Genomic DNA, 121896 nt, shown 5'->3' on the forward strand with positions numbered 1-121896 from the left:
GTCTACAAGGGTGACTCATATTTTCACCACCGAAGAGAAGATTCACAAAAAAAGGCTCTTTTTTCATGAATCCGTTTAATAAATGTACATGAAGGGACTTTTACAGAGGAATTAACCGGCCGCAGTTAAGAAAGGATCAATGTTTCATCCTATGTATCGGATATGGCCTCTGCTTCTCCTGGGAGGATTTGTGGTGCCAGGTGAGTTTGAACAACTTCCTGGAGAGATTTCGCTGAAGTCTTCCTCAGGCAAAAACTAAGTTAGTTAAGAGTGCTTTTTGGAGTTAGTAGGCTAGCCTAATTATGACCAGCGTATTACTTCAGGACAAATCTACAATGTAAATAGTCATGAAAATAAAGAAACACATTGAATGAGAAGGTGTGTCCAAACTTTTGGCCTGTACTGTGTGTGTATATATGTATATGTATGTATGTGTGTGTATGTATGTATGTATGTATGTATATATATATATATATATATATATATATATATATATATATATATATATATATGTATGCATAGGACATGGATTATTTTCTTATATTTGATTGTTATTCCCTTAAACATGCATACATAATTGTATAGGGTTGTCTTTAAACCATTGTGTTACAACTCCTTGTGATACGCCTATATGTATTTTATTTACAATATATTATCTACTCATAATAACTGGTCATCACTAACAGTGACTGCAGCTATACAAGTCATCTACAGATTGAACACCAATTAGCAGCATGCTCAGCTTGACTATAGATATTTGATGATCGCAATTTAAATGTACGATTGCTGCTGAATTAATCCCAAACACTGCACAGTTTAATAAAAACATGAAGGCATTCATATTTGGCCAAAGCTGGAAGACTAGTTTAGCAGAAAGAACATAGAGACATAAAGTATGTTGGCTTTGATAAGAACTCTTTCTGTGGTGTTACATCAAATTTAGTTTTTCTCAAATATCCTGCAAGTTTTGAATAAGAAGGAGCTGTTTGGACAAGCAAGCTTGGGAACACCTGGCTTGGTGTTCTGGGCTTTGGTGTGGTGGGGATGTCTGTTTATGTGTTTGAATGGTGGCTCTCATTTTGCTGGAATTACAGAGTCTATGGCAGAAATAATAGACTTGTAAACTTGTAGCAGAAGTGAGTAAGTGTTGAACCATCTACCATGAGAGTGCTCCTGTAGATATCTGATCATAGTTACATTTCAGGCTGACTGATAAGCACTCTCATGGCGTCACAACGGAACGCATAGATAACATGAAGCAGGCTTTGTAACAAAAGTAATCATTCCTATGTTCCCAGGCTCTTTCCTGTTAGGGGGATAATATAGAAGAACTGAAACTAAACTGTACTGATATAGAGAAAATCAAATTTCACAATATTTTTGACAAAATACATCGATGTCAATATTGCAGCGATATTGTAGGGTTGACTATTGGTGCTTTCACAAATTATTTACACAATGAGATTTTTGATAAATAATCATCAGTAATGGTTATATAATTCAAATAATAAGACAAATAAGAGAACAGCTCATTCTAGTAATGTCAAAAAACTCTTTAAAAAAACAGCCTTTAAAACCAGGAAAAGACAACACGTTTACGTATTACGATATTACGGTATCCAAAATTTAAGTCGATGTCTAGCCTCATATATATCGATGTGGATATAATATCGATATATTCCTCAGCCCTAGCTGTTTTTACTGGCAGCATTCACCTGCAATGCCTCAGATAAGGTTGGAAAACTTTTCCTAAGCCATTGTTGCTATCATTGGGCACTGAATGTATTTTTTAAATCCCACTTTCAGTTTCTGCTTGTCTATCCCATTCCTTTATCAGTTCATTCTTGATAAGATTGTTGTCTGTTAAACAAACCTCATTCAAGTTTTATGGCGTTAATTCAGTTTTACTGCTCATGCTGTGGTAGGCAAATACTGTACTGAACTGGCTTACTAAAAGCAACGTCCATTACATTTGTTAACTGTATAGGAATCCACACTGACATCATAATTCAAGAAAAATAATCACTAAAAACATTGTTTACAATAAATCACTACTGCTATCAAACTACTTTGTCAGCCTAAACCTAACAAATATGATATTAAACATCTGTTTATCATTTAGGTGTTTGTATTTAAAGAAATATATGTAATGTGCTGAGGCTTTCTGTATGAATTTAACTAGAGGTATTGGATGTGCTTGTACTTGAACTCGGCTCTAAAATAATCACAAACCCCACGCCCCTGTAAATTAACTGTATGGTTTGCAAGCAAATGTTGCATATTGCTGCCAGTCTTGGTTTTAATTCATTTTAAAATGTAGCATTTGTTCTTGGTCTCCCAGTTTGGTAAAATACACCGACACATTCTAATCTATTTTTCCGGCTGGCAATGCAAATGTAAACAAAGTCAAAAAGCATTGCTCTGGTTTATCCTGGTGTAAAGACATTGAACAGAGGAAGGGGTAATGTTGGAGCTAAACAATTTCTCAGGAATAAGGCAAAGAAACCCATTCTAAATGGGCAAAGAGGATCTCTCATTGCCTTACACCTGAAGTTAATTGGGGTGCTTTTAAATTGATTTTTATTTTTTATTTGTACGTTTATTACATGCACTGTTGTCCAATATCAGTAAGTAGATCTTAGTGATGGATAGATTTTGATTTAAGATTTATAATATATTTATATATATATATATATATATATATATATATATATATATATATATATATATATATATATATATATATATATATATATATAATCCCTCTTTTTTATCATTAAATTGGATATCACCTACAGAATTACTTTATGACAAGTCCCTGTAGCTTCACAATACAGAGACACTGACCATGTCCTTCTAAATACTATCATCCTATTAAATTTAATCTTCTACAGTCATCTGTTTTCTTTCATCCCTACCTGTCCAGGATTACAGAACATTCTTGGCTTCTTCTTCTCTGCAATTTAATAGAAGTAATGCTTTAATCCCCAGGAAGAGTCTGCAGGTCTGATCTAAATCAGCATCACTGTGGCTGACATTGTGATGCAGATTTAGCTCAAATATTTAACTTTACCGGACCCCTAGAAGGAAGTGAACAGTTGCCAGTATACTTTGTTTCAAGTAAAACATGATGGGAAATTGTTCATTTGGGGGTCACTAAGATGTATTATTGAACAGATGTTGAATAACAAACATCCAAACCGTTTTTTTTTTTTTTTTTATATTTCAGAAAATATATTAGTTGTGTTTTTAAGGCATCTGTAAAGGCAGAACCCATCTGACCCACTGTACTTGTACACACATGCAATCATTAACCCATAGTAGGCATAGTAGCTACTGTATTTGGATTACTTGCTCTCTTGTTTGCTGTTCTGAAGCACTGAAGTCTAGTAGAGAAGTAGAAAACCAGATCTTGCAATCTCAAGTAGTGGCTGTAGAATAGATTGTGGGCAGTTATCGTCACAAGAAATGGACTCACAGTTTATAGCTACAAACAATGAACACCAGATATCTGAGGCTTACTCTGTCCCTTTGCTCTCAACTGTCAAGGACATTTCTGTTTTAAATAAGCAGTGATAACTATGTTTGGTGCAAACGGCTCTGCTCTTGTTTGGACGGTTTAATGAAATGCTCTGAAACTGAGGCACTTTACTGTAACTTGTGTTCTGTAAATGAGTCAGGTAATGGAGGTTTGTGTGCAACAACGGTGTGTAAGGTCAGCGTGAGGTTAAGGTAATGATGAGTGTTGTTTCTCACTTGCTTGTCTTTGTTACAGGGGTGCGACGTGTCAGTGGAATAGAGATTTACACCCCGAAAGAAGTGGAAGCAGTCAATGGGACAGACGTGAAGCTGAAGTGTACTTTCACTTCCACAGACCCAGTGTCGCCTCAGTCCGTCACCGTTTCCTGGCTCTTCCGACCCATAAATTCAGGATCGGATGAGTCGGTGTGTAAAAACTGTGTTTTTATGAAAATGCTTTGAATGTGTTTTATTATATATTAATGTTATTATTAGTTATTAAATCAACTCATGATTTTTTTTATAGGGTAGTAAAAGTGTACTGTACATTTGTTTCATTTTCTCATCACCAATAGTCACTCTATATACTTGCCCTCTTTTAACAGCTCTCTGGAACAATCAGAAAAAATGTCTTGCGCCACACATGTCAAAAGCAGAAGATAGGAGCCAGTGGCTTTTCTCATGCTTGCAAATTTGTTGGGACTTCTACACTCTTTGCAATGTTGCTTGTATTTGTGTGTGTGTGTGTGTGTGTTTGTGTGTGTGTGTGTGTGTGTGTGTGTCAGGTGTTTTACTACCAGGACAAATCATACCCTGTCACGCAGGGGCGTTTTAAAGACCACGCAGTGTGGTCGGGAGATATTATGAGACGGGATGTTTCCATCACCCTGCTCAATGTGCCTCCAACCTTTAATGGCACCTACATCTGCCAGGTGCGCAACCCTCCAGATGTGCACGGCAGCAACGGAGAGATCTTCCTCAAAGTCGTCAACAAAGGTCAGACTAGTAGCACTGCACGTTTGGAAGAAATGTCTGTCACATTTTATCAGCATCAAATGTACTACAGTGAAAGAAAAGTCTGAAATGTTGGAGGATCATTTTGTTTATTTTTGCTTTTCAGTCATTACCATCACTGTTTTCAACATGTATTTTGAATGTTGTAGTTTCCGCTGTATTACTCTTTCCACAGGGAGATCAGAGGTCAGGGTCTTCCCTGGAACAGGTAGCGGTTCAGTCAGTGTCTGGCTCAAGAGCACTTTGAATACCCACAGTATGATGTGAAGGACAGTGTGTTTAATCACTGAGACACTGTTTTATTTTGTATTCTCATGGTATCTCTATTTTGTTCTCTGAAACTTCCCAACAGGCAGCACTCAGCTTTCTCCCACTGTTATCACTGATTTTGGGTCTTGTTGCTTCTAGTTTCCCTCTCTGAGATCAGCATCCTGGCAGCGGCAGTTGGAGGCAGCTGTGCTGTAATCCTGATCCTCCTCGGTATCTTCGTGGCGGTGAAGTTCTACAGGAGAAAGCACATGGAACCCGACACTGAGCTGCAACTGCGGGAAAATGTGTGGAAGGACCCGGCTGTGTTGTAAGGGCCAGAGAGCCGAAGCTCCTCTTCTTCTCGTGTTGAGTCCGATTGGCTGTTTGTGTCCACTCTGCTGAAAAATAGAAATTTGAGGGTAGGCAGGCATCTTGTTCTATTTTTGCTTCTCCAATGTGAACCTCAAAGATATTATTGTAGTTTGTTTCCCTCAGCATTAGAGATTTAATGTACCACCCTCCCATTTGTTGTACTTTATACCCTTTTTATATGTTTTTTTTACCAAAAGTTCCCAGTTATTGTAATTACTAAGGTAATTTTATTGAGAGTTTTTTTAACTGTAGAGTAGGAGATATTGAAGGCCCTCTGATGGTAGTACGTAGGGCCTTTTCTAACTACATGCTGTTCTTGGAGCCTGTTCATTGATCTCAATTCACAGCTGTAGTACTGACTGCACCAAATTTGTTCTTTTATGTAATCATGGAATTTCTTTTAAATGTTAGTTATTTAATGATGTGTTTTATGGAATTATGCTGTAACCGATTTTGAATTTGCAAATACCGGGGGAAGAATTTTAGAACCAGAGAAACATGAACTGATTTTGGTGGAGAAATGTTCATGAATTTATGTTTTGGTCGTCTTTGTCCACGGAAGGAAGCAGTACTTCAATCCTCTGTGGTTGCTCCAGCGGTGGAGCCATGGTATTGAAGTCCCGCTCATTAAACCATCCTGACTAATTTAATCACAGCTGTCAATCATGACTTTTCATCCCGTTTTTATAGCATTAAATGACTAATATAAACCAAACTTATCTGAAAAATGAACACTTGAACAAACTGTGTGATAAGAACTATCTAAAATGAAAGAAGCTATATTTGGCTTAACGTGCACTTTGATTTTTTTAGTTTGGCCCATGTCCCATCTGCTGACATAGAGGGGGCGGGATATATGACCTATACTGCAATGATATTGGTGGTGATGATTCACACTCAATTGATTAGAGTCGTCTTTCCTGTTAGAACATCAGCCTTTTTTCTTTTCATTAACATGATTTAAACAGATGACATGTTTTTATTATAATTTTCAGAATTCAGTGAAGTTATGGTTGCTGAATTACAGCATACATTAAAGTTCATGTTAAGAGTACTCCACTGATTTAGCATTACACTCCTATAATATTGTCAGACTCCCGATGGACAGTTTTTAAAAAAGCATCAAAATCGATGCATACATTCTTCACTGTCACAACCTGCCTCTTACATTATTACCCACAATGCAACTCGACTGCAGATTTGGGTGTGTTGCTACTAGAGGCTAATGTAGCCTCAAGCTTCTGGCCTCAGGCAGTGACTCCATAATCCCAGATTCTTTTCATTTTCAAACTTGTAGTCTTCAGCCCCAACCGATGCTGACTCAAGTGACATCATGTGAGGCAATTGATCAGACTGCGCAGCTCCTCTGGAGCCACATAAAGTTTTATATAACGGTTTTTACATAAGTTACTCCCCAACACCTGTAAACTCTGATGTGTAAATCGGGGGATTTCCCCTTTCATTTCTATGTGTTTTATAGATGTAAGTTTGTTTTATGTGACTGCTGTAACTTTGCTTCTTTGTGCTAATTTGACTGGATTTCCATACAGCTGCTGCTGAAAACCTACTGCCTTCAATCAATGTTGTGAAAACTCGTGAATTTTCAATGTCGAATAAATGTCGACTATAGATTTTCAAAGAGAAGAGCCAGCTTAATTTGGCTCTTTGCTGAAAGCACCCCATACCAGTGCAGACAGTGTTTTTTCAACATTGGTGTTGCCACCAGATATTTCTCCTGTTCAATTTCCAAAAGCATCAGCCAACACAGACAATTTTTGCTGCCAGAAAGTCCGCCATGACATTTATGAGTGATAAACAAAGCCAGATTTTTACTACATTGGCAACATTGTACAAGTGATTTTGTATTAAGAAACTGTACATATTGTAAAATAAGAAAAACTTTACATTTTTTTTTTAAACATTGAAGTGTCATATCTTTATTAAGCAACTCTGAAATAAAGAACTGTTTTTGAAATTATAAAGTTGCATCAAGTGTATTTTTGATACAAAAAATCAGTGTATGGGGACAGATCAGCTCTTGAGAACAGATCGGGTGGGTGAGTGTGAAATACCATCAGCCACTCCTCTATGTGTCATACAGTACATGACAATGAGTTGCAGTCACACTTCCTAGCCTGAGTTTATCTGTATTGTAAACCGGTTGAATAAAATCTTACTGTGACATTTCTTTGAGTTGTTTTAAAAATGATATACACCTACTGGACAATCATGAAATCACTGTTGGCTTTGCTGTTATGTCACTCACATTACAACTCACTGGAAAATCTGAGACGTTGCTATTCCAGTGAATGAAGCATAAATTCACAAAAACAACAGAGGAGGCATTTACTGTAGGACGCCCCCTGGTGGAATCATGAACTCTCCTATTTCATCATCCTTAAGTGATATTTAAGTAAGTATTTATTTTTTCCTGTTTACTTTTACATGGAACAGTTATTCAAGTCATGGTGGAGAGGAACTCTAACCTGGGACATGTGGTAACCTGTCTGGGACTACACAAGATAAAACCACACTGACTCTTTTTGCTCAGTGAGAATGGAATGCAAACATGCCTGTTGAACAGGTTCTTTCTTTGTATGAATGGTTCAAGTGCTGTTACAAAGATCATTTTAAGACATCTTACAGCAGATTAACTTGGTTTTTAAGGAAATGATCAGCAAAATTGCAAAGGAACATTTAATGATGATAAGAAATACAACGCTTTGGGTCACAGTCAATTAAAAGCTTTGTCAGCAGTAGTTCCCATTTTTCTCGCATGAGCTTTAGAGTGTGTGCGCGTGCCTGTGTGTTTAGCCACTTACCTCACAAAAATAACTAAATTTTGTTATCCATTATTGTCTTTCTTTGTAATTTCCTCACATTGGGAAAGCCACAGCGATCATTGCTCTGCATAATAACACAAACACAGACACTGATATTGACACACGCTTTTGGTATTTATTAAGGAGTGAGAAAAAAACAAAAAGAGAGATTAGGATGCACAGTGCACATCAGCTGTGGCATAACAGTCACAGAGCAACTAAAGAGAGGTGATGTAAAGTGAGAGCCAGACATTACCAAGCAGCATAGAGAAGATCAGGCCGACGGCTGTGTGTGGTGTACTTGTAGTACTTCAGTATTAATGCTATTTTATACTTTGTACTCCTATACATTTATCTGACAGCAGTAATTACTCATTTAAGATTTTACCTTCAAAGAAAACAAAGTAAATAATACTTATAATAATCTGGATAAATTTATAAAATAGAATGGGTTGTTACAGATTAAACCTTTTTGGCATAATGACCCCCAAAATTGCAATGTCTAATTTAGGCCTCTTGTTACGTTCCAGATGTTTATGAGATGTTAGCAGTTGCGCCAAAGACTGATTTTTCCCTCTAAATGTCTCATATTTCACTTAAACCGGCAGTAGCTTTTGGCCACTTGGGGACAGCAGAAACAAGTTCTGAACACAACACTGACATATTATCACCTTTTAAGGTGATATGTCAAACTTGTTAGCAAACAGAACTTATTTCCCCAGCCAACAGTTACGGAGCAGCATTCATTTGGAGTCGTGTTTCTAATCTAATATTTACTCTAATAGCCAGCTGAAAACAGCTGCCTGTTGCGGCCAAAAACAACGCAGTGAGTGTGTTGCAGTTTGTTAAAAGTAATGTTACGTATGTAGTGAGTGAAAAGCTAGGGTACAGTTTGTGGAAAAACTGGATTTAAATGTTGGTTTTGCAATGGGCAAAGACGTCATCACCCCAGGCAGACTGTAAATACCAGATCAATCACGGAAATACCTTGGAAGATGCAAACTGCCTCAGGATAACAGGTGAAAATACAGTATATCCTTTGTATTTCTAACATAAGGTTTACGTTGAGAGGAGTGTACAAGGTGCCAAGGTCACATTTGTGGTGAACAATCCTTCAGATTTATCTTGTGACTCTTTGCAGAGGTCCCCAACCCCTAGGTTCGGTACCACAGAACAAAACGACTTAACCTGTACTAACTGTACAGTATAGTTACTGTAAAATGCTAAATAATGTAATAATGTCATATGCCGTCACTGTTGAGCAGAAACCTTGTCATTTCAATTTTTTCTCATAAATAAATGCTATTGGTCACCGTTTACGTCTGTCTGTGGGTTTAACATATTTAAACGGGACGAGGCAGTTTTGTCTGACTATGTCTGAGGTAGCTTAATCAAATGTTTTCAAATTAGTCTTTTTTCATTTCCTAAAAGGAGACGGTTTTGGACATGCAAGGTTTTCACCTGACAGTGACGATATGCAATATATAAATCACAGACCAAATATCTAATTACTTCTTCCACCATTAAGTTCATGTTTTCATTGTGTGACTACTTGTATTGATTTAACCCACTAATGTACAGTGAGAGCTGATATGAATGTCTTTTTCTCTTCCCTTTGGATCAGCACACATTTTGCTGCAGTAAGAGCAAATGACACCTATGCATTTTTAAAAGCTGAGGGTGCATCTGCATGGCATCTATTAATAATAACATGGGACACATAATAATTAATATCTGTATGGTACATTGAATGTGGTTATGTTTGTGTGTCTGTTCATGGGCACTCTCTCTCTCTGTGTTTTAACAGTTGTCCTGCACAGGTCTGCAGCAGTACCCTGTCTTTCTGCAGCAAAATGCTGTTTTATTTTTTTATTTTTTTTTCTTTGCAGTTCTGGAAGAGTTCCCACCGCTGCTGCATTGATACTCCAGTGGAGGGGCCTGGAGAGGAGAGCGGTGAGCCCGCAGCTTGGCCACATGATCTCTCACTTTAGAGCTCCACAGCCGTCAAAAAGGATCCTATGGAGTCTGCATACAGTATGTGCATAATAATCTGTTCAATGAATAATAGATCCCAGTGTTAGGTATTTGCAAAGTAAAGTACAATATATATTTATAGGGCAATATCCCTGCATTGGTCTTCGTGACTGAATCTGCCAATGTAAATTTCAGCTACAGTCCTTCAGAGTTGCGAATATTATCTTTTCTTCTCCCGTAAAAGAAATAGTTTGGTTTGCAGAATCAGGATGTTAAGTTCAAAATGGATGTGTAGCTGTCCCCTTGTCCTCTGCTAGTATAACTGTACCTTGACTCAGATGGCACACTCTGTCACATGGTCTCAGTGGCATCCAATTAACACTCACAATTCTCCTTTTTCCCAATGTTAAACTCAGTTTAACCACTCAGCAGCCACCTTTTTCTAATGAACTCATAACAATAAGCCATTATTACCGTGTAGTCGCCTTCTATTTCCAGTGATTGATGGAGTTGGACAGGCATATAGTCTTAAGTGTATGAATGCAGCGTTAGCCAGTTCTAAAATTGACTGATCAAATCTGGAAACTCTGAGCTAAGCCCTTCCTCCGTCATGTCCTGCAGTGAATAGTGCAGACACATGCTATTGGTAAGCTGTTGATGACTGATGTGTTTGTACATTTATAGGAAAGGAGCTGTCCCGTTGTGAAAAATGACTGCACACACCGCCTCATATTATAATGCACTTGCAGCTGCATTGCACTGATCACAAGAGAGTAATGAATGCCTCATGATATACAAGATAGTTTGACCTTCTAGGCATTGAATGGGAGACACACACACATCACCGGTGGCTGTGGATGTTGATTATCCTGAGTCAGGGGAATATGAGTACCGGCAGGAGCCTGCCTTTCAGGAAAGGAGGAGAGGAGAGACATAGAAAAATGTTACTCTGTCCATCTGGGGAAGGATATAGAAACGTGGAAACATTTTCAAAGTCCAATTCCAGTTAAAAGCTCAGACATTTCATATTGTGTTAGTATAGAGATAGGATAGATGATAGAGAGTAACTATTGTACTGTTTCTCCTCCCTTTTGTACTTCTGTGATGCTGAGTTTGATACTTTAAAGGTGACGTGGTGAAAGAACATGTCTTTTTATGAATGGATCATTTGGATATGGGACTGTGTGTCTGGTCCGGCCCTGGGGATGCATTACACAACCTCCTCCTTAACCTGCACTGCAGAACTTTTCTCTGATCTTCACAAACACTCTGACAAAAGTGCCTGGGTCTGCATACACACCCCGAGCCAGGAGATGGGGAGGAGGGTGAGGCAGGGAGGGGAGCAGAGAGAGGAGGAGTGAACGGGGGGTGATGGAGGAGAGAAAGAAAATACGTGGGATATCGGGGCAGGTGAGGGAGGAGGGACGGAGAGATGAGGGGAGAGAGAGAGAGAGAGAGAGAGAGAGAGAGAGAGAGAGAGAGAGAGAGTGGCATGCAGCCAACGGAGAGGACAGGGAAAAGTTGTGAGGTAGCCGGAGGGACGGGCAGGGAGAAGTGTCAGCGTCATTGGTGCTCTGCTGAGAAAGAATGAGAGCAACGGCTTTTCCTCCTGTCCGTCAGTCTCTCTGCGTTTCTGTCTGTCTTTCTGATTGTCTCCCCCTCTCCTCTCTAATTGTCTCTCATCCTGGCTGGCGCTGCAACGTTGCCGGCTCTGCAGTGAAAGTGCTGGCTGGTGGATTCTCCTTGAGTGAACCCTGACTGTGCGCAGTGTTTGCCACTCCGTTACTGTCCTGTCCACACTGACTCAGCTGTGCAGGCAGCCTGCTGGCGTCTGAGTGAACACCGGCTGCACCAGCAGGTAGGCATGACAAAACTTGAAATGTGCATGTTATAATTTGTTCCTTTAGCTTTACCCCTTTTACATTAGACATAGACTCAGGAAACATGCAATCACACATTATATTTGTAAAATAAAAGAATAAACTTTCACTGTCTTTGCTTATATAGGGACTTAATGTCCTATTTTAAGATTTCAGTTGATTAACTTTTTTCTTCTTCCCTTCTCTCTCTCTGTGTTTCTTCCCTTCCCCTCATTTGCCCTCTGTCTAACCTACAGTCTCTTCAACAGGAGTGCTGTGAGGGTTGGCGGGCAGGCTTCGTACCCCCGGGACTAGTGAAGGAGCACGAGTGGGTCGTGCCTCGTTTGGGGTCCAGACACCCAGACAGCACCTTCCAGATTTAATCCAGTAAACCCCAGAGGCCAAGTTGTACTAAAGGATATTATACGAGCTATCTGGAGCCTGCTGGATCCTGCAGCAGTATTTGTTTTGGAGCAGATCTGGCTGCCATGGAGGTCCAGTGGGTTGGGGTTGAAGTCCCGAGGCTGGGCCCTCCACACAGAGCCGTCGGCCTGATCTTCTCTATGCTGCTTGGTAATGTCTGGCTCTCACTTTACGTCACCTCTCTTTAGTTGCTCTGTGATTGTTACACCACAGCTGATGTGCACTGTGCCTCCTAATCTCTATTTTTTGGAAAACTTCACACTTGTTTTTTGTTTCTTTCTCACTCCTTAATAAATACCAAAAGCGTGTGCCAATATCAGTGTCTGTGTTTGTGTTATTATGCAGAGCAATGATGCTGTGGCTTTCCCAAATCTAACATTGACCTTCATCAGCTTCTGAGCTACGTAGGTGTTGTCTGCAATTGTATTTAGGGCATGTGTCGATACAGTAGGTTTCACCGAAGGTTATTGACTTTGGTGACATGACTAGTTTGCTTGATTATTGCTGTAGTTGTTTTCTGGAGGTTGCGTTTTTCACCTCATGAGCAAAATGTGCTGCTGGTTCTGCCTAGAAACAGATAAGGACTATGAAGATAAAGTATTTGGACGAAAGTTGTTGCAATCAAACAGTTTGGCGTTATCTGTGATGCATATTGGTTTGGATTGGGATTGTCTGTCATCAAAAGGAAATGTCAGCAGAATAGTGGCCCTTGTGATAAGAAAGCTGTGTCAGACTGTAGGCACTCTAGAGGAGGCCCTGCCATTCACAGCATATTGTGCCGGACAAGAGGTGAATCTGCAGTAATAGTGCAGCAGTCAATCGGAGCAGTGGAGCAGTGTCTAGTAAAACATCACTTTTAATTTCACTTGAGTCATCAACCCCTGATATTAACAATGAGTACTTTTGCAGTGACCGTACAGTAACATCACCGTGGGTCTCCAGATCTGACAGTGTTGTCTCAAGTAAATTCACACGCAGATCTGAGACTGACAGTGGTGATAGTGTACCATGTGTGTTATGGTGTTTTGATATAGTGTCAGGTGTAATATTGTTATATTGGATTTTGTTTTGCCTGAGATGCCAACCCGACATCTCCAATAACAAAAAAGTATGTGTAATACCATTTCTAACATTGTTCCTACATTCATTACTTACAGTACATCTTGGAATTTTTTTTTAACCTACTGATGGGTGTGGAGCATCAGTGCAGCAAAAGTACAGCAAGCACGCATTAAAAGATGAGCCATCCATGAGAAAATGGTCTCTGACATTATGTTTAGGAACTGTAGGCTTAAAACATTCCCAGTCTAGTAAAATCCATTATAATAATTCTCAATCCATTTAAAATATTCATCTCCCATTTACACACATAAACTGTCTTGACAGTGGAATTGTGTTGCCGAGTCAACATTTTAATGTCGTTTTCAGATCAAGAATGGCTATTTCTTGCTCACAGGTGTTGTCTTTATTTAGAATGAACAACAAACATTTTGACCTCCTATAGCCAAAACTACACAGTAGACTTAACCAGCAGATGCAGGTGGCCTAGTAGCAGAGAGAAAGATGCTACAGCAGTTTCATCTAAGCATAATTTTTTGCTTTATCGTGGATAAACCATCATATTTCTTCTGTATGAGGTGGTTAAGATGGTACCTCATTGTACATTACACTTGTTAAGCAGCAGATACAGTGCTGTAGTAATTTTATACTTTATAATACCCTGTTCATGTTTATTTTGAATTGTGTTCCACTCTACGAGACATCTTGTGTTGTTTTTCGACATCCCAACCATTGAAACCAGTTTATGTCTCTTTTCACACCTTTGACCTCTCATGAATAGCATGGATTCTTGTCCCTTCTTAAATTTAAAATACCAGTCTTAAAATCTAAAGAAATGCTATCTAGTGCCATTCATGTGTGGTCAACCATTGCATTTTATAATAGCTGGTGGTTTATTGTAGAGCTGGACTACAATTACAATTAAACTTATTGTAGGTATATCTGTACTGGTGTAAATGTCAGCCGATAAGTAACAAGAAATTGCAGTACCGAAATACTAAAGTAGGTGAGAGGCAATTTAGAAACAGTGATCACCATTACATCGTTTATCCATAGGACATTGACAAGTTGATTTTTCAACTGCAAAACATCCTGTTCAGTATGTATCTTGATCACAATAAAAAAAATAAAAATAATAACAAAAAGGGAACCGTATCAATATTTTCTGGTATATTATGTTTAAAAAAACATGATTATCAGCCATCAAGCCGATAAATCGTTATCAGATTTTTTTAAGCTCTATTTTTTGGTTATTTGGATATACAAGATATTTTAGAAATGATGTGGAGAGCATTATGTGAATGCATAAAAAATTAAAATTAAAATTAAAAAAAAGTTGTTCTAAAGATGACATATGTAGGCTAGGAACTGGAGCATCTGGAGCTGTTCTACTTCTATCTGAAGCACCTTGCAAAACAAAACTAGAAACCTCAATATGAAATAAAAAAAAAAATAAAATAAAAAAAGAGAGAGACAATGGGCAGGAGGCTACTGGTTTAAGTAGTAGTAAGGTTGGAGTAATATTTAAATGTTGTCAGAGACTAAACACAAGGAGATCAAGGTTCTTGAAAGAAGAACAGATGCTTTAACATGCTATTTTACTTGTTTTGTTCTTGGTCTCTTGTCAGCAGCTTGGTAGAAACAGGATACTCTTATGGAAAACACAGATTTTAAGGACACATGGAAAGAAGGAAAATTGAATACTACCAAAATATTGTAAAAGCTTAAATAAATAAAGCCAGAGTGACACAATGTGCACGGGGAAAGAGACGGGAGGGGTGATGCTGTTGCTCTCTCGTCACTGTTTCTTACTGTTTTTGCAAGCTCACTGTGCTGCATTGGACCAGCTGAGCAAAAAGATTGGAGAGAGTGAGTTTTGTGAGATAGCAAGGGTGAGATGAGAATTAATCAATAACATTTCCACATACTGTATGCTTCCTTTCGCTGTATGAAGCCGTATCTGCTGTCCTTAGCAATGTTAGTCCTATTTGCTGCATTAGTGCTTGTCAGACATTGACCTTGACTGTGTTCTAAACAAAGTGTAACACGGTGTGCGCGAAACAGAGGGCAGAATCTTGGGAATGTTAGATGCAGTGCAGAAAATACAGCCCCCTCTGAAACCATCCATCTTATTCAGGTGTCAGTGTTGTGTTTTCTCTCTGTAACCTCTGCATATGTGTACTAGCACTTTGCGGGCATGTAGTTTACACCTCACACACTAGATGGAAGCATTAAGCACAAGGAGCTTTAATGGTGTAAAAGACCTGCTGGAATGATATACTGATATACTGATCACAAAAGCTAAATGGTTAGGTGAAATACCCGCTAAGTCTATAATGAGTAAAATAGGAAAAGACAAACCATAATTAAGACATGACTCTCTGCTCAGGTTGAAGGTGGGCCTGAACTCTGATGGGAACTTAATAGGTCAAAAATTCTTTCTACCAATGAAGGATGATAAAGCTGTCATTGCCCCGCCCTAAAAGGTGCAACAACACTAACAAGAAGATGTCAATCACTCAGTCTAACCACACCAACACAGTCCTGAAAGCAAAATTATGAATCCACTATAGCCCCGCCAAGACCTGCCCTACAAAGCAGCTTGATTGGTTGGGGTTAGGCATTTCCCCTTGAGTGGTTAACGTTAGGATAGCCAATTGGTCAGGGGATAGGACCTGTACAAATCAGGTTACGTTGCTTTGCGTAAGAATGGACGCCTGGTCAATAGTAGCTATTGAAGGGTGAGTCTTGGTGTGGCCATAGTGGGAAATAAAATATTGCATCTTGGAAGAGGTCTAATCAGCCACATTAACTGAAAACACCTGTGTGGGTGTTCAGGGCCTTTAATGACTGGGACTGCCTGATGCTGTGTGACTGTTGTGTTACAGTTCTTACAAGAGGCTCAGCAGATTTCATCCTCTCTTATTTATAGTAATGTCACAGCAAGGACGTAGTGGTGTCATGTTACTGAGGGTTTGACCAGTCAAGTGCCAATAATAGACATATTTCACATGTGTGTTCTTAAGATCATGAGGATTTAACTTGTTTTAAAATGTTCAATGGGAAAAATAATCTATGATGTATGCCCATTTAGATGTAGCGAGTATGTTTACTTAGAATAATAAAAGAAATGGTCTAAAATATTTGAATAATCAGGTGACTTAATTAGATTAATCTCACATAAAAGATCTTTTAAATCTTGTATTCCAGTGTTTTGGTATTTATTATGCATATTTACTGTCACTGTCCATGAACCTACTCTCGTCGATCATGCAACTGGGCGAGCAGACCAGCTTGTTTTGTGATATGACCACAAAACGAGTCCAAGGTGTAGGTATTAGAGCATTGTAAATGGCTTATGTAGAATATCTTGCGAAGAAAGAAAGAGAAAACTAATCAGTAGTCAGTCATTATTCTACCAGCACAAAAAATAAATGTTGAGGTTACAGGATTTATGACAATCTATATCTATTTTTTGATAGAATGAACAGAAGTAATGCATTAAATGTCAGCAAGATTAATTATGTGGTTTGGTTATCTAGGAATCTACTGATTTTGAGGAATAGTTCAACATTTTGGGAATATGTTTGCCTACTTGCAGAGTTTGAGAAGATGTAGATTCAGAGAGAAGATTGGTGCAGATACCCCCATAGAGAGTGGTATTGATCTTCTTTCTCAGCAAGAAAGCGAACAGGCGCATTTCACAAAATGTTGAACTATTGCTTTTAAGCAGACTTTGTGTGCACACAACATTGCTGCACTGTAAAGTTGATTTGTACCCTGTCCTGTCTTGCCTTATGTTTTCTATTCCTCTTCCTCCTCAGGCCTGTGGTCTGTTCAGGCCCTTGAAATGTCTGTAGGGAAGATTCCCTTCCTCCAAGCAGTGAATGGCAGCACGGTCATGTTGCCTTGTACGTACGCCAGCTGTATCGGCATCGAGGACCTCTACTTCAACTGGCAATTCAATGACAACGGCACCATGCAGAAGGTAAGAACTCTTTTTTCAAGAGAAAGATCCATATCCAGGTAACTTCTTTGGTAGTTTTGGATGATTGACAGCTTGTTGGTCTTATCAGGTGTGTGATTCAGTGATAGCGTCAGAGACGGCGGTGCCACATGTGAATATATATCGAGAGAGGGTGGAGTTTGTGGGGAAGAACCAGAACAACAACGTCTCCATCTTGCTGTGGAACATCACCTTCGAGGACGGAGGCCAGTACACTTGTTTTGGACGCAACCCCAAAGAGAAGGGCAGAAACCACAGTACCATCTTCACCCTCATTGTGGTGGACGAGTGTAAGTGGTCAAGATCTATGCTGTAATGTGTCAAATTTGTGATGGATGGGTCTGGTTTATTTTCCTTTCATTATACATATAAATGGGGTTTTAATGTGAAATGGTATTTTTATTAGTTCTTTTGATATATATGCAGTAGACACAATTATTAAACATCAGCCCAAATTATCTTAACCCTCTGAGGACAAAAGACGCACTGGCGAGTCCAAGCAATGTTTGACAATACTCCTACTCAAAAAGCGATATTACAAAATTTCATTTTAGACATTTATATACTATTTTCTTCATATATTATGCTATATTTATGAACCCAAGGCTTTTGTAAACTCATTTCAAGCACTAAAACAATTAAGTGTAGGTATTTTTTCACAAGAGATTTGAGAAATATTTCCTCTTTAGGGCCAAATGATCTCTTTATACAATGCTCTGGAACAATTTTGGTGATCTCAATGGGTCCTGGGTGCATTCACACCTATGCTTAGAGCAGTCCACTTGTGATCAGATGACTCAGGACAGATTTTAAAACTAGGTGAAAATGGGGCCTAAAAGATCAAAAGAGATGAACTCCCCATCATTCTGTATATATTTAAAATTTATGTTTTGGTGTGTCAGGAAAAGGAGATGGCTGCAGCCGCGGCCACACTACAGTTCATATCTCTTGTGGAGACACCAACCGCTTGAATTAGAAAGCTTTTTAACAGAATAAATGTTGTAAAAAAAATATATATTTTCTGGAACCTCTCCTTAAACTGATGATATGTAGATTGTATTTACATTATCATTCCTTTGGTGTTTTTTTTATGACTGTAATGTCTGCAGTGAGGGTGGTGGACAACACGCTGACCATCCTGATCGCCTCAGCTGTTGGCGGAGGAATCGCAGCATTAATGGGCTTCATGTTGCTCAAGAACTTCACTCTCTATGTTCTTGCCAGGCTTGAAGAGAAAAAGTGAGTTTTCACAACCACCTGGATATTTACCAGCAATGCAACCATTTCATACTGTTTTAATCAAGAGTACATTGTTGGTGCTTGGCAGCATGTTTGACTATAGCTCCGAAACTGTACATGCTGGAATATATTTCAAATGGAGCGAGCTTGAGATGTTTCTTAAAGCTGCCGTACAATTGCAGTTCTAACTTTGTCTTCTTCTTTTTCCTCCAACGCCACTGCAGTAAGGAGTGCCTTGTAACTTCATCAGGGATCGACAACACAGAAAATGGCCTCTCAGGATCTAAAGCGGATTCAAAACCAACACCAAAAAAGAAATGAGAAAGTGCACGTATATAAAACAATATGAGTACTCATATTTATGTACCTTCTTTGCATATATTTGTATATGCACGTGTTTGCACACACACACACAAGCAAATTCATTATGTTCAAGTTGGGATCCTAAAAACAGCCTGGCTGTGACCTTCAAAAGGGAATATATACATGTGCACGGAATACTAATGTGCAGATGATATACAACTAAGGAATATGCAAATCAGTGCACATAATTATTTAAAATGTGCTTATAATTTAATAATTTACATCTAAAGGATAATTGCACCTACCAGAGGCACTTTCACTTGATTTATTGTCTTAATCTTATAATATTTACATCCTACCTCCCGTCTGCTATCCCATACATCTTCCTCCTTTGCCCACATTGGTAACACAATATAGGAAAAACACATTAAAAGGTGTTATCTTTGATTTTTTGGGGGTGTGGCCAGTAACTGGGTCTGAAATCAGTTAAACATTTGTCATGTAAAGCTAGTGTTTGCTTTTACTTAATGAAATGTGTCCTGTTGCCACACAGAGCAGGAATATCAAGTCCAAAAGGTCTCTATGGACAACATTGTTCTCAAATTGTCTCTGGTTAGACTGTGGGATTGACAATTCATTATAGATAGTGGAAGTAAGCACCCTGCTCTGTCAACAGCAGTGAAGGAAACGTAACCTTAAAGGTAGTTTTACAACAGGAAGGAAGAAAGCATGACGCAGTCTGGAACCCTTTCAACTGATCGATTCCTCACGGTTTCAGCAGGCTCTGTATAATATGAAGGTGCAATTTGGATAAGATTTGTTGATTTATTGGTGGATATTTGGTCATTGTAATGATTCACACTGATAGTCATCATCTGATACGTCTGCACCAAGCAAGTAAACAAACTGAATGTTAAGAAGAAAGACCCCATTTAAAATGCTGTGTGGAAACGCAGGGGGCGATTATCCTGCTGGCGGTGGCCATGTGTGTTTACAGGTATTATGCAGTGAGTGGAAGCTAAGTGGAAGCATGCTTGTTAAGGAGCAGTAAGCTAAGTGTCTCTGGTAGATGGTTTCTTTTTGAAGTCATTACATTAAAACCAAATTATGTGCACATTTTATTAAATTATGGGGATATGTGTGTGTGTGTGTGTGTGTGTGTGTGTGTGTGTGTGTGTGTGTGTGTGTGTGTGTGTGTGTGTGTGTGTGTGTGTGTGTGTGTGTGTGTGTGTGTGTGTGTGTGTGTGTGTGTGTGTGTGTGTGTGTGTGTCACAAAAAACAGTTTATCAATTTGCACAGTCATGCTCTGTTTAAAGTGCTGGGTAGCCATGATATATCAGTAATTATTTGTGGCCACAGCCAGAATACATACAAAAAAAAAATTTAAACTTTGACTGTTTTTCATCCGAAGTCAAAACAAAAACACTTTTTGGTTTACATGCTTGAGACAGGAAATAATGTAATGTAGTTAGAGGTGGGCTGAATCCTAACACCAAATTCACAGTATATCTTCGATAATCTGGTCTAACTACATCAAAATCAAATGTTCTATCTCACTTATCTACTGATCAATTGGTGGCTGCTTTCCACAAAACTCCTTCTGATGTATTCAAACAACTGTAGTAAAAGAAAGGGTGCTTTAATTAGAGCTAACTCAAATGGTACTGACAGAATATTGTAGGATTCAGCCCAGCTCTTCATCTTGTACCTTCTCTTTGCTTGATATAAAACACAGGTGCCTGTTAGTGCTTATGCTCCTCTGCCACCGAGGACAACTACATATTGCAAAACAGTTTATAAAGCTCAGCAACCGTAATAATACAATAAGCTTCTAAACTGACTTGATAGACAATCCCCCTAAACACCCCCCCACCCCCACCCCCACCCACTCCCTAGAAAATGAATGAATGACCCTATGATGTTGCTGCTTTTAAAACAATAACCAATGCATTTTAAGCATGTGCAACATGGGCCAGATTTTAGACACAATGCTTGAAAACAGAAATACATACTTTTTGGAGGAAAAAAAACATGTTCCAATATACTAACACTGGTAGTCAGCTCTGAGGTTAGCTGTAAATTCCATTTTATGCCATGCTAATTTCATTGCGCTAACCCTTGCTTAGACTAAGCACTATTTGGTGATGTGGCCCTGGATACTGTATGCCTGGATCAGACTCAACATATTTGCTTAGTATGTGACTCTTTGTAGAAATGGCTTGTTTTTCCTAAACACTGACAAACCCATTCAGTCAGTGTTTTACTCTTTGCAATAAATCATCTTTACCAGCTGCACTGCAGTGAAAAAGAAAAACCTGGTTGTCCTACCCATGCATACAGTAAATGACCCATAAATGCATACTCTAAATGATCATGGGATCAAGTTTCAGACATGCTGAGTATGGGGGCTGTAGTTCAAGTATCTTTTCAAGCAGGAGATAAAGTGAGGCTGTCAGTGTAGCTCACTGACTGCCAAACAGGGATGATTCCTATTGAGCATCATATCAGGACATGAATGTATCTGCATCACACTCAACAACTGCATTTACAATTTACATCTGTTGCACATTCAAGACAATGAATGTATGGCTTTAAAAAGAAATACCTCTGGAGAGTGGGACAGATGTGGGTAAGCACTGAGTCAGGTCGGATATAAACGTACCTCCCCAGTCGCAGCAGGTGTTAGCTGAGCGTACTGTACAGTCAAGTGTGAGTTTCTGAAGCTCACTATAATAATAATGTGCCTCCACATTAAAGTGACTCCAGTCTTTAGTCACTGGCTTGAAGCAATATTATGAAGGGGATGTGTTGTTGTTAAAAAACATATTTTTGTGTATGCACAATGCAAATCAGTGTCGGTTTTTCACATTGATCATCCAAGTGAGAAGAGAAACCAAACATATTAAGGGTGCTAAATTTCTTTGAGGTTCCATGAAATGATGTAAGTTACTCAATGTGATGTATGTCCTATTCAAACAGCATCAGATGGAGAGGGATCAATGTTAAAGCAATAGTTTTGACATTTTCGGAAAGTATGCCTAGTGGCTTCTTGCCGAGAGTTCGATAGATACTTTCGTGTCTGTCTGGTCAATATAAAGCTACATCGACCAGCTACTTAGCTTAGCATAGCATAATGACTGGAAATGGGGAAGCAGCTAACCTGGCTCTTTCCAAAAGAAACAAAATCTGCCTAGCAACACCTCTATAGCTCACTAATTAAAGTATCTTGTTGTTTAATCTGAAGTATAAAAATAACTAATTGTGATTTAACGGAAGGGTTGGACAGTTTTCTGGCTTCCTGTGTTCTCATGGTTGCCTGGAAACTGCACGTCTTTTTGCTAAGCTAAGCTAACCATCATGCTAACCAAAATGTCAAACTATTCCTTTAAGTATATAAACCAATGGGTTATTGGATATGAAAAAATATATTTGATAAGATTGACAAAAAGGCAAAAAGCTGCTTGCTGAGAAAGCTGTGGTGACTTCATCGTCCCCTTTCGTGGGATCTTAGCGAAAGATATTGCAGGTACACAAGATGCAAGAAATATTATGGGCAATATACATTTTTCATATGTGTGTTTACCATATTCTATTTTGACTTAAAAGAGAAGATCCCCCCTGGTGCAGGACTATGAATTGTCAAGATATCAGGCCTTAACGTTTGGGCTGTTGCTGTGACTTTGCAAACATGAAGGCAGCGTTTTGCAGGATCGACTATCAAACAATAGAATAGCAATAATTTGATTTAACTGTTGAAGAGTGGGTTTTCTCTGAGTGTCTAATCTCTGTCAGCTGATGTCTAATTAGACTTGGTTTTTGATATGAAAAGGGATTGCCTTCTCAATGAATCAATTAATTGAGAAAACATATCTTTTGGGTAATGTTGAGATTGTGTCAGTGAGGGCCTTATGATGACAAGCAACTCTATGCAAATCATAACAGAAGTGACCATTTCTGTGAGCAATACAAGAGTAGGAGATCAGGGAGTTGTGATGATGGGATGCAGGGTGAATGGGGAACACCCAGAGAGGAGCTTGGAGTGGACTGGAGCCCCTGTACTTGATCAGATCCTGCAGAGCATATAGACTCACCAAGTCACGCTCCACCGCTGCTCTCTGCACACACACATATAGCCTACTGTACAGCTTTAATGCTCTGGCTCGCCCTCAAATGATGTCTCCATTTTCAACCTCTCATCCGTGCATATTAGCTCTTAATGTCTTTATTATAGAAACAAGAAATCTAATAAAGTTTTGAATAAAATCCATCCTGTCATGCTGTTTGTGTATGAAGGAGTGCAACACTAGATCTTTGATGGCACTGCCTCCTGTTGGACCGAGGAAGAACAATGAAAACAGACGACTACACAGGTGAACCTGCACAACAGAGCAAATGTCCCTACAATATATTCCTAAGGGACACTCTTTTTGTCAAGTTTGAGAAAATGCCCGCTTATGATGTCACCAGGATCATCTCATTTTGGGCTTAGAGGCAACAAACATTTAATGGAAAGCCTGCATTACAATCTTCATAGAGCTTAATAGACATGGGATTTGCATTCAGGAAATGTGTATTACATTATCAAATTGCAATATGGGATGTGTAAGATCTAGTGATTTTGAACCATGATCCGTACAAGGGACTAGAAGTCAGAATTTCTCTGCCGATGCTGTGCCAATTTTTCCCATTCTTTTTTTTTTTATTGTGCAAAACTTAATCACTGGAATACCTCTTTAATCTCTCCAAAAACACATAGTGGAAAGGTAGGGAGATTAACCCATCATCTTATCAATAAATTAACAACACCCAGGTTCAGCCTTTTCAGGCACATTACTATTATAAGTGATCTTACCTTCATTTTATTTCCATAGGCCACAACAGTGACTCCACCCCTCTGAAATTTGAAGGGTTGGAGTGAGGGATTGTTCAGATGTCTGTCATAATATCATTGGTTGGAATTGTGATGTTCAGCCATTGGCAATACATGAATTATCCAATAAAACATGTGCTCCCTGCAGAAATAAAGGGATTTTGCACAAATGAATATGCCAAAATAAAATGTACATTTGGGGGATTAGTTTCAACCAGCAAGGATCTTACATCTATCAATTATGTACCAAACTGCCTGTTATGTTCACTGCAGATGCCCCTTTCTTTCATTATACTTTCCATAAAACAAAGCATCATATAGTATACGTTTTATTAAAATGGCATAAAAAAGGAAATATTCACATCAGAATTCAAGAATTCAGTTAGCCTTCACATTAGACATCTTCAAGTGTTATTTTTAAGGTTCAAAGTTCAAGGTTTGATACTTATTTTCAAAAATATATATTATTTTGAGAAGTAAGGGGGAAAAAAGTGAAAAATTACTAATACAAAGTGCCACAAACAATAATTTACATCTAAATCTATCTACAAGGTCGCGTAACATAAAATGATCACTTGCATGTGTGAGTCTAACCAGCAGATGTCAGCAGTGACTGTGGAGTCAGAGGCTCAAACCTCTGGTCAGATCAGACCGCAGCGCTGAAAAGGAGAGGAGAGGAGGTGATGCTGACCTTTTTTTGAAGTTGTTTAAGTTCAAAGACCAAGTTTTCAATGTGACACCTCTGACCCATGGGTGTCAAATACACATGTCTGGATGTCTACTTTATTGATTGCTGTGAGGCTAGGGATGTTCTTAAATGTCGGGAGAAAGCTTTTACACCCATGAGAGCCTGAGCTTTATTTGACTTGTGGACAGAGAAGTGATGCACATAAAAGGAATTTGAAATAGTTTCACTGCATAGCTTGAAGTTAATGAACTAAATGCAAACTAATAAAATACACATATCTGTTGTTAATTTGATCATTTCTGTTAAGTCTGAAAGGAAAGTCTCCCTCTAATCAAATCTAATTCAGTCCACATATTTAGGATCAGTTGTGTGGAGTGTTCATATGTCTGAGGCTGTGTACTAAAATGTAAAACATACATAATGTCCAGTACCTAGATTTTATTAAAGACATAGCAGTGGCAGAAACATGTTTTCTCTGTCAGTCCTCTGTAAAGTCAGTTCGTCAATCAGTCAACTTTTCTCCCAAAATTACACTAAATAAAAATTTAAAAATTAAACACCTTTTCACAATTAAATCATTTTATCATTTTTGTTTTACTGGTCTTTGGAGGTTGTGCAGCTGTTGCAGCAGAGGGTCACTTCTCAGATGCACCACTGGCATTCACAGGGACTTTAAATATTCTATGAACTGGGAGTGTCCTGCAATTTACCGTCCTATAATGCAGGGGAGCTTTTCACATCAGGCCAACAGAGAGCAGGGGAGGGGGAAATTGCAATGTAGAAAGTTGATCAGTATGCTTTAAAGATTCACTGAAACCTTTGAAAATTGGTTTTAAATTACCATATTGTGGTATTCACCTGCTGTGTGGAAGTGTCATACCCACACCCCGCTACTCTCTTTTCCTACTCCTCCTCTCTATCTGCAGTGCATATCTTTGCGCAAATGTCTACGCACGTTTCATGGCTCCGAGAAAGACAAAGAAAAACAGTCATTAGTCTGTGGTGTAGCTCCACGTCTCTGTGATTAAGGCCCAAACTCAGAGGAAAATACATCAATACATTTTAGTCTTTGCAGCAGCCTGAGTGGCTTTTTTTTTACATCCATATTGCGCAAAGAAACGCGGTCATCAGGGGCGCACAGGTGGGTGCGCTCTCCAAGGTGCCAACAGATCTCTCTGCGCATCTCCACCGCTCACACAAACTGGCAATTTGGACACAACTGGACCAAAATCCACTGTTCAGCTCACATCAACTCTCGGCTTTGCTGTGACCCATCGTTCCGCGGTGTTTGATTAGTGTAGGGAGGATGGATTTGTATGCACAGTAGTCTTGGGAGGAGAGGAGGGGACATGGGCGGGGCTGAGGCGCTTCTCATTTCCCCTGCATGCTTAGCGGGGCAGCAGGGCTGGAGAGACCTCCGGGGAGCACAGTCGCCAGTCCAGCACGGAGACCCGCCTGGCCAAAAAACCGCGCCTCACACTTGCCAGGATTGCCAAATATTCCTGAAAAATATACCTGCTATTTATGGCATGTGGCTTGTAACTTTACTCCTGCTGTACTCTCTCCAAGAAGGTAAGACAAAATGAAATGCTTGAAATATTTCAATTCCTGTGCACTGGGTGCTGGAGTGTGTTTAAGTTGAATGAAAAGTGATAATGCATCGAAACCTTAATTGATTTATGGCGGTGATTGCAATGTGTGGCTCGTGCTTTGATATATCATCGGATGACTTGTGATGAGGAATTGATTAAAATTATTCTTTCAATTAAAATGTATAAACCTGCTGGAGTTGAACTGTTGGAAATATTGTGAAAGTAAAGGTGTAAAGTGTTTATTTTACCTAAAGTGTTTTGTGGTTTTATGCAGCGGCCTCAGACGGTGCTGATAGCACGGATTGTTTTCGCATTACCAACTCCAGTTATGAATATGTAAAATGGCTGAATAGGGAGAATGAGGTGCAAATACAGGGAGGGTGAGAGAGAAATGAAAACATGTATCGGGCTGCAATCATAGCAATTGATTAGCAATTTTAGAACAAATTCATTCAAAATGTAACTGTCTTGTAAAGTTGTAGAGGGAATTCTTGTGATTTTTAATATCTTGATGCTCTCATTGTGTAGCCTTTGCTAATTACAGTTGTTTTCATGGACTATTTGGCACAAGCTCTCGATTGCAGAGAGATGCTCTCAATTTTTTTAAGATGATCATTTTAGGGTTTTTAATTCTTTTTCTGTGTGATGACAAATTGTTGCCATTTCAAATTGGATGGCAAATCAAAGGGCCCCTTTTTTCCACAACGGCCTTATTAGTTTAATAGATCTACTCCCACATAAAGGCCATAATTGGTGCATTTAGATTTGCCCTCCTTATTTAATTCATTTGGTCTCCTCATGTTTTTTCCTTTTATTTAATTGTGTTTATATAAAGGTGGTTTATTTGTTTAAATGGATTCTTTCTTGTTCAGTATATGCAGCAAATCCCTGACCATACTGCAAAGTTGATATTCTGCTATTACAGTGCATTATAATAATCCTGAACAAATCTGCGTCGAAAATAACAGACATTTAAACACTATCTCCACATGAGAGCATTTTCTAGGCATTTTGTGTAGCCTGCCTGTTTGGAGCCATGTTTACATATTGTTTTGGCCTGAGAGAGTGTGCATTTATTTAGCAAAAAGTCTGGGGTATGTAGGATTGGGGTGGATTGGCTGAAAAGAGGGATATGGCTGTTCGCGATGCAAACGAGGTGATTCAAATAGGACATTAGCTCAATTTGCCATTTTAACTTCTGCCATTTTCTCACATTGGATTATTGTTTTCAAATATCCGCGAATATCAATTAGCAGTTAGTTAAATATGTGCTGCCTGTGTTTGTTATCCATGTTGTGTTTTCCTCTCATAAATTCCATACGTTTTCCAAATGTTTGCTAATGATTTAAAGCAATTATTCATCTTAAAAGATGTGATTTCAGAGCTTCTCTGGGGTTTGCGGAATCATATTAATATGCGCAAATTTATTTCACCTAATCAGAAACTCAAGGGGCGTGGGTGCAGATTATAGACTTGCCCGGTCATGTTCCTCACTAATAGCGCACCTGGACCCCGCAGACGTGTTCGCGCGTGTGCCAGCGCGTGCGTCACGGCTCGTGTTTCTCTGTCTCTGTGTGTGTGTGTGTGTGTGTGTGTGTGTGTGTGTGTGTGTGTGTGTGTGTGTGTGTTGGCGGGTGCGCGGAGGAGGGGAAGTGACGGGGACACCCCTCTTGGTTTTGTTGATAAATATTGGACACTATTTTGGATGTTATTTCTTCAGAAACTAAACTAGACGTTCACTCATATGTTAATTAAGGCCTACATGATTCTTTAAATATATTTAGAATATAAAACATTTGCTAAATATGTCAGAAACATTCAGGTTTAGAGGGCAATCAGGATGTAGGCTAATGAACGGATCTTTGAAAAGATGTGAAGGGTAACAGTTAACCAATTAGAGCACAATGCTTATGGTTTTTCTCTAGTAATTTCGAATATTATACCTGATTAAAGGATTTTATTGTGATTTTTAATAGGACGTTTCAAAACAAAAACTGTTTTCTGCTATCTATCATTTTAATTGAAATTCACATACTGTATTTGCTGTAACTGCGGATTAATTAGCAGTGAATAAAATCCACTTTAACATACGGGCCTGCTGTAGGCCTAACTTTGAATGTAATATATAATTTATTAAAGAAAATAAAAAAAAAGGATTTGTGTAAAATTCAAATAATATGACTTAAATTTTAATTTGACGTGTGTATAGCAATAAGGTGATCCCTCACCATGGCACACTCTTGTCCTCTCACTGATCGCCCGCTACAAATAGAAATATGCAAAATCCCCCCCTCCTTCCTTCCCCAGTCCAATTCCCTGCGCTGCCTTTGCAAGGCTGCACAATTAAAGCTGCAATCTGAGCTATAGGCACTACTCAATGACAGAGTGTGGTCCACAGGGGTGCCAATCATTACTCAGGCAGGGCGCAGGCCTACATTTACCATTTTACCAGCTCAAACCTGGCATTGTTTAATTTTAGAAAAACAACTTGAAGAGGGTTAAATGAGAAATACCAAGCTGTGTGATTTTGGTCGTAATTTTGTCCTTTCAGGGGTTATGCAGTACTTGATTCTGATTCTTTTAATTTCAAATGAGGGAACTGTGCTCCAACAAAAATATGAAATATCTTTGAATAGACTGCCATTTAAAAAAAAATAAAAAATCAAGGTCTGATGATTAATCAAACAACTTGACTCACATCCCCTACACTTTTTACTCTGAAAAACAACAGTTAAATATATAATGTAACAACACAAATGTCAGTTAATCTTCAGAAATTAACAAATCACAAAATAAATAAAAATTTGCACACAAATTTTTATTAATGTTGTTGCCTTATGGTGGGCAAAGTGACAGCAGAGAAGCGGAGCTCATTGGACTTCCCAGCTCACCAATAGGATGTCACAGCTCTGTCGCTGGCATTCCTGCTCTCCCATTCGTCCAACGAGATTATGAATAAGAACTAATCATTTAAACAACACTAACAACAACAAAAAGATGCAAATGAACACCGTCGACAGTGAGACATTCTTTTCCCAGCAAGAACTGCTAAATTGAGCCAGACCTTCTCCAAATTTTATTGGATGCTGGGGCTGCACATTTTCAGAAGGAGGGTGCGTTCAGCAAATGTCAAATCTCTGAAGCAAGTAGTTGTTTTTGTTGGATCTCTCTCTCTATCTCCATCTCTCTCTCCATCTCTCCCTCCCTTCACTGCTTCCTCTGGCAGTAACTCCCCTCCCTCTCTCTCCCTCATCACTAGGCAGAATTAAAGGTTGGGGGAGGGGCAGTTTATGCAGACTGTGCTGGGACTTGTGATCCACAGATTTGATATTCACATTAAGAGAGAAACTGGCTGCTTTGATGTAAGGGGGAGCAGGTCCCAGGGGACTGCTGAAGTAGCACACTTTTTTTTTTTTTTTTTACTGACACAGCACAGGCCGGGGGTGGTGGTGGGGTGTTAGTGGTGGGTGGGGTGGAGAGCAGATTGTTGGGGACAGGGTGTAAAGAAAGACAGTAGGTGGGGAGCGGCAATGCCCCTTCGTTGATTAGATGTAACCCCAACAACCTTCCCCCCTACTTCTCCACCCACCAACCACCTACTTATGCCAGACCCCTGAGGATTATCCATAAGTTTACACCTAATAAAATAGCAAACACTGGAAGAGAGGAGAGAGAGAAGTTTTTGACAGTTCACATGACTGATGTGCATGTGTTGTCTCTCTTAAGTTGAATCCTTTTGACCTTTACCATGTTTCCTATCACCAATAAGGAGGAAATGGTGTGAAAATGATTTGACCATGATAAAGAATTGCAAAGACGGAGATGGGTGAGAGAAGAAGAAGAACATGTGGAGGTATTATGCCTCTGGTTGGGCACAGGGAGCTCTGGGTGTGAGAAAATGTGAGACATTGGGGGTTCTGGGGTTTGTTTACCTCCTTATCACAATACAGTTGTGAGCATTGTGTGTGTGTGTGTGTGTGTGTGTGTGTGTGTGTGTGTGTGTGTGTGTGTGTGTGTGTGTATGTGTGTGTGTGGGCTCACGCGCATGTGCATGTATGCGCGTATGCTCCTGTGCACACCCACATCCTGGAGAGGCGTAGATCAGCTGCATTATGCATGATGAAACCTTGCATAGGTTATGACTTCTGCCTCTCTGACATACATATTCATGCATGGCTCTCTGGCAGGATGTATAAAATAGTGTCTGTGACTCTGACAGCCTAAGCTTTAGCTCCAGCAGCAGCATCAGCTCTCCAACACTATCCAGTGAGGGCTGCTTCTTTCTCGGGTTTCTGTGTCTGAACGAGGTTGATGAAGCCTCCTGGGTGCAGGTGATCTGCAGCAGCAACATCAGCAACACAGGAACTCCTACAGCTTTGGTCAGCACTGCTATCAGGGCACTGACTGTCCACATGCTGCTGGGGTTAGAGCAAGGTGGTGTCACTGAAATCAACAGCACCATGTGGGTTAGATACAGTTGTCTCATATTGTTAAAGCACACTTGCAGATTTCATTGTATTTCTATCAATTCAATTCAATCAAATTCAATCAGAAACAGTTAGGTAATTAATATTCGTCATTTGTTAGAAAATTAATCTGCAACTATTTTGAGGGTTGATTAATCGTTTCAGCTCTACGCTCTCTGCTTCCAGCTTCTCTTATGGGAGGATTTGCCACTTTTCTCTGTTTTCTTTCATTGGAAGCAGAATATCTTTAAGTTTTGGACCAAACAAAATATGTGATGACTTAACTCTGGGGAATTGTGATTGCCATTTATCTCACTATTTTTTCTGACATTTTAAGGTCTAAATGATTCATCACTTAGCCTAATTGAAAAGAAATTGACAAATGAATTGATAATGAAAATAAAATGGGATATGCAGGCAGATATTATTGTGGGAATGCGACCAGTTGGAACTTTAGGACATGGATAACAAGGATGGAATCGTTTTTAGTGTTGAAATTCAGCCTTATTTTGTTAATTTGGAATAACCAATGAGTTGATAACTAGACTTGAGTTTATGTTAAATTGATATGGCCCATTGCCAAAACTTAAAAGAACTAGGATATGTAACTTTAAATTTTTTCTGAAACTGAGTAATTTTCCATCTGATGATCATACATGACCTGTAACAGCTATTTTGTAGCCTATGGTTTTTATTGATGCCTTTGCCCGGGTCCGATTTTTCCCGCGAAGGTAGACGGGCTAACAAAGCACACATTCTGACGGGTCACAGCTTTCGGTGTAGGCTAACAACAGAAAAGCCTGTGTTAGTGAGTATGCAGGTAAAAGGTAGCAGGAGATTTCTTTAATTGTATTTTAGAGGTTTAGAAGTTATCTGCTGTAGTTATAGCTGATACTGGGACAGGGCCATCACAGAAAAAGGGAATAAACGAAGAACAACTAGCTAGCTAAAAGCTAGCGATAGCTAAAAGGGAAAGTGAAAGAGACGGGCAAATCCCGACACTCATCGGGCTTTCAACAGCTGGAGATAATTACGGATTGTAAATTAATCAAAACCGAGCCCGAATTGGCCCTCAGGTATGTAATATGTCTATTGCATTCATAAAATAACTTTAGATTCATTGTGCGATGTGGTTGTACACCAGTAGCCTAGCTAGATTAAATTACATCCCCCTTCTGTTTAGCGCGGACGTTTTATTCCTTTTAGTCCGTGTTTGTGTTGGCCTAGCTACTATTTTCTTTTCCCCGTGTCCCCCTGTAGCTATCCTAGTTGTGTAAAGCGTCCTTGGCTTTCATGAAATGCGCAATATAAATCAAAGTTATTATTACGTTGGTTGCTACAACAAACTCTTAATGCTTTGGCTCTTGACACAGTGACAGTGATAACGTTACCCGGTTTAGCTCGCGATACAGCCAAAGTAGGCTAAGTTACCTTATGCAACACTTCAAATGCAACGATGCATCTGTAACGTATTCTCTTATTGTAAATTAATGATTTTCTGTTAGAGCAAAGCTAACTCGATAATACCATAGACAGTATGGATAATACATGTAGAGTGGGTAATACAGCACCGTAAAGAAAAGACCTTTACGACAGCAAGTGTAGTAAAAACACTACCGCTTTTGTCCAAATGGGCCGCTGGAATCAACACAAACTGAAAGTTACATATATCCACTTTAACTGTAACAACCTAGCTAACATTTGATGTGTTCATTGGTTAAACATTATCTGAGCTGTTACCCCCAGGGGAATAGTTCTCTGTTCTGTCAAACTTGTGGTCATAATGGCTCAATTTGATCATGGCGGTGTGTTTGAGGCATAATAGACCTTTTTTTCAGGGCAGACGTGTTGACATGTCATAGTAGGAAAAGCACAGGTGTATTCAAAACCATTAATGATGGCTGCATTCCACTTAGGAGAGGCCCTGGTATTGTGCATGCTGACTCACTGAAATAGCTCACTGGGACACTTGATGGAATTGAGCCATCGTTAAGGTTAACAATTTCAGCTGTGCCTTTCCTACTATGACACGTCAAAATGTCTGCTGTGAAAAAGGTCCATATCCAAGGGGTTCAAACGTTATAAACACAAACAGCTGCGTTAGGGTTAGTGCAACTGGCCCAACTTGAATTTTGACACTCACATTTCAGTACTTTTTCATTTGGATTCAACCACAACAAAGATGTGTTTACCATGCAGTCTCTGTCGTTTACCTCACTGTTGGTGCATGTGGTATTTTGTTATCTTGCCATACAAGCCGTCTATGCAGGTTGGCACAGTTGGTATGTAATGTTTCGACTGTTGGTCTTAAATGGAGTGGAAAGTCCGCCAGTCTGGCACAAACCAGGACTGTGCCAGTTGAGTTTTGGAGCACATCCAGCGTGATGCGCTCATGTTGCTGTGCCTGACCACACCTAACCAAACGGCAGTTTTTCCACACTATCGCTGACTGGCTTGGCCACCGCTGGCATGTCAGGCATTTACACACTATTTCTTTTACAAAACTTTACAAACTCTAGGTTATACACACCAAAGTGAAAACTATTACACTTCCTGCTTTCTGTCTGTGTGTTCACCTCTATGCCATTTAAACATATCTGCTCACTTCAGCAGACACTGTGACAGAATTTGGGGTTTGGTGACTTAAAGTTTCTAAATTTAGATTGTTCAGTGTTGTTAGGCTAAATTGTTGAGTTGTTCTTGTTTCAGTCACCGCTTCCAAGTGCCAGCACCACCATGGCAACCTGCTCTGTCTCCTCTCAGTGTGACTGAGCGCTGAGAGCTGCTTTTTGGAGTGTGTATGTGTTTATGTGTATGCATGTGTGTGTGTCGGGTGAGTGTATGTGTGGTTTGCCTGGTTTTGACAGGCTCTGAGTGGTGGGAGTTTGCTCTGATCCCCTTTCTATTCCACTTCCCACTCCATCAGTCCCAGTGCTCCCCAGCCCCCCCTTAGTGCCTGGGCCCCCAGGCCATATAATCTACTGTATGAGAGGCTCTCTTGCTGCCCAGCCCCCCAAGCTCTCAGGGTGACCCCCTCACTCTTCCACTTTAGTCCTGTCCCCCCATTGGGAGATTATAGATATTGCAATCTTTAATATGGGCTTTATGCTCAGGGGCCATTATCAGTAATCTGCAGAGGGGAGGGAGTCTGACCTGGTTTTTGCAGCCCACCACTGGACTGCCAGACACATTTTCAAATACCATCTGTAACATTCTGCCCAGCTTTATCAATCTCTAGTCTACTATGGAGAGTAGCACTTCTTTGAAAGGAAGCTGGAATTATTCACAAACCCTCATGCATGAAAGAGATCGCTACGTCTTATTTTTTTCTATCTGGTGCACTGAGCTTAGTGCCAGCACAGTGAAACTGTTGATGGTAGTGATTGATTCTGTTAATGTTTTTTTTTCTTCTTCTGTTTACATCACCCATAGCTTAAAGCTGTGTGTGGTTGTGTTTGGTTTTAATACTCCAGAAGGTTCATATCTGATGGACTTTGTGATTCTCTGCATCAATATCACAAAGTTAATACTCCTTGTTCACACAAATGGTTCTGATTGTCACAACTATTTTGGGTATTGTGCTTCTTGTACCTGTGAAAACCTAATAACAGTGTGAGCGACGGGGATATTTCTCTCTCATCCTGTTCCCTCAATCTTACAGCATGCTTTCATGATTATTCAAAAAGGATGTGTCAAAGCTCCTTGAACAAGACCATCATTTAGCTGGTACAGCACAACACCAATCATAAAGTTGTCAGTGTCACCAAACATAATGTTTTTGTACACTGTGATTGGTGTTACTGTATTTTACATGCAGTACTGCTATTTAATTAAAGTGAGCTTAACAATTAGCTGGTGTTATTACAAAGTCGGTAAACAGATTATCTGGACCACAGAAGATTCAAAACCTTTTTGATTTAAAAAAAATAAAACAATTAATCAATAAGTCGATAAACAGAAAACAAATAATTTGAAGATCAATTCATCGTTTTCAAGCAAAAGGCTAAATATTAGTTGTAATATGACTTCAACTTGGGCTGTAGGGAATTTTGAAGGGCATTTGTCACTATTTTCTGACATTTTATAGACCAAAATGATTTAATAATGTATCAAAAAATAAATCTGCTGTTGATCAATACGGAAAGTAATCATTACTGTATTAACGTATTTTGTGTTATCCATTTTGCAGTCTCATCTCTAGATCTTTTTTTTTTTACAATATCTTGGCGTCATTCTGTGCTGAGCTGTGACATATTGGACATATTCTCGAATAAATCTGAGTGCCAGACCTTCAACTTTTCATATAGGTTTTTACAAAAGGTTACCAGGGTAGAAGAAGTGATCAGAACTGTTTTGTTACACAAATACTATGAAATAAGGAGTACATTTAACACTAAATTATTAAATGTTTTGCAATTTAATCAATCAAAAATGTCATATCAATATATTAAAACGTGTTTATTCTACCACTGATACTTGATAAATCTATTTGATCCATTTTGTAAAAAAGACAGTAAATACACAGTCATGATTTAACAACAACCACAGTATGCTGAGTGCTAATTTCATCCAGTTTGGATCCACATCCTGGCTCTTACAGTATCTGTTAGTATTTTCCATGATGTTTTATGGACTTTCTGTGCTGAGGTGAACATGTGGTGGCGCGTGGTGTGTATTAGATGATATAATTTAGAAGCAGTGGTGGTTAACATACACATCTGTCCATCAGCAGTGTTTCTCCCCCACACACACACACACACTCTTCTTTTTCTTCTAATCTTTTCTATTACGACCCCAAATTTTCTTCACTGCCCCCTCCTCCTTTCCTCTTCTCACTTTCCTTTCTCTGCTGGAGCTGTATGTGTTTAATCTGAGTGCCAATGAAGAACATTCCTGTATATGTGTGTGAGTGTGTGCGTGCATGTGTGAGTGTGTGTTAAATATGTAAGGAGATTAAGTAGACTTAAATCTCTGCGTCTGGCATAGAAATTCCAATCACATAACCTATCATCGAGTTTCCTCTCTCTGTCTTTGTTTGTGCATGTGTGCACACACTGTACGGAGGTAACAGGCTCCTCCTCCCTCCGATCTATCTAAACCATCACAGGCTTTAGCCCAAATCCCTGGCTTTCTGAATCACATGACTGATGTTTGCAGCTGGACATTTGACATATATTTGTTATGATTATTTTGCAACACATTTGAAGGGCATTCCCACTCTGTCCATTTTATTGTCCATTAATGTGATGCCGATTGCTTTAAGTGAGTGGCAGTGGAATCCTGTTAGCTTGTATGTGTGTGTTTACACAGTGTATACGGCACATAACAGGTGCTCATCGTTCGCCTCTCACCTCCACCACGGCCTGTTCGGTGATGTTGTGTTGTCTTTTTGCCCCTGCAGTACACAGTGAGGATGTGGGCTCCACCAGGCTGTACTTTGTGAATGCCTCCCTGCAGAGGGTAACCTACTCCAGCTCGGTGGGGGTGTCCCTGCCCTGTCCAGCAGGGGGCACCCCCAGTGCCATACTGCGCTGGTACCTGGCCACCGGCGACGACATCTACGACGTGCCCCACATCCGCCACGTGCACGCCAATGGCACCCTACAGCTGTACCCCTTCTCGCCCTCCGCCTACAACAGCTACATCCACGACAACGACTACTTCTGCACTGCCGAAAACCAAGCCGGCAAGATCCGCAGCCCCAACATCCGCATCAAAGCTGGTGAGTTGGGACCACAGTCGGGATAAGGGAATGGGCCTAAGAGCAAAGCAAGACCGAAGGGTCTGAAAGATTGAGATGAAAAAAAGGACGGTTATGGATCAAAATGCCAAAGTGAGACACAACATGATGAGGAATGGAGCAAAAAGAGACAGTTGTGAAAGTAGAGCAGATGTGATTGGCAGCTGCAAAAAGCCCTACCCACACCCAGAATCACCTGCCCTAAAATAGCCCTTCTCGACCTGAACACAGATTGACCTAGAACACAGTCTACAGAGAGAACATCTGCATCACATACTACACCAGGCCTCGGCCTTCGCTCACACCTATTTGACTGAGCTGTTAATGAACCACTGCACTTTATACTGCCATAACCCCTTCAGCTCCATCTACAGCATGGCACCATCTGGTAGGATGAAATGCAAAACACAACCCCTACAGTACTTAGTAGCAACTCCAGTGTGATACATTTTAAATGATATAACCAGATCAGAAGAGGAGACAAAAGTGTGGCTATAGGTTGTATCACATGACCAGATCACACTCATTGACGCTCCTTTTTTTAAAAGGTCGGCACAATAAAGGCCACTAGGAAATTGACGGCCACTTTAATATATATATTTTTTTAAACCTTTGTTTTTAAACCTTTGCAAGGTGAGAAAAGTAATTCAACACCAAGTGATAAGGATGTACGGTTCTAAGTGTCAGTGACCTTTTACAGCTATGCGCTCACTCAGCTAAAACAGGGACATTTTTTTAATATACTGTTCTCTTTTCAGTAAATAAATAAAAATAATGTTTAATTATTTTTAGGCATCAGAGAGAATAAAGACTCAACTGATAAACACAAGTAGATATTATAGGTACCGGTAGTCTATTTTTAGACATTTTGACCAAAAGCTGCCTCTGTTGCCATCATATTCATTTTCTGTCCTCCTCCTCCCTCTTCCCTTGTTCTTCAAACTGTCCTCTTGTGCAGACTAAATATAGCCACAGCACACTTCTTTAATTATCTCTCATTAACAAACCTAATTGGTGCTTTCCATTGATTGGACTGTGTGAGGCTGCTTTAATAAGCCAGACCTCATCTAAAGTAAAATAGTACGTCTGGGGGTTTGGGTCTCTGCAGCTCTAGAACCAGCAGATACTTCACCAAAGAGTTACATCAAACTGCAGCTGGAACAAAGCTGCAGCTGGATGTTAGTTACACTGCATCTATTGTCTCTCTCCCCCCCATTTCCATCATTCATTCAGGCCATTCGTTCCCTCCCCCTCCATCAACATCTGTTTTCATATTCTGCCTCCCAACACCGACCTGATACTAATACTCATATTCATTCTAATACTAATACTAGCGCCAAGTTGAGGATTTGAGCCAGGACCCTGAGCTGCATGCCAGCCGGTTGCTGCCTTCATTCCCACATGACCCAAAAGCCTGGCCTCAGGAGACGAGGGATTAGCATGAACCAAACATCCTGCAGCCAGCGGCCTCTGTTGGGCCCCGGCAGCTCCGGTGCACAGGTTATGGTCAGACAGGATGCGGACGCTTTGTCATGGGGTTCAGTCCTGTGGCCCTTGTGCCATCAAACAATAATTGACAGGGGTCTCATTTGAATCACTTTTCCTGCTTCATGGCTAACAACAATTTCTAAGCCAATTTGCATCCGTGGTTCCATATTATTTCAGAAGAATTTGACAGATCTGCTTCATTCCACTCATCTGTTCAAAGAAGATGCAAATGTCTGTGCTCTTGCATGTGTTCCCCTCTTGCAGCAGGAATGTATGCATGCTGTCACCGTGTCTGTTACCAGGGAAGGGACTCCGAACCAGTTTCTTAGCAACCTTCGGATACGTCCTAGCTTTCATGTGATTTTGCTAATGAGTCCCTGCTTATTCACCAGAGTGTAAAATATTGCATGAACCTGCATACTGACGCACCAATAACCCTTTGGTTTGCTTTGAATGCACATCTCCCTCCGTTGTATCCTTATGAAGTTCTGTGCAAAAACAAGAGATCGGTGTTTTGTGATGATGTCATGCCAAAGCTAGAAAATAATTTCCGTGATTATCCTGCTTAATGGTGGCCCGCACTATTTATGGTGAAAGCGGATGGGGAATTAGAGGAGTTCAAACAGCATGAGAGTAGGCCAGTAATTTCCAATGAATAAATGTGGAGTTCTGTAGAAATTGATGAAAGGGCGTTTTGCTCTGGAGTGTTAATGTGTTGTTTTTGATGATGTAAACATGAGCAGATTATTGTTTTTGTCTCAGAACAAGAAGGCTCACATGGTGATGATATCGTCATGATGTTCATCCACTGTCAACGGGTCTTCTGGATAGATGTTGGAAGATATTATGTGTAGATAATATCTTTTAAATAATAACTCTTTTTAAGTAAAAAAAAATGTATGGATATGCCTGTCTGGAAAAACGTCTCAAGCAACATTTACATCATAATGGGTCACCACACCTCAACCACTGTATTCAATGGTAGGAAAACAACCCTGCCTTTTAAAGCTTTAGATATTAGCTATCTCAATATGATTTGTGCGGTTTGTTTTGTAGTTTTCAGGGAGCCCTACACCGTGCGGGTGGCGGATCAGCGCTCGATGCGGGGCAACGTAGCTGTGTTCAAGTGCCTCATCCCCGCTGCCGTGCAGGAGTACGTCAGCGTCGTGTCCTGGGAGAGAGACACTGTTTCCATCGTACCAGGTAGGACATCACATGAGTGGATCTGGATTATCCTGGGGTGGGCAGGTTGAGTCATTTCATAGGATTTAGGTATGTCTTTATCTTTTATGTGTGTGTGTTTCTGTTTGTGTGTGAGGACGGCTGATGCACCGCTGTGCTCTATGTTTGACCGAACTCTTAACTCGTGTCTTCTGTCTGCTCACTGTTCTGGATCACTGATCTGGTCCTTCTCCTCCTTCCTCCCTCCCTGCTTGATATATCCTCCCTAACTCGCCTTCGTCTTCCTCTTCTCTTCACAGACATTTCCCTCTTACCGCTTTTACATCTCATCACATACAATTGTTTTCCCCCAATGTCGTATTAATTGCGATTGACACTGCATTAGATAGACTCTCCTCCAAGTTACATGACTATTCCACAGTTCTTGAGATCTATTCCTGTCCTCTCCCTGCTTGTCTTAGCACCATGTCCTTGAAGAACAGGGCCACAATTAGAGACATAGGATGTCAATAGGACTGTGCCCCCACATTCGTCTTCATTAACCTCATTTGTATGTGAGTGGGTGTGCAAGAGAGCGAGAGAGAGAGAAATGTACTGTCGTTGATGTAGTCTTTTTGTCTGTTGTTGTTGTTTGTGAATACATTATGAGTGTCTTATGATGCAATTATATATTGTGTGTAATGTATGTTTGAGATGTATACATGTTTATTTTCTGCATTTAAAATGCTTGCAATAACAATGTAGGAGAGAGGGATAGGTAGGTAGAGAAGAAAAAATGAACCAAAGGAAGAGAAGCAAGGAGGGTAGTAGGGCAAGAACGGCCTCAGGTCCTGGCAGATGGCGTTTTATATTATATGTATGCAAAACACACAGACACTGTGTCACACATACACATGCACCAAGGTTGCAGTAGTTTGTTATTTTTATTATTTTATTTACTTCATTTTCAGTTTTCATGTACAAAGTGCAGTATTGTAGTGTTTTACTGTACTTTGTATCACATTTCTGTCTATTACACATTTTATCAGAATAACCCCAAAAAGCTTTCTGCTCCAACATTACTCCATGCTTTAATTTTGACTTTAATTACATACACTCACAAAAAACAGTTATCAAATTTAAATTAATTTGATCTCATTTTTCCACATCCTACTTTACCTTACTCATTTTACTTCAGCTAAATGCATACAAGTTTGTTACACACACACACACACACACACACACACACACACACACACACACACACACATCATTTTCGTCATTTTTTTGTATACAAGTTTCTGTTAACAAATTATTGAATTAGATTTTATTATACATGCTATTTTTGTTTAATTTTTGTTTTCAAATGAAATTTCTTTAAATCATTATTTCTCTATTCTGATGTTTTCACTTTAAAATCGAGAATGATTTTCCCTTTCCCTTTCCCTGCAGTCTCTCTTTACATTAAGAGTTCCCACCGTGTTTCCTAAACATCAATACAGTTGATCTGGTGTGGATGTGCCAGTCCTCTCTGTGTGTATTTATGGGTTTTTTTACGTATGGGGTGTTGCTGTGAATACGGTCGTGAGGCTGCTGTGTGTAATTAGGGGTATGTAGGTCAGTTGATGAGCAGTGAGTGTGAGGATCAGATGTTGAACATGACGAGCTGCTCACTGAACTTTCGTGTCCCTACGACAGCGGCACACACACAAACACAACAATCACTCGCAATGTGGCCGTGTTCAACCTTGACCCCGACCCACCGCTCTAATCAGCACAGTGACCTCATCATCCTTACAGCCAATCAACGCAGTCACTTATCCGCAACATGACCTCTAAAACACAACACGTCTGCACAACAGTTCGTTATCTGAATATTGTAAGTGCACTCACATTGAAGCACAAAAACTATGCACACATACAGTGAATATAAATATACAGTAGATACATGTGGTTATATAAAGGGCCCAATGGAAACATTATTGATGCTGATATCCAACTCCTCAGTTAACCATATCTTGAGTTACTTTAACAAACTACCGGTCAAACTCTCGTTCTTTCTTACTCTCTCGGCCATCAAAGGACTGTCTGGATAGGTCTAACGAAGATGTGAAAATTAAAATTGATTTTGTGACTGAGAGCTCTCTGCAAGTGAGTGAGTGGGTGGTTTCCTGTCTGGCCTGTCACTATTTCGTACCTTAAGAAACACAGCAGAAGGAGTTGCAGTTGATTTCGAGTGAGTAAATCCATATGTTGTGGTTGTGGTTGATTTTTTTTTTTTAAATCAAAAACATTCATTCCATAATTTTCCATAAATGCTTGTTCCTGGGCCTATCCCAGCATGCACTGGGCTTTCTGGCGGTCGATTATACAGCGAAGATAGATAGACAATCACATTCACAAGAACTGACTTGCATGTCTTTTATTTTGTTAGCTGTCTCTGTGGTAACAAAAACTCTGCCTAGGATGTTGTCTGGTTTTGTATTGATAAAGAGGGACATTGTCTGCTAAAATCCACTGCAAACAGCAAGTCAAAGCACTCAACCATCACTGAACGTTCTTTGAATTTTACTGTAAAAACAGTGCTCTGGTGGGCTGTTCCGCATAGTTGCAACACAAAAGAAAAAATAGGATTGATTCTATTTTCCAGCTGCAAGTGTCTGTCTTAGTGCTGGAGATTTAATTAGTTTCAACACATAGGTATTGTTTACGTATTGATTTTTGTAACATTTTAATTGACTTTAATTAGGGGTATTGATGCATTCAAGTCATCTACCTTCAGAGCAGCATTTGTGCCACCACAGACCTGAGGCTCCCACTGCAGTTCCTTCCTGTGGGTCTTCTCTCTGATTCCCAACCATTTAAATACAAAATAAGAATTCAAAAGTGACGAGACAAAAGAAAAAATTAATCAACGTTTTTTTTGTTGAGTTCATGGAGGAATTATTATGTGCAGACCCTGATTAGCAGGACAATCACATACCGCTCTGAAGGTTGAGTTGATGACATAGCACAGCGCAGCCATGCCCTCTGAACCCCAACAGGTTCCATTTTGTCAAACACACATGTTACCCATCTGGAGGTGTGTGCGTGTGTGGGCGTGTGTGGGCGTGTGTGGGCGTGTGTGTGCGTGTGTGTGTGTGTGTGTGTGTGTGTGTGTGTGTGTGTGTGTGTGTGTGTGTGTGTGTGTGTGTGTGTGTGTCCTAGCCTGCCCCACTTTCCTGTCCAGCCAGGACAGTAAGGGGTTTTATTAGGGGGGTTGCATGCAGACTGACCTATTTCCCTCTCACTTGCCCGTCCCATGCCATCCCTGTAGTTAAGCTTTGCGTGGGTGCGCGTGTGTGTGACCCTCATAAGACAATGGAGGCCTGCTTGTCTGAGCAATGATCTGAAGGAGGAGAGCTGGAGCGGAGACAGAGAGATGGAGGGTTTGTGGAAGGGAATAAAAACAACAGTGGGACACAGAGAGGGTTCAGCTTGCAGATCGAGGCCGTCAGTCTAACCAGCAGAAAGCTAATGAGTGGCTCCGATGAATAGAGACTGGACCAGCAGATGGCTGCGGCCACATGGTGGTCCACAGAAGATGCCCAACCATGCTCCATCTAATCCACCTGCCACACAGTTTGGCCTTGTTTATGTATTTGCACAGTAATTTAATACACATGCCCATAAAACCCAGAGCTGAAAAGCAATGACAGAAGGGAAACATTACAATTTATGGATGAGAGTAGAAAAAACTAGATCAGAAAACTCTTCTTGCACACATCAACACTTCACCTGCTCATCCTCAGTATTCTGTGTTCTCTTTTTTTTACTATCTTTGTACTCTAGCTCTACTGTCATCCTCCTATTTTCTCTTCAAACTTCCACTCCATCTTGTTCTACTCCCTTTTGGTCAAATTATACAGGATACAGATGTGTTTTGCATGCATGCAGACCATTGACAGACACTGCTTGTACTATGTATTTCCAGAATACTGTGAGAGGAATGGTGTATTCTGAATGAATTGTGAATTGTATCTCATCAGTCTAGCTAAGTCTCTGTTGTGTTGAAAGTAAGGTGGATTTAACCTGTCGGTGTGTAAATGCTCAGGCCTTAATGTGAACTTGGATCCTAATGGGTGGTGAGGTCACTTACAGGCTACATTACAGATCAATCCTCTGCCCCTGGGGTCCCTGCTGGAAGTCAAGCGGTTCAACACACACACACACACACACACACACACACACACACACACACACACACACACACGCAGACACACAGGTATTCATTGGGAGCAGGTTGAAAAATACAGTTGAGTTTATTTTAGTAGGATAAAGTTACAGTAACTAAGCTAAACTGGTTAGTTTGCAGAGACTTAAGTTTGAAGATGATGATGGGCTGCAAATAATGCAAATAATTTCCATTAGTGTTTAACCTGCTGATTATTTATGTTTTGTCTAAAACAAATGTCTGAAAATTTTTATAATTTTCCACAGCGCAAAATGGACGTCATCAATGTCTTGTTTTGTCCAACTGACACTCCAAAAGCCAACAATATTCAATTTATAATAATATAAAACAGATAAAAGTATCAAATCGTCACATTCCAGAAGCTGTAACCAGCCGTAAAAGTGACAAAAACAATTAATAGATTATGAAAACAGTAGCCATTAATATAGAATAGTTCACAGCACATTGATTACAAGGGGGTTTGGACAATATAGACCAAATGTTTATCAATTGCTAATCGGGCCTTTACAATATGTACAGTATTTGAATATTAAAATATAAATATGAAATATATTATGTATGGAGGTGACTTTGATAAGTGCACAATGTTATATATGTATGTATACCTGCTCTCTCTATGGCTCCAGCATGCTGCAGCTGGCTATGTATTCGACAGTTCTAAAACAGTTGTATATATTTATTGCCCCTTTCTTATAGCATGCACGTACTGCAGCTTTTCCTCTCAGTAATTAAAAAGTTGGTGTCCTAAAGCTCCGCACAGGTGCAGTGAGGAGAGAGGTGACAAAGGCAGAGGGACCTCATGGAGAGCAGTGGTGTGTTAGGACACAATGTCTGTTTGTAAATCTGTGCTTTTGCACTCAGAGCAGGAATACATTAATAGATACACTTGTCTGGGACACAGAAGACTCTTGTAAACACCGGTCTGACACACACTCGCTTCTGCAAAGTACAAATGTACAAGCCTGCCCCCTACACACACACACACACACACACACACACACACACACACACACACACACACACACACACACACACACACACACACACACACACACACACACACACACACACACACATACATCACCCTTGAAAGTAACACAATAAAGCCATTTTCAGATTTTGCACGAAGCTGCCTGAATATGGAGTACTCATTAAACATTAACTCTGGATACATTAAGGCTGCGCTCCGCTCTGCTCTGCTGTGTGGCGGCTGTCCTGTTGTGCTCGGGCTGCCTGGGTGCAGCAGGACGTGGTGTGACAGAGGAGGACAGGGAGCACGTGGCGTCCCCAGGGCTCATTGAACATAACCCCATCGACTGTTGCCCTCTGTCACCTCCACCCTCTAGTTTCACACCATCCCTCCCTCACCTTACCCTCCTCTCCTCCTGCATCTGTCCCACATGGCACACAGCATGGCCATGGGGGTTAGTGGGAGACATTAAAGACTAAATTATGCAGCAGAAGGTGCCACTATTACCTATGTACAAATGCAAACATATGCTGGTAACACCAAAACAGTGTAACAGTGAGCAGTTTTTTGTAAAATCATCTATCTAAGAAATGACAAAACAACATGGAAATGTATTACCTTTTAACCGCTCAAACACAGTTTCCATTCCAACCATATAATTATGCAGTTTGTTCACCTCTTTTTTTTCCCCTTCTTTCTCGGAATATGTTTGCCCCTCTCACATTTGCCCCAGTGTGCTGAGCAGGGCAGGAACAGATGGGGTGCTGGCAGCCATTTTTTCCTCAGTTAGGTTGAGTAGGCACGTGGGTGGGTGGGTGTGTAAATTAGCACAAACAAGTTTGTGTGTGTGTGTGTGTGTGTGCGCGTGTGTGTGTGTGTGCGTGCGTGCGTGTGTGTGCGCGTGCAAGGGGCACAATAGGCATAATTATCTCTGCTTGAGAGACCCAGTTGGGAGGGGGGTGGCCGGCGTTGAGAGGCGGAGTTCAACAATGGCTCAACCACAGGCTTTGTGAGTACAGAGCAGAGGGCTGACAAGTGTCGGCTATTATTGACTATTTACACACTACTACACACGCCTGCTCACGTGCGCATAACACAGAAACATACACACTCTGCCGTCCCTCTCCCCCGGCTTTTTTTCTCTTTGTGTCTTTAGAAAACACTCTCAGGCTCACGCACGCACACACACACACACTCGCGCACACACACACACACACACACACACACACACACACACACAGAGATGCAGTATGAGCATGTTTACGGTGCATCAGTGTATCAGTGTCAATCAGTGTAAGAGGGAGAGATGGGGAAGCCCCTGCAAGCACATCACTCTGACAGAAATCTGGCCCTTCAAGCCAGGCTGTGTGAGAATATATCAACTGAGAGAGAGAGAGAGAGAGATGAGAGAGAGAGAGATGAGAGAGTTAGTTTGGGATGTCTTTTTTGGATTCACACATTCCTAATCATGTGGCTTTAAAGATAATTACAGTTGATTAAAACTGGGGTGTTTTGTTCTGCTTTTGCCATTATTTTTATTCATTGTGATAACTTGTATGAGATGCTGAGATCTCCGACAAACCTACTAAAATAAGACTGAGTTGTAATAAACTAGGAAAAAGAAGATGATTCTTTGAATTAGTTTTAACTTAAATGGGACTTTCCTTATAATATTACTGTAGCTTAAGGAGTGGTACAGTTTGACAGTAAAATAAAGACATTATCAACACTACAACTACAACTTGTAAGTATATAGTTGTAGTAACATTAGATAGAAAGCACACTGATGTATGTAACTTAATTGTTATCAACGTAAAGTGATAATTTATCTTCATATAGATTTCAGGTCACATTGTCCGCTCTTGCTCCTGAGTGATCACATTCTCATCATTGGGATTTGTTTTAGTATTCTATCAGATGAGAGTAACCAAATAATTTGTATTTACTGGCTCTGTGAAGGATATTTGTTAATCTGCACTTCTAACCACATCCAGACTTGTTAAGGAAAGTGAAAGCAGGAAGGCTTGTGTCAAGGCTTAGAGTCAAAGAATTGGAGGGTTTATGTGGCCTGGATTGGGTTAAGAAATAGGATTTCAGTAAAGAGGTATTACCACTTTCCTCCTGCTTTCTTCTACTCTTTTGTTTAGGCTAGCAGAAGAGGGATTAGTACGAGGAGATTACAGCAGGCTTTACTAAGAAATTGTATTTAAGGAAATGCTTCTTTACTCAGAAGCTCACAGCAGCGGCTGAAAGTTTAGTTCTGATTTCACCCTTCAGTCTTAATTTCTGTCTTTTTCTCAATATGAAAGGCAGGAGATTTTCTCTCAAATCCTGTAACATTTCTTAACTTGTTGGTTTTAAGTGTGGTCCTACAAATTTCCATCTGATTTTAATTGCAGATAGTCTAAAGTGTATATATATATCTGTACTTATATAATATAATTATATAATTATACCAAAAGTCGAATTCTGACTAAATATATAATTTTAAAGAAAAGATAAGGTGTAAGGGAACACTAGAAACTGAAAGAGTACTAGAATCAGATATTCTTAATTAAGCCTAGAATAGATGCACTCCACATTGTGATTTATTCTGGTATAGAGTGATGGATTTCACACTTCAGTGACCCTGATGGAGAGATTTCTTTTTTACGGTGTTTCTGTGAATGCAGCTTGTGGTCTGGGGACCGTGAGGAGACATGCTCGGGGATCAAACGGGATCCCTGGTGGTCACCCAAGTGCCATGTTCCTACATGACCTCTCAATCAGACCTATTGATCAGCCTCACTATTAGTTGACCAAACACACATAAAGGCCAGATCAACACAGCGGGCCGTGATTGACAGCAGTGGGCGGGAAGTTGAGGGAGGTGAGCGGATCTGGATTGCTGCTTTGGGGTTAATGTGCTAGAAAAGTGTGAGGAAAAGGTTGTGAGGTTTCTCGGCTGTTGTTTGTGGCTTAATTCAACATGGTTACAGCATGGGAGTTGTTTTCTCTCTATGTTCTTGCCATCAGTGGAACTCTGTAAATACTTAGTCAACAGTTCAACATGTTGTATGTACAATAGGGATGATACAGAGCAAACAGCAGTCAATATTTTTGTGTGTCAATAACAAAAGTCTCATTGTAAAGCGGGGGCTTTTTCACTTCAACATTTAAGTTTAATATTGTGCAGATGCAACAAAAGGATGGTTTCCTGTGTCTATATTAATGTGTACAGTATATGTACTGTATAGGAAATGTGATGAGGTGATATTTAGCAACAGTGCAATATGCACACTTTGTCAGGTTTATAAAAGCCTATCCAACAGTTATTTTTATTAGTGATTAATCTGCCAATTATGTTTTTTTAATTAATTGTATGCTGACCACTCCTTCTTCCTGTTTGGCATATTCAAACTGGAATGTGACTAAGCACATTTACCCAAGCACAATTTTAAGGTATTTCACTTGAGTATGTTCGTTTTCTGTTACTTGAACGTGATATCATGACTTTGTGTAAACATACGTTATCTGTACGCATTTTGAGCTATCCATGTGTATGTCTATGCTGTATCAGAGAGACCGGCAGTCTGCAACGTCACACCGTAAACATACACGCCACGTGGCATGTTATCGCGAGGCTACGTGTTATCGCGAGGCTACGTGTTATCGCGAGGCTACGTGTTATCGCGAGGCTACGTGTTATCGCAAGGCTACAGTTGGGTTTAGGAAAAGAACAACCAGTTGGGATTAGGAAAAGAAGAACGGGGTTGGGTTTAGGAAAAGAACAAATGTGGAAAGGAAACATCACACACGATCCCCACTCTCCTGGGTGAAAGTCCTGTGTTTGACCCATCCTCCACCCCAACCTCCCTATGTGGGTTTTTGGCCCTTTCATACTACTCGCTACGGCGTCAATTCACACGCAATCGCAAGGTAAGGTAAGTCAATGGAGGCCAAACGGCGTTGATAAACACGGCAAAAAGCGAGTATGTGTCTTGATAACACGCCAATAATGGCATACAAATTGGCATGTCATACATACGCCACTTCATGAGATCAGTCTGGTTACTTTATACTTTTACTCCACCACATTTCAGAGGGAAATAATGTACTCTTACTCCACTACTTTTATTTGACAGCTGTAGCTACTAGTTACATGTTTTATTACAGACATTATTATAAATTAAACTACCTATCTGTATATAGTGGTTAATATGAACTCACTTTTGACTATTTACACCATTAAAATTCTGCTTATATCTTGAATCTTTTTGATAGCTCAAGTACATTCTTTTACAGGATTTTTCCTTGTAATAGAGTAGTTTTACATTGTGTTATTTCTACCTCTGAGTACTCTTTACAATGTTGTACTTTACCCACTGGATGTTTGTAATTGTGCAGAAGTAGTAACCAGCGGTTGTCATAAACACTTTAAAACCATAGAATCAGTGATCGTTGCCTCTTACGTGCAATACAGAGAATTCTGCACACCGCTTTCCACTGGCAGGTTACTGCTGATATCTTGGTTGTCGATGGTGATAGAGGTTTCTTTGGTTTAATTTAGGTAAATGTAAGATTGTGATATTTGATACTGAGTGTATTTAGGGTCATTTGGCATCCTGTTAGGGATTTCAACTGCTGGTAAACAATGTTAATGTACGTGTGTGTGTGTGTGTGTGTGTGTGTGTGTGTGTGTGTGTGTGTGGCAGCAGTTAATCTCTCTCTCTCTCTCTCTCTCTCTCTCTCTCTCTCTCTCTCTCCCCATGCTGGGCAGTGACACTCCTCTGCCACCAGCACACTAATAGGGAGGGACCAGGCCGCTCACTCAGTCCCGCTAATGCAGCTCACTGCCCCAGGCCATGGGCTAAGCTGGAGTACACCGCATCACACACACACACACACACACACACACACACACACACACACACACACACACACACACACACATATGATGGCTGACACACACTGTATAGCCAACTCTGTCTCTTACTGCTAAATCAAAACAAGGTGGAGGGGCAAGAGCTTTTTTACACCGTATTTTTACTTTGACTAAGGGACATTTTTTTTAAGAACAGCGTTATTTCAGTGTTTGAGCCTCAGTTCACATGCGATCAACAGTTCAATAAGAGTTTATGGGGTATCCAGTCGAAGGGTAGGTGTTTGGATCACGGTGGCACACTTCTGTATGGTGCTGTGCATTGGGATGTGTGTGTGTGTGTGTGTGTGTGTGTGTGTGTGTGTGTGTGTGTGTGTGTGTGTGTGTGTGTGTGTGTGTGTGTGTGTGTGTGTGTGTGTGTGTGTGTGTGTGTGTGTGTGTGTGTGTGTGTGTGTGTGTGTGTATGTGGTTTTTCTCTCCCGGGACTCTCATTATCACTGCTGTCCCAGATGTCACCAAGCACATGAAACACACATCATGAATAATGGAGTCCTATTTCTACATCTCTCCCCATTTCTCTCCTATCCTCCCACCGTCTTCCCCTCCATCCCTCGTTTCCTCTGATGCTTCTACTGATGCCTAATCTCCTCAGCGCTCCCTCTATCTGAGATGGTCCATTTAGCTTTATGCAGCATCGTTGGCCTGTCTGGTTAGGGTGGGTTTATGGGGGGGAACATGGCGTCTCTGCGGCATTGCGTTGAGTTAGACTACTTTTGCATACAATCAGCTTAATGTCAGTCCATGACTGGCCATTCAGTCTCTCGATAGCCGCACCCCCGCACCCCCCCACCCCCCCCATCTGCATCATCCCCTCCCCCAGTGTTTACTGTTTAAAGTCACACAGGGCAAATTGGGACAGAGCAGTCAAGTGAAGCAGAAGAGACGTGGTTCAGTCGCAGTGGTAACTGGACTCTGCTCTGTCTACTCTTTCTCATCCCTCTTTCTCTCGCCAACCTCCACCTTTGTCCGCACCTCACCTCCGTTCCGTCAACTTTTTAACATCCTCTCCACTCAGGGTGGGAGCGGTGCACAACGCAACACAGTAGGAAGGGGCAGGGCAGGGTGAACGTGATTGAAAGATGAGGTAAGCAGTCAGAATTGGTTAGGAAAGAGGACAGCAGTTAGGATTAGACAGTGAAGCGTGGCTTTTTAATGAAAACATGACAGAGCTGCGGCTCCTTCTATGTCTTGCATCTCCCCTTCTAGAAAATGAACAAGCGACGGAGAAGAAGCGAGAGGGGAAAAAGGAGAGAATTTAATGCTGAGAGTCAGATATTGCTCATGCAGTGTTAGTCTTAACTGGCAGCGTGACTCGTACTCTGTCTGAACAGTTTGGTCGTGTTAACAAAGTCCCTTTTATGGAGGAGATGCAGTGGGGTGGGCTCCCATTGCACAATAAGTTGTTACACATCAGTTGTGCCAATAAAACCTGCTTTGAACGTGAAATGAAAAGAGTTAAGAGGGCGCCATTCATAGATGTTAAGTAAGTGTGCGGTAGAAAGCCAGGAAAGTGTATATATTTTAATTGGCTGACACCTGCTTCTACTTGGGCTTTTAATGTACACAGCAGAGAGAGGGGAGAGAGCAAAAGGAGGGTGGAGTGGGCTCTCGCTTTGAATACAGATGCAACACCCCTTTTTTTGCATAAAGGTTTGAAAGGAGGGGAGAACACAGACATGGACTGTTATCTCCTCCACAGTTTACCCTCCATCTTTCCCTTTGCTTTTCTCCCCTACCGTCTTTTCTTCCTTTCTCCGCTCATTCCTCTCTAAATCAAGTCATTCAGTGCTGATTTTCTGCTCTAACACATTCCTCTGCTGCAAAACTGGACCACTGCCATTCACTGACTCCACTGTGCTAATTTTGTAACATAGTTTATTATTTTTCATTCCAGCCGGGAAATATTTGTTGTCCTATTTTAAGCCCGGTAGGTGTTTCTGTGTGTGTTTGTGCCTGGCATGTCTGCATTTGTGAGCACCAAGCACATTCCAGCACCGCAGAGAATATCTCCGGAATATACTGCATTTTTTTTTTCTTTCTTCTTTCTGTGACAGTCACAAGTCTTTGATCCCCTCCTCCTCGCCTCTCTTCTCTCACCTTCATTCAAATTCTTCTCTGACACTTGCTGTTGAGAGCAGGGGTATAAAGCAGACAAACAAAATGCAATTTTTCCATCGTCAAAGTCAGAATATCGACCACTGTTTTGTTCGGAGGCTTATAATCAATAGCGGCGTTCAGAGGATTATAATCAATGTGCTAAATTTCAATGACTAACATGTCCATGTGCCGTATGTGTTTATTTGTGTTTGTGTGTATCAGAGTTTTGCTCAAACCAGACCGTCACCTTTGGCAGTTCACAGGAGGACTCAGATCTACCGGAGCAAAAATGTTTCTGTATTTTCAAAGCATTTTTTTGCTAAACTTGTTTCCTCTTCCAACGGTTTATGGTTTATTGTGAAAATAAATCAGTTTACAGGGTTAAACTTAATCACTTCAATATAATTTTGATTCAGATTTGAAAGCAACTGTACATTGCTGTTTTAGGAACACATTTCAGAGGAAAATTACATTTAAGCTTTTATTTTATAATCACTTTTCATATCAGTGATCGCAGCAAAATATGTCTATATGTACAGTAATAGTCTATTTGATGTGTATTGTCTATTATTAAAGCCTTAAATGGTAATGTTTAGATATTTCAGCTCACTGAAATGGACAGGGAAACTCCCTTCCCATCTTTCTTTTGAAGCATAATCCTAAAGGTAACCTTTTGAATAAGTTTTTAGAGTCAATTTCCTTCTTATCTTTTAACTTTAGACCACATCTCTTTAATGGATAAACATGTTGTGCTGCGGGCATCTCTCTGAGGATTTACACTGTTGTTGTTGTGGAGGAGTGAAGCCTCTGACCCTCCGCTGCTTTGGCACATTTTCTCCTTGTGCTAGGTTAAAGTCATCATAATGAGCAGTGAAAATACGCTAACCTTCATTTAACTGGGAGAGCCCTTCAAGGCAAGGAACCACTGCCTTTGACTGTCAGCACTGTTGAGTAAGATGGAGACTCCAGGGATCAGATTGTACTGCTCTGCCAGAAGGGAAACAGGGATGTGAGTTCGATAGCTCATTAGCCTTTTCCAAACTGATTAGTTATGGGGTCCATACTGGGAACTCCCATAGGAACGCCAGTGTTTTAACTCAAAGCTGTAAGTGCTGCACGATCATACAGCCAGTTTGTATTTTTCTTTAGTTTTTGTCTTGCTTTGTATACAGGAAAAGCTGTATTCCAGACAGGTTAGTGTCATTAGATTATTCCTGCTAAAAGAGGAAAAAGTTTGTCTCCTAAAATAGGCTATTCTAGATAGTGTGGCAATTTGCCCCTCTAAAGCATGTAGGTCAGATTCACTTCCAAGAGCTAAATTAGTTTCCTGTTGAGGGTAGAGAAGTCCAACTAAGTTTATTAAGTTTACTAAGTTATTTTTAACTACTTTCTGTGAGTCCTGAGGGTTTAAAGGCTAAATAAGTTCATGTTATTATCCTTTATGTAAGGCACAACTTTGGAATGAACTGTCTTTCAAACCAGCAAACTCCAGATTGAGACTCAGGAAATGAGAAAACTAAAATAAAGTGCGTTATGTTGTATGCTTTTGGAAAATATTGGCTACAAAACCTACTTGCATCCAAAAAGCTATATTTAGCAACTTCATACTGATGATATTCTTTTCCCACTAATTTCACAGACATCTTTCAATACACTATTATGATTTTCACAGTCACACAACCCAGAAGGTTTTACTGTTTCATCCTCGATGATTGCAAACACGTTGTGCTTTAATAATTACTGAAAGTACACCGAAATTGTAACAGGATGGCAGTGAGGAGACCCTAGCAACAAGGAGAGGATGAAGAAAGCGTGAGAGTGGGAGGGAGGGGGAAATATGCAGAACATCAATAAATAATGGCCCCACTGAGGAGGTGGAAATATGGGCCTCGTTATCTTTGCGCCGACGCCTTCATTTGCATGTGAAAAAATGAGGCTGCTACTTACTCACACACACACACACACACACACACACACACACACACACACACACACGGTGCACTCACTTACACGCACTCTTTGACGCACACGGGCTACAGTATGTATCCTATTTATAGACTATCATGCTTATATTTTCTCTCGCACATTTATACTTCCATTATTTTCCCTTTTCTCTCCTCCTGTTTGGTATTTGTCATAGCAGCAGGTCTGGCCTGTGTGACTGTAAGGCCACAGGCATTTTGTTGGATTAAAAAATAAAGCTAAAGAAACCCTTTATTATACAAGATAGGTTTGCTAAGGACATACAGTACGAGTCATATGGCACTTTTTTACATTACATAAAAACAGCATACAGTTGCTGCCCAGTACTGTCACTGAGAAGTCACAGGAGCAGTTTCATTCTTCTAATTTTAGCCTTTAAAAAATCAATAATTATTAAAAATGGCCATATAAATGGAAAAAACCTTTCTAATTAAAAACCAAACATCTGGGAGTGGTGTAGGGGAAATAATCTAGCTTTTTTTTTATATATATATATATATATATATATATATATATATATATAATTAAAATATTGTGTTTCTTTGTTTTTAAATGTATGTTTAACATTTTGGTAAAATTTGAGAATAATGATTTCCATTTTTCTGTACCTTTCTATCTACCCATTTTTGGTCCTGTCAAAAATACACATAATCTTCCAGATCCAGCACTTACAAGTTAATATTACTATAGTTCCCCTCTGGACTCCATCTGCATCAGGAATACACAAACAATTTTGCACAATTTCTTCCATGAATGCATCTCATTGAGAATCTGACCAAACTCATACAAAATCCAACAATGTTGACATCCTCTAGGCAATACAGCTTCTTTCAAAAAGCTTCTTTCTGGGTGAGAGAACTCCTTAAAGAGCCATTTATAGTTGATGAAAAATACTTGAACCTCTAAATGGTTCCTTCAGAGCTTTTTCAAGGATCCATGAGTGATCCATGGTTTTTGAGTTTGTGGTGTTTTGCAAAACAAAAAACTCAGATACTAATGGTTTTATAGCTATCAAAAGATAACTTTTAAAACATGGGTCAACTTACCTTCTCAGTCTGTACAGTTTTTGGTGAAAGTCTGTCATTTGGAATCAAGTGAAGTGAAGTACTATGTCTGATCTCTGTTGGTGTCCCAACTAGGACTGTGTCTTTCTTCAAGGTTTGAGACATATGCTTAGTGTGTGTGGAAGAGTTAAAGCAGGGGTAAAACTACAGGTTTAAAAATGTTAAATAATTGCCAAATAAAATTGTCATACTCTCAGATAGATAGACACTGTAGCATTATGGTATAATGTAAATGTGGCACAATTAAAAAAAATAAAATAAAAAAATAAAGATTACGCAACACTAACAGCTGCACCTGCATGCATGCATGTCTGCATGTTTTGCTGCAGCTGTGTGTGTGTTTGTGTCTATATGTGTGTATATAATTCACATTGGCTCAGTTTCTCGTTATCTAGTCAAGTCAGCATGAATAAAAGCTGAGGGAGCACAGTGATTTAGTAATTAATATTTTACTCTGTCTGCCACTCTGCTTAGAGACAGAGAGAGAGAGAGAGAGAGAGAGAGAGAGAGAGAGAGAGAGAGAGAGAGGGTTTACACAAAGAGATGGAGAGAGTCGACTAAAGATAGACTGATTCTATGTACAAGCTACTCACTTAAGATGGATGGATAATAAGAGAAATAATGTGATGTGTGTGTGTGTGTGTGTGTGTGTGTGTGTGTGTTTAATCAGGGTTGTTTCAGAGGGATGAATTCTGGCCCCTGCTGAAGACAGAAAGTCTGGCTTTGACAGATCCAGCTGACTCGCGTTCTCTCTCTCTCTCTCTCTCTCTCTCTCTCTCTCTCTCTCTCTCTCTCTCTCTCTCTCTCTCCCCTGCCTATGTCAGAGTGTTGTGACAGGCGAGTCGTTGGTGTTGTGGGAGTAGCAGTCTTAAAGTGCTCATTATCCTGTAAGGCTTCATTCTGGGGGCAAACAAAGGCTGCTGTGAAATTGCAGCCTGTGCCTCCCTCTCGGGTCATTCGGTATATTCCATGCAAACAAATGCTCAGTCCATAACTGCTACCTTCAGTATTCCTAGTCAACCCCTCCGCAAGACCCCGACAAATACAGAGCTTGTAGATAAAATATTGATGCTGATAAACACACAGGTGCACCTGAACGCGGCCAATCCAGCTGCTGGTCTGTAGATGCTAAAAGACACAAGTGATGTAAACTAACCTTATTGTATAGCGGCAACCCTTTTGAAATATGTCACACTTTTAGCAAGACAATTGCTATTGAATGTGTTTCCCTCTCATCCTCTAATCAATGGGCACAGCATGAAAACATGGAGGTATTTACATAACCACGGTTCTATGAATGCAGCATAAAATGTGAGACACGAAAAAAAATGCTATGAAAGAGAACAGGCAGCTCTCATCACATAGTGGCACACTTGATCTTTGGCCTTCCACTTTTCTCACCACACTTAAAAGGAAGAACATTGAGATAGTTTGGTGATGATGGTGCATAAGAGTTTTACATTGTGTATGGAGGGGCAGTAAATCTGTCTCTGCTATGTCTATGGGTGGTGTAAGTGACCGCTGTGTGTCCTCCAGGCCTTGAAAGAATGCCAGCTTTTGGGAAGCAACATCATCAGGCAGGTAGTGCCAACTGTTCAGGCAGCTGTTTGTCCTTAGCAAAATACGGTTTTGCAATAAGTACAATGCATTTGCACCGGAGCGATCGTCTTAGTGCTGGTTTTTTACAGTGTGTTTCTGTCTGTCAGCAGGTTTCCTTTGGGAAAACTAATGTAAGTCTTCACTGGATGTCTTCCTCAGGTAACAGGTTCTCGCTGACCACCTTTGGGGCTCTTTACATCTCTGATGTTCAGAAGGAGGATGCCCTCTCCACATACCGGTGCATCACCAAACATAAGTACAGCGGCGAGACGCGCCAAAGCAACGGAGCGAGGCTCTCTGTGATGGGTGAGCAGCTTGGTGTTGTGTCAGTTTACTCAAGTTAGTCTAACATTTCTCTTTGTCTTGAAAAAAAAATGTATCCTATCTCTGCCCTCCAGACCCCAACGAGTCCTCACCCACCATCCTGGACAGTTTCCAAGCAGGGGAGGTGCACGCAGGCCAGAGTATTGAGCTCCCCTGCATAGCGGGAGGGTACCCCAGCCCCACCGTGCGTTGGCTAAAAGATGGTCGCCCGCTGCCCTCAGATGCCCGCTGGACACGGCGTTTGACAGGGCTGACGATCAGTGACCTGAAGCAGGAAGACAGCGGCAGCTACGCGTGCGAAGTCACCAACAGTTTTGGCTCAAAGGAGGTGTCTGGACAGCTTCACGTTATAGGTTTGTGAGCACAACTACACACAAACACACACACACACACACACACACACACACACACACAACTCTATCGCTAAACAACCTGACAGACTCCTACGCTGTCTTCTCAGGGAATCAGCCTGGCAGATGGACACATTCACAAAATCCTCTCCTTTTGGTTTGAGGCACACATATAAGTCGCACCTAGAGTGTGTCTGTAACAAACATGTGTGTGAGCTGTATGATGCCCCGTCGTATCAGGTCTCAAAAAGAGAGACAGGGCAGTAATTCACTGAGACTGAATCCGTAACACAGCTGCCAGCTGCATTCACCATCAGGGAGAAGGGTGAGGAAGACGGAGATAAATACGAGGGGTCACAGAAGGGACGATCAGACATCCAGACAGTGCTGGAATGACATTATCTACAATGTAATAACAAGATAACAAGAGGGGCGGAGATAAATGTACATTGTGTAAAGTATACAAAGAAACAAAGAGCGGGAGAAGGCGAGACAGAGCGAGAGAATAAAGAGGCGGTAGGCTTTGCCAGTGGGCACATCATGGCAGCACACTCTGTGACTCTGACAGGGTGAGGGGGGGTTGGGAGGCACAGTGATGCCCCCCAGCACACACCACCAGCTGCCTTATTGCTCACTGACATTTGCGCACACACACACACACACACACACACACACACACACATACATACACACACTCTCTCACACACACACACACACACATACAAGTGGACAGAGATGTGAAGCGATATCTCCAGCTGCTTTTTTAATGAGTGCGTCGAACTGATGGAGTCACCACTGCTGATTGTGCTCTCTCTCTCTTTCTTCCCGTCTCTATGAATGTAAACGCCTACTGTAGCTATGAATCCATGTGTCACACTTTGAATCCAGTTGAATGATAATTGGTATCGCTTGACAATAAAACATACTTAAAGAGGATTTAAAATGTGTGTATAAATTAATGAAAACATTTTTTTATGTTTTGCAGATGAGTATAATAACCTAATATAATGTGTAAATGCAGTTAAATTAGCAGAATATAATTTAAATGTTTACTCACACATCTGGCAACACAAAATTTATTTTTATCTGATGGATAATTACTAGTTTGTTAAGCCTTAATAACTAGGTTATTAACAAACAACAACTGATAAACTCCTTATAATTATAATTTACTTCACAGTGGTAGCACAAAATTCTATTTTTATATTGCATTTATGACAAAAAAAGTTAAAGTTGTGGATATTAAGTTCAGGGAATATAAAAAGTTAAAAGGAGTCAAGCATCAGCAATACCTACTTATAATAAAGTATGTAAAGACAGAAAATGCATAAACCAAAAGATAGGAAAGGTATGTTTTTTGAAATACATCTGTGTTCTAACAGATAACATGTGTCCTCTCAGATCCACTACGAGTGACCTTGTCCCCTAAGAATCTGAAAACTGGCATCAGCAGCACACTGTTCTTCACCTGCACTGTGGAGGGCTCTCCAGAATACACCATCAACTGGTACAGCAACACAGAGCCCATCGTCCCCGACCAGCACATCTCCATCCAGGGACAACACAACGACACCTTGCAGATCACTGCAGCACAGAAGTTCCACTCTGGGGCCTACCAATGCTTCGCCTCCCGAAAGGGCCACACTGCTCAGGACTTTTCCATTATTCTGCTAGAGGGTATGTGGACAGAGACTGTCGGGAAACTAAACAAGTGCACATTCTGTATGAACAGGGATGCAGCAGGCATTTTATCACAGCATTGTAACAGCAAAGTGACCGGAAACCATGCTCTTTAAATGTAAAGCTGTTGACTTGTATTCATCATCTGAATACTGGTGCCTAAATTGTTTGTTGTTGCAAATACCATTGATAGATGCATTAAAAGGACATCACAGAACTGTTTGTCATTGAATATGTAGACAAAATCATTTGGCTTTCAAAATGCAGCAGAAATGGGCATAAACGGATCTAAATGCTGCTTTTTTCTCTTTTTCGCTCTCGCTCTCTTTCTCTCTCTCTCTCTCTCTCTCTCTCTCTCTCTCTCTCTCTCTCTCTCTCTCTCTCTGTCTCCTATCAGATGGAACTCCTCGTATTGTGTCTTCCTTCAGCGAGCGGGTGGTGAACCCCGGCGAGCCTTTCTCCCTCATGTGTGGGGCCAAAGGAGCCCCGCCCCCCTCCATCACCTGGACGCTGGACGACGAGCCCGTGGTCCGAGACTCCACCTATAAGACCAGCCAGTACACCCTGTCAGACGGCTTGACCGTGTCACACGTCAACGTCAGCAGCCCGCTCATTCGAGATGGGGGAGTGTATCGTTGCGTCGCACGCAACTCGGCCGGTAGCGCCGAGTACCAAGCGCGCATAAACGTAAGAGGTGCCTGTCTGCTTTTCAATATAAATGCACTCTACACCTGACTCTATACAAACACACAAGGGCTAGTGAGAATCATAGATTAGTTTGCATTTCACACAGTTACTATCGATCTATCTATCTATCTATCTATCTATCTATCTATCTATCTTGCACTACAAAGCTAGAGCGTGGTAACTACAGGAGCAGTGTTTTTGAGGAAAGTGTTTAGTTTGCAAACATATGATAAATATATAATGAAATGTAAATATAATAAAACAGAAATATTTGCCATAAAACCTACAGATTACCTTAAAATGCAGATACTGGACTCACAGAATGCAGTTATCTGTGTTCTTTCTGCTTTCATGTCCATTTTTACTGTAAGTTTGTTTGTTTCAGAAAAATCAAAAAAAACTTTATTTGGATTATTTACAGCCCATAGTTCATAGGGATCAACTGTATCAAAATCAAAATCAAAAATATAAATTAATTTACAATTTAAAAGATTTAAATGTGTGATTTTCCCCACACCAAATAGTATGATTTCTACTTGATCCAAGAGTTGAGATTTTGTTTACCCCTACTAGCCACTCAGCTAAGTTACCTTTGTCTCATGTTAGTTATGTGAATAACAAAGTGATTTACAAAGTTGTTGGTTCGTCAAACTGGATATTTTTCAAGGACAGCTGGGGAAAAATTTAGTATGTAAGTACAATTTGTTTAAGCCTTAGCTAAAGCTAGCCATGGCTATCTTACCAGCTAGCTAGATATAACTAGCTCTCTTGCCATAGCTGTCTTTTTTGCCTTTTCACTGTGCAGTAAAAACGGCTTGTGGAGTCACAGACTGCTTTTACATCCTTTATCGTGAAAACTCTGCCATTATGTGGCATATAGAATTATTCATATTATAAAATAGAAATTTAAAAGTCAGATATGGGTCTCCACCTAATTTTGGCCAAATGTAATGTAAATCTATCTATCTATCTATCTATCTATCTATCTATCTATCTATCTATCTATCTGAGGGTAATTTAGAAACATACACAATCACTTAGATACACAGAATATTTGATTAGATTAAAATCAACAAATATCCTCAATCTGATTTTAGTAAAGGGAGCATAACTAACCTCCCTCTCCACCTGTCAACTTGCCCCAATCACTCTATCCCTCAACCTTTATCTCTTCACATCTCGTCTTCGTGGCCGCTCCCTTTACTCTGCCATGACCCCCCTCACCTCATCTGCCCCCCTCTTCGACCTCTGTGTCTCTCTCGGTCTCCTCCCTCCATCCCCTCCCTCTCTTCCCTGTGTCTCCAGGTCCACCCCGAATCAGACCCATGCGGGACATCACCGCAGTGGCGGGCAGGAACACCTACATAACGTGCCGTGTAATTGGCTACCCGTATTACTCCATCAAGTGGCTGAAGGACGGCATGCAGCTGCCTGATAATCATCGTCAAGTGGTGTTTGAGAATGGCACCCTGAGGCTGACAGACGTGCAGAAGGGCGCGGACGAGGGCACCTACTTGTGTAGCGTCCTGATCCAGCCCCAGGTGTCAATCAACCAGACCGTTCATGTCACTGTCAAAGGTAAGTGTGAAGAGAAGAGTAGATTCAAAGGGATAAAACCACACTAGGCAATGTCAAATACACCCAATTAATCCAGATAGAGTGACCCACCAGTGACTATCTGATTGGGATGATTTCCTGCTTGTTGTGGCCATTTCTCTGCGCCCATCACTGTATCCAAAATATGTCTTCTAAAACAGTAGTGAGAAAGCAATCTGTCCAAAGAAAGCTGAAATAGCTGATATGAGTTATTTGCCTTTCTTTTCCCTTTAGGAAAAAGCAACAACAAATAATAAACCTGCATGTGTGCAGTTTACAGATGTGAGCAAAATAAATTTCTGTGTATCAGAGGTCCTAACTACCGGCAATTGGAGACACGACTGTTCAAAGTTGTGCAGTGCTGCTTTACAGTAATGCTTGACAGAGGTAGATGGTGTTTTAGGACAGATTTATATTTCAGTGTGCGCCTGTATTTTGTTTAGTCTGCGAGTGGGGCAGTGATGGTAGCAGGGCAGCTGCAGAGGTGTTTAAGGGTGTGTGCATGTGGCTGCGTGTGAGTGTGTCTCTGATTTAATTAGATGAATAATAATGAAGCCTAGATTAAATCCCCCAGATGTCTCAGCTGTAGTACCCCCACCCCAACCTCCATTACTATGGCAACCAAATGACTTCCTTCTGCCAATTGGACTCTAACCAGAGCAGCTATTATGGGCTGCAGGAGATGGGGGCTGAAGGGGGGGAAGAGGGGCCCACTGGCCAATGACCTTCTCTCTCTCTCAGCATTGCTCCAGATGGCCTCACTGCCACTCTTCTACGTCTATCGCTACCCTTATTCCACTGACTCGCCCTCGTCCTCTCTCCCCCAGTGCCGCCGCTCATCCAGCCCTTCGATATCCCCTCTACCTCAGTGGGGAAGCTCATGTACATCGCCTGTGTGGTGTCATCTGGGGACATGCCCATACGCATCACCTGGCACAAAGACGACCAGCTCATCGTGCCAGGCTCCGCCTCTGGCGTCGCAATAGAGACCAAAGAGTTCATGAGCTCCCTGCAAATATCCAAGGTGACACTGAAGCACAACGGAAACTACACCTGCATTGCCAGCAACGCTGCCGCCACTGTCAGCTGGGAAAGACAGTTGATTGTTACTGGTGAGGGATTGAGCGGTGGAGTATGGTATGATGATGAATTAGGTCAGATCAGATTTGATATCAAAATTTTACATGTTATTTTAGGAACACTCCCATTTTCTACCTTTTTACTGTAAGACATTCTTTTAGTTCTCCCATTTAGGTTAATCACATCTTTTTGTTTCTCAGTGCCACCACGTTTCGTGGTGCAGCCCAACAATCAAGATTGTATCTATGGCAAAGCTGGCGTTCTCAACTGCTCTGTGGAGGGTTACCCACCTCCAAAAGTCATGTGGAAACACGCCAAAGGTAACAGCATCCCTCCCTACAACATCAGAAACAAAATCATGTGAACGAGGAAAAAGCGAGTACTATCATGCATGTACTTTGTGTGGTACAGGTGTAGGAAACCCTCAGCAGTACCACCCAGTCCCTCTCACTGGCCGTATCCAGATCATGTCAAATGGCTCTCTGCTCATCCGACACGTGCTTGAAGACGACCGAGGGTACTACCTCTGTCAGGCCTCCAACGGAGTGGGCTCAGACATCAGTAAGAGCATGATCCTCACTGTCAAGAGTAAGTGTCAATCATACTCTCTTTGACTTGAACACTTTCAGAACCACATCTCCTGGATTATACATGTACTCTACACAGAGACAAGCCTTAGCTTTTTGGAGGGGAATCAGCTCTTCTAAAATACACTTTTGCCCCAGGCTAATGTGGCCTGTACTGAACCTAACAAAACCTCATCTCCGTCCTGCAATACTAACTGAAGGTATCTTTGCTATTGATTGATGTGTTCCGGCTGCCGGCCTGTGTGCTACTGAATGTTTCGTGGGGAAAAGGGCTGATGAATTAGTGATGAAAACAAAACCACAGGAACCCCTTTAATCAATAAACTATGTCTGAGAAAAGGAGGTGGAAAAGAATCAGGAGTAGAAGAAGAAGGCAGACAGGGAGGAGGCAGAGTAAGAGCCAGCGGGGCTGAAGCGTGAAATGAAAATGGAGAACGAAGTGCAGAAATAGAGATGTCTATACATCTGTAATTTATCCTCGGTTTTCAATACCTCATCTCTGTTCCCTCGTCTCATTACTCCATATAATACCATTTGTCACACTGACATATGTCTGCGATTCTGCTCAGTTCCTGCCATGATCACCAGCCACCCCAACACCACCATGGCGAGGAAGGGCCAGACCAAGGAGCTGAACTGCACAGCGCGGGGCGAGCAGCCCATCATCATCCGCTGGGAGAGAGGAGACACCGTCATCGATGCTGAAAGAAACCCCCGTTACTCCATAACCATCAACAAGAAGGGGGACGAAGTCATCTCTACTCTTAAGGTCAGATACAGAATACAACACCCAGCAGACCCTGAACTTAGCAAAATGCCCTCACACCTGAAGAATATACAGAAAAGAGTAATGGAAATAAGTTATTTGGTTAAAAAAAAAAAAAAAACATAGTAATTTTGTCTTAACCCTTGTGTTTTCCTCCCGTCGACCATGCACTAGTTGTCCTCCCGGGTCAAAATTGACCCGGTCTGTTTTGCCAGTTTATAAAGCATGAAGTATAAATTATCACCAAAAATCTTCTTAACAACTTCTTTCCAACATATTACCAATGATTTTACACTTATTTTTTTTATATATGGTCAAAAAAACGCATTTAAATCAAATTATACCTAATTTCTGAGTTAAAAAAAGATGAAATTATGAATTATTTTGACTAACAGTTGAGATCAATGGGAACATATGTTGATGGTTTATCACAGACAAGTTAAGTTTACAAGTCAAAGTTTAGTGAAAATACTGTTTTGAAACTATTTCAATTTTTTTAATGGCAGCCAATAATCACACTTGTTGTCCTCCCGGGTCAAAATTGACCCGGTCTGTTTTGGTTATTAATAAAGCATAAAGTATGAATTATCAACCAATTCTATTTTACACATTCTTAACAACTTCATTCCAACTCATTACCACTAGTTTTACACTTATTTTTGGAATTTATGGTGAATAAACTTCATTTACATGAAATAATACCTAATTTTAGGGGTAAAATAAGCATAAATTATGAATTATTTTCATTATAGTTAAGATCAGATGAACCTATGTTTGTGGATAATCACTGACTGGTATATGGTAGTGATTAGTCAGGATTTGGTTTTGAAACCATTTTATTATTTTGAATGGCAGCCAATAATCACACCTGGTGTCTTCCTGGGCAAAACGTGACCTGAACTGCTTTACGTATTTATAAAGCCTAGGCAATTATAATTAATCACTCAAATCTGTGTTATAAATTTTATTCAACTTCATTCCAATTCATCTCAACTAGTTTTACACTTATTCTGTTCTATTTATGGTCAACAGACCTCATTTACATAAAATTATACCTACCTTCTGAGTAAAATCAGTTGAGATCTGAGATATTGAGAAAGTTGTGTTTGGATTAATGGCTGGTATGTGACAATTATTATATTCCCAGGTTAAAATTAACGAATGCAATTGTATTCACAAACAAAGCAGAGCTACCAAAAAGGAAAAAAATAATTTACTGAAAGTTTACTTGGCCCCTTTTAGGAAAAGACACATCAAAGGTGTTATAACAACAAGTTTACAAAACTGTAGTTTGAAGTTGTGTCTGTATGTTTGTATTTGTGTGTGTGTGTGTGTGTGTGTGTGTGTGTGTGTGTGTGTGTGTGTGTGTGTGTGTGTGTGTGTGTACTGTAAGTGTGTGCGTGTGTGTGTGTGTGTGTGTGTGTGTGTGTGTGCAAGCATGTGCACGCATGTGTGTGTGTTCATCTCCTGAAAATCATAATGATCCATTGTCCAATTTCAGTATGTTGTGAGTGTGTGTGTGTGTGTGTGAATGCATGTGCGCGCACACACGGGTACATGTGCATGTTTGTTGTCCGTGTGTGTGTGTGTGTTTGGGTGCATTTCCATGTGCTGGAAAGTACAATAATGTGATCAATTACATGAGGTAGTTCTCAGCTGCTGTTTGTATGAATGTGTGCGTTTGTGGGGGTGGGGGGTGGGGGGTGTATGTGTGTGGGGGTGTTTGTGTGTCTCCGCATGTGCATTCATGTACGTGTGTGTGTGTGTTCATCTGCTGTTGAGCGCAAAAGTGCCCCATTGCACCACCGGGTCAAAATTGACCCGGGAAGAACACAAATGGAATAAAATTAAATAAAACACCCAAAATTCTATGAAAGCAGTGATCATTAATTTTACTTGGAAAGAATTTAATTGGGAACCACCCATGCTATTTTTGGTTAATTTGGTTGAAAGAAACACATATTTCTGATAAAGAAACTTTGAAAACGGGTCAAATTTGACCCAAAGACGACACGGGTTAAAATAAATTCTGCCTGGTTTTTGTCTGTGAAATAAGATTGTGCATTTTTCAAAACAAGGCTACATACGGCAGTTCAAAGCACTAATGCTACATAATGTAATGTATATAATGGAAATTTTGCATTATTGCTGGGAGTTAGAGAAGATCAATGTGGCACATTGTAACCTTTTCCTGTTTGTGTTGATGCTGATAGCTGAACCCAGCCGAGCGAGGAGATTCTGTCTTCTTCTCCTGCCACGCCATCAACTCCTATGGAGAGGGTCGAGGGCTCATCCAACTTACTGTGCAAGGTATCTCTACCACATGCTGTTCACATTTCAAAATCTTCTTTAATTTAATGAAACATTAGGCCTCATCACAACAGCAATAGCTGTGGCTATGTAAACAGTCCAGTGGGGAAATGTTCTCACCTCCTCTCTCCCTGTCTCTCACACACAGAACCACCAGATCCCCCTGAACTGGAAGTAAGGGAGGTGAAGGACAGGAGCATGAACCTGCGCTGGATCCAAAGGTTTGATGGAAACAGCATCATTACAAGCTATGACATCGAGTACAAGAACAAGTCAGGTATGTATCCTAAATTTAAATATGTTTGTCAGATTTTCTTTAAAGATAAGCATCTTAAAAATCTATTTTTTGTTTGTATTTGACAGACTCCTGGGATCACATGTATACAACCAGAAACATCTCACCCACCAACAACCAGGCCAACATTGTAGAGTTGCACCCAGCTTGTGTTTACAGCATTCGAATGTACTCCTACAACAAGATAGGCCGCAGCCTTCCCAGCAAAGAGCTCACAATCAGTACTGAGGAAGCACGTAAGTGATTGTTTTTTTTCCTATAGAAATCACTTTTGTCTGTTTTTTTTCTCTGTCTGCCTTACTTTTTCTCTGTATGGAAGAGGGCTAAGAATATTGACAGTAACACTTTATTTGACATCTTCCATCAACAGCGCCTGACGGGCCACCGATGGATGTAATCCTCCAACCGATGACATCTCAGAGCATACGGGTTACATGGAGGGTAAAATCACTATTATTGTATCATTATATATATTATTATACCCAGGGAACACATACCTCTGTCTGCAAAACTGTTCATTCAAATGTTAATACTGTCCTGAAAAATTAATTTATGTCCTGTATGTCTTAACCTACATTTTTTAGGCAAGCCTAAATGTTTATTTTATTAATACACTGCATTGTGATAAGCTTAATAATTATTGTATTATTAAGCTAGATTTAAGGCTTAGACATGCAAATGTTTAAGCTTTTGCTGTTCATAGTGCCTTATGAGTGGCAAGCACATACACAAACTGACTAGTTCGTCAACAAATGACAAACGAGGCCATGGTGAAGGTATCCGTTACAGTTATGCAAACAGAGCTCAAAACATCCAAACTGCCAGAAAGCACATTGTGATCCCCCTTAATATCACAGAAGAAACAGAAAAAATGGATACATCATAATAAAATGTATGTAAATAAAATATAAAAAACTGTACATATTACTGCCAATTTCCAAAATAACTCACCAGTGATTTTAATGCAGCTAAACGAGGTTTAAGTTTGACATGCTTGACTTTAATATTAACTGTTGTCACCACATTTCTTTCAGGCTCCTAAGAAGGAGCTACAGAATGGGGTGATCCGAGGCTACCAGATCGGTTACAGAGAGAATGGTCCAGGCAGCAACGGCCAGTACAGCATAGTGGAGATGAAAGCTACAGGGGACAGTGAAGTGTACACCTTGGACAACCTAAAGAAGTATGCCCAGTACGGGGTAGTGGTCCAGGCCTTCAACAGAGCCGGGACGGGTCCATCCAGTACTGAGATCAACGCCACCACGTTGGAAGATGGTAGGAGAGCCAGGAGAGAGGGATGGATGAAAATGTACATGGCAAGATTAAGGATAAGGGAGTGTAGACTGAGAGAGTGGGCTGTTGTGTAGGAGAGAGTGTGGGACGACATGAGGGAGAGAAATTCAAAGATCCATAAAACATATCTCTTTGACTTGTCAAAAATAAATAGAAAATATAGTCAAATGCAGCAACAGGATGGCAGACACATTAACCCTAGCTAACATATATATATATATATATATATATATATATATATATATATATATATATATATATATATATATATATATATATAGTCACACATGCACTCACACGTACTCAAATGAAATGGTAGAAATGAATTTACAGCACATCCCCCATTCTTCTTTTGACTTTAATTAGCACCTTCATTAGGCTGGTAGAGTGCGAGAGAGGAACAAGGAATCCCATTACTCTCTAAATGTCTGCCCACTCTGCCTCTCCTTTATCTTCCTCCCATTGGTTCCCCTCTCTTCCTCCTCATGCTCCCTCTGTCTATTTTATCTTTTTATTTCATATATTTTTGTGACACTGCTGATCCTCTGAATTTTTAGACAGAAATATATGGACAGTAATGACAGACACCCTGATCATGGTAACAGTAATAGTGATACTGTAGGTATTATGAAGCTGCTCCTACAGCCGCAATTACCTTAAAGACGAACATTGTCTTCCTTCAGATTCTATCCTCCACCTCTCAGCTCACCCCGCCCTGCTCATCTGCATTTTAACTCGTTAAGGTGCAGTTGTACGTTGCTCTCCCTCAGTGCTTTTCCTCCCTTCCACCGAACCCCCTCTACACCTCCTCTCTTTCTCCCCGCCGCGCTCTAAAAGCTAGCACTGAACAAGGAGCTTTTGAGATCTAATATGAGCTTTTTTGACTGATTTGTTTCAGCAGAGATTGCCTGTGGGTTGTAGTAGTTGTAGAGTAGTCATTAATTATCTACACTTCAGTTGCCATGCTAGATCAGTCAGGTCTTCTTAGCGACAGCAATAACCAAGGATTTTTGACTAGTAGAAATCATTAAAAGAACCTTAAAGCTCATATATTTGAAACACGCAGCACTAATACTCGCCCCCTGCTCTTTCCAGTGCCCAGTGAGCCTCCGCAGAACGTGCGAGCCATCTCTGTGACGTCGGACGAGGCGGTGATCACGTGGTCAGAGCCTCCACGGCTGACGCTGCACGGTGTGCTGAAAGGCTACCGGGTTGTGTTTTGGTCCCTCTTCCCTGACGGAGGTGGGTGCTGTGGGGGCCAGGCCCAGTGGCCAATGCAGAGTAATTATCACCTATCTCATTCTAAACTTCACCAAACCCACCGTCTGTCCGTCCCACCCACCTACCAGTGTTGTGAGTCATAATGTGTTAATGTGTGTCCGCACCTTTCTCACAAAGCACTTCCTGTTCCTGTGTGTCTTTGAATTTGTCCATATTTGCCCTTTTTTCTTTGTGTCTAGCTTCGAGAGTTTACTCAAAATACTAAGATTTTATTGAATTTTTACTATTGTGTAATTGAGAGTGTCCTAACCAGTTGTATTACTGTGTGGTTTGGTAATCTCACTCAAAAAGAGAAGAAGGCTTTGAATAAAGTGGTTCGCTCAGCCAGCAGAATTATTGGCTGCACTTTTCCGCTCCTGGAGTTCACATATAAAGCTAGACTATTGAATCGAGCTTTACAACTGGCTAATGATGCCTCAGGTCATCCAGCAGGGGCTTTCTTTGAGATGCTTCCCTCAGGGAGAAGGTATCGTTCTGCCAAATGTTCTACTGATCGCCATTTACACAGTTTCTTTCCACAAGCTGTGATTGCTTTGAACAAAGCATCTTAAACTAGGCACTTTAAATTTATGTATGGATTTCATTGTACAGCATTTTTATATTGAGCATTTTTAATATTGAGGCTTCATGTGGCTTTGTTTGTCTGTTTTTATGTTGTGTCCTCTGATGTGATGTGTTGACTTTGCACTTTGAGCTACTTGCACATTTTTTCCAATGCAGATTACACTGCAAATGGCTAATAAAGTGAATCTGAATCTGAATCTTAGATTTTTAACACCATCAATATTGATGGGATGAGATTACAGTTACAGTAGTTGAGTGTGTTTGTGCTCCTATGTCTGTTCCACCCTGAGTCCTAAAAAATTAAGGTGAAATTCAACTAATTTGCATTAGTGAATATGTTTTGTGGGAAATGACATCCGTATAATGGCAACAAAAGATCAAATAACATTTTTATGGTTTGTTTAGTTGATTAGTTGATTTAATGGACAGATCTGTAAAACTGAGTTTCTCCACATAGAATCATGCAAAAACACCACTTGAAATCTTGTGTTAACCAATAAGTCATTCAGCATGAAAAAGCATAAAAATTACTAATCGACTAAAGAAAGCCGAAACGAGGGGGCCGCCCTAATATTTAGGCTAATAAAGACTGTGGAGCGAGACAGGACGCGTTGACTTTTTAAATATTTAACCAAAACAACAAAGCTTTTCTTAACCTTAACAAAGTGATTTAGTAGCTTTTAAACTGTGTGTGGGACACAAAACAAAAATCCTGCTTTAAAGTTTTGTGCTTGGTATAACCAACCATCCACTTTAACGTCCTCTTTACAACTGCTGCCTTGCAATCCAGGCAGTCATCACATTTCCTCCAAAACATATTTAGCAAAGCAATTTAGTGATTGTTATGTTCCCTCCCTTTTCTAACTGTCATTGGCTTCAATGGCTTTCCTGCAAGAGCTGGCAGTTTGGGAGGGTTAATTGGCTAATGAGCTGATACCTGGGTAGGTCTCAATCTAGTCCTCAAGCTAGGCCTCAACCAAGGCCTACACAGGTATCAGCCCATTAGCCAATTAACCCTCCCAAACTACCAGCTCCTGCAGGAAAGCCACTGAAGCCAATGGCGGTTAGAGAAGGGAACGTAACATAGTATATTAATGTAGATAACCAGCAGTACTTTTTAAAACTGTTTTTCCGTCCTGTTCTCCTCAGAATGGGGAGAGATGCAGAATATCACCACCACACGTGAACAGGTGGAGCTGCGAGGGCTGGAGAAGTTCACCAACTACAGTGTACAGGTGCTGGCCTACACACAAGCTGGAGACGGGGTCCGTAGTAATGTCCTGTATATCCAAACCCGCGAGGACCGTGAGTATACACGCAGGGAGAAGCTCTAAAGAAAAAGATTTCAGCATTTAACTTATTTGTCAATATATTTTAGTACAGAAAAATCCAAACAGAGGAAAGCATGAACTTTACTTGCACAGTGTATGGGGTGATGGTAAAGGAAGTAGGGGGATAGGAGGGGGATATATAAAAAAAAAATAAAAAGAGTGCTAGGCTGTATCTCAAACCCAAGACAAAAGCTCATTTATGCTGGGAAGCTCCATTAGCAGTGCTAATGAGAATTAAGAGGCTTTGGGTCCACGGCTCAGGACTAAGGGGAGGGCTGTCGGAGGACACTGGGGGGAGATGAGGGGTGCTCCCACGAAGCATATACCATCCAGGAGTCAGCCATCAGCCTGGGCCCGCATCCCTTCCACCAGCCCTCTTGCCACAGGCATAGGGATTAACTCCTCTTGGATTAGAGAGAATTAATTTTCTGCTTACACCATTGGAGGCGGGATTACAGCCAGATCCATGTCTCTTTATAAAGGAGGAGGGTGGAGGGGCCTGGGGGTTGAAGATGGAAAGATAGTAAGATGATCACACAACCTGACAAAACAAATAAGGCATCCAAAAAAAGACAATAGAAATGCCATATCCAAGAATTGATTTTTCTCAGCCAATTTAAATTAGACTACTACACTTGCATGTCCTGTGTATTTGGTTGAGTGTCTTAGCCCTTTACTATAACATCCTCCTCTGATTGGCACAGTAATGCATAATATATTCATGTAGGTGGGGATAATCACTGAACACCATTGTGCCTCGCTTCCTCGTCATGCCACAGGCCATGCTGGTTGTGGAAAAGAGAGAGTCTGTATGTGTGCCTGAAGTCCTGGGCAGATTTTGGGCACCAGATGGGACTTAACTCAACCCCCCCCACTGCGACTCCAACTTTGACAAGGAGGTCCAGTTATGATAATGACTGCCTCTTCTGCCCCTCCCCAACACCACCACCACCACCATCATCATCACTCCCCCAGGAACTGCACCTATCATTCTTGCCATTCTTTCATACTTTTAATACCTCCCTTGCTACATCTATCCTAGTTTTATTTTTTATTTTTATCCCTGCTCATGTTATGTGCAAAATGAAGGAGTCCGAGTGCATGGGCTGGTTGAATGACTGGATCAGGGGGCCTCACATAAAAGAAAAAAGAATTGGGGGGGGGGTTGGGTTTAGAGAGCTGGGTCTAACACTGCGGTAGCCACCTTCTGTAGGCTCCAGATGAGGCCCACTGTCAAGTGCAAGTCATATTTATGGTGGGGATTGAATAGGCTTGACACTGTGAACCCCGGACTGTAGGGCCAATGTGACAAAAGCATTGTTTACCTTTCACAGTATGCACAGTCTTTATGTGTTTTTTTTTTTTTGAAGTGTGCATCCATTTTAAACCCTTCTTACGCCTCTTAGATGGCAATGAGAGTATTAAGGGGTGTCCAGTGTCAAGCTTAAGTGGCTAGCAGAGGATCAGACACTAGTGTCTAATCTGTTTGTGGGTTTGAGAGTTAAGAGAATGATGGGTGTCACAGAGTCAGAACTGCTGACCAATGTCTGAATGAACATATGTCGCTGCCGTTCACCCAAAGGGAGTTCTTCCAAGTCCTTCCCAGAGCGGCTTAGTGCAGGATAAGACTAGCAATCTGCAAACAAGCCAGCTCACTTTAATAGGCATCCAACACCCAACATGTGCACGCACACACAAAAACACACACTGGAAGCACACACGTGCCCGCTTTGCTGATGTTCCTATGTGTTTTCTATAGTTCCTGGTCCACCGGCTGGCATCAAGGCAGTTCCCTCCTCTCCGAGTAGTGTGGTTGTATCCTGGTTGCCTCCTCACAAACCAAACGGTGTTATCCGCAAGTACACCATCTACTGCTCCAGTCCGGGGTCTGGGCAGCCGGTAAGTCCTTCCTTTGTGGATGTGAGTCATGAGGGGCCAGTAGAAAATGTTTCTAGGTGATTGAGAAGCAAGGAATTTGTAAACTTGATAAAAATCTTCCAATGGAAATAATTCATTTGTAACCACTATTATTAATTGAACCTGTAGAGTGTGTGTGTGTGTGTGTGTCTTTGCAAGTGTCTCTCTTTCACCGTATTTGCACCATCGCTTTATTTCCTGCCCTCCCAGATGAACAGATGAGGTTGTCTTGGCAACGTGATGAGACGTAGATATGCAAATGAAGCAGAGAACAAGCTCACACATGCACACTGCCGCATCAGACGCACACATGCACACACAAACACAGACATCACATTTCAATATTTTCTATTTATACACAGGTTTGCGGAATTTCAGTTGTGGTTAGATCATGTGCACACAAACACCAGTACACAGTGAAATCTTATATCAGGATAAGAATCTCACTTTCTTATTATTCACAAATACTCCTCCCTCTCTGTGCATGAGTGCCATGTAAATGAGCACAGGCAGGGAGGAGAGAGGCAGGAAGCGAGGGTGGGGGAAAGGAGGTTGAGAGAGAAAGAGAAACACCATTAGAGGTAGGGAGAGACCAAGGGGGAAATGAGAGAAAAATAGAGTGATGAGGGAGAGAGTGAGAGACAGGCTGGGAAGAAGGGAGGAGCAGAGGAGGGTATCAGTCACATCGAGATGAGAGTGCTTTTGTCCGTCTTTTCATTATCTCCTTGTATCACTCCCTGGATCACCACAACACCGCCGCTATGCTGGAGGAATGTTCGAACGCACCCCCCACACACACACACACACACACACACACACACACACACACACACACACACACACACACACACACACGTCCTCCCTCCCTCCCTCCGTCCCTCCATCCTCTCCTCTTCACTGAGCTAGACGGAGGGGGATAGAGGGAAAAGCAAATGGTGAAGGAACTGAAGATGAACACTGAGAGATGAACAGATTAAAGAGATAGAACAGAGGATCGACTTGAGAGACAACAGTGTTTTTGTGTGCGCGTTGGCATGTGTGTTTGCGTGCCTGCAGGTGTATGTGTGAACATGTTCTCAAAGATCTGTTTGTAGGAAAAACTGGAACACATAATTTAATTTTTCTTAACCCACTTATGAGGTGAAATAATTGAATTTATATGGACTAGTAGAGTGATCTGCTCTATTCTTTGTTGTTAGAAAAACAAAGGGAAAAAACTAACGGGGAAATCATGCACTCAATCTTGATGCATGTTTTTATTTCACTTATTTATCTTACTGTTTATCTTAATTAATACTTAATTGTACAGTAGAAGTTCTAAAACACTGTTACAAATCTCATAACCTTAAATGCAATTTCATTTCTATGGTGTAGCACAACACTTAATTTGTCCTGCAAAAGGCGGTCACTCACTCAAAACATTGAACTTGTGTGGCAAAGGTAAATTAATAAATCAACGAGCGAATTGAACCAAAATAACATTTCCCTTTATCATCGTTCAGTCAAGACAGTCGAAATTCTTTCCTGCCTGAATTCACAGGGTAATCTACATGAACAAAGAGGTGGAGTGAGTCATGAGTTACTCATAGCTGGGAAAGTCCTTCAATATCAATATATCCCTATTAGAACCAGCAAGTACAAACAAGAGAAATAACAACTTAGAAAACATCTGGATGCTTAAATTCAATTAAGCAATGAGGAAATTCATGTGGAATACGAATACACATCAGAGTTAAACAATGTTTAAGGTGAAACAAAGACTTCAAAATTAATTCTAAAAAGAAACGGCGTGCAACCAGAAGCATTTGGGAACATCCATTATTGTATTTCTATGTAAAATTTAGTCTACGTAGAAATAATAATGGTCAATATAACATACAGGAATTTCACATGTCTAAAAAAATTCCAAAAGAAAATCTGTTACTACACTGACTTATGTCAGTCAGAGCAAGCTGTGCTGATATGTTGATCTATAGAGTTTAAAATGTTAGAAGTAAGACCTATTGGCAGAATATTCACTTCTTTTTTTTTACAAGAAAATGAAGACTGTTATTTAATACCCATTTGAGATGTTTAACCTGCAACACTTCTCTAGTCTCGTAGAGTTTTGAGTACAAGAGCTGCCACCAAGCCCGTTGTGTCACTGTGTTATCACAGTTTGCTAACATGACATTGCGTGCCCTCTCTCCCAGGCCCCCAGTGAGTACGAGGCCAACCCAGAGATGCTCTTCTATCGTATCACGCACCTTACCCGTGGTAAACAATACCACATCTGGTCTGCAGCCGTGACAACTGCCGGCCGAGGCAACATCAGCTCAAAGGTCACAGTGGAGCCTGCTGGGAAAGGTGGGTCCTCCGGGCGATCCTGTAGCGGAGTAGAAGGGAAGAGAGATTCCTGTAAAGGTTATGAGGGAGAGCGCTCTAAAAAATGGCTATGAAACGGCGACATGATCTCCCGTACACAGATCACTTTCCTCACTCTCTCTCCTTTTCTCCCTGTCTGCTCTCTGTTATTGATTGACAGCTGTAGTATTGATTGAGTAGCAACTATGTTGCGAGAAACGCTGTTGTTAATTATGTGGTGATGAACAGGGCCTATCCAGTAAAATGACCCTTGGGGAGAGAGGTAGCAGGCTAGAATCAATAGAGGGGAGGATCTATGGAGAAAAGAGACTGAAACTAAGAGGGTAGAGGAGGGGCTACGCTAAAACACTTCGCTACTGCTTTTTACTCTCAGCAGTGAGTAAAGTAGGCAAACTGAGAGTAAAGCAAACAAATAACAGACGGGGAAGTACGAAGAAAGACATCTTTGTGAGAGAGATGCCAAAGCAGTTTTTGTTTTGCCGTGGTGTATCTAGCATCCGTGTGTCAGTATGTGTCAAAGACACTTTATTTTTTGTGTGTGTAGTCCCAGCTAAGATCCTGTCCTTTGGGGGCACGGTGACCACACCCTGGATGAAGGAAGTGCGTCTGCCCTGCAGCTCAGTGGGAGAACCTGCCCCCACAATTAAATGGACCAAAGACAGGTCAGAGATAATCTTATACCACTTAATATGTCAGCGCCATGACTCACTCAGACCAATACTGCTGCATGTGAGAGAAAAAAATAACTTAAGTTATGGGATGAGATTAACATAAGTAACCTGTCTGTACTTTTCTAGCGAGGACTCCGCCATTCCGGTGACAGCTGATAGTCAACGGCAGATCTTATCCAACGGCACACTGGTGCTACGTTCAGTCAAAGCAGAGGATTCTGGGTACTACACCTGCACGGCCACTAACACCCTGGGCTTTGACACCATTATAGTCAATCTAGTGGTGCAAGGTGAGAAGAAACAGAAGAAGTACATGTATTTGAGTGGAATTTGCAGGTGGAGGGCGTGTTTGCTTTGTGATGTTGTGATGATGATGTTGTTGAGTCACTGTCTCTGTGTGTACATCCAGTTCCTCCTGATCAGCCTCGTCTGACCGTCTCCACTACCTCAACCTCTTCTATCACCCTGGCTTGGATCCCCGGGGACAATGGGGGAAGCTCCATCAGAGGTAAGACTTTCTGTGAACAGAGAAGCAGCTGCCCACCATGCAGCTGTCTCATAGAAAATCTCATGGAGCTTCTAACTGATTTTGTGACTGATCTTTTTCAATGTGCTTCCCCCTCTTACTGTCAGTTGTACTAAATAACAGTGTAAACCATGTTTCTGTGCAAGAAGTAGTCAAAGTAGAGCTGAATCTAGCTGACTGTTGCCCCCTGGTGTCCAACAGATGTAGTAGTAGCAGCAGCAGCAAGTCTTAGATTCTTTGGGATTTACAGCAGTTGTTCTAAATGACTTGTGTTGTGTGATTCTGCAGGATTTGTGCTGCAGTATTCTGTGGATAACACAGAGGAATGGAGGGATGTGTTCATCAGCTCCAGTGAGCGTTCCTTCAGGCTGGACAATCTGCGCTGTGGAACCTGGTACAAGGTCAAGCTGGCCGCCAAGAACAGCGTGGGCTCAGGGCGCATCAGTGAGATCATTGAGGCTAAGACACATGGAAGAGGTGAGCTGTGGAAGCAAAAGTGTTGTACAGTACATGTGAGTGAAGCAGGAAACTCTGGGGCCTCAAAAGTTGTCTTGTAGGTTGCTTTTTGTTTTTGTCTCTTGCTGTTCCGTCCTATTTCATTTTGTTTGTTTTAAGGCAAAATGACTGCAAAAGAAATGTGGAGGGAATTTGTTTGTGTTCATGTAAAATAGTACCAATAATGATAGTGTTTTTCCCAGATTAAAAGATCACAAATATATATACAGACATATTATATTGCTTTGTTGGCATTGCCACCCTCCTTTCTAACCTCCTGTTGTTCTGTGTCTTTGCCACTCTTCTCTACAGAACCAGTGTTCAATAAGGATCAGCCGCTGCTCACCCACATCAACTCCACTCATGCCGGGCTCAACCTGCAGGGCTGGACCAGCGGCGGCTGCCCCATCACTGACATGATGCTGGACTTTAGGCCCAAGGGTACCTGGGCGTGGCAGAGTCTCAAAGCCAACTCCACCACTCAGCTCTTCCTCAGTGAGCTGCGTGAGGCCACCTGGTACGAGCTCAAAATGAAGGCATGCAACAGTGCTGGGTGTGGCAACCAGAGCTCACAGTTTGCCACCACCGACTATGATGGCAGTAAGTTTATCCTACATCTTTTCTGAGTGCCTCTCGCACTGAATTTTCTGTATTCAATATTTTCCTTCTTCTCTCCGCAGGTACAATTCCTCCCATTAAATCAGCTCGTGGAGAAGGGGATGATGTGAAGAAGCTGTTCTCCATCGGCTCCCCCGTCATCCTGGTTACTCTTGGTGTTGCTTTGCTCTTCATTATCCGCAAGAAACGCAAGGAGAAGAGGCTTAAACGACTTAGAGGTGAGAGAGAAAGAAGGCAATCGCTGTTATTGTGTGTGCGTGTGTGTGTAATGGATTATTGTAACATAGAGTGACTAGTTGAAACTATTATCTTCACAGCCAACTGTAATCTAATTAAGATGTTGTCTGCTTATAGATGCTAAGAGCCTCGCAGAGATGCTTATCAGGTAAGAGCCAGCTTTTATGGGCATTAATTATGACTAGGAGGTAATATTTCAGATATGTTTGGACAACCTTATAAGAGTGACTATGTGTGTATACATGTTTGTGTGCAGCAAGAACAATCGCAGTATAGACACTCCAGTAAAGGGCCCTCCTCAAGGACCAAGGCTCCACATTGACATCCCACGTGTTCAGCTACTCATTGAGGACAAGGAAGGCATCAAACAGATAGGCATGTGGCTGTACTCGACTACACCAACTATCATTTATCACTGTAATTTTCTAGTAGCTTATATTTTTTTGTCTCACTGTTGTTCCTCCTCATCTATTTCTTGCAACAGGGGAGGACAAGGCTGCAGTGCCAGTGACAGACACTGAGTTTAGCCAATCAGTGAATCCGCAGAACTTCTGTACAGGCGTGTCTCTGCACCACCAGGCCCTTATCCAGAACTCGGGGCCTTTGATTGACATGTCAGACATCCGCCCAGGCACCAGTGAGTTTGTTTTTCTTTTCAAATTAAGATGTTTTTTGCGTTACATTCTACAGCTCCTAAAGTGGCAGAACATGAATAAGGTTGAGCAGATAAACGCAAGTGAAAGCTTTGATCTCATATTGAGTTGCACCTTAACCACTTCAGACAGTAAAGACAGTATCTTCTTCACAATCAATACACAGTCTTCGTACTACCAAGTTCTCTGATCACTGTGACCTCTCTCAGACCCCGTGTCCAGGAAGAGTATAAAATCAGCCCACAGCTCCAGGAACAGATATTCCAGCCAGTGGACACTGAGCCGACCGAGTCAGAGCCAGTCGACGGCCTCGGCGCGAACTCTGACCTCAGACTGGCGGACGATGGGCTCTCACGGCATCACTGCCACGGAGAGTGACAGCTACAGCGCCAGCCTCTCGCAAGACACAGGTGGGTCAATCCCAGCTAGCACCACTAATACTATTGTTTTTTTTACACCAAGAGCAGTTCTTTTATGAAAATAATAAAGTATTTTTTCGTCAAATTCAAGCCCAATCCAGCAGCATATGAACACTATATACACCATGACATGCAAGTCAAATTACCAAATGTAAGACTGGAGAAAATATAGTGCATCTTTAACCTCCTTACCTAACTCTGCCTTCCCAAATATCTTGACTTCAGTGTTTTTATGTCCTAGTTAAGCCTTTGACTACTAACACTATGGGCCCTATCTTGCACTCAGCACAATTGACTTTGTACACAGACGCACAGCGGACTTTTCCCTCCACAGATGCACGTCGATAAATTAGGGAATATATTTGCGCTCCCGGAGGCGGTTCAGCGAAAAGAGGAGGCGTGTTCAGGCACAAACGTTCCCTGGTGCTATTTTGCAATTTCAGAAAACAATTCCGCCACAGACCAGGAAAAACCTGGTCTAAAGTCAGTGGCGCTAGTCTAAAGTCGGTGGCGCGTTATTTAGATGCTATTTTAGGGGAGCATGCTTGGCCATAATGTAGCGTGTGCACAACGCGCATACACTTTGCTTCTCTCATCTACACGGACGCAGCAGTTCCCATTTTTGCAAACCATACATAATTACAAAGAAAAATATTACTGAAAATGCGCTTCAGGTGTTTGGATAGGTCAGGAGGCACTTTACAGTACAGTCCTCAAAAAGTCGCAGCATTCTTTGTGGCTTGTTGTGTTTTACACAAAATTACCATGAATCATGACATAAATGAGGAAATATTAGAGGATTTAAGGAGACGTGATGTTGAACTACAGCGGGATTGGACACTCCGGCGGGATCTGGTCCGGGAGTGGCAACGCGATCCTGGTGGAGCGGGTGGAGGGAGATGGAGTGGGGGGGAGGAGGAAGGGGCACAACAGGTGCAGGTGGTGCGTTTGGAGGCCCACGCTCCATGGCTGCAGCAATCCTCTCCAGACTTGAGGAGATGCGCCCGAGAGGCCGCAGCAACATCGCCACCCGGTCAAGACGGGCATTTATTACTTTGCCGCATCCCGGACAGCTCCCGCTGGCGTCTGCCAGGCAAATCCGCCGTCATAATAGCAATCCACCACGGAACAAGCGCGCCTGCTCTTAAAGGGAACGTGAGATGACGCTCTGATTGGTTTATTGCACGTGATACCCAAACCACACCTAGCTACTTCAGACCAACCCGTTTTAGATTTGCGTTGGGCGCAAGAGTCATTTATCCCGCCGGTATAATAGCAACAGCGGCCGAGATCCGCCCACAAAGCTACTCGCGTTTCACGTTTGATACTTGTGTTTCAGATCGTTAAAATAGGGCATTATAAGTACTACCTGTAACACTTTCACAAAGTAACAAGGTACTGTTAAAAAAAGGGGGTGGAACAAGCAGATAACAAAATGACTATGTAACAGTAATGTCATTGCATCTAGATACAAATTTACAAAAAAAATATGGTTTTAGAAATCTTAAACCATGAACTCCCAACCAACAGCTTTCTCTAAAACACAGACTAAAGTTTACTGTGAGTCCAAAGGTCTGTCTGTACATCCTTTTTCTGAATAAAAAGATGATATTATTATTATTTACATCAATCAAACTGTTGCCAAAATTATTATATTAAATATACAATGTATGTTTTCCAGATAAGGGTCGCAACAGCATGGTGTCGACAGAGAGCGCCTCGTCCACCTATGAGGAGCTGGCGAGGGCCTACGAGCACGCCAAGCTGGAGGAGCACCTGCAGCATGCCAAGTTCACCATTACAGAGTGTTTCATCTCCGATAGCTCATCTGACCAAATGACCACAGGTACCAATGACCCGGCAGACAGCATGACCTCCCTCAGCACGCCGTCTGAACCAGGCATCTGCCGCTTCACTGCCTCACCGCCCAAACCACAGGACTACGACCGTGGTAAAAACGTGGCTGTGCCCATTCCCCACCGCGCTAACAAAAGTAAGTACGAAAAGATGCATGAATACCTGCTTTTTCTTGATTTATTGTTTTTGATAAGGAATTTTGTACTGCATTCACCTGTAGTGCTACATATTGACACTCAACATAGACCACAGATTCTTGCTTTTTCTACCTTTTTTATATATTTTTATTTTTTTAAATTGTGACCCAGCGGTACCCGAGCGAAGCCAGAGATTCCTAAACCAAAAGTAGGAATTTAAATCAAGGACAGAGACAAAAGGCCTAGAATAGAGATATATTACCAAAACAAATGCAGTACAAACACATAGTGGGGATAAACTGGACTGTGTGAGAAAGTCTTCATTACACAATTACTCTGCAGATAAATAGATAAATCCCAGTTAAGGCCAGAAAATGACACTAACACTATGAATGATTCAAATTGAATCAAAAACTATTTTATACTGCTAAATAATTACCTGCAGACAGTTGGCTAGGAGGACTAAAGCTACACAAGGTTGATGTGCTATATGTCTCCAAGGCTCAGTTTCTTGCTGCACACATGGAGGATCCTTATCAAAACCCCCAAGGCATGTGTTAGAACACAGGCATATAGGCATGTATTAATATAGGAAATAATGCATTTTAACTTTAAACTCTTCTCTCTCTTCTCTCAGGTGAATTCTGCAACCTTCCCCTCTACATGAAGACAGACCCATTCTTCCGCAAACAAGGGGAGCTGCATGACCCGTGCCCAGCTGTGCCACCGCGGGAAGCCTCAATCCGCAGCCTGACGCAGCGGGCGTATCACACCCAGGGCCGTCACAAGACTCTAGACCCTGCCAAGCAGCAGGTCCTGACGCTGGGCCATTCTGGGCTGAGCAGCTTGGGTGCGAGCTCGGGCACTGCCACCTTGCCCCAAAGGACTCTCACCATGCCCAGCTCCAACACTGCAGCAACAGCTTCCACTTCCAGCACGAGCAGCAACCCCACCAACAGTAACAAGGTGGGGGGCTCCAGAGACTCGCTGCTAGAGAGCAGCTCCTCTGCACTGGGCAGACTGCAGAAACAGAGTGTGGGGGCCTACTCCAAGTCATACACACTGGTGTAGTCCCTTCTCTTGCACAGACTTGCATTGCTGTCCCACTCCTCAGCCAGCCCCAATCTGTTGCTCTTCAGTCTGGGCCAGAAAGGGCATGCAACCATCTTTCTTAAACCCAACTAATGGTGAAATGCCCAGCATTCTGTCTAATTTTCCTCGGGATAGATGTTCTCCAAGACAGAGACCCAGCTATCCTATACTTTTCATGTTCACCTGGGACTCTATAAAAGACTTACTAACTCCAACTAACAGTTCCAGCCGGCTGGTGCTCAGCTCCGCTCCGAGTAGCACAGCAAAAAAAACAGGAAGCAATTCTGTGGTCATTTGGAAATATTGACTGTAATTGAGGAGCTGAAAGCTCTGTGTTTATGATGATGAAGACGATGATAGCCAGTATGAAGCTGTGTGGCCATCCTGTCTCTCATATGCGCACACACATACTGTTCTCCATAGTTTGAGTATTATTGTCAATTTGCAGGACTTCCAGTTAAGTTCCCTATTCTTACTGTATCTTTCACCCTCTGTGTCTCTTAAAGTCCCAAATAGCTATTGGCAGAATTTCTCTTAATGGTGATTCCAAAAGAAATGATTCAGGTTCACTTCCAAGACGGATAAAAATTCTATCACATTAATGTTCTCCACACATCTCTCTCCAGCTGAACAGTGTCTAACTTTTGAATCAAATCACGACAACCCAAATGAACCATATACGTTCTCACATTACAAAAATAGAGAATATTTGGTATTATAAAGAATTTACATATATATTTCTATGTAGGTATATTATTGACATTTAAGTGAAATTATGACAAAGTATAAATTGTATGTACTACAATAGTGTAGTAGTATATACAGCAATTTAATGTTAATGTCAAATTTAAGAACGAGACAATCGCTCAATCATGAAAGTTAAAAAAGAGAAATTTAAAAAAAGGTTGGACTAAAGAAAGGAAAAAAGTTTAGTATATATACGGTATGTTCTGTATGTTACTGTATGTAGACTGACTAAGAGAGTGTTTCGTTCCTGTACGGACAGAGAGTGGCCCTTTTCTAGCCCCATGTTGAGATGGGAGAAGCAAGATAGGCTACTAAGTTCCAGTTCCTGAAAAAGGCAGGCTGGCTGGGTGAACAAATAGTAACCTACCTGGTTTGCTGTGTGTGTTCGGTGGAAACAATTATGGCAGAAAGCCTATAGTATTAAGTCCGCTAATGAGAATATAGGCTCTTTGACACTATTGAGCTTGTCGAGAGCCTGAGTTAATTGGTAAATACAATGGCATCAGTATCACAGAGGTTCCACAAATAAGTTGTATGTTGGGAGGAGGATCGGTGCAAAGTGGTTGCAGACTTGAGTTATAACACAGAATTAAGGCTCCAGTAACACATCCTACCAACTTCCCAGCCTGCCTTGGCGATTTTTCACTCTTCAAAGAAACTGATAACTAGCTGAAAGAATCCCAGTCATGATGTGAATGAAGTAAAATAATATAATGTTGAGCAATGTTATATGTCAGGGAGTTCAGTTTTGAAAATGATATAATGTTCACTCAATTGATATCTTTGTTGTTGCCCTGTCTGAAGTACTGTATATGTCCCGCTTTCTTTAACTCCATACCCCTCCATTTTACACTGATGTACATTCACACAAGAAACTATTGGAATGTCTTTTTGAAGCATCTCCATGATAGCGTTTTGTGGTTTATGTTTATTTATCCATTTGCTTTGTTTTGTTTGTTTAGGGGAGGGGTTATCTGTTGGTTTATTGATTTTGATTCATAATATTCATTTAAATTTGTTTGGGGTTTTGTCAAAATGTTGGTTCCAGAGGCCAAACAGTACTTAGGTATGTGGCTTAAACCAATTCAGCCAAGTGAAATCAGGGACTCGTAGCTCTTTTGGTCACACAAACTACTGTTGTGTGTATATACTGGACTGGAGTCGGTCTGCATGCCTGAAGCATTCTGGCTCCTGTCCTTTTGCCCCGTTCAGATAAATTAAAGTAAAATTCACCGCCCTAAACATACTAGATCCATCATCTCTACCTTTTCAGTGTTGTTTATAGATTAAGTCTTGTACATAAAACACAGTTTTGTATGAAGAGCTATTTTCGTCAGAATAAATCAGGGGACACATCAGGGTTGAATGCCCCAATTTCAAAATTGAAATAGTATCAAAAATAAAATATTTTACTTCTGAAATGGGCAAAAAAAAAAACATTTTTCTTTCCCTTTGTTTTTGATACTAATTTGTTGAATTTTTATTCTTTTTTTAAAGGTCTTTTGATGTTGTCATTTGTCCTATTTACTTTTTTATTATTTTGTATTTTGTTCATCCTCAAAAAGTCATTGCATGCTTGCTAAAAGGGAAAAATTGAAGGAAAAAATGTATGAAAATCAAAAACAAAACAAACAAAAAAAATGTTGAGGGTATCCCAAACATTTGTTTGAGTTGCTTGTTATAGCAATTGCTTGTGTTCAAAAGTACATTTTCTATGAAAAGAAAGCAAAAACTAAAAAGATCATTCTAACACCTTGTGCAATAAAGCTATCTTTCATACGTCACGGCCTCTGTCATTCTCAACAGGTTTGTTTGCATATCATCTGAAAATGTTTGAAAAAATAAAGCAGCATTTCATGCTGGCATGATCATGAGAAGAGATGAGATGGGGGTAAAGTGCTACAATAGAGAAACATTCCCTCAGAGGAGTGTGTAACTTGGATTGAGTGACCTCATTGGAGTGACCTGTGGCCGGTTGACATTACACCAAAACCAGCACTGAATCAAAGTCTAACTTTAATTATAAACATAATTTGAAAAAATAAATATTTATCCGGTCAATTAAAATGACTTAAAGGGTGTACTCCAATTTATTATTTTACTTTTATAAAGTTTGGGGGCTTGTGAGAAACAGATTTTGGTCAAAATTAAAGCAGCAGAGGCAGATATCTCCTGACTTGTAGTCCCTATTGAAGTCCTAAAAACACTGCATCCTACACTTCCCATAATGCAACTTTAATAGTGTCTTTCATTTTGACATTACCTGCCTCAAACCTCCATCTCTCAACACAACCAGTTTGTAACACGGGCTTTTCTGTGAAGCTCCTCCGGAGCCACAAAAGTCATTACACAACTGTTTTCAGAGGCAATACTGCTACTACTCCTTACTGACAAATAAATTGAACTTCATGCATAGTTAAGTGCCCCTCAGTAAATACAATAACGAAAAAGAGGATAGGCAAACTACATACTGTGGGCATATAGCCTATATTCTTACTGTGTTGTAAAGTAGGCACATAGAATCATCAGGTTATACATTGCAACACAATTTCCATTACTAACAATACTGATAACTCACAAAGGATAGCAAATGCAGGTCAGTAGGCTAATATTCTCTTTATGAGAGCTTTATGTGACAGTATCAATGAAAAGGCTAATAAGCTACAATTACAGTGGTATGCGTCATTCAGTCAAATGTGTTGCATAATGTTAGGAAACATCCCACATATCCATCCTCTCAGCCTGTGCTCAGGCTGCAGAACTTGTAGTAGTGCCACTGTACTGAATACACATCAAACAATCACATAAATTATACAAATTAATGCCAAAACCACATTCCTCTGAATGACACAAGAGATCAGTGAGATGTGCTATTCCATGTTTGAAAATATGTGTCATTATACAGTATAGGCAGTAAGCATAGATATGTACAGCAGCCTAGACCATGTGCTATACTTTGAGGCGATGGTGATGGTGGAGACTGAAGATGCACTGTAGCTCATATACGGCTCTGGTGTAAACTGTCTTAAAAAAGATTTGTGGCACCAGATTTGATTTCAGTAAGGCATCTGAACCATAGACTGTATATTACAGTCTATGATCTGAACATAGAGCAGTCATCACACAACTTGTGAGAATAAACCCAATAACCTCAGAGTTGAATGTGGAATGTAAGGAGTGGACAGGAAAGGGGAACAAACTTCACTTTTTAATCAAATTACACATGATAATCCAAAGTGAGTAGTGAGACGTGACCTCTTCTTACAGTAGCTCTACAGCTAAGCAGCCACAAGATGGCGTCGTAACATTATAATGTCTGGGCCGTCCACACAGGTTAACAGATACTGTGACAAAAGTGTTCTACCAAAAGAGTGCAGTCACTCACGACGGATATGCTGTAAATAATTGATGTTTTTCAGAGTCAGCTGCATCAGAGCCTAAATACTACAGCTTCTAGTTACTACATCAGAGGTCTTTCTGCATGCAATATGTATATGTATGTTCTTTATTAGAAGGATGCTTCATTGAGAGCAGAGTTAAAAAATAAGCATGGCCCTCTTGATTATCTTTTGGGAGCAGCAGCCATATATTCATGCCTTGTTGGGTTTGTTTAGCAAGTTGTCAATCAGGAAAATAGTTTAAAGCACACTCCACTACTCCACAGTGAAAAATGTGGATAATAATAGCCTGTATTTTGTCAGATGACAGCAAAGTGCAGCTCGGCTTTTCAAAAAACTGTCATTCATAGATTTTCACATAATACTGAAAATCTTAACCAACAAAACTATATTGATTCGCCGGGCTCCATTGTTGTGACCATATTAATTTTGCCGCTATTGTGTGGCTTCGTAAACTACAATCAGAAAAAGCACTTTCAACAATGAAGTTCCAATTTCAACATTGAGGCTCGCAAATTGTGACACTAATGCATCGAGGTACCTCTCAAATTGTAAAAGGCTCAATAAAAGACACAAACACATGCACCACAAGAGAGCGGAGGACAATTTTACAAGATTTAATTTATTAACTATTATACAGTTCACATAAGGCCTTCATCTTCAAACACTATTCTCAGTCAGACAAATCCCATGGTTTGCTCTTGGTGCACAGTACATAAACTTTCACGTTTCAGCTATTTCACTTTAGTATTTTTGTTTTTGTACTAATTTCCTGTTTTAAAACAGGGGGAAGCTTTCATCCTTCTCCCTTGGTGCGTTTTTTTTTTTTTTTTTAAATCATGCACTAAACTTATGTGGCCTTGAACCATTCACAAAAATTGTAAAAATTGACTTTCAATCATTGAAATACACACTAGAAATGTTTTCTACCATTGACTAACGGGTGGTGTTCCCCAACATACAAATAAACAACCATTATAGAGTAGTATGCACTCAATTTCTGCTCATTGAACGGCACATTTGCCAAGGTTGTGTCAGAAGTCAAGTGATGCGGTAAGATTATATACTCCCAGGAATCGTGTTATAGTGGGACAGTTGCTTGGTTGGTTCTGTGCCAGTCTTAATGTTACAGCTTACAGCTCTGAGCAGTTTGAGAAGAGCCCTCAGCTTAGTCCTCACACATAAAACGACTCCAAAAGTACCAGTAGGTGATGATCCCAAATACTACGCCAACCAATGATCTAGCTAGTCTAGCCATCGTTGCAACCAAGAACCATACCAGAGCCACAATCATCCAGAACGTCAGTGTCTGGTGGTCCATTTTTACTTGTGCCCATTGAAAAGACAGTGTTTCCTCTCATAACTTTAATGGTTAAAATGATCAGGTCTTCATTAACCGTGCAACCACTGAAAATCAGCTGATTGTTTTCCATGAAAAGCTAGGACAATATGCCAGCACAAAACTAATTCACTAGAGCAAGTAAATGGCCGGTGGTGCTTCTGAAATGTGTCCCATCCACCAATATTTAACTTATACTGGTCATTGTATTGTATAGCAGGACTAGCAGTAACGTTGAAAATACGAACCCTTCTGAGTAAAAGGTCCTTAATATTAGATGAATACAAAGAGCTTGGTTTGATAGACAGCGACAGCAACACATCCAGCAACCTATCATATTTCAAGCGTTTGGTTTCAATAGACACCATGATGGCAATGTAGAGTTGTGTTATGGTACGATTACATTACACATTCAAAAATGGCAAAAACTTCTCCTTCACTTGACTGATGAAAGGTAAAGTCTTCTCTGATATTATATTGGTCTAATTAAACCAAACTTCCCTAAACATCCACTCTGATCAACCAACAGCTAGAAATAGGACAAACTCTAAAAGTAAACTATTTTTCACATGGCTGGATGAATGACGAATAAGAGTAGATTCAGATTTCCCATCAACCTAAAATGGGACGTCTGGATCAACTTAAAGAACGCAAGTTTTTACAAAAGGACCTTGTTTCACAAGCCTGCACCGATGCCACATTCAGCCACTAAAACAAATATGGACAATTAATCTAGTGGCATTTCTTCAAATTGAACACTACACTATCACAAAGTGCTTCAGATAAGTTTGTGGATACAAAAACAAGTTTGATGTAAACAAAGTTTGATCTGCCAGAGCTCTGTAGAGGCAATGGGTATGGCTGTTTGAGCTGTGAAATTAAAAACACACAAGAAAACAGTATGACAACAACAACAAAAAATAACCCTTTTGAGGGAAAAACAACAGTGATCATTAAAGTGCATCCCTGGATGTGTAACCTCCAACCCTCCCCTCTTCCCTTCCCTCCCCATGCTGACCGCTCAAGTAGAGCCAATGAGAGAAACCCCAAAGGCAGACAGAGGAACCTCGGCTATATGGAGCAAACTGCTGCCCAAAGGACCTACAGAGGAACAGTCTAAAAATCCAGTGGCAGTACTTTCATGAGAGAAAACAAAACAAAACAAAACAAACAAACAGTTTTACACATATAAAAACATGGTAGCCACAAATCAATTCTTCCAGCTTGGCATAGAGGTTTCATTTTCTTGGTAGTGTAGGATAAGTGGTGAGGGTTGAAAGAAGAGAGGCTTGCTGTGACAGCAACCTCTGTCCTCCTCTTCTGACCAGATGTTAAATATCAGCCAATCAGGGGCTTAGAGGGCAGAGGAAGAGTCACTGATAACTGTAGCCTGCCCTGATGCACACGAGTATGGATACAAATGGCAGGTTAGGGAAGATTCTCATACTTCCTATCTGCTCTCTTCAGAACGTAGGTAGTCCATGATCAAAAATGTAGTGTGCAAGTGCACTTTTTTTTTTTCCTTTCTTTTTTAGTGTCTTGGTGATAAGGTCCAGCATCATCGTGGGCACACGTGGTTTGACTGTCTCTCACAGTGTCTCTTGTTCGGCAGGGGAATGGTGGGAATGGGGGTGCTGGTGGAGGGGAGGGAGCAGAGACTGCAGGGGAGACTGGGGGGTGGTGGGCGGGGACTGCTGCAGGGGGCTGAAGTGTGTGGTGGTGTGGGGAGGAGAGGAGCGGTAACAAGAGTAGGCAGAGCTCCCGCTGAGGGTGGTGGTGGGTGAGGCAGGGAGGCCGGCGAGGCCGGTGGGGGAGTCGAGGAGGGGCTGGTTGTAAAAGAAGAACGCACACTGGTGGATGAAGCTCTCGATGATTGTCTGGTAGGTGCGTGTGGCAGTCAGGGCATCCATAGTGGTGAAGTCTGGCCTCATGAGGGTAGGCCAGAAGCAGATGGACAAGTTTTCACTGGTCATCAAGTTCACCCTGTTCAGCTGGCTCACCCTGGAAAAAACACACAAACCGACAACAAATTATTAACACTCATCATACAGTGCAGAACAAACAGATGGGTGTCTACCACAGAAGACTAACAAAGCCATGAAAGTGATTTAAACAGTGGAAAGGGAACTTACTTGTGTAAGTGGCTCACTACATATTTGAAGACATCATAATTCTCCCTGGGGAACCTCCTCAGTACATCCTTCATGGTATATAGCCTCTGTTCTCGGTCATTGATTTCTGCACACACAGAGAGAAGTTACCATTAAAACTAAGACCTCATCATCGCACACAGTAAGTTGAAACCAAAATGTCTTTTTAAACTACCATGAAAATGATTATTGTCAACATTAAAAACAGAGAAAAAACCGGTCTGCCAAAAACCTTCCCTACCCTCTTCCCTCCTAAAGAAACAATCTTTTTTTATGTTCTTGTGAAGACCCTCCCAGCCCAGCAGTGTTTGCTTACTGAAAGCATCCAATAGGTCCACCTGCAGAGCACAAGGCACCAGGGGCTCAGGCAGCTCAGAGAAGAAGCTTTTGAGGGCTCCAGCCACAGTGTTTATGGAGAAGTCTTTCTCCACTAGGTCTAATCCGTGGTCTGCACAAGGAGAATGAGAGAGTTAAAAGGGATCAGAGAAAATAAGTCCATCAGTAGTAGCTGTCATCAGCACTGAACAATCACTTGCATGTCACGGTCATTTGGTAACTCTCGGTTTATGTTTTGATTTGGCAGACACATAATTGCATGTCAAACAGCTGGTTCAAACAAGTCTGATGATCAGCTCACCCTGTTCAAACTGCCTCTGCATGCTTTCCATCTCTGACTTGTTGCCGCTCACGCGGTACAAACCCTCTGTATTCAGGCCTGAGGAAAAAAAGAGCGCAGCAGAGAAAAGGGGAAAGACGTGGGGGGGCACAGTGGGAAATGAGCAAAGCACAAACACTTCATTAGCCCCATTGCAAACAGACATGACGATACAGACGCTGGCAGTTTCTCGGGGAGTACTTGACTGAATAAACCCTTGTATTACTTTCTCATCACAATAGGGTCATGAACAGGTGCACTGGTTTAGCAGTTCTAACAATAAGCATTTTATTAGGTGACATTCATTTCATAAAATATGTATACCTGTAGTGATAGTAGTGTCTCACTGATAAATGACCATCATCCGTATTTCTCAGAATAAAACATTAAAGCAGATTTGTATACGTCACATGTACAGCAGCCCAACGTGGGTAAAAGACACAACGACGTACCAGTGGTCTCAATGAAGCGGACACATTTGTCGATGAAGAGTGGGATAGGTCGGTCTGGGGATACCACATTCACTAAGGGTACTCCGAAGTAATTGCTCTCCGGGGGCTTGGGGATAGCTGGACGGGGCTTTGGTCTTGTTTTCTGTGAAAAAGGAAAGACAAAAAGGACTCGAGTGTTTTGAACAGGGACAATTATGTGGATAGAGGCACTCGTTGAATTCTAACAACATGTGTTGTTCTCCATCAGCAGCAAATCAAGAGTTCCTCACATTCAGTCACAAGCTTAATCTAAATCCTCCCCAAGACATTACCAGTTTAAAACATGCTCACTCAACAGTGACCTCCACATATTGTATACCGTTTCTAATATCGCGATCATACCAATATAAATGAATGTGATTTTTCACAAGGGTAATATGTACGAAATCAGTTAAAAAAAAACAAGTAATTCACTAATCAACAACAACTTCTGTAGGGCACTATGAACAACTAAATATAAAAGAGCTACTTTTTTTCTGAATTAAATACAGAAAAAGGTGGTATAATACACACCTTGGCCGTTCGCCGCAGGCTCTTCAGAATGTTCCTCTTTTTTGGGTCTTCAATCTCCTCATTAACAAGACTTTCGCCTTTCAGGGTCCCAAAGTCATCCTCCTTGGACTTTGGAAGAGCTCCCATCTCGTCATCGCTGCCTATGAAGCTTGTGCGGAAGCTGCTGAACTTGCCAAGCCGCTTGGAGCGGTCCCGGTAAAGACGAGGCTTCACCCCCGCTGCTGAGAACTTCCTCCTTCGCTCCAGAGAGCTGCTGTCTGCTTCGCTGTCTGAGCCATTTCCATTGGAGTGCATCCTGTTAGAGTTGCGGATGGTGATGATTTTGCCTTGTGTGCTGTCATGTGGCACTGAGTAGATGATCTCTTCGTTGCTAGGGCGGGGTTTTGAAACAGCGTCAATGGGTTCAGCATAGTCTGAGGGATCGTAGCCCACATCCCCACCAGGAACCCAGGTAACAGCGGAGGGTAGGGAGCGACGATGACCCAGTGTATCGATATATGGGTTACGGCTAACCTTCCGGAAGTCAAAAGTGACACCCGGTTTAACTCTGACTTGGGGGGGCACTTTGTTGTTCAGTTTGTTCTCAAAGTCTCTGATCTCAGAGATGACAGAGATGTCACTGGAATCTAAGTCAGGCAGGTTGAAGCCCCCGCTATGAGAAGTGAGCGTGCCATCATAGTACGGTGGCGACGGCTCTACGTCATCCTCTGAATCCAGGTACATGGTGACAGGACTAGGAGAACTGCAGCGTGGAGAGTACACGTTTTCATTGGTGCATGCTTCGGCAACGTTATCATACATGTGTGTGGCCTCCACAATGTTGCGTTTCTCTACAACCTCCATCAGAAAAGAATGGAACATTTCTATCCTGTGCAGGCCTCCCACCACCCCCCCTGATCCACAAACCACACTATTAAAACGACCCTCAATCTCATGGGCTAGCTCCTCCCCCTGGATCAGCTGTTCACAGGCATAGTCACTGTCAGTGAGCTCTGCCTTGCTATCTCCCACTGCTAACAGCTGAACTGGGATGATGTCCTGAACCTCACACAAGAATGCACACAGGGTCTCCAGGGAGGCTTTTCGGGAGACCGAGTACACCGCAATGTAGCCGTGTACTAACCTGCTCTTCCGCAAAGTGAAGGAGGCATGGTACGAGAGCAGAGAGAGCTCTATGGCTAGCTTGTGGCCACCAATTGTCTGCTCCAGCAATACAGAGGTGCCACTATTAGACATGGGCCTGCAGTGCTGATGCATTAGGAAAGGGGACAGGAGCTGCTCAACGTCATAGGAGTCTCCACACATTAAGCACATGACGATGCGTAGGTCTGCCTCTGGCACCGGCTGATGAGGAGAGTCTCGGAGACCTGGAGGCTCAGGGAGGAGGGGTGGGGAGCTGCTACTAAAGGATGTGCTCCTCCTAATATCCAGAAGGCCCCTCAGCACCTGGTTGATTTGAGTCTCATTGACAGTATGGCCATAGCCCACACCAGGGGAGGCAGGGTCTAAAAAGCTACACTGCAGCCTCCTTGCAACCTGCTGTCCCTGTGTTATTAGGTTTAAGGCAGTTTCTCCACTTATGTCCACATATGATCCTACGCCTCTTTTAGTGACTAAAAGTAGTGATGTTGGCAGCTGGGCTAGCTGGCTATCCCTTCGACCTAGAGTTGACTCCCTAAGTCGCTCAAGGCTTTCAATCACATAGGAGAGGGAGTCCTTTGAATTATACAGACACAGACATCCGTGAGGGGTGAAAGTGGGGGTGTGGAAGGAATTTACTGGAAGACGTACATTTCCCTCGATAGGGCGCAGCGTCAATTCATACATCTTTCCGTCCAACACATACCAGTCATCATTTGTGCAGAGAGCCCTAATCTCATTGGCAAACTCTCTGGCCAGTCCATCCTTCCCTAGTATGACAAGGTTAATTCTGTCAGCCTTGGTGTCCCCAAAATGAGCTTTCACATCAAAAAAAGGGTAACATGTGGGGAAACGTGAAACTAAGAGTTGCTCAATCTTAGAGTCTCCACAGTGAGGACTGCTAGGGCAGGTCTCCTTGGTAGGGTGATAGACGAAGTGGATATGCTTTAATACCAGAGCATCTCTTTCAGCTGGAAGCTTTTGTAGCGCCTTGAACCTCTGTTCCTCTCCTAAAACTTCCTGAATTGCCCCCATTTTCTCCTTGCTTGGCTTGGCATCCACCTCAAGCTCATAAAAAAGCTCAGAGTACTCCAGTAAGAGCTCCTGGAAGTCTTCTTTAGCATGGTCAATCACCTCCTTCTGATGGCGGTTGTACAGGTCCAAGTACTCTGGCTCCTCAAGCCACTGGTAGAACTCTTCATTCATGATGAAGCTGCGGGCCTCCTCCCAGGGTCTTCCAGGTGTGACAAAGGGAGAGGAAGCTAACTTATGTTTAAACTCCAGCCTTATTTCTGCCCGTCTGCACTCATTACGCAGATGTTCCAGGTGGGCATTAAATATGTCCTCTGCTTCATCAGTCTCCAGTAGGTCTGAAGGGATTCGCTCATCTTCCATGTTATCAATGTGAGATGTATCCTCCCACGGGGAGTCCTCCAGAACAACAAACCAGTGGGCAAAGTGCTGCTTGGACTCTAGGACCTTCTGTACCCCAGACCAGCTCAACTGATCTATCTCATCCAGGTCAGGCACTAAAGAACTAAGTGCTAAAGGAAGAGTGCTTAAGTATATTTTGCGGCGCCTCTCAATATGTTCTTGCTTCAGACGGTAGACGTGCTGTTGAAAAAGCTTCTTGCATTTAGCCGTTCCCTCCAAGAAGACATATTCTTTGTACTCAGGGGAGGTGTTCATGCGTCGACTGGTGTTTAACCAGGTTTCATTATGATTCTTCACTATGCGGTTGATTAGCCATTCATAGCGATCCTTGGCAGAAGCTATCTGCTGACTCTGTAGCTTTAGGGCTTCAAAGTAAGGTATGATCTTGGGCTTGCCCCTGCCCTTATCAATAAGTTGAACCAAAGTGAGGAAGGCAAGGTCCACATTTATATTTGAGCGTGCAGATGTCTCAACTACTGGTAGACTCTTTTTTGTGATGGCAAAGGTATGTGCATCTTTGATGTAGCGTTCAACTCCTTCATCGCATTTGGTGAGGACCAGCACAATGGGCTTCTTAGTCTTGCTAAGGTGACCATACAGGTTTGTGACAAATTTCAGCTGGTCATCAAAGTTGCGGTTCATACCCCGGCTGACGTCAACACAAAGCAGGAAGCCATCAACCTGCAGCTTTCCCTCTGGCATTTGTTTTTGCTCAAAGTCCTGCTCCAGGCCGAGCTGATCTGTACAGAAGTACATAAGCTTCTCTGCTGAAGCCAGCTTGGTTGTGGCTGCCCGTTTGATATAGGGCTGCATAGCAGTGCTACGGTGTGGCTGAAATGTCTGATCATCAATGAATTCAGTTTGCTCCACAACATGCATCCTGCACTCAGGCCCCTCCTCCAGAACCCGTGACACCTCCCCCCAAAACAGAAAGTGATCATTATTAACCACTCGACCCCCAAAGTCACTGGTGCTCAACACTGATGTGTGGTCCAGGTAGAAGTCATCAGCACTAGGCCGCACAAACCTATTAGACAAGCAGGACTTGCCAACCCCACATTGTCCCTTCTCTTTCTCTGTTCCTGATAAACCCACCACAATGAGGTTGTAAATGGGTGACCGGGCATCTTGCTTTTTCGCCATCATAGTCTGCTGACACTCATCCTGCCATACACAGGCACTGTGTAAAGGAGTTCACTTGAATATTTGTCCATAAAGTTGCTGATCCACAGAGGAGATCAGATTTCCCTTTCTTCTGCTGGGCTTCGATTTTAATAAATAGTGATATGAGCAGAGGGTTCTTTCATTTGCTCCTTATATGAATCAGATCCTGTCAAAAAACAACAAAAAACAACAAAGAAATCAGACAAACTGGGCAATCAACAGCAATACATTGTGTGATCTCTTATAATAAGTTAATGTGAGAATGACAAGAGGCACACCTTATTCCATTTTGTGCCCATTTCATCTGTATACCAAATAACCGGTTACTAGGTTCTAGGTTCTAGGTTGATCATGACTATGGCCTTGATCATGTATAAGGTCTGATGATTTGTCAAAAGGAATAATCTGTAATATGTGTGAAATCACTGCATTCTTTTTATCACTGTGTTCACCAAGTTGCTACTAAACACTGCCGTAATTTTTGACATCATATCAAGCCACCAGCAAAAGCATAATGAAGACAGTGTTACAGGACAGCAGCAGTCAATATATCTCCTGACAGGGGCCACAGATTTAAGTTGTACATCCTATGACGAAAGTAAAGTAAATACAATTTTGAAGTAGGAAGCACACTGATTTTTGCTAATATTTTAAATTGTCAGGCAGATGTATTATCCATTCTAGGGCTACCAATATTATTCTCCTGGTTAAATAAATCTGCTAATTATTTTCTCAAATCACTTAGTTTAAAACGTCCACAAAAAAAAAAAGAGACTAAAATAACACCCATTAAGTTTTCCCTGATCAAAGAGTGAACCCTCCTGTTCTGTCTGACCAACAGTCCTAACCCCCCATAGAAAACCATAAAATATTTATGTGAGAAATTTGACCAGTTCCTGGCATTTTCGCTTAAATATTACTTCACTTTAAATATTACTCATTACATATTATTATTATTACAATTATCAAATTGTTGCCAATAAATCGTATCAACGTATTGATTATTCAACTCATTTCAGGCCTGGTCCACTCATCTCAAGGTAATTTCATATAATAGTATCAAACCAGGATCAAAATGGTTACATTAATCCTACCAGAAAACATGTTGGGAGTGGTTCTCTCTACAAGGCAAATGTCAGCTGATCAGTGACTAAGGTGACAAACATGGGCATATTGTTGGCACCTTGAAGTCTTTCAACCGAAATCAAACAACAGCTATCAGCCCAATCTTCACAGACAAAACGGTGAATGAATAGGAGAACTATTAACAGAGAGCCAGACACATGTAATCTCTGCCAAAGGAAACATAACCAACCCGTTAAGACACTTTATGTTAATAGGCCTGTGTCCATTATTATAGCATTGATCAATGCCTCCATTATAACAACACTGATGCTATTCTGAAATAATAGTCGGCTCATAATTTCTATAGATGGACAAAAATGACCAACTGCAGAATTGTACTTATGTGTAATGTGATTTACTGGAGTCAAACGCCATGACAAGTGGAATTATATGCTTAGAATTGAATGAATAACCAGTGACATGTAGGGGCCACGCATTAGAAACAAACAGCTCCTGCTAGGGTCAACAGCAAACATGGGCAGTCCACACCGCTCAGCTGAGCTAGGCCTGATCCCCAAAAATGAACGGACTTTCTTTGCGTATTTAAAAACAACCAAACTGCTGCTGTCTGTCGGCATCAAAACTCAGTTTACTAAAGCGCACCTTCAAGCAATTCCACTTCCATACGGTAACCTACTTACTTAGATAAGATTTAGTAACGTTATATGTTTTGCATCGGATTAAGAGTTAACACGGGCTTCAGGGTGCACAGAGAGGGACTGACCACGCCAGGCCTGCTGTCTACATAATGAAATTGCACAGCCGAAATCTGGGATATCCTACCTTACACACATATGTTTAAAGGGCATTTACAGTATCTACCCAGCTGTCTAGGGTGTAGCACTCGACTCACAAGGAAATAGCCCATAAAGAAGAGGATAGAGCATGTAGTACATACCATCGCATTTCTCCCCTTTCTCCTCTTGCATCTGTCAGGCCAGCTTGCCGCAGCCCTTGCCGCCTGATGTGCATAAGCAAGCATAAAGCCGCAGAATACACTATGTCGTCTCAATTCCCAGATTATACTGCTAATATCACAACTTGTGCGATGGAGTAATTTTTATTTTAAATGTCCATTACCCATGCCTGGATTCTCTTGTTTAGCATCACTATCTGCGTTACAATTAAACACGGGGAAGGAATAAATTTAAATATCCCAAATTACAGAGCAATCCAATTGTGTTCTTGCGAGGGTTTTTCCTCATGAGAAATCCAGGCGTATACAAATCTGCTTAGCCGTCTTCTTCTCGGTTCACCACGTTGCTTTTCCAATCATTATTCTATCCATTGTTGTGCCCACATAACGCTGGGCCGGGGTCGCGCACACGAGACAACGGTGAGTTTGTTGCAATCGCCGAGAGGTTTCGTCTGAAATAGGTTTCCACTGCAACATAAATTGTTTATGTCCTTATCAATTTATGAGCAGACTGCGTGTGTGAAAGTGGTATTTCTGCCAGCTTTCCGATAATGGCGGCGGCCCTCCTCCCCGGACCTAGTTCTCCTCTTCTTTTCTTTGGGAAAAGGGAGCTGTGGAGACAGAAGCATCGGAGAGAGGGACTCACCCAGCGGCGCCCTCACACAACTGCAGAAGGTTGGTTCTCTGCTGCGAGCTCACCCTACTGCCTCTGCGGGGCTCGTTACTCGACAGTAATCGATTTCTCAGCATTCAGTCCATATTTGAAAAAGTAGTATTAACAAACTTTGTGTTCCATACAGAGAGAGCAGCCATTTGTTACTGAAACGTTCACCAGGGGAAAGTAGGCTACCCTACAGGTTCCAGGACTCTGTTTTCATTGGGTTAAACCAAGTAGGCCTAGCCTTAAAGACTTGATGTGACCTCTGCCTCAGTGTAATCCCTGTGATTTTTATAACGTAAGGCTATTTTGCAATAGCTAACAATTAACTAACTACAATAGTAACTAATCTTACTGTAGCCTACACCATAAAGTGTAATAAAGTAAATTGATTTACTTAGGCTATTTAATTGTTAAAACTATTTCTTTAACATAAAGTGGCAATCCTTGAGATGTCAGGACTGGTTGATTTTTTATTTTTTATTTCTATTTAAGTGAAAGCAATGGAATTGTGCTGACAGTTTAGTAGTCTAGAGCATAGAATATAATCTTCTATGGTCTGGAGTTTTGTATGTGCTTCAAGTTTTTTTTAGAAGCGTTCATATATCCATTGTTGTGTGGAGAAAAACTATAATAGGTTTTTTTTCTGCATGGAAGATGTCACGCCAGATAGTTTGTATTAGCCTACTGCAAATATTGCAATATTCATAAAAAAAAAAAAGCTACGCTACTGAGCATCAATTTAGGTCTAAGTTCTTACTTGCCAGACTAGGTCCAGTTAGTGTTGTGCAATACTAGCGTGCGCATTCTGTGGATCAGCAATACCAGTCTGTAATTTTGAATTATGAAAATGCATAAATCACAACAAAATAACAGTTAGAGGAAAATTAGACTGCATAGGGACTTTGAGAGTTCCCCAGATCCAAAGCAAAGGAGGAAAAAGAATATCACTTTAGAAATGATTTTCCAAAACATCTAGATGAGTGCAGGCAACCACGTAGTCCTATAGGCTACTCATAAGTTGGCCTGTACAAGGTCACAGTGGGCTACTATAACACACTACCATTCAATAGGCTACCTTGAACAGTGTCTGGCATCCGTCATCTGCATCATCTGATTACTGATGATTAACTTTAGCGTTGCCGCCTCCTAGCGGATTTATGGGCTATAAACTATACATTAATTGTTCTATCACCTTTGTAGTGCAGGCAAATGCGGTCGCAGTTTTTACTTTCTGTAAAGCTTTTTTTTTCTTCTAGTAAGTACGTTTGCTGGGTTGTATCCGTCTGGGTCAGCGGTTCATTCATTTAGTCTAGGCTGCTGGGAAAAGGGAGTAAGCCTGGCAATGCATTGTACAATCTACGAGCTTTCACCGTCAGCTGTACAAGTAACCGAACATTGTGGCCACCGCCAGACTGCTATTGGAGAGGGATATGGGAGAGAGTGTTCACTGCTGTACTTTAGTGAGTCTGTTAATGCACTCTGATTATTGAGGAAGACCAGGTAGGCACATTTGTATTTGTTTATTATGGTATATTAGATATGCATACTGTACATTGTGTTTGTATGCATGTGTATTCTTGTGACGTGTAATATGCATATTTTCCTGTCATGCTTGTACCCTCATTTCGGTTAAATGGATTAAAGCATTAATATTAATATCCTTTGCTTAAATGAAAGTAGAATTGTCACAGTGTAAAAATACTATTACGGAGGAAATCCTGCATGCAGATGGAGCTCTGTTTTTGGTTTTAAGAAAAGACAATGGACATTTTAATCTGTTACAGTCATCAAACTCATTAGAATACATCTTCTGGGAACCCAATGTAATGGCAATCCATCCCTTTCACAAAAATAGAGGCATAGGAGCCAGTTCAGTGTAATTACTATTACTACCACTAGGCAGAGCCCTACACCTTCCTATAATTCAACACTTTAAGAGGAGTTGACTAGCTCGTGTGTTATTGTCCCAGTGATCATGCAAGGAAAGTATTGACCTGACCTCATCCTCATCGTGACTGTGGTTATTATTATAAAGAGAAAACACATTTAAGATTACTACTTCCAACAATAGATATTTGTTCCTTTTGTGTGTTTGTTTTAAAATTCCTGCAACACATACTGAACAAATGTGTTTCCACAGCTTGTCCTGTAGATTCATGCGGTTTTGTTTTACATCTTGATCAATTTAGTAGCCCTTGTGGTGTAACAGGGATCTGGGGGATGACAGGCAGTAGAGGTGAGAATGGGGTGAAGGAGACGGCAGATGGGTGCTGAGAGAGCACAGTGGAGATGGATAGGTGACAAAAGGTGTCTCTACCAAGGACAAAACAAACTGTTAGCGAAGCTAGATTAGGTAACCCAAACAGCATTCAAAAATATTATTATTTATTTTAGTTGACATAATAGCTCTACACTGAAGCATGCATAATGCAACAAAACAGTTCAAGCATCGTAAGGAAAGAAAAAAGAGAGCTAGATGTAAAATATCTAAAACCTGCCATCTCATTTATGTGTGTGTGTGTGTGTGTGTGTGTGTGTGTGTGTGTGTGTGTGTGTGTGTGTGTGTGTGTGTGTGTGTGTGTGTGTGTGTGTGTGTGTGTGTGTGTGTGTGTGTAAGAAAGTAGAGAGAGAAACAACTCATTTTCCACCCCGCCCAAATAAGTCATCTTTCCTCGGTGATTCATTGTTATTTTGAAACGGAAAACCTTTGCAATTTAAATACAAAATGAGGTAAAAGGATCACTATACCTCAGCCTTAAACACTGCACACAGGCAGTTTCAGGAGGATTATTCTAGGATTTGTTGAATTTGTTCCATAATATGTCAGATGTTCAGAATTAGTTTTTGAGTTTTTAATGTACTTAACTGAAATTGAAGTCAGGCATAGGGTTGTATTGTCAAAAACATTTTTTATTTTTTTTATTTCAGTGGCTGGTATTTATCCCGAAGTAGATGAAGTGACAGTTGAGGTGGGTAGTAAGTGTGTGTACTCCTGAGAGGAAGTTGGTTTAAATCAAACCACTCAGTTCAACCATCCATATTTTAATAGCAGTTACACTTTTGGCAAGTGCTAGATTCCAGTTTATCACGCATAACACATTGGGTTTTCTGCATTTTAAACTGGAGGGAAACCATTTAAAGTAGCTAGATGGAGGTCCACATGCAGGAGATAAAAAAAATACTTAACTGAGCTCAAACAAATGGGCACGAAGGAAGACCCTGAACATCAGGAAACTGCTAGGGAAGGAAATCCTACTTACAGGAACTGCTAAACAAAGAAGGAACCCTTACTGAAAATAGTGCAGGAGGATACATTGCAAGCTCAGGTGGTGAAAATAAACACTACTGTGAAACTGTAGTTTTTTTTTCTGGTTGACTTTAGTGTCTCTTTTATTTCATATGCAGTAAGATGTGCCAGATGCTGTTATGTGTGCAGAGTAGAGACACCAGATGTGTTAGGAGAGCACCCTCATGTTTTTTCACATTACATTTACTATGTCTTGGATGCCCTTCAAAAGTAAGTCACAAATTGCACATCTGCTGTATATTCTGTCTGAGACATCTGGGCATGATTTTGACCTCAGAAATCTTCAAGTTGACCTTTCTGATGACTCCAAAAGATTATATGGGGTATAAGAAGTACCCAAATACTGTAGATTTGTAAACAGAAACAGAGGTTTCTATAACCCCTATCAGAGCTATAGATGTGTAGTGCATTCCAAAATTGTGTTCTAATTTTATAATTTAATTTTAGACAATTGCTGTGTGAATAAATTATGGATCCGTCCAGAAATGCTCAAGGCTCTGGGTGTGGAGGGGCTGTCCTGGTTGACACGCCTTTTCAACATTGCGTGGAAGTCTGGGACGGTGCCAAAGGAGTGGCAGACTGGGGTGGTGGTTCCCCTTTTTAAAAAGGGGGACCAGAGGGTGTGTGCCAATTATAGGGGTATCACACTTCTCAGCCTCCCTGGTAAAGTCTACTCCAAGGTGCTGGAAAGGAGGGTTCGGCCAATAGTCGAACCTCGGGTTGAGGAGGAACAATGCGGATTCCGTCCTGGTCGTGGAACAACGGACCAGCTCTTCACTCTCGCAAGGATCCTGGAGGGAGCCTGGGAGTATGCCCAACCGGTCTACATGTGTTTTGTGGATTTGGAGAAGGCGTATGACCGGGTCCCCCGGGAGATACTGTGGGAGGTGCTGCGGGAGTATGGGGTGAGGGGGTCTCTTCTCAGGGCCATCCAATCTCTGTACAACCAAAGCGAGAGCTGTGTCCGGGTTCTCGGTAGTAAGTCGGACTCGTTTCAGGTGAGGGTTGGCCTCCGCCAGGGCTGCGCTTTGTCACCAATCCTGTTTGTAGTATTTATGGACAGGATATCGAGGCGTAGTCGGGGTGGGGAGGGGTTGCAGTTTGGTGGGCTGGGGATCTCATCGCTGCTCTTTGCAGATGATGTGGTCCTGATGGCATCATCGGCCTGCGACCTTCAGCACTCACTGGATCGGTTCGCAACCGAATGTGAAGCGGTTGGGATGAGGATCAGCACCTCTAAATCTGAGGCCATGGTTCTCAGCAGGAAACCGATGGAATGCCTTCTCCAGGTAGGGAATGAGTCCTTACCCCAAGTGAAGGAGTTCAAGTACCTTGGGGTTGTGTTCGCGAGTGAAGGGACAATGGAGCGGGAGATTGGTCGGAGAATCGGCGCAGCGGGTGCGGTATTGCATTCAATCTATCGCACCGTTGTGACGAAAAGAGAGCTTAGCCAGAAGGCAAAGCTCTCGATCTACCGGTCAGTTTTCGTTCCTACCCTCACCTATGGTCATGAAGGCTGGGTCATGACCGAAAGAACGAGATCCAGGGTACAAGCGGCTGAAATGGGTTTCCTCAGGAGGGTGGCTGGCGTCTCCCTTAGAGATAGGGTGAGAAGCTCACTCATCCGTGAGGAGCTCGGAGTAGAGCCGCTGCTCCTTTGCGTCGAAAGGAGCCAGTTGAGGTGGTTCGGGCATCTGGTAAGGATGCCCCCTGGGCGCCTCCCTAGGGAGGTGTTCCAGGCACGTCCAGCTGGGAGGAGGCCTCGGGGAAGACCCAGGACTAGGTGGAGGGATTATATCTCCAACCTGGCCTGGGAACGCCTCGATCCCCAGTCGGAGCTGGTTAATGTTGCTCGGGAAAGGGAAGTTTGGGGTCCCCTGCTGGAGCTGCTCCCCCCGCGACCCGACACCGGATAAGCGGACGAAGATGGATGGATGGATGGATGAATAAATTATGGGCACCACTGTTCAGTGGTGGAGGAGCTTTTTTTCCATGTGACCCTGGTAGTTCACTTGTTGTAGGCAGTAGCTGCTGGGGAAGTCTTCTTTGCTAAATTTGATCAAAGAGAGGGTCCAGACTCAAGGCAAGGCCCATATGACATATGACACCCAGTTGAGGCAAACCAGGACCTGAAACCTGTAAGTGGAGCTCACTAGTGAGCACCTGGTGGCCAATCATGGACGCATGATGCTCCTGTGAACATTAACTCTTATTCAACATACTGTACTCATATTATACAAAAATATTTGCTACCAACAGTAGGCACAATTATTTAGCATGCATTAATTTTCACATGTTAACATCAGACTCATGTGAAACCAAACTGTGCATCCTAAAGTGAACAGACCACATAAGTGATGGTCCAGAATTTTCCCTCCAACTAAATGATCAACTACCATCTCATTGTACAAGTTTCTTTTGATTTTTGTGCTCTATACAAAATTGACCTGCAGTGACTAATCTTTTGAGGTATGCTGGTGTGAATAGAGCACATACTGTACAATTGAATGGAATGAGGTAACTAAACTCAGGGGCATAGAGGCAAAGTTCAAGTGAGGAAACATGGTGTGAAAGCCCCTTGAGGCAAATTTCTGTCATAAATCTGTATCTATAGATATAGATATAAATATATATATAGTCTAGGGTAGACTATATATAGTAAAAGAGGCAAAGCACCAAAATGAAGTTTTTAGTGACACCAACTGGCACAACGCATGGGGAATCTTTTCCTCTTTGCTTTAAGAACATTTGCGACAGCCAGAGATTGAGAAAAAGAGCAAGAGGCTCTCCCCATCTGGGTAACATTATTCAGATTCCTCAGCGTTGGATATTTGATGATGCTGGCAAAGAAAAGGGAGTGAGGCGTGGAGAGAGTGAGGAAAAATGGGGTAAGAGCAAACACAAGGGGAGAGAGGGAGACCAGAAGAGGGTGCTGTTCTCTCACAGAGACAATGTGGCCTTGACAGCACTCCCCAAAAATGCCTAGAACAGGAGGGAACGTAAGAAGTGAGGAATCTGATGGTCCATGCAGACAGCCCATTTTATGTAAAATTTATGTATTAGGCTATGTTGTACTTGTTGCATTATGAATTACTTGGAAAACCAACCAGTTGGGGAATATGACAGCTCAGACTAATATCATATTGATAACAAACTTTAAAATATCTGCAGAGTGATGTTATGATGATGATGGAAGTTATTTTGTCAACAGTGGAAGACAGCCACGAGGAGACAAGCAGTCTTGCTGTTAAAACACTTCCATAACTCACATCCCATGTGAATCTGTCTCAGCTTGTGGGAGAAAAGGGAGGGCTCAAACTAAACAGGGAGGGAGGGAAAGAAAGAATGCAATGAGATCTCATCATGTGATTTGTTTTTCCCTTTTTATATAGCTGCACAGTGATTACATGTTTGCAGTTTGGGGTTCTTAACAAAATTTTCCAAACCCTCTTGGCTCTCTGTTTCTCTGGATCTTCCCAGCAGCTTACTTTCCCTTGACTTTTTTTTTGTCCAGTTGTGTGACGTGTGAGTGGAGTTCCTGCCCCTGTTCCTTGCAATATAGTTTAGAGGGAAGGAGAGGGACTCACGGAGAGGCGGACATGTACTTGACCTGTCAAAGGGAAGTTTAATTCAAGGTATAAACAAGAGGTGCTGTTTGTGTTTTGGCCAAAGTGTGTATCGTTTGTCCTCACAGGGGAGCCAGACGAGGAGGAGGAAAGACCTGGAGAAAGAGACTAAAGCTGAGAGAAAGTGAGAAAGTAACTGACGTGGGGCGGGGGGAGAAGAAGATAAGTTGCCTAATTCTGTCACCCACTGGCAAAGGTGGATGACAAGTTACAGTTGAGGAGTCTGTCACGGGAGGAGGAGCACCTGGGGGGGGACCACCAATTCAGCCTTCTTCTTCCAACAACAACAGGACAGGATGAGGTACCAAGGCAGGGTAAGATCCTGACTACTATGATGCTCCTTGTTGTGTTTTCATGTTTAGTGCTGCTCACTGACTGCATTTTATGTGTGTGCATTATCTGTGCTTACACAGTGAAGCACAAGATCCCATCAACCAATTCACTGTCTCACTCATGGAGGGGAAAGCAAAACAGAACAATGAGTCACTTTGAGATTTTTTTTTTCTCCCATGTATGAGTCAGTGTGTATTTTGGTTTTTGTAAAAGATTTAACCCAAGCAGCCCAAAGAAGATAAAGTTTGTATTTTTCCACCATATGCATTACTAGCACATCAGTGGTAGAGAGCCAGCTGTGGTACCAGAGCAGCTCGCCCTGGGACAGAGTGGTGGGGCATGCCTTATAAGGAAGACAATTCGAATGTAGTCGGCCCAGCAGAGCTTAGTCATGGGGCCTGGAGCCAAGACCCAATGCTGGGTTAGCCTCCTCACTGGTTGTCACTGTGGCTGCACCCACAAACCTGCAGATTTCACTGAAGCTCCCTGGTACTTAGAGTCAAATCCCCCATAAAGCACTCAAGCGCTGCTGGGAGCCTGTCAGTTAGATCAGACTCTCTCTGCTGTAACAACTGAGCCTCAGGTCAGTTCACTGACAACAAAGCTGCATGGATTATTGCATTCTGGTTATATCTACATCCCAGACCTGTGGCCTTGAAAGTATCTCGGCCACAGTGTCTCCATAAAAATTATTTTTATTTCATTCAAGATTTCCTCAACCCCCGCGGTAGAGGTAGAGATGTTTTGGATGAGGCTTCTCGTCATTAAAATTGAATTAGTTCCACGTGTAAAAGTTTATAAAAGTTTAAAAAAATATAACTCATGACTGCTGAGATATTCTTGAAAACAACACTTGCTGTGTTTTTGAGTAAAAAAACAAACAAGTGAGGATACCAAGATTTTCACACAAATTTGGATGCGTTCAGACATTGCAAAGGTGGACACTGCCTAGACGCGGCCAGCACAGCACATCACAGATGAACATAAGCGACATGAGATCGGAGGATTATGGAATGAAAGATCCATGCAAAAAGAGTCCATTACAATTCAGAGGCAGGTAGTGCTGGTCAGCGTCATCCACCATGAAAGGTTGATGTGTATGCTGAACACATGGAGGTGTTTTCTAAGATTCATAAAAATGTGCAAGCCCACCTTGAGCTACAGTATGTTCCTTGATATGTGATAAGCCCGCAACCACATGCACTGACGAAATTTTTTTTTGAGTGCAATTCAAGTCACTACATTGAGAGGTATATTTATCCCCATAGCCTCGATACATAAACCACATTTCATTTTAAGTTACCACTGTCAAAGAGATGGGGAATGTTGCAATTAGCCACAACTGCACCTTCATGGCACCCCCCCCCCCCCGTCCCCCCTTTCAGGTTTTGTGAATCCAACTTCTTGTTGACCCTGCATGCAAAAACAGATATCGTCAGTGTTGGATATGAAAGCATGCAGAGCTGCTGACACAAAGCATAGAAACATTTAGTGGCATCCACTGAACGCCTGCCCTAAACCTGACCCTAACATTCCTTAGTTGTATCCTTTGGAAAATCTGACTGTGAACTGTAATTGCTATCTGTAGGAAGTCCACCTGCTGGAGTGGGAGAACAATACTCCAAGGTGAAGCAGAGAGGAGGGGCTGCTGTGGAAGTGTCCAATGACTTTCCTTTGCTCTCCCTTCTTGGCTATCTTCCACTGTTGTCCTCTTGTTTTTGTAAGGATTTTCCTGCATCCAGTGCTCACAGATAATGACCTTTTACCAGCATTAACCAACCAAACGAGACCCTTGAGAGGCTCCTGCATTCAAGAAAAACAGAAGTCCTGTGGAAGTCTAGCCCCTTTGTTCCACTTTCTGCTTGTTTTTTTTATATAAATGTGTAAAGAAAAACAGCTGGGCTTCTCACATAAATGTTTCTTTGATACTGAAGATAGAGTGCAGCTTGTTTGGATGGGGTGTAGTGCATTGATTACACACTGAATTGTGTGTCTGGATATTTATCATCAGTAAGTATTGACTGCCGAGTTTGATCTCTTTATATGACTTTGCATGTGGTTGTGTGTAATATCTTACCTAAGTGCATATCTGAGATTTTCACTCTGCCTCTCTACTTCTGACTGGTCATTATTTCTTGTCTGCAATCTACAATGTTTGCAATCACAGTGGTGTTGACATGTACACACACTTTCTATGTGGCATCGGTTAAATCCCGTCTGTGTGTAATGTACATACATCATAACGCACTGTCTAACTATTGTATAATAGAGGAGTCTGTCCTGTCTGTTTATCATTTGGATTCCTTAAATGTCTTTGTTGTTTAATCTTGGCAAGACTTGGTGGAACTGTTCTCACTTTGTGTGTTTACAGTTGTTCTGGCGATGTTGTTAGTAAGTTTTGAGAAATTTGAAATATGTCTCTCTTCATACATAGATTCTATCTTGTAATATAATGATGTGGCAATTATTGTAATATTGAGCGCCAGATGTTAATTCTTTCATAACTGGGTGAATGTATTATCATCAGATGAAATGGAATTAGGCCTTTTGTGCCCTCTGCTGGTCAACAGGGTGTAATTGCATCTATTGGAAGGTTAACAGAAGTAACAGAAATCTTCTCTCTGCAGTACTGCTGAACTGTGTTCCTCCTTGTCTCTCTTCCTGTAGGAGGTGGACGTTGAAGGAAGAGTGCGTCTGGTGATGGAGAGCGCCCTGACCGCCCGGGACAGGGTCGGGGTGCAGGACTTTGTCTTGCTGGAAAACTACAACAGTGAGGCAGCCTTCATAGAGAACCTACGGAGACGCTTCGGAGAAAATCTCATCTATGTAATAAAGCCAATTTCCTTCATATCTTCCAAAACATTCCAGTTGATGTGATGAAACAAATCTACATGTGTTCTAATATTTTGCCTCAGACGTATATTGGCTCAGTGTTGGTGTCGGTGAACCCTTACAAAGAGCTGGAGATTTACTCCAAGCAGCAGATGGAACGCTACAGAGGGGTCAGCTTCTATGAGATATCGCCGCACATGTGAGTCACTTCATGGTCCTCAGACATTTATTTATCAAAGTCCTCCACTTTCCTCTGCTGTCAACTGCCCAGCTAATAATCACATGGCATGCTGAGAACCATGCAATCAAACGGATTTTATTGAGGCATGCATGAGATATTCAGTGATATTCTGGATATGTGTATATTATATGCTTTAGTACTATTTTTATAGCTCATAAATATACTGTATAATGGTGCATAACTTAAAAAAATAAAAATGTCAACAGCAAAAAATATAATGTAATAATAATGTAATGTTTACAAATAAATGTAATAATATAACGCATGTAAACAACTGACTAACAAAAAAAGCCATTCCATTTGATTCATTTAAATGAAGTTGTTGTTAGCGTGACTCTGTTCCACCACCATGTTTCCCTCAGCTACGCCGTGTCAGACAACACTTACCGGGCCATGCGGACCGAAAGGAAGGACCAGTGTATTCTGATATCAGGTGAGAGTGGAGCAGGTAAAACAGAGGCGTCCAAGAAGATCCTCCTCTACTACGCCGTCACCTGCCCCACTAATGATCACATGGCTACCCTAGGTGACCGCCTACTGCAGTCGAACCCTGTTCTGGAGGTATTTAAACTGTCCAACCTGAACAGCCGCTATTTGTCTTCCACAATATGTAGTGTTATCTGTCGGATCTGAGAAATCAGAATGACCTTTGCACATGTTTTATTTGTAAATACTTTTAATGTTTTTTCCTGACTGATGATTTTTATTATGCTATTGTTGCTCTTAATTTCACTTCCTCCATCTAATTTCCTGCCTTTTTTTGCTTTGCGCAGGCATTTGGCAACGCCAAAACACTTAGGAATGACAACTCCAGCCGCTTTGGAAAATACATGGATGTCCAGTTTGACTTTAGGGTACACACTCTCACTTTCTATAGAAATCATATATGCTTACACCATACTAATATTCGCATTAAGTTGAGTTATATCCTTGATAAAAGCTCAAACACTTAAACATCTAGGGTGCTTTTAACCATTTTAACTGTTTTCTGTAACTCCTCCTAGGGGGCACCAGTGGGCGGTCACATCCTGAACTACCTGCTGGAGAAATCCCGTGTAGTGCACCAGAACCACGGTGAGAGGAACTTCCACATCTTCTATCAGCTTCTGGATGGAGGAGACAACGACCTGCTTACCACGCTGGACCTGGAAAGAAACCCTCAGCACTACCATTATCTGGTAAAGGTGTGTGTGGTGTTTTGTTTTAAAACTGAGGCCCATGCAATTGTACCATCAGTTGTTATGTAATATTGAATTGTCTTGTTCAGGGCAACTGTCCCAGACTCAGCTCCGTCAGTGACAAGAACAATTGGAAAGTTGTGATGAAGGCCCTGTCTGTTATTGGCTTCACCGAGGAAGAAGTGCAGGTCCGTAGCAATCCAATCCATTGCGAGCGATGTTCTTACAATTTGCATTATACTGGGAATATTATTTTCTGTGCAGTTTAATAGTGAATCTATATTTTTTTTTTTTACCCCAAAACATTTTGTATCATTTGCAAAGGCTTTTTTTTTTTTTAAAGGTTTTGAATCCTGCGTTGTTTACATCAACTTGTTGCCTCAAGCCTTCTTTGGTGACCAATTAAATATGAGCATTATTTTGAAAAATACTTAAAATGTATCTGGTTTTAATTGTGTATGAAGGAAAATATTCTCAGTGACTGTCCAGTCTCTCATTTAGTTAAATAACAGATAGTACATCTGTGTGGTTGTTGTTAACTGTCTTTCCTGTCTGACATCAGAAATTGCTGAATATCATCGCCAGTGTTCTCCATCTGGGTAACACTCAGTTTGGGGAAGAAGAGGAAGGAGAAACTTATATCACCACTGAGACTCAGATAACAAATCTTGCGAAGGTCAGAACAGTCCCACTGGTATTATTGGGTGTTCAAATATGCAAAAAGGCTTAGCTGAGAGCAGATGTGTTGTTTTCCAGCTGCTGGGTGTTGATGGCTCAGCCCTCGGGGAGGCACTCACTCACAAGAAGCTCACTGCCAAAGGAGAGGAGGTGATAGCCTTTTTGTCCTTGTTTCTCATGTTTTCACTTGTTTGGTGTGTACTGTGAGAATTCATCATTTTGTGTCATGGTTGCGTGCTTGTGCATTACAGATGATCAGCCCACTAGATTTTGAGCAGGCAGTGTCTGCCCGTGATGCCTTAGCCAAGGCCGTGTATGGTCGGACCTTCACTTGGTTGGTGGAGAAGATCAATCAGTCGCTGGCTCTCAAGGTGCAGTAACAGTTCAGATAACAACCCAAAAACAACAGTGGCAATTTCATCATCATAGAGCACCTTACCTGCCCTGTCACTGCAAGCGTCTCATGCTTATACATCCCTTAGTACATTTATGTGGATTTTTTATTTAGTATCTTTTCTTTTATTGTCCATATTATTCATGTGGATTTGTTATTTTTATTGTTATTTGTTATTTTATCATCCTGTTTATGATGTATGTTTATGTTGTGTGTGATGTCTTTAAGCTACTAGGACCTTGAATTTCCCCTTGGCGATCAATAAAGTATCTATCTATCTATCTATCTATCTATCTATCTATCTATCTATCTATCTATCTATCTATCTATCTATCTATCATGTTGTGGGGCTGTTGTGTTTTACCATTGATTGCATGCTGTTGACTTTATACGTTATGCAGGATGAAATCTACCACAGCGGTAAGGGCTGCTCAGTTATAGGGCTTCTTGATATCTATGGCTTTGAGGTCCTACAGCACAATAGGTATGGGTTATATTAATTTCCATTTTTCTGTCCTTTCTTAATCTGCTTCACAGTCTCTTAACCAAATTCTTCAGTAATTGTCTCTAATGCACATACCTTTTGTACACACTGTAACTCTAGCATGCTTTTGGCCTAAGTGTTCCCTTTTATTTCTCCTGACAGTTTTGAGCAGTTCTGCATCAACTATTGCAACGAGAAGCTTCAGCAGCTGTTTATTGAGCTCACCCTGAGATCTGAGCAGGAGGAGTATGAGACAGAAGGAATTGCAGTGAGTCAGTTGTTGTTGGGTTCTGAAAGCAAATATGTTTGATATATATATATATATATATATATATATATATATATATATATATATATATATATATATATATATATATATATATATATATATATATATATATATATATATATATATACAGTACAGGCCAAAAGTTTGGACACCCCTTCTCATTCAATGTGTTTCTTTATTTTCATGACTATTTACATTGTAGATTCTCACTGAAGGCATCAAAACTATGAATGAACACATATGGAATTATGTACTTAACAAAAAAGTGTGAAATAACTGAAAACATGTCTTATATTTTAGATTATTCAAAGTAGCCACCCTTTGCTTTTTTTGATAACTCTGCAAACCCTTGGTGTTCTCTCAATGAGCTTCATGAGGTAGTCACCTGAAATGGTTTTCACTTCACAGGTGTGCTTTGTCAGGGTTAATTAGTGGAATGTTTTCCCTTATTAATAAAAAAGCAAAGTGTGGCTACTTTAAAGAATCTAAAATATAAGACATGTTTTCAGTTATTTCACACTTTTTTGTTAAGTACATAATTCCATATGTGTTCATTCATAGTTTTGATGCCTTCAGTGAGAAACTACAATGTAAATAGTCATGAAAATAAAAAGGAAACGCATTGAATGAGAAAGTGTGTCCAAACTTTTGGCCTGTGCTGTATATATATATATATATATATATATATATATATATATATATATATATATATATATATGTATATGTATGTCCATGCAACATTGCAACATTGTTCTCCCTACCTCTAATTTCAGTGGGAGACGGTGCAATACTTTGACAACAAGATCATTTGTGACCTGATAGAGGAAAAGCACAAAGGCATCATCTCCATTCTGGTGCGCATGGCAACTACCACGTACATTGTGTTGTCTTACCCTCATTGTAGGTACAGTTAAATAGTGTGACTGTTTTTTTTCTCAGGACGAGGAGTGTCTGAGACCTGGAGAGACCTGTGATTTCTCCTTTTTAGAGAAATTGGAAGACACACTGGGCGGCCATCCCCATTTTGTCACGTAAGCATCATGTTATATCCAATATTATTTTGACAATACATTGACTCTCCTAACTACAGCTTGTTATATCAGCAGTCCTGTGTGTGTGTGTGTGTGTGTGTGTGTGTGTGTGTGTGTGTGTGTGTGTGTGTGTGTGTGTGTGTGTGTCTTTCAGTCACAAGTTGGCAAATGGAAAAACTCGCAGGGTAATGAGTAGGGAGGAGTTCAGGCTGCTGCATTATGCTGGAGAGGTCAACTACAATATCAATGGTAATCTGTAGTTTATCACTAGATTAACCAGTTGGTTATTTTTTATCCATGCAATTCATTCTACATTTATTTCCGAGCATGACCCACAACCCGCTGATTCCTTAATGACAAGCTACCGTGTTATTGTTTATGTCCTTTCAGGTTTCCTAGATAAGAACAATGATTTGCTGAACAGGAACCTGAAAGAGGTGAGTCTAATGAAAATGGACAAGGTAGAGTCTCAGCACAACCTTTGAACACCTCTTTGTCTAGTGCCATTGCTTGAGGGGAAAGGAAGAGGGGGACGTACTGTGTTGACATGTGGTTGTGTGGTTTGGTCTCTGTTCAGGTCATGTGCCAGTCAGACAACCAGATCATAAGTCACTGCTTCCGCAGAGAGGAAGTGATAGACCAGAAACGCCCAGAGATGGTGAGAATGAGTGTCTCTCTCTCTCTCTCCTCTCTCTCTCTCTCTCTCTCTCTCTCTCTCTCTCTCTCTCTCTCTCTCTCTCTCTCTCTCTCTCTCTCTCTCTCTCTCTCTCTCTCTCTCTCAAAGTAGTCAAAAGTATTTCTGTGGTATATAGTCATATAAAGTAGTGTACAAACATTTTTTTAAAAACCCAAACACATGCACACAAATATACAGAGAATTTCCCATAGTTTCATGTTCTTTTTAATTTTTTATTTGTCCCTTAGGCAGCCACTCAGTTTAAAAACAGCCTGACGAAACTTATGGAGATCCTCATGTCTAAAGAGCCATCCTACGTGCGCTGTATCAAACCTAATGATGCCAAGCAGCCAGGTACACTTTTACATCTTGTAATTGAATTGAAAATAAAAAAATAAAAATCTAATTTCCACACAGTTATTGGAACAACGTATTCATGACATGCTGAACACTCCTTGAAATAATAATGTTCTCACACACTGATCAGTTTAATTGATTTAATTTAATGTATTACCCCCGCCTTTTTCACTGGCGGGGGTTAGTGTTGGTGTTAATATTATCTTTGTTGTGACTATTATTGCCATTGTTCATCACACCCCCAACCGGCACTGGCAGACACCGCCTACCAAGAGCCTGGGTCTGTCCGAGGTTTCTTCCTAAAAGGAGTTTTTCCTCGCCACTGTCGCACTAAATGCTTGCTCTTGGGGGAATTACTGGAATTGTTGTGTCTTTGTAAATTATAGAGTGTGGTCTAGACCTACTCTATCTGTAAAGTGTCCTGAGATAACTCTTGTTATGATTTGATACTATAAATAAAATTGAATTGAATTGAATTGAATAAAACTCAACAATTTCTGCAGACGTTTCACAATAAAAGTCTCCCAGGGAAGGGAATACATAATGCCCTCTGAGGCATTTTAATGTGAAAGAGATTGATGAAGTGTTGTGTTTAACACAATACAATCAGAAAACATAAGGTTTATTATCAAAAAATCAAAAATAACCTATAAAAGAAGGAAAATTTGAAATAAAGGCAGTTTATAATATTTGATGTAAATATTTTTACATACATTTTTTTTTACTTACCATATGTAATCTAGTGTATAGTATATGCTATACTATAGTATAGTCAGTGTTTTACTGTCACAAGTAAATAAGATCTCTCCCTGCAGGAAGGTTTGATGAAGTTCTGGTCAGACACCAGGTGAAGTACCTGGGCCTGATGGAAAACCTGAGGGTCAGGAGAGCTGGCTTTGCCTATCGACGTCGCTTTGAAGCCTTCCTGCAGAGGTGACGGAGCTTCTCTTTGAATGGCTTTTGTTCTATTTGCTCTATGTTCAGCCTACTGTCAATATAATTATGTACAAATGGCTTTAGGTATAAGCCCCTGTGTCCTGAGACGTGGCCCAATTGGCATGGCAGACTGGCAGATGGTGTCTCGGCACTGGTCAACCACCTAGGCTACAAAGCAGAGGAGTACAAACTGGGCAGGTAATGTGTGGTTGGGTAACGGTGATCTGTAAGTAGCTTAGTGGGTATCATCATCAAAATGGCATTGTGCCGTCGTGTTGGTCACACATTGCTTTGTCTACTTCCTGCAGGTCAAAAATCTTCATCCGTTTCCCAAAAACTCTCTTCACCACTGAGGATGCACTTGAAGCAAAAAAACCAGACATAGGTAAGTAACACAACATAGCCTGCTAAAGCACATCATATGTATTCAGTAGGACAACTCCTACGCTGAACTATGCATCAGCATCCACAGCAACACCTTGGTGAAGGCATAAATCCACCTCTGCTCTCTTTGATTTGTTGCGTTACAGCTTTGACCTTGCAGACGTCATGGAGAGGCTACAGGGAGAGAGCCAAGTACCAACGCATCAGACGCGCAGGTCAGAGCACCTCCCACTGTTGGCTCGCTCACAGTTTCCTGCCTCTCCTTTACAGAACAGTCTCACTGTGTCCCTAAAACTGAAATGCATACAGACATAACTACTCACAAAAATGATAAAGTTTATTATGTTTGTATATTTTAAATGCATTTAAATTTAGCCTTGCAAACACACTTTGGTTTGAGTGCCTTTCTAGGTAGGGTTTTACTCTCACTTTCATGTTGATTTTGGATATCTTCCATTGTCATATTGGGACTATGTGCTTTGTTAAATGTTTGCGATATATAAAAATACTTTTGCTTTGGCCATCAAAGTTTGGTCTACATTCCAGCTCATGTGTTTGGCAGTATATGCTTTTGTGTAGTTTTTCCTAATCTAAATTTTTCAACAAATCTATTTGGGCCTAAGCTGTCTTTCTGTACTATACTAACCTTGGCATGTTCACTTTGACTGAGTATAAACGTTATCTTGGTGTTAATATAAGCATGTATGTGTATGTGTAGTGATTGTGATCCAGTCTGGGTGGCGAGGGATGAAAGCACGCAGGAGGGCTAAGAGGCGTCGACAGGCTGCTGAGTTAATACGCAGGTGCTTCATTGATACTTTGTTACTGTTTCTGGATGTATTTTTGTAACTGCATGTACAGTTAATTTCCTTGCTTGTATGTGTCTTTTTGTTCAGGTTTATAAAGGGCTTCATCTACCGCCATGAGGAATACTGCCCTGAGAATGAGTATTTCCTGGATCATGTGCGCTACTCCTTCCTCAAGAATCTACGTAAAAACCTGCCCAAGAGCGTTTTGGACAAAAACTGGCCGACACCTCCACTCTCCCTCATTGAGGTACACACAGAGGGTCATTTTGCTGACTTGCATCATTACAAACTGATACAAGAATGAATAAGTAGTAGAAGTAAGTAAGAATATGCAGAGTTATTAATGCAAATTCTGCGTTGTCAATTCCACGGTGCCCTGCAGGCCTCTGAGCATCTGCGGAGGATGCACATGAGAAACATGGTCATGAAGTATTGCAGGAGGGTCCAACCTGAATGGAAGAAGCAGGTACACGTACTGTACTACAGAAGGCAAGGCCTTACTTTCTTTTTAAAGAAAGACATCTGGTTAATTGCTCATCTTGCTTAATTTTCCTTTCTTCCCTCTAGATGATGCAGAAGGTTGTAGCCAGTGAGATCTTCAAGGATCAGAAAGACAGCTACCCTCAGGGTGTTGGAAGGCTGTTTTTGGACTCCAGGCTGGGTACGTGTTGATACATGCATTTTAATTACCACTGTACTAATTAACACCATACAGAATATGTAATAACATTTACAGAGGCATTCCCATTGCTTTATATAGAACGTGAGCAAATCAATCTCAAAGTCATCCAGACCCTCGCCAATGACAAAGTGCAGGTGGGATGGACTTTTTTTTTTAATCCTATGCGATGATTATAAAAGTGCTACATAACTTTTTTTTCAGCTGCCTCACAGTAACGGGTCTCCTTGTGCTTCTCAGTACGGTGTTTCAGTCGTAAAGCATGACAGGAGGGGTTTCAAGCCTCGCTCTCGCCAGCTGCTCCTCACTAACACCTTTGCTGTGCTGGTGGACCGGACCAAGCTCAAACAGAGGATTGACTACACCGCTCTGAGAGGTGAAAACCAGCGCTGAGTTGGGAAGGGGGTGCAATTTGAGAAAAAGTATTATGTTATCTATATTTAGCAATGACCTGGAATCCATGATCATTGCTCGGCTCGTTTTCATTTCTCTTGTTTTGTTATTGCTAAGGAGTAGTTATTACAGTTTTTACAGTTTTCACATAAAGTTTATTTTTCTTTGAGCTTCAGCAGTCATTACACCTCTCAATCGCTGTATGTTACCTGTGCACTTCTCCAGAAATATCCATGGCAACCAAGTAGTGTGTGTGTCCAATCTCTTGTTTCTCTAAGAAAGATGCTTTTAACTGAGAGGATGACCATTTATGATTAAACCAAATCAGGAGATGGGGAGATAGCTTTCAGCTTTTTACTGACTCAAGAGCGTGGCTAATGTTACTGATTCATTCATTGTGATTGTGTTCTTTAGTTCAGTAAGTACAAGCCAGGTTTTTTTCTTTAAACAGGTATCTCTGTGAGCTCCCTCAGCGATGGGATGTTTGTTCTGCACCTGCCCAATGAGGACAATAAGCAGAAGGTACAGTAAGACACCGAGCAGTCATCTAGATTGTTGACTAGTTCGCGACCACTCTAAATACAGCTGTGTCTCCCTTAGGGCGATTTGGTCCTACACTGCAACCATGTGATCGAGCTGGTGACAAAACTAGCCATGATGGCCAGCAAAGTCAACTATGTCAACATCAGCCCGGGCAGGTGAGGCTTCTCTTATTGCTTCTCTGTTGTGGTCATTGGCAACCGTATCAACAGTACTCATCTCTCTATCCCGTCTTTTCATCATTATTATTATTATTAGTATTAGGTTTGCTATGGCTCGAGGCAAAGAGGGAATCATTGATTTCGTCAGGGGTTCAGAGCTAAAGGTTACCAAAGGCAAGCGAGGACATCTGCTAGTGGTGAGTCAGCCGCTGTTCTGGTGTCATGTGTGGAGTCTGCAGGGAGAAAGGGGTTTTTATAATATTAAAAACATTTCGGCCAGCTGACTGTGTCTCTCACTCTGCAGACTGCCCCGCGGATCAACTCCACATGAAGAAACCGAAAAACAGCAACCAGACAAACGCTAATCCTTTTAGCTAACTGGAGGATTGCCACTCAGAAGTTGTGTTAGTTTGTAGTTTGTTTGCCGACACGATGCTTCCACAAGCACACACGACATACTCAACTGAAGGAAGATCCCTTATTAATTCATATGCATCATCATTATTACAAGAATGTATTTACAGTTTTTTACAATCACTTTGCTACTAATTTCAGAACCTTGACGTCATTTTTCAAAACTCTAGACACAAAACTCACAACCAATGATCAAAATACACATTTTTCAAAACTCTAACACTTTTTTCAATTGCTTGGATACAATACACATAAACAAAAGATCATTTGTTCATTTAACAAAGATCACTTGTTCAATATGACACAACTTAACATCAAAGTACTACTATTTCAAAAAGCAATTCACACATTACATTTCAGATGATTGTCTATTCATTCCATTACAATCATCTAACTATCAATCCATACAACTACTCAAAATGATAAGTAACTGTTGCATTACTCTTAATACATGGTTGTATGGAAACAGACAAACAATATTCCATGTTTAGATCATGAAAGTTTCAAGATACAGAGATTCTTTGTCACCAGTTAGCGTGGAGCATGAACCAATTAGAATACAGTATCTATGGATGTAATATTTCATCATCATTCTTTACTGTACTGTACTACTGTTTACCAGACACTGTTTCTATGGTCCCATGTACCAACTTTTCAGACTATTTACAGTATTGACAGTATTGCACTGTATGGATTCAGGCCCTTGGAATTGCTTGTCCAATTCTTCCAACTTGCTACTGATGATTGAGATACATCATTTACAGTCGTGAAAAAATTAGGACACCCATGCTAAAGTTGACTAAAAAGAGGAATAAAAAAAATCATCTTTTGCAAATTGATCTTACAGTAATGCCTTTATTAAAAAAAAATGAGGAAAAATCCAAACTTTAAGGACACCAATTTTCTTTGTGAATGAATAATGTATCGTAGATAAATAAATGTTCTTCCTTAAATTACAGGGGGCATAAATAAGTACACCCATATGTTAAATTCCCATAAAGGCCGGCAGATTTTTATTTTTAAAAGCCAGTTATTTCATGGATCCAGGATACTATGCATCTTGATAAAGTTCCCTTGGCCTTTGGCATTAAAATAGCCCCCCCACATCATCACATACCCTTCACCATACCCCCACATCATCACATACCCTTCACCATACCCCCACATAGTCACATACCCTTCACCATACCTAGAGATTGGCATGGGGTACTTTCCATAAAATCATCTCTATATGCAAATGAAACCATCTATTAGACTAACTAAGAAATAAAACCATGCCAATCTCTAGGTATGGTGTATATATATATATATATATATATATATATGTGTGTTTGTGTGTGTGTGTGTGTGTGTGTATATATATATATGTGTGTGTGTGTGTGTGTGTGTGTGTGTTGTCGTTGCAAATGAGAATTTGTTCTCAATCAACTTACCTGGATAAATATATATATATATATATATATATATATATATATATATATATAATGTGTATATATATATATATATATATATATATATATATATATATATATATACCACATTGGTCTGTAGTATTCTCTCTACTACTGCAGTACTTTTACAGGGATGTATTTACTTGTAGTACCATAATGAAACATGTATCACATATTTTGTACTACAATATTTAATGATTGTACGAACGATGACCCAGTGAAACTATGGGTAGCTTGTGTGTGGGTGATCTAAAGTAATGTTTCAATGGTATTTCACAATATATTTGTTTTTTGAACCAGTGATTGTGCAAGTGCAAGACTTCTTTAGAGATATGAATGCACAATCCAATGTTTTGAACATTGGACAGTCTGTGTTACAAGTGATAACTGTTTTGAGTTTTGTGTCTAGAGTTTTGAAAAATCACATCAAGGTTCTGAAATTAGTAGCAAAGTGATTGTAAAAACTGCAATGTTGCAGTAATGACTGATCCTTTTTTTTTTAAAGAGTTGAAAATCATAACATGAAGTCGTCACTGTTTTAAATGCTTCATCGCTTTATTGACAGTCATACATAAATATATTTTCACTTGTATCAAATATAATAATGTTAAACACTGTATCTCTATATTGTAAGAGAAATAAAATAAAGTACTTTGAAATAAATAACATGTTAATAAATATGTGAATAAATAGTAAATATATCTTTGGAAAGTCCAGGAGACTGAGGGCTTGGGGGAAAAACAGGATGTTGGTAAGTGTCTCTGTTGTGGGAGCTTACAGTTAGAGGTGAGACAGAAACTGTGGGAAATACCCAAGAAAAAGAAATAATTGTGACTGGCTCAAATGAGAGCTCCATGTAAAGTCTGACAACACCACTAAAGCAGTGATTAAAGTTAAAACTGTTATTCCAATTAGGGTGGTGACATCAGTTCAGCCTTTTCTTCCTTTTTGTGTGTGTGTGTGTGTGTGTGTGTGTGTGTGTGTGTGTGTGTGTGTGTGTGTGTGTGTGAGCGTGTCATAAGTGTGTTTTTGAAGCCAGTAGGAGGAAGTCTCTTGCCAGCTTAGTGAGGTAAAGGTCTAGATCCCTCAGAATGATGTATCCCTCCATTCGGCTGTCCCATACTGTTTTTGATCTGGTTTGTGGGCTCAAGGCTGTAGGAGAGGTTGGCTTCGTCCAAGAGCTCTTCATGTAACTCATCTGGAGAAAAAAAAAAAAACTATTTTTATCAGTCACTTCCTCTAAAGTCTTTGCAGTGGGCTACAAAAGGGGATATGTGAGTGAATTTTTGTGAGAAGATTGTAGATACCTGACTGCTGACTTGGCTCATCAGGTCCCTCAGGTCCAGCTGAATGTACCTAATGCTCTGAGGTAAAGTGGGGCCAAACGCCCGCACCACCATATGCTCTTTCTCCTCCTTCTCCAGCTGTTTTCTCTTCCATTCCAGCATATTCCAAAAGGCTTGCATGTCCCAGAAAGCAGCATGCAGCCGTTCCCAGTCCTGAACGCACAAGAGGCAGCCACATGATTACATAATCAAAATGTTGCACAACCCCCTTTCTGTGCTTGAAGTTGTAAAAGGGGAATTCCACTCAAATTTTAAAAAAATTTACATTCTGCAAAAGCAGAAGGTTTCGTTTTTTTCCCCTCATAATTGAAAGAAAATCTCAAAAGAAAAGGAAAAGAAATTATCAGTAAAAAATGTAGACTGTGTTTTGCAGAATACCAACCAAGACAGTAATGAGAAGAATTTCTATAGAATTGAAATTTTTGAAACACTCAAGAAGATACTAACCGTCAGCTTTAACCAGCTGTAGAAATCTGTAGAAAGCAATGGCAGGTCCTTCAACTGCCGGCTTCTGTCCTCAAAATGCTTGTTTCCCAACTGCTGCTCCTTCTATTAAAGTCAACATGGTAACCATTAAATAATTGTATTTAAGAAAAGCTAATGATGGCTGTGTATAAGGCTCACAGCAATAAGATGGTCAGTTAGGAGAGCAGGGAGTAGTTTTCAGTACTCACATATTTCCTCTGCAGATGCTGGACACGGGTTCGGGTGATCCTCGTGAGACGAAAGGAGTGGTTATATGTCTTCTTCTGGACTGGAGAAGGAGAAGAGGACTCCACACAGTGGATTACACAGCAAAGGAAGATGAGAGCCCGCCACCAAACAGTCATCTGAAACAGAGATATGAGATATACAGTATATTATCTACTGTTTACAGTTCATCATCTTTAATGATTGCAATCCAAGTGCCATTACATCACATTCAGGTATAATGGAGAGCTGTCTACAACACACACACACACACACACACACACAAAAGGGGGACCTACAGTACCACATTCAACACAAACTACAGCATTCCCGTTAAATACACTGATACATTTTATGGGAACTTAACTTGCCAGTGTTCATACTTAGTGACCAAAAGGAAGTCCATTAATATTTCTGAAAGAAAATCCACCCACACATCCTCCACACACGACATCCTCATACGTGCTTTCTTTCTTATATAATTCAGTAACACAAGTTGGAATAGTTGCACATGCATGGAAGCAGAAGTCTTGGATCCTCTAGTCTGATGGTTTCAGTGTGGAAGGAAGTGTTCAGCATATTGTCCCCTTTTAATTCCATGACCTTGCACCCTAAAATGTCTTTGTAAGGTCTTTAATCCTGGCACTACAGATTACAGACTTTACTGGCACACCTCATCTCTGCTGGCTGCTGTTGCAATTAAGATGCATCAGGGTTGCATCAGGTGTTGTTGGGGCAACACAGTATTCTTGATGAGTCAACATATTTCTCATTCACTGTAACAAGAGTGTGTTCTCTAATGATCTCCCAGTTTAATAACTTTTCTGCTGTTTATTTGTGTAAACAGCAGACAAATAAACAGCAGAAAAGTTATTAAACTGAGTGGATACTACACGTTATCAAGCATACAGAAACACTGCAACTTTCTGACATCTTTTTAACTTGATTTTGACATGACAGTGTGTAAAATAAAATGTTACCTACTGTACAAAGGATCCATTTTACATATGCATTGCCGTAAACGTGTGCATATGTGTCAAGGCATACAAGGCATGTGTCGATACAATTGCCTGATGTGTTTTTTTGTACATATGCTCAAATGGTGATACAGTAAACAATTAAAAACATGAATATATATATATATATATATATATATATATATATATATATATATATATATATTTATATATATATATAAATACCACCAAACTAATGTCTTAAGTATCTATATTTTTAAGTTGGGCTTACCTTGGAGCAGCAGTGAACAAAGCAAGATACTTTCATACTATAGTGAGGCTCATGTACTCTTTATATATTTGTCATGTTGCTTTCGGTTTCTGACAGATCTGGAGTTTTTTCTTTTTTTCCTCTCTCTCTCTCTCTCTCTCTCTCTCTCTCTCTCCCTCTCTCTCCTTCGAACTCTCTCTGTTTCAGCATCTTTGTGGTCACCGATATGATTCAGGCAGAAGTGAGGTATAGGTTGGATTTTTTTTTCTATGTGGGGAATGAGTGTTTTCAGGAGCACTGATGTACTATTTAGGTAGCTAGTCTATAATACCTATTATTTAAAGTAATATTTTGAACTTTCTACTCACTCATTTTGTGATTATGGCCTTGCGGTTTTATGTACAGAGTGTGGCTGTGTATGCAAGATGCATCACCTTTTTATTACCAGGATATTTAAAGTTAAATGTCAGACAGACAGACAAACATAAGGAATGAAAGTAAATGGGAATCTGAGTCTAAAATCTTCAGTGTAAACCGTATGCCACTTTTAATGTATTATTGCTCTGCATGCTGATATCTTGTTTTAATAACTGCTTTGATTTATATTATTTAAGGGTGACATTCTCTGGTATAATTACAACAATGTGTATTAATGTGCACTTAAACAATAAATATATAAACTGCTTTATTCCTGCAGTTTCATTTCAAGATGAATTAACTATGACACAGAAAGCGACGAGCTGATAAATACTACTAAGATCTGAAACGTTTTTCAAGTGTTCAGTCTTGACTGTGCTTCTAAAGGGAATATTTGAAGAGTCTCATGATGTAGATGACTAATGACTGACACAGTTTCACTGAATCT

The 121896-nt window shown here is 41.1% G+C and overlaps 6 protein-coding genes across 14 annotated transcripts in view; 4 read left to right on the plus strand and 2 right to left on the minus strand.

Annotated features, from left to right (window-relative positions):
* The window catches only part of mpzl2b (myelin protein zero-like 2b), a 7417-nt gene extending 268 nt beyond the window's left edge, over nucleotides 1-7149 (plus strand). The window contains exons 1-4 of the mRNA XM_028595368.1: nucleotides 1-200; nucleotides 3776-3945; nucleotides 4305-4515; nucleotides 4942-7149. The exon at nucleotides 1-200 is cut by the window's left edge and continues 268 nt beyond it. Coding sequence (XP_028451169.1) covers nucleotides 140-200; nucleotides 3776-3945; nucleotides 4305-4515; nucleotides 4942-5114 — 615 coding nt within the window. The 5' untranslated portion in view covers nucleotides 1-139 and the 3' untranslated portion in view covers nucleotides 5115-7149. The remainder of the gene's footprint in view (nucleotides 201-3775; nucleotides 3946-4304; nucleotides 4516-4941) is intronic.
* A 5148-nt stretch (nucleotides 7150-12297) lies between these two features.
* Nucleotides 12298-18857, plus strand: scn4bb (sodium channel, voltage-gated, type IV, beta b). Its single transcript, XM_028595903.1, has 5 exons — nucleotides 12298-12382; nucleotides 17116-17279; nucleotides 17368-17587; nucleotides 18407-18536; nucleotides 18761-18857. The coding sequence occupies exons 1-5, from the start codon at nucleotides 12298-12300 to the stop codon at nucleotides 18855-18857; spliced, it is 696 nt and encodes a 231-aa protein (XP_028451704.1).
* A 6970-nt stretch (nucleotides 18858-25827) lies between these two features.
* Nucleotides 25828-83368, plus strand: LOC114566745 (Down syndrome cell adhesion molecule-like protein 1 homolog). Of its 4 annotated transcripts, none has more exons than XM_028595430.1 (33): nucleotides 25828-25969; nucleotides 35857-36177; nucleotides 38740-38886; nucleotides 55872-56018; nucleotides 56111-56389; nucleotides 57788-58063; nucleotides 58464-58760; nucleotides 60059-60331; nucleotides 61177-61461; nucleotides 61630-61749; nucleotides 61841-62017; nucleotides 62586-62785; nucleotides 64996-65092; nucleotides 65241-65369; nucleotides 65456-65623; nucleotides 65758-65828; nucleotides 66422-66662; nucleotides 67776-67961; nucleotides 69675-69830; nucleotides 71616-71755; nucleotides 73966-74119; nucleotides 74682-74799; nucleotides 74935-75098; nucleotides 75218-75316; nucleotides 75623-75811; nucleotides 76142-76429; nucleotides 76510-76665; nucleotides 76802-76832; nucleotides 76941-77059; nucleotides 77169-77321; nucleotides 77547-77747; nucleotides 79438-79749; nucleotides 80388-83368. In XM_028595430.1, exons 1-33 carry the CDS (start codon nucleotides 25927-25929, stop codon nucleotides 80819-80821), a joined length of 6171 nt encoding a protein of 2056 aa, XP_028451231.1. In that variant the 5' UTR covers nucleotides 25828-25926; the 3' UTR covers nucleotides 80822-83368. The 4 variants fall into 4 exon arrangements, with proteins under 4 accessions (XP_028451231.1, XP_028451232.1, XP_028451233.1 ...); XM_028595431.1 differs by having other exon boundaries at nucleotides 67776-67922; XM_028595429.1 differs by lacking the exons at nucleotides 25828-25969; nucleotides 35857-36177 and adding an exon at nucleotides 36340-36583.
* A 2220-nt stretch (nucleotides 83369-85588) lies between these two features.
* arhgap35b (Rho GTPase activating protein 35b) lies at nucleotides 85589-96822 on the minus strand. 2 transcript variants are annotated; one of them, XM_028596327.1, is made up of 7 exons: nucleotides 96561-96822; nucleotides 90136-94039; nucleotides 89584-89725; nucleotides 89114-89191; nucleotides 88793-88924; nucleotides 88459-88564; nucleotides 85589-88327 (listed from the first exon to the last, which is right to left on the minus strand). In XM_028596327.1, exons 2-7 carry the CDS (start codon nucleotides 93853-93855, stop codon nucleotides 87916-87918), a joined length of 4590 nt encoding a protein of 1529 aa, XP_028452128.1. In that variant the 5' UTR covers nucleotides 93856-94039; nucleotides 96561-96822; the 3' UTR covers nucleotides 85589-87915. The 2 variants fall into 2 exon arrangements, with proteins under 2 accessions (XP_028452128.1, XP_028452127.1); XM_028596326.1 differs by having other exon boundaries at nucleotides 95897-96822.
* Nucleotides 96569-116490, plus strand: myo1ca (myosin Ic, paralog a). 5 transcript variants are annotated; one of them, XM_028596329.1, is made up of 33 exons: nucleotides 96569-96589; nucleotides 103577-103822; nucleotides 106509-106667; nucleotides 106757-106872; nucleotides 107277-107475; nucleotides 107688-107768; nucleotides 107919-108098; nucleotides 108182-108280; nucleotides 108655-108768; nucleotides 108849-108920; nucleotides 109022-109141; nucleotides 109566-109648; nucleotides 109811-109916; nucleotides 110711-110791; nucleotides 110877-110968; nucleotides 111123-111217; nucleotides 111359-111405; nucleotides 111546-111626; nucleotides 111893-111998; nucleotides 112817-112934; nucleotides 113022-113135; nucleotides 113246-113322; nucleotides 113468-113536; nucleotides 114040-114124; nucleotides 114218-114377; nucleotides 114513-114596; nucleotides 114698-114791; nucleotides 114891-114946; nucleotides 115050-115185; nucleotides 115654-115724; nucleotides 115803-115900; nucleotides 116001-116100; nucleotides 116208-116490. In XM_028596329.1, exons 2-33 carry the CDS (start codon nucleotides 103805-103807, stop codon nucleotides 116232-116234), a joined length of 3138 nt encoding a protein of 1045 aa, XP_028452130.1. In that variant the 5' UTR covers nucleotides 96569-96589; nucleotides 103577-103804; the 3' UTR covers nucleotides 116235-116490. The 5 variants fall into 5 exon arrangements, with proteins under 5 accessions (XP_028452130.1, XP_028452129.1, XP_028452131.1 ...); XM_028596328.1 differs by lacking the exon at nucleotides 96569-96589 and adding an exon at nucleotides 103254-103407; XM_028596330.1 differs by lacking the exon at nucleotides 96569-96589 and having other exon boundaries at nucleotides 103254-103822; nucleotides 107919-108092.
* Nucleotides 116491-118774: 2284 nt separating this feature from the next.
* Nucleotides 118775-120258, minus strand: LOC114567017 (uncharacterized). Its single transcript, XM_028595906.1, has 5 exons — nucleotides 120241-120258; nucleotides 119789-119944; nucleotides 119562-119663; nucleotides 119076-119267; nucleotides 118775-118966 (listed from the first exon to the last, which is right to left on the minus strand). Exons 1-5 carry the CDS (start codon nucleotides 120256-120258, stop codon nucleotides 118784-118786), a joined length of 651 nt encoding a protein of 216 aa, XP_028451707.1. The 3' UTR covers nucleotides 118775-118783.
* Between the last annotated feature and the right edge of the window lie 1638 nt (nucleotides 120259-121896).

Source organism: Perca flavescens, chromosome 13 (genome assembly GCF_004354835.1).
Source record: "Perca flavescens isolate YP-PL-M2 chromosome 13, PFLA_1.0, whole genome shotgun sequence".
NCBI lineage: Eukaryota > Metazoa > Chordata > Actinopteri > Perciformes > Percidae > Perca > Perca flavescens.

Coding starts and splice junctions, on each gene's coding strand:
- scn4bb (XM_028595903.1), top strand. CDS start 12,298: ATGGAGGTCCAGTGGGTTGGGGTTGAAGTCCCGAGGCTGGGCCCTCCA. Junction 17,280..17,367: donor ACAACGGCACCATGCAGAAG/GTAAGAACTCTT, acceptor TGGTCTTATCAG/GTGTGTGATTCAGTGATAGC. Junction 17,588..18,406: donor CCTCATTGTGGTGGACGAGT/GTAAGTGGTCAA, acceptor TAATGTCTGCAG/TGAGGGTGGTGGACAACACG.
- LOC114566745 (XM_028595430.1), top strand. CDS start 25,927: ATGTGGCTTGTAACTTTACTCCTGCTGTACTCTCTCCAAGAAG. Junction 65,624..65,757: donor AATCAGTACTGAGGAAGCAC/GTAAGTGATTGT, acceptor TTCCATCAACAG/CGCCTGACGGGCCACCGATG. Junction 76,430..76,509: donor CACCACCGACTATGATGGCA/GTAAGTTTATCC, acceptor TTCTCTCCGCAG/GTACAATTCCTCCCATTAAA.
- arhgap35b (XM_028596327.1), bottom strand. CDS start 93,855: ATGATGGCGAAAAAGCAAGATGCCCGGTCACCCATTTACAACCTCATT. Junction 89,192..89,583: donor CCGCTTCATTGAGACCACTG/GTACGTCGTTGT, acceptor TTTTTTCCTCAG/GCCTGAATACAGAGGGTTTG. Junction 88,328..88,458: donor GTAGTGAGCCACTTACACAA/GTAAGTTCCCTT, acceptor TGTTTTTTCCAG/GGTGAGCCAGCTGAACAGGG.
- myo1ca (XM_028596329.1), top strand. Junction 114,792..114,890: donor GTTTTTGGACTCCAGGCTGG/GTACGTGTTGAT, acceptor TGCTTTATATAG/AACGTGAGCAAATCAATCTC. Junction 114,947..115,049: donor TCGCCAATGACAAAGTGCAG/GTGGGATGGACT, acceptor TGTGCTTCTCAG/TACGGTGTTTCAGTCGTAAA.
- LOC114567017 (XM_028595906.1), bottom strand. Junction 119,664..119,788: donor AGCATCTGCAGAGGAAATAT/GTGAGTACTGAA, acceptor TGACTTTAATAG/AAGGAGCAGCAGTTGGGAAA. Junction 118,967..119,075: donor TGAGCCAAGTCAGCAGTCAG/GTATCTACAATC, acceptor TTTTTTCTCCAG/ATGAGTTACATGAAGAGCTC.